Here is a 143,293-nt window from a genome sequence, read left to right on the forward strand (position 1 = left end):
CAGTTGATAACCTTGAGCAACACTGGGCAACTGTTGAAAGAAACAGAAATGTCCCCACCAATGGGAGAAAACTGCTAGTAACATAGGCCATTTGCTTTTTCCAGTGAGGGGAAGCTGAAAAGCGAAACTGGAGAATAGAGAAACGACAAATATTAAAGCTAACAATATAACCAAGTAATGGTTCAGGGTCACCTACATCATCACTAATTACCTGCTACATATTTTAGTTTTCTTGGGGAAATAATAATCAGAATGAATACTTTTCTCACAAATGGTTGGGGGAGGGGCACTTAAAAAAAGTAACAACACAACACATACTTTCTTTCAGTATCACATACCTGAAATGAGTTGTTGAGATGGTTTATAGAAATAGTTAAATTCCACAATTGTTCGATGAAACACTGCAAAGTCAGTGAAAATCTTGCTCTACCAAATGGTCGAACAGGACATGAAAGGGTTAAGGCTCCCTCATTCTGCTTTTGGAAATATTTGGAACTCTACCCATTGCCACTTTATTTGAACATCCAAATAATGTGAACGCAATTGCTGACAGTTGCTAGCGTCTTTAATTACTAGTTTTCTAATTAGAAATAGCACTCACGCTATCATGCAAGCCATTGTGTCATTGTGACTGTGAGAAGGCAAAGATCCTATTTTTCAAAAAGCAACAATAAATCAAATTATATAGTACTTTATAGTGCCAGTTAGCACTAAAAAGTACTCAGACAGCACTGCATTAAAAATAGGTATGACTCTGTTATGGAAATCACTGTGTGGGCTCAGGAACACGTCCAGAGACGCAGTTTGCAGTGTCTTTGTGGCCTCTTCAACCTGACAACAAATTCATGTGTATGACACAGTTTAAGAGCTGACGCAGATTTCTTTTCAAGACAAATCATGACAAACACTGCCCATTCTCTTCATAACATTGTATTAGAACAATGAAGTGTGAGGTTTGTTCAGCTCCTCTGAAGATTCTTTTGATGACAGTGGTGTTTCTCTAGTGTTACTTTAAAATGGACTGAGGCACAGTGGGAAACTGTTCTGTGGTGAGACTAACACAAATTTGACACCATCAATGCTGAAAGGTGTTTACAGGTTTTAGAAATACATCTACCAGATGATGTCTTTTTCTAAAAGGACCTTCCATATTTCATTAAGACAATGCTAAACCAAATACTGCATCTATTATATCAGCATGGCTTTGTAGTAGAAGAACCCAGACGCAGTCCAAATCTTTCACCAGCTGAAAACATCTGGCTCATTGTGTAACGCAAAATATGACAAAGAAGACCGGGAATTGTTAAGCATCCAGAATAAATCTTTGACCAGAGAGTAAACCTGTGCCTGCAGGTCCATTGATTGCTCTATGAACTCATGCTTATTAGATCATTTCACAGCTGTCACCATCTTCATGTGTTTGCAATTTAGTTAAATTATCCATATCTTTTCTGAATAACTGATCATCAATTTGCACATGGTATAGTAATGGGTCTCATTATGTGACTAATCTAACATTTCTGTGATTCATACGTCTTCATAATTAATGCTGTTGTCATGAGTATAAACCAGGCTGTGAGGGAAAAAGTATAATGGAAAAAGTAAGTTAGTGGTCAGTTAGTTAGTTAGTGGTCAGTGCTATCACTCTAAACTATTGATCACATCACCGATAATGATTGTATGGTATTTTCATTTCTGCCTTATATATTTCATCTACAGAAACGTTGTCAGTTTACATCTAATGTCAAACAGCAATTGGTTGCTTAATTATGCTAATGTAACAGATTTAGCATTAAAAACAAATCTGCCGCTAAAAAGTGTAAATATTATTTGTTCCAATCATAGGCGTAGAAACCCCTCTCATATCTCTCAGTTTTCTGATATGTCCCCCCCCCCCCCAATGTTAAACTCATTCCTACGCCCTTGCTTCAAACTGCTAATCCAACTAAAGGTACTTTACTCATAAAGGGAACAAACCTGCATGTCATTTTTTTCAGTGCTCCGTGCAGTTTCTTTTGAACTTCTCAACTCAGCATCTGCAGCGTGACTGATACATTTTTATAAGTATCAAGATCCTGTTGCCCAGGTGATGATTCACAGCGTCTGATAGATGTCACGACACATGCTGTCAAGCATCTCAAACACTAGCACATCAGCTTCATGCTGAATGACTGAGAAGTTCCCTGAGTTTAAATTTCAATACTGAAGTGCAAACATTCTGTCGGGAAAACCCTCAGAAAAAAGCTGACTGATTAACCTAAAAGGTTTCCTGCAGAGATGAGGAACCATTTGAACAAGTCAGTCCTGCCATCTGTATTACAACAAAGGGGATGGAACTAGGTTCAACTTAAAAAACGTGGACCTGAAAGTTCAATTTTTTATGGGTTGGGTTTTTATTTTTTTATTCATTTAATGTAGTTCTATTTTATTTTTGTTTTATTTTATTTTATAATTTATGTTTATGGTCCAAAGGTTCCCTTTAAGGGTTTTAGAAATGAACAGTTTCGCAATTCTTTTATCTGTGTCGGTCTCATTTCAAATCATCAAGATTTATGAGATATAAATGTATATAAATTCACATTCTATAAAGAAAGTTGCTGTGCTACATTCAGTTAGCTTCAACATAAAAACTTCTATACAAATAAGGTCTGACTGACTGATAAAACAGGAGTTCCTAGATGTTAAACCTGTCAAGGCTTAATGACTTCAAATCATTTGCACTCGTTACATGTCATGAAAGTACTTGAGAGACTAGTTCTGGCCCACATTGGACCGCAGGTGAGATCTGCTCTTGACCCACTTCAGTTTGCTCACCAGCCCTATGTGGGGGTAGATGACACTGTCCCCTATCTACTGCAATGTATTCATACTCACTCGGATGGTGTTGGTGGCATTGTAAGGATCATGTTTTTTATTTCTCCAGTGCCTTCAACACCATCCAACCGCTTGTGTTGTAGGAGAAACTGCTCAGGATGGATGTCAGTGGGTCTACTGTCTCCTGGATCTCTGACTATCTGTCTGACAGACCTCAGTTTGTTCAGGTGGGGAGCTCCCTGTCTGATGTGGTGATCAGTAGTACAGGAGCACTGCAGGGGATTGTGCTGTCTCCAGTGTATTAGAGATGGGCTGGAGTTGGTGATCTTCTACCAGTCTATGGCAGCAAGTCCCATGTACTTTTCTGTGGTCTGCTGGGGGAGCATCACCTGTACCAGAGACCACTTTGCTGGATGTCTGGCCGCCTGTCAGACTGTTTCCGGTTCCGGTTCCCCCGTCCCAATAAAGTCAAAAGGATTAACAAAATCATCTGCAAGGCCAAAATCATCACAGGCCATAACTGACCGCATCTTTTATTTATTGTTTTATCAAAAATATATATTTTTTAATTTTTATTTTCATATTTATATAGATATGTACGGGGCCCCTAAAGGGACATGGGGACAAAATAAAAAATAAATTAGATGTTTCTGGTGAGCACGAGAAAGTATCTCGATTAATAAAGTGGGATTAATAAAGTATCTATCTATCTATGTATCTATACAAGTCCAGTGTTCGTAGTGTTGGGGGTGGCCAGAGGGGTTGGAACCCTTGGTTACGTAGGGCTGAATGGGAGAAAAACTTGGAACTCTGTGTTTTGCCAGTGAGCGTGCCCTATGATTGTCCAAAAACTTTTGGCTGTGTTCTCTTGGAAATGTTTTTTTGATACTGAATCAGCTTGAGGGTGAAAGAGCTCATCATCAAAGGGGTTTTCCACACCCTGGAAGTCAAGGCCGAAAAATGCAAAATGATGAGGTCCAACATCAATGAAACAAGACTTAATTTTAAGACTCCCGAAGCATGTTCGCATGCCATGTTCAGTAAATCAGTGCATAAAGACGCACACACATACTTAATGAAGATTTAGGATTCTGTATCTGTTTTTGGCATCAGTCACTTTTTTGTACAGAATTGTACATAAACTTATTGAAAATGTAAAACAATGTTTCATTTTGCTGGTATGGACCCTTTTATTTTATTTTGTTTTATTTGATCTTTTTATTATTATTATTTTTACCCCCCTGCATCATATTTTACTAACATTTGAAATTGTCTTGTGTGAAACTTCTGTTGATATTTTGTCTTATGATGCCTTCTTAGCCAGGAGTCACTGGAAGAAGAGATCTTCTATCAAACCTTTTTGGCTAAACAAAGGGAGGAAATAATGATTTTATTTCCTGCTATTCTAAAAAAAAAGACACATAACCAACATGCCTCAAATGTGTAACAGCAGTCCTTTATCCTCGTGCACACCTGATAATCCAGGGCATGTGTGATGATATTGTTCATGTGGAAATCTAATTTCCCCAACCTCTGGAGTGAAAACATTGAATACACCTGGGATCTTTGGCGCCCTCTTTAGGGGGATGTGGACTGAAGATTGGAAACCCACGCCCAGATGGTTTTCCAGCCTTTCACAAAAATCAAATGAAAAAAAACCTGCAACTGTGCACAAATTTATCTAATCATACAAAAACAACATAACATGAAAATGTATTAATTTTGTCATTTAGCTGATCTTCAGTGTTGGTTTGAAAAATCAATTTCATAATGAATCCTGTTCACTGAGTCATGACTATATAAAAGCTGTTTATTAGCTGAGTGCACATTGAGCAGTGATTAAACATAGTCTGATATGAGCAAATTTATTTTCATCATGACATATATCTGTGCCATATGCTTGTCATTCAAACACAAACATGTTTGTGTGTATTGTATCAAAACTATCAGTTGTAGATGTAAATTCTTTGTTTGTAGTCACACTGGGATGGTGATTTGTAATCTAATGGGACTGATTAAACCAGTGGTGCTTTGACGTCATTCTGTCATTACAGACTGTGCCTTCAAATAATTATCTGCAAGACGAGAAGGATAACAAAGTCAGGGACAAACAATATCAGCGTCACCTGAGCTCCTATAGGTGGGCTAATTAGTGTTGCAAAGGAGGAATTATGCTAAACGTGGAGAGGAATGATCTAAAGGCGAAACATAAAACCTTGAGAGGAATGTATATCCAATTAAGTGGCTACTGTGAAACTGATGAACAAATAATGTAAAACACTGAATATGCTGAAGACATCTGCTGTATTTTACATAAATATGGAAGCGAATTGCTTTGTTTAGCAGCCGCAGCTCCTCAGAGCCTCCTCTGACATTTATGAAGAAACAAAAAGAAATGTTTCATATGATGAAAATAAAGCGCAATTAAGTTTGATCCTGTTTATGTGTTCAATTAAAATATGGCCATTATTCTCAGGTTATCAGCAGATATTGTTGTACAGCTGATAATTACTTTATGAGATATGGGAATCCACTAAGGGAAGCCTTGAAATACAAAAGCTGCTTAACTATTTTGAGACTGTAATTAACAAATCAGAATTCAGTTCATTATATGTTGTCAGGGTCCCTGCAAGTGAAATTCCTCATGAAATCTAAACATTGGACAAATTAACGGAGATGGATTTTCTTCCTATCTCATTTCCCAAGTTGTCCACAGTCTTTTCCTACACTTGACTTCTCGATTTGTTCGTTAGCCCCGTACCAGTGAGGCGAGCAGAGGACATACAAGAGGAGCGAAGATGTGAGGTGATGTGGATTTGATAAAACAAGACATCCTTGCTCAAGAGTCGTCATTTTAAACCGACGTGTGACACTTAAACTCCATCATTTAACCACTGTTTTGTTGCCGCACAAAGCTGTATTTATTCATTAATGTCAGCTGAGCATTAAATCTGTTTGTTTACAAAGTAGTGTGGCACCAACAAAAAAACCTTCACAAAGGATACCCCGGTGTGTCCTCACCTTTGTGTATCTCAATTAAAGCCTCCTTTCTCTTCTGTGTATTTAAGGTATTGCGACAGCCTTCAAAATATTTGTCCACGTACAATTTCTGGGTCAGGAAGACAGAGGCAAGAGGAAACAACGAGGCTGAAAATAAACAAATGGAATGATTCTTCTGAAACAGGAGACCACTCTTCTGTTTAACTGAACATAATCCAGAAGACTCAAATGTGGATAGCTAAATGTTTGTAAAACTGCAGACTCAGCAGCCCTGCGAAAATCACTTTTGTGCCTTTTCATTTAGTTTTTACAGAGAAGCCTCTGACGACATGCTCAATCTCCTGAAAGTGATGGTTACTTTTCCCATAGTGTCTTAGCTGAAAGTGGAAACACACCTGCAGAACAAAAAACATGTAGGCATAAAGACTTATGAACCTAGTAACTATTCCTCTGGAGTCAACTTTGATAAAGGGAGTTAAAAAGTCTGCCATCTCCAACCACCATCCCCTACTAATGAAGATCAAAGCTTAGAGAAATTAATTATCTTTATTGCAAAGTCTTATTCATAGTTTCACAGCATAAATGAGATTGTATGCTTCAGCTCCAAAGATATAATTTGTTAATGATCTTCTGACATTAATAATGGCCTTAATGCTCCTCCTGATGGAGCAGAAATAATCTTTGACCTGGTTTTAAGGAATTCTGCTCATTACCCGATCAGAGCTGTCCGTAGCAATCATTGTGTGTCCAGAGGACTTGGATGCAGTTGCACACAAATCCCAGAAATGTTCAAAGGGATTTAAGTTTGAGCTTTTGCCAGATATTAGGCCATAACCGACAGTCAGGACTTGTTGTCTTCATACTGGGAAATGCGTGGGTGCTGATAAAACATGACGTATATTCATTGAAGGACTGACATTTATTGGCCTAAACTAGCCTCAAGCAGACCAATAGTTCTGCACTTCCATGGTTTGATCAATGGTGAAACTGTCAAGACATGTTCAAAATTTCGTTGCCCTGGATCATCCAGTTTTTAGGTGTGGTCAAAAAGCTGGACGACTGATTGGAAAAGTGATTGGAAGAACAGTTCAGTGAAGTGGAACAGAGGAAATTACTCTATACATTTGCTGTTAAAAAAAAAACACTATTGCAAACTTATCTGACAGTAAATTTGCATCATTAAAATTGTGAATGAATGATTCACAAGAATAGTGAGTTAAGTAACTCTAGAGAATTTGGCACTTTTTTTGCCCTTTTTCTCCCTCTACAGTTTTGGAATGTAACATCATTGTCATGAAAACAAGCCTCCGTCTGAACCTTGCATATGCACAGCCATACACACAAAAATGTCAAGCAACCGTAAAGCAAAACAGTGCAGTTCAGGGCTCCAAACTAAAGTCGTAAACTGCGGTATCTCAGTCACTAGGTGCTTTAGTGCAGTATCAGATCTGGAAATGTGCATAATAAAATTCATTTCAAAATAAGCCAGAAACACAAACTCTATATTGCCAAAATTATTCACTCACCCATCCAAATTATTAAATTCAGGTTAACAGGTTAAGTTCCAATCACTTCCACGGGTGTATAAAGTCAAGCACCAAGGCATGCAGACTGCTTCTACAAACATTTGTGAAAGAATGGGTCGCTTTCATGTGCTCAGTGAATTCCAGCGTACCGTGACAGAATGCCACCTGTGCAGCAAGTCCAGTCGTGAAATTTCCTCATCCTCACGATTAGATATTCCACAGTCAACTGTCAGTGGTATTATTACAAAGTGCAAGCGATTGGGAAAGACAGAAAGACAGAAACTCAGCCACGAAGTGGTAGGCCACATAAAATGACAGAGCAGGGTCAGCAGATGCTGAGGAGTCAATTGCTACAGACCTACAAACTTCATGTGGCCTTCAGATTAGCTCAATAACAGTGCATAGAGAGATTCATGGAATGGGTTTCCATGGCCGAGCAGCTCCATCCAAGCCACACATCACCGAGTGCAATCCAAAAAATTGGATGCCGTTTTGCAAAGCACGCCATCTCTGGACTCTAGAGAGTCCAGTGGTCAGAGTCCAGTCGCAGTGGAGACGCGTTCTCTGGAGTGACGACTAACGCTTTTCCATCTGGCAACCTGATGGACGAGTCTGGGTTTGGCAGTTGCCAGGACAACAGTACTTGTCTGACTGCATTGTGCCAAGTGTAAAGTTTGGTGGAGGGGGGATTATGGTGTGGGGCTGTTTTTCAGGAGCTGGGCTTGGCCCCTTAGTTCCAGTGAAATGAACTCTGAATGCTTCAGCATACCAAGAGATTTTGGACAATTTCCCAACTTTGTGGAAATAGTTTGGGGATGGCCCCTTTTTGTTCCAACATGACTACGCACCAGTCCACAAAGCAAGGTCCATAAAGACATGGATGAGCGAGTTTGGTGTGGAAGAACTTGACTGGCCTGCACAGAGTCCTGACTTCAACTCGATAGAACACCTTTGGGATGAATTAGAGCAAAAACTGCGAACCAGGCCTTCTGTCCAACATCAGTGTCTGACCTCACAAGTGCTCTTCTGGAAGAATGGTCAAAAATTCCCATAAACACACTCTTAAAGCTTGTGGAAAGCTTGCCCCGAAGAGTTGAAGCTGTTATAGCTGCAAAGGGTGGGCCGATGATATTAAACCCTATGGATTAAGAATGGGATGTCACTAAAGTTCATATGGGTGTAAAGGCAGATGAGCGAGTACTTTTGGCAATATTGTGTACCTTTAAGGTTCACAAACTTCTCCAATGTTGTTTTAAATGCGACTGGTAATAGAAACAGAGTATGAAGTATAAAACTCTGATCATCGGAAACAGGGCATGTTTCTTTAGAGGAGCATTTTAAAAAGTATTTATCAGCTTTTTATACTTTATACTTATATGACATTTCAGAAAGAAAGTGCTTTTTCTCTATCTGACAGAGAAAATTGCAAAACTGTACTCTTAATAATACTGAAAGCCATTGTTCCTATAAGGATTATCAGATTTTTTGGGTTTGTAAAGCAAGTATTGTGATGGGGACTTACAGCTCTGGGGCTGTTTCCTGTTTTTTGATAAACAGCAATAAACCAGGTGATTGAGAAAATAATATTTAGATTGATTAACGCATTTGTGAGCTATAGCCTAATGTGTAACATTGGAGCGCCACCTCCATTAATTAGAACAGTTTTACACTGCTTTAATAAGATGCCCTATATCAAGTTAAGTTTTGTGCAGTGAAGCTTTTTAGTATACATTACAACTTTTTCTACTGCTGTAATTACTAAATTGAGACTTTTAATTAATAAGAAATCTCACTGGCTGCAGATTTTGTGTTCAAATAGCACTTTTTCTTCATAATTTAGAAAAACATGAGGTTTAAAACATTCTGTCAACATTCAGGGTGGTTGAGAGCAAGTACACTGCAGAATTCAGATTTTTTTTTTAGAAGGTGTTTTCAAAAAATCTTGATAATACCCAGAACATTACAAGTTCCACATTGACTGGCATCCCAACAGGACAGATCAGCACATATTCTGACCTCAAACTACAGAGATAGCGGCACACAATCTGATGTCACAAACAAAGACCGCCAGCAGAACGACACCAGTAACACTATTTAAATACCTTCAACCTGAACAAAGTCTTTGAAAATGTGTTTTCAAGGACGACAAATTGAACCTATTGTCCACATAAAAAAGCACACAAACAGATGCAGATTACACCAACTAAAAACTACTAAGCCGTCATGCTCAGCACAGTTTGGCTGATGTAGTTTTTATTATTTTCACATTAATTTTGATATAGCCAAAATACATTCTATCGCAATATCATGTCATGTATTAGGATGTTTTCCTGTAGTGAGCAGAGTGAAATGGAAAGGTAACGAGAAGGAAGGGCAGATAAGGCAGATAAGATAAATAAGAAGAAAATTATGTTACTGTATTAGGGGAAGAAGAATGACAGAAAAAGAAAGCTGAGGATCATACAGAGATGAAACATTGGCTCTTTTCAAGAAGAGTCAGTTCAATTTGAAAGAGAACATGATAAAAAGATTTCCATTGATATGCTGAGGTCAAAAGGGTACAATAGGTGGTTACCTGCTTCAAAGGTTATCAGCTTCAAAGGTAATAACATTCCCCACACTGGCCTGGCTAGATTAGCGCTTGCTGTCATGTGCTCACCTGGAATGCACCAGGCCACATAATGTTCCCCTAACTGAATGATATTCAGACTGCAGCGAGAATTAAGGTCACTGTACCTACTATGAAAAGCCATGCTTACTGTTAAGACAATCTTTAGTCTTCCCTGCAAGCATTTTATGGAGAAACTGGCAAAAGGAAGGGCAGTAAAAAACATTAACTGAGAAATATAAAGATAAGATGGTATATTAGCTTGTTAAAATGTATTAATTCATTCATAACATTGAATCATATTTTATACTATAATATTGTGTACTGGCCTGTCCCAGTCTGAGGGTGGTCCTCTGGATATGTGTTACAGGTGTTGGCTGAGGATTAAGTGGAATACTCATGACACGTGTAATGGAAAATTTTTGCTTAAGATCATGCTTAAATCACTTGTAAGGCTTGATATTCATTCCCAGGCATTTGGTCCACCAGATGTTACAGTACAATATTTCTTTTGTTACTTGTGAAACCTGGTCTCCCTTTCCCAGGCACTTGAGAGATAAGATGTTTCCAGTCAAACAATTCTGTTTTTCACTGTTTATTTTGGTTTGTGCACTCCACAAGGCCGTCCAGCTCATCAGGAGATAAGAAGATGTTTGCTTGCATGGTCTGATGTGTAGAATTTTTTTTCTTCTCCTGTGTTCGGGTCTAATACGACATGCACTGAAACTGTAAGTCAGAGCTACACTCTGACACAAGTGCTCTGTGTTGAAGTCTTGCTCTCTCTTGTACAAGAACTGTTCGATAAACCTGAGTGTTTTTCACCTTAACAGTACTTGGATAATCATATTTTCCACCACACACGTGCTGTAATTTGACTCCTGTCCATGCTGGTTTAGCTCCTTCTTCCTGGCTTGCTACCATTCATTCATATTCCATACCTGCTTTATCTTGTACACAGGGGTTGGAACCTGTCCCAGCTGCCAGAGAGCGAGAGACAAATTAGACAAGACCAATAACCTTGCAAGCTCAGACTCACACCTGATGTTAATTTAGAATCACCAATTAACGTAGCATGCATGTATTGGTCTGTAGAAGGGAAGGGAAGGGAAGGGAAGGGAAGGGAAGGGAAGGGAAGGGAAGGGAAGGGAAGGGAAGGGAAGGGAAGGGAAGGGAAGGGAAGGGAAGGGAAGGGAAGGGAAGGGAAGGGAAGGGAAGGGAAGGGAAGGGAAGGGAAGGGAAGGGAAGGGAAGGGAAGGGAAGGGAAGGGAAGGGAAGGGAAGGGAAGGGAAGGGAAGGGAAGGGAAGGGAAGGGAAGGGAAGGGAAGGGAAGGGAAGGGAAGGGAAGCTGGAAACTAAGTACTGTGGGGAGGTGAAAACTCAAAATGTGACATACATACTTCCTATTTCCTCGTCGATGTTGCCGATACCGCCAAATATACAGTGCAGTGCTAGTCAAATGTTTGAACACCTCTACACAACCAAAATGAAGTTAAACCAGTTTTCTGATCAGATTCCATTATGGGTTTGATGGGGGAAACAAGAACTATATGTTGGTGTTAATATGTTGCTAGCTATCAGAAAAATTAATAACAGACAGCAGGAAAAAGCAGGGGGGGGGGATGGAAAAAATATATATATATGGAAGTTGTACTGCGCAAGATTTAAATCTACAGGTGAAGTTTGCTGAAAAACAGGGTTAGATTCATTTAATTGTGTTGTCATTTAATTTCAAGGCTCTTTGTGGCCAACTCCAAACCCTCCAATTTGTTGTGACTGCAAAAATAAGTCAGCTGACAGCCAAGTTACAAGGGCACCAACTGTGCGCCACCTGGAGAACCGTAATGGTTAATCAAATATGCAATAATTTGTGAAGGTAGCATGATTATAAAATAGGAATCATTGTTGTCATGACCTCAGATGAGCAGTTTCAATCGAAAGGTGCTATGGGAGTCCCTACTTGAAGACTACTTTGAAGGATTGGTGACGTGTATTTCAGCTGAATGCAATTTAACATTTGTGCCACTAGATGTCATTATATCTTATGCACTGGACCCTTAAACACAAAGGACATAGTAGCGATAATTACATTCTCACCCCAAAAGCAGGTGAGCAAGTGCATTACAGGGCCAGTAGCATCTTCATTGCCACTTTTGGGGCTTAAGGGTGGGCTTAATAGGGCTCTGTGACACAGGCAGTGTCACGGTGAAAGGTAGGGTTCTTGTTGCTTTAGAACCGGCTCAGCAGCTGAACTCCTTGCTATTTCTTACGGCTACAATACAGTCTGAAAAACACTGCAGCAAAAGAAATGATGTTCCGGTTGTCGGAAGAAAATTCGGGTTCTGCTCAGCATCTGGGTAGAGGACAATATCAAACCGAAACAGATCAATGGCATCTGCCTAGAAAAAGATAATGTGCATAATAAAAACCAAGGAGCCAGATAGTCCCATATATGACTTGTCACTTAAAATTTTGAAATGCTCATAGAACAAGACAAAAAGTCATTAAAGATGTTTTTCTTCTTTGATAGGTAAACACATCATGATGCATCATTTGTGCATTCTGGAAAAGCAGAACAAGAGACTCATGATTCAACCGGAAAACGCAGACATCACGTCATTCAGAGAAAATGAGAAGCAACACTGTTGAAGCCTGAAATGTGGATGAATGAATCCTTCATCAAAAATCATGTTCTCCTGAACAACCTTTTGAATACCTCATTTCAGTTGTATCCCCTCACTGCCCGTTAGAGTTATTTAAAAAGGAAAATGACAACCTCATGGTGGTGCTCGGGGTAAATATCACAAGATAGCTGTATTTGTTATCCTTCTATCAGGCGTATCTGTAAAATATTTCACTGTTCAAATGTTTTTTTCCCTCCTGGGTCAGGAAACCACAATGCTTTATACAGTTTTGTTTCGGGAACAGCATTGCGTTTCAAGTTCTGTTCAGCTAAGCTCTTGGCTGAGATGGTTTTTCACTAATTCACAGTTATCACAAGTTCAGCCAGAGGACAGTCCCCCTATGAAGTCACTTCAGTCTTTGTTATCACCACAAGACGGAAGCTCTACGTAAGACTATAGCTCCTGCTACTGATTGACCCAGGGGGGTGTCTGCATAATCAGAGCATTATGACAGGTTCACTGACACACTCAATGAAAACAAGCTTGAAGCCACTTTCCAAATTAATCAGCTGTATTCTATAATCCATTTTGTTTCATCCCATATCTGAATCCACTTATTTTCCCCATGTTTCAGATATAAGGCCTGAGGAGAAGTGATAATGCTCTTTGCTCTGAAAAGCTCTCTCCTCAAATATAATTCAGCTTTGCAGCATTTGAGTCACTGTGCTCATAATGTGTCAACTTCAGCTGAAGTTTAGCTAAGTTTGAACAAATTTGAAATAAGCATCCAATTCTTTGACTGTATACCACATGCATATACACACACTGCACATAACTCAGTTTACAGAGACAGCTACAACCATTCCATGGGAGATACCGATGCCTTCTGCAACATGGACCTTTGCTTCTTAATAAATCTTACATTCTTTCTGTGATTGTCAAATTCTTATGCGTCTAAAAAGAACTGAGCTGTAACTATCACAGAAGCATGTGTGGCCAACTGACATCAGAGCAACATTTCGTATCGTCTTAAAAGTTTTCCTGTGTGGTGTCGTAAAGCTATACAATGTGTGATTAGATTGTAGTGTGACTAGGAATTTCATATCGTGGCTCTGGTTCCATCATGAGTTCCTGAGACCCCATCTTGTGAAAAGATTGCAATGGACTCCGTTTCTTTGCATCTGAATCTTGCTACCTTGTCGGTGATGGCATTTTTACGAGCCTCTGAAAAGGGACCTGCTGTTGCTGACTGTAATGAACAGCAGGCAGTCAGACAATGTTGAGCATGTGACATTGATTCACTTTTATGCAGTGCCTCCACTGCCACAATAGCGTTGGAAGCTGACAGGTGAGTCCGCAGATTTGCTGTCAGAGTAAGACAGCAAAGTCAGCAAACAAAATTATCTTTATTCTTCACTGTATCATTTACAGCATATATTCTAATGTACTTCCAAATGCTGCGTTTTAGATTTTATGGTTTTGTGATTGTCCTCTTAGGACATGTTCATGCTAGCAAGATGTTCCTCTGTTTTTGTACCAAGAAAACATTAGCCATCTTACTGAGATGTCCCGAGGGAATGCATCAGACCAAGCCAAAACCAGAGCACCCTCTGCTCAGTCACAAGGCAAACTACACTCTGATGCAACTTACATGAAACCAACCTTAAAGACTTTTCTTTTTCTTTTTCTTCATTTGAATATATAACTGATGTTTCAAATTGTTTCTCATGTTGAAGAAAAAGTGACGGGCCTTGTCTCTATTGCTTTACCAGCATTGATTGATTTTGAGGTGAGGCAGACATTAGTCAGGGCGACTAAGGAAAAATCAAAGCACATCAAGGAATCTGACAAGGTCAAAGGCTATCCACAGCCTTGAAGTGACAAGAAGAGACACACACGTACGATATTTAAGGACACTGACGCAGAAGTTCGGTGACTCAGTTTTAACTCAGTTTCAGAGGGGAGTTCAGAAAGTCTGGCTGTTGTATTCTTTTCTCTCATTGAATCACATATATTTTCTTCGACCTATTGCCACAAGCTGTACCGGGTAATTAACTTGACTGTATATGCTCCATGATTTACAATATGACTTACATAATGAATGGGGAAAAAATCACTATGTAAGTCAAAATGAATGGGAAAATAATAAAAGTTGCTGCATGTCTACATCAGCCAAACTGTGATGAGCATGATGGCTTAGTAGTTTTTAGTTGGTGAAATCTGCATCTGTTTGTGGGCTTTTTTGGGTCTCAAATATTTTAAACAAAGAAATATCTAACTTTTTCATTACAGCCATTCATAACAAGCAATTGCAGTGAATCATTAGTCCTTACAAAAAAAATAAAAAAATTCCTTGAAACATGGTATTTCCTTAAGACATGCCATGCAGCCTATTCCCATTCGCTCTAGAATCAGCAATCACACCTTCCGCTCAAATCATAGTGGCAATTTGATAGAGAAGAATGGCCGCCAACACAAGCCAGTCAAAGAGGAATCTGACAGGATCAATGGCTATCCAACGCCTTGAAGTGACAAGAAGAGAAACGTACTAGATTTAAGGACAAAATGTGTGAGTTCATGAAATCTCCAAGGTTTTCTTTGCTTGTATCATGGAACTCACCACTCTAACCAGCAGGCGCTGTCATCACTCAGCTGATTCTGTGTCGGCGGCTTGTTCGATGTATGCGCTCATAAGATAGTATTGCTTCGTCTCCGAGGAGGAGAAAAGAACAATTCATTAAAATAATTTCTCTACTCTCCAGCCAAATTGGCCCTATTTGACACCAGAGTCCCTTTATGAATATCAGGTCAGACTAGGGGTAATAATTTAAGTCGGTCAGAGAGAATAAGCAATATGCTCCATTTTAACTTTCTTGCTTAACTCATCTAATTCAGTCTAGTAAATACATGTCAACTGTACCCTCCACCACCTCAACTGAAAGGTCAACTAATCTGTCTTATTCAGAACTTTTAACAGCACTGCACAAGTTAGTGTACAGTACAGGAACTTTATCTTTAGTCAAACCCATTCTACCAAAAGCAGATGGTAGATTTCAACTCTGAGGACAGAGTTTGTCTTTATGGGGGAAATATGCTTAAATGACTTCAAAGGGGCTGGTCATCTCCAATGGTTTAGCAGACCAGTAAGTGAGTCATCGCATCTCTGAAAGCACTAAAGACCATTTTCAGGGTAATGAGTCATCCACATATTTACAAAATCTGAATGATGAATTATTTTCCAATAAAAGCTTGACTGATTGTCACCTAATTGCTGGTGATTCAACTCAGTCATTATGTTGTCAAGATGATTGTCATTTTTCCAGTAAGATGCCTGCATTTTGTTTTGGTTTCCTTGTTAAGTCTGACAGATCATATCAGCTTGGTCACATATTGTGACAAATTTATATTTTAATTGTCAGCTTTGGCAAACCAAAGAATAGGTCTAGTTGATTAAGCAGTTATAATGACGTATTTAAGAGGTTAACCATTCGGGTTACAGGGCATCCCATAATGTAAATACGGCAAGTAGGCCTGGCACATTAGACTCTGTTATTACATCAGCATAGCCTGAAAGAAAAGATACATCTGTATCTTGTCATGAACTGACTTATTTGAGGGTGTGACAAACATTATTTATGATTACAATACCCCCAACTGCCTGTGGGGGGTACTTGGATAAGACTATAAAGACTATATAGGTTGTATTTAAAGACATGAAAAAAAACCTATGAAGTCATATGGTTGTGAGAACTTGTTGTACAGGACGTACTCTAGCATTTGGCTCCTTTTCAAGGAGACCCTGTCCATAAAGATCGAGATGAATGTCATCTTTATGACAATTTTAGGTAGGACGTACGAAAGAAAAAAACTGTGTTAATCAAGAATCAAGAGTCTTACTGCAAGTCCCAGTTTGGGGGTGGAAGTGAGTGTGAAATTGTCAGCAGGGGGGTGTGAGTCTGGGAGGGTGTGTGTGGGGAGGGGGCTTGAGTGAGTACTCTGCAGGGGGGTGTTGTTTCAGTCTTAATACATAGATTTTGGAAATCTGGACCTTGGCAAAAATTGGAAAAGGGTTAAATATTCGGAAGTTATTTTTCAACTCTCAGTACAGTTTGTGTTTAGGAATAGTTCCCAACTGAATGATATTCTGGAGTTCGAGTGGTTGTTTGTGAGAATGTGCAGGACCCTGACAGATTTTTGCTTTTGCAACAGTGGCATTACTTCCCGTCACTATAAGGGAAGCCAAAGAGCAAAACACTGCTAAATTGTCTGGCGATGCTTTAAGTGTGATATGACTAAAGTGTGGATGATAGGTTAGATTGCAGGCTTGCCAATCTCAATAAAGAACATGTCATCACCACAAGAGCTGTGTAAGTACAGAGGTCTAACAGAGGGGTATAACTGATGGTTATGCATGCATGGATAGACTGAGTGGCTTTAAGGCAGATTTGACTGTTTTTTTTTTAAAACTACTGATAAAAGAAAAGGGAAACTTATATCACATGAATATAAATGAATATTAGGGCACAACGTTTTCTTCGAAAAAGTTATAAAATAAGAGTCTGACAGTCCTGAAACAGTCAGCTCCAATGCAAACACATCCAGACTGACCCCTTGTTAGTCTTTACTTCAGTTCACCTTCATGAAACCATAAATCCAGTGCTGCCTTTTACCCTCGGGACCAATTAACTTTGCAAATACAGTAAATACAGTTCATGCGTTCGAGACACTGAAAAGTAGCTTTATAACATTTCAAGGGTTTAATGACACCAATTCAGCTCAGCCAGGGGTAAATCACTTTTTCCCACAACTCTGCTAAAACATGGGGGATGTGTCTTTTGCTGACAGCATGTGGCTCCGATCTCTGATGGGTGGCACTGTGAGTTTGTCACCTCTGTGACCTGTCCTCCAAATCAAAAAATTTGAAAAAAACAACAAACAATCAACAGAAAAGCAAACAACTAAATGGTTTTTTATGGCCGCAGATGATTTTAACTAAACGAACAGAACTATTTCACCTGATTTCTAGCAGAATGTGTCTTACAGCATAAAAAAGGAAAGTTTTTAGTTGTTCTTTTTAAAATCTGATTTAAATGTTGACATAATCAGTGGTCTTTAGAATCTAAACAGTTTGGTTTAGACATTGTGGGAACCCACTACATGATGTGCTATTCTAAATCAGGCTTTAAATCAAGTTTATTGGAGGGTGATAAATACAAACTATTCAAGTAATTTGAATCTCACTTAAAAAAGTTAGCTTGCAAGTGAACTGTACAATAAGTTGAATATTAGAAAAACTATGTTTGATATATTGATGAACATGTATTTTCACATGTATTGTGTCTAACTAAACTAAAGTTGAATTATCTTCGGCAGGTTCATCGCCTAAACAGGGATCAAAGCCAGGTAATCAGTCAGTGAGGCACACTTCACAAGTAGGGACTGAACAAAGCAAAGATTATCTAATGAAAGTATTTCACTCACACCCCTTTGCATGGTCACAGTGAAACGTCTCCCAAACATCAGGTCACAGTAAGTCCATCGTGCTGCGCCCACCATCTACAAGAACCATCAGTCTCATACTGATGACTGCTTTCACCAAAACTAAGTATATGCAACCTTTCAGCAAAGCCAGAAGCTTTCCATCTCCGCCCTGAAGCAGGTGCCCCTTATCACCAATTATTGTCCACCCAGCTCCATCAGTGCTCCAGCCGGTCAACTGTTCCTCTCTGCCACAATAGCAAATCTAACAATCTAACAGTGATCTTTACAACAGAAGCTGTGTCTGAAACAGCCTGATGGTCTTTACCTCAGCCATTCCAGCTCATTGCCATTGATTTTTTTTTTTCTTTTTCGAAGCCATCCATGTGCAGCTGTGGCTTTATGGTCAGGGATGTCAACTCTCTCAAAGACTAATCTTGTAAAGGGGCAGTAGCAGGTTACAGCATGGCACATTTATGATCCCCCACCACCTTCACAAGCCTTCTAAATCCTGCTGCAGACAAAAATCCTGCCGCTTGCTGTTGAGGGGGGACAAAGTGTCTAGTGATCATTTTGCTCTCATGATAAAACTTTAAAGTCTCCTACATAAATCCTGAATAACTGTGGTGTTGTTTGTGGAAAGAGATTCTTTATTCAAATGTTCTTTTTTCAATGATTTTAGCAGCATGAATAAAACGACATCCGCTGCGCCTGGGAAAGAACAAAGGTCTGAAACAGCTGTCTCCCAAACACAAAAATCTCTCTGCCCGGCCATTTATCAGCAGAGCTCCAGTAACAGCCAAAAGTTGGGACACATGCAGTCCTTAAAAATGAATTGGTAGATGGGTACAAAGATTTGATAATTAAACAAAATCAAGGATATGAAATATCTTATACAGTATATAATAGGTTTTATTTTTATGTTGTACAGCACAGACTCCATGATGACAAGGCTGCTATTTTTGGCGAGAGGAAACTGGGGCGCCGTGTCTAGTACAGGTCTGGCTGTAACCCGCGTTTGGATCATCCACCTCCACCCACACAGGTTAAAGATGTAGCTTCTGAAGTAACAACAAAGAGGTGGGCTGAGTTGGATGGCAGAGGCCATTCTGAGCTGTTGCCTTCCATCTTTCAAAGAGAGTAGCTTTTGTTTGATTGAAAAAGGGAAGTTTGAATGAATGTGTTTGACATCAGAAGGATCATCACTGTCCTCAAGGACACCGTGCAGGATCCTACAGTCCCAACATGTCAATCACAATTCAGTTCAGTTCAATTTAGTTCTGTTTATTTATCGCCAATTCAAAACAAATATCATCTCAAGGCACTTTAAAGATACAGTCCTAATCAGTCCAATTGATTATAATTCATTCAAATTTCATAAATCAAAATCCTAATTTGTACAATTTATATAATGCTGATTCATAAACTGTTGTCTTGCTAAGGAAAATCACATCAAGTATCTTATTTGGTTCAGTAGCCTGTCCTGAACATGCATGAGGCAACAGTTGAGAGGAACATTCCCTTTTAGCAGGAAGAAACCTTCAGCAGAACCAAACTCAGAGACTGCTGTCGTCTTCCTCAGTCGGTTATGGCGTGGGAAAGAGAGGTCAGCAGAACCATACCATGAGTCAAGGGATACCCGCTGAAAAAGAGAGCAGATTGAGATTGTGCCAGCCTTAACTGTAAGTTTTATCAACAAAATGTCTGCCTCCTGAACCTAAACTGGCAGCTGGTTTCACAGTGAGGGGCCTGATAACTGAAGGCTCTGCCTCGCCTTCTACTTTTAGAGACTCCAGGAACCACAAGTAAGACTGCAGTCTGAGAGCACTTCACTCTCAGACTCCTCCCCTGCGTTATGGAGCCCTGATTCCAGACCTTTCCAGAAAAAAAAATCTTGTGGAAAAATGGTGTCTACTGATACAACTCAGTACAACATAGTTCTCAGACTTTTAACATGTTTTAAGACACTAATGTCGCAATAAAATCTCTGAAATTGCTTTACTTCAGTCACAATAATTCTTTGATCTTCACAAAATGATTAGTACCGTATTTTGCCAATGACGATACGACTCTCTTGACTTCTCACCACATGAAAACCAACAAAGTGATTATTTCACTGAAACACAACCACGGAGTAGATGCATCGTAAAACAGATTTATATTTGAATCACTTCTTAGATGGTGTGCTGTGCACAGTATATATAACATATATGGTGTGTGCACATAATGTGACATAAGAAAAAGCAGTTCATAAACAGCAGAAGAAATCTTTTTTCTTTTAGTTTTCATGAAAATACAGAATTAGGCTTATCGAGCCTCAGGGGAGATGAATAGTGTTGCTACATCTCACAGAAAATGTTGCAGTTTTAATTTGTTTCCTTCTTTCTGAAGTAATTAAGCAGCTGCTGTATTTGTGTGAATCTAGAAATTTGAGCCATTTTAGCTGGAGTCTTTAACTTTGCCTGTATCAATGTGGAGCATGGGAATGGATCAGTAAGCAAAAAGTGCCCGTCCTGAGAAAGCCAAGAGGATACTGCATAGAGGATTAAAGATTAAAGAGGCGCCTGAATCAGCAGTTACAGGAGCCATGTACTGGTCTGCGCCTTTCTTGATTGGATTAAATCCAACAGCGGAAAAATCAAACGAGATGGGTGAACATTGTGTTTCGAGAAGACCGTCAGTCAAGGAGGTGACGTGGATGGAAGCAGACAAAGTGTTAGAGGGAAACTAAAACAATATCTACAGCTGTCACAATAAACAGCAGCAAGTAAAGCGTGTCAGATAACATTCCAGTACATATACGACTATAAGACTGTTACGATAATGTGCAGTGCACAGACTGTATTTTTGTGTGAGGGGACAAAAAAGAATTTAACATGTAAGATGAAAACAAAGGCTGTCAATTTGTGAGGGAACCATCTGCACGCCACTCGGTTACAAATATTTGGGCTGCACGTTGCCAGCCGCAGAGGAACCCCCCGAAGGACCGTCACAGACATGTGAAGATGGTGAAAGTTACATCACACAAGGCTTGTGGTTTAGTGGACATGGAAACTATGAATTCCCTTCAATGAGTGTGTTCAGAAAGTGAAAGACAGCAGGAAATCAGAAAAGAATTACACTACAAAGCACAAATAAACATCCTACACAATCCTGGGGAAAGATGCAAAGATTGACATTTGAATTGATTGCTATTTACCCTCAACCTTAAAGGAGCAGCAGAGAAATGTACAGAACACGGCAAATCAGTGAAAACACTGGAAAGCAAAGCAAAGAAATACACCATCGCACACCTCTACTGACTCAACATTGTTTTATTAGCAATGTTCTTAATTAGCTTCATTTCTTTGCCTTAACTCATCTTTTAAATGTGAATCAGCGCATGTCCGTGTGAGTCATGCTATGCATTGTTTGTACTCGCACTGGATTAAAAATTCATTAAAAAACATTAAATTAATTTGCTACAACACATTTTGTATAAGTTAAATGTTTGAGGCAAATTCTTAGACTTAAATCCAAACATTATGGGTGTTAGATATAAACCTGACTTTCACTACGTGAGCAGAGCACGTCTCCTACTGATATGTTCTTTCAGTGAAGTACAGACTCTTCTAACCTGCACACCCCAAGTGTGAAGCTAAAGTTAATATTACTTCTGTTGTATTGGTTTCTGTGTGTGGCCCAGACAAACCAACTGTATCAGCTGTTGGTCGGACAAATTTACAGTCTTTGATTGCTCATAGAATATATTCCGGGTCTCTGTTTTCATTTCATCTAAGTTTTTACCTGCTTTCAAGATGAAAAAATTAGCTTTCAATGAAAATGGACGTGGTTCACCGGATCCTTGAATCCTCGAAAATTTCTGGGTTGTGAAGAAATTTGAAAAATTTGATTTTTAGTGTGAAGGTAAAATCATTTTTGCATAGCAGGTCCCATTTCACAGTTTTGCCCACAAAGAGAAAATATTCGGTGGCTATACTAAATAAGAATTATCAAAACACAAATACCTTTAATTTATCCATTCATTTATCCATTCATTTGAACATTTATAAATGATTTTCAGTGTTTTCACTGACCAATTTATTTGTATTTTGAGAGAATAAATAGAGCTAGAATTTGATACCAGCAACACACTCAAAAAACTGTTTGGAGAGAAGAAAATACGTTTGCAGAAGTACAAACATCCTGGAGACAATCTACAATCAGTAGATTAACTGGTGACACGTAAGGGTGTCAGGATTGGGTATAAAAGGGGAATTGACCAAAGCTTTAGTATTTCCAAGCAAGGATGAGTTGTGGCTCACCACTTGTGTCAAATTCTGTCAGAGAATAATCAATAGGTTCCAAAAAATATTTTTCAGTGTTTTTCAACTTTCTTTTTCTTTAAATCGACAGTTCATAATATTGTGGAAAAAGATTCAGTGAGTCTGGGGAAATCTCAGTGAGGTGAGGCCCAAAGCTAGAAACCACTGTTGGATGACCTTCGCTGCATGAAAACCCGTCGTGTCACCATGATCAGTAAAGCCACGTGGACAAGAACAACCAACTCTGTGCAAGACACATGTTCTTAGGTCAGTTCAGATGTAACGTTTTCCACTGTTTTTAAGCATGTTGCTTGAAAATTTTTTTGTTCATATCTTCTAAATACAATGAAGATTTTCCCAAAGACTAAGACCTGGAAGTAATTTCCTTTGTACTTTGTACTTTTTTTTTCTAAACAAATTGACAAATTGCAGGTGAAAGTTTTGATTGCATTTTAGAAAACTTCCCTGGAAATCGGGTTTGTACATTTAGGCTGCAACTTTCTGATGTGAGATCACAGAGTTACAAACTGTCTTGCAAAACTGCAAGATGACTTCAAATTGAGGTCAAGAAGCAAAATGATTGTGTTTCTTTGTGCTTGCAGGAGACGGGGAGTGATTTGTGTCTAACTGCAATCAGCAACACAAAAGAGTTCTGAGCTCCCTGATGTAAACCTGCTCTCCACCCAAAAACCTATCACCTCCTCCAAGCAACATGTCCCTTCCTACTCCCACCACTCTCCCTACGTCTGTCATTATAAAGAAGTCTTTATTATAACACATCCCTGATGATCACTATGGAAACTGGATGGAAAGCATGCACAGTCAACATGAACCAAGAAGAAATAAGACAAGATAAGACAAGTTGAAATGCTTAGGTTATGTAACATAATAATCTAAGCACCCAAACTCTGAGTTTGCATGATGCACAAATGTAGAGTAAATCCTCTTTTAGGGCAAGGAAAACGCAAAGAGCAGACAATTCAGGATAAAATTGAGTCCTGCAGGGATGGGAAAAACACATAGTTCAGCTCATGACTCTTTGCCGCCCACATCTACAATAAATATTTGTTTTATATCCCACAAATGGAATTTAAAGCACCTTACATATAATGTATCAAACATTTCACTTCCATCTGTGGCAGGCGCTGCCAAAAATGTGTTTTGCATTATCAAACACCTGATGTTGTTTCGCTTTCTGGCCAGTCTAGAAGTAAAAAACAGACGTGATATCATTAACTTTTTATCCAAGAAAACAACACCGTCACATGCTGTCAGTGAGCATTTGATGCTGTTGTTTTCCTGTTGTCCAGTCAAACAGACTTTTTCTGACTCTGAAGCAGGACTTACTCCCTCTGCATGTATAAACTGCAGAATATTTTGCCTTATTTTGCATAATACTTCTCAAGCTTATAGGGCCTAAAAATAGTCTGTCCTCAGCTGCGTAAAGCCTTCCCTGAACAATCTGCACACAACTTATTTTTTTTCTTCACCTTTACCAGAACCAAACCATCTGCTTCTCCCCCTTTTTACTGAACCTAAACTCAGTTCAAATATAGAAGCAGTGTGTGGAAAAACTATGCCCACCTTTGCTGCTTTCACAGGAATTAAAAGGATAAGTAGCAGCCAGGATTATGAAACTTTCCGCATTCACAAAAACAGCTACTGTCATCAATAACTAAATATTTTATCAACAAGGAGAGAGAAACAGGCACATTTCATCCCTCAGGGCTGATTAAAGTTCTGTGAGTGCTGGTGTTTTCACTCGTTATATTTGGAGTTTTAGGTTGGCACTTACCAAAATTCTAAGAAATATTGAATTGAGCACATTTTCTTATTTTTTTATTGTTGTTTAATAAGTCTCTCAGCCGGATGCTGCTGTAATTGAAAATTTTGTTTAGCCTTATGCTTGTGTGTCATGATGTTTAAATCACTTGTGAGACTTGATCTTCTTTACCAGGCACTAGATGCACAAGATGTTTTCAGTCAAACTTTTCTGTGTTTTATTGTTCATTCTTGTTCCTCCACAAGGCCGCCCGGTTCATTAAAAGATAAGACAAAGTTAGCTTGCATAGTCTGATACGTCAACATTTTTTCCTTCTCCTTTGTTCGGGTATAATATGTAATGCGCTAAAACTGTAAGACAGAGCTACAGACTGACACAGGTGCTCTGTGTTGAATTCTCTCTCTTGTACAAGAACTGTTCAATAAACCTGCCTGAGTGCTTTTCACCTTAACAGTGCTTGGATAATCATTTTAATTTTTTCCACCACATTGCCAATCAAATCCACTTGATTAACTGGCTGGCTGTGCATCGGTGCACAGTGGTCTCGTCATGTATCCTGCTGCTGACCAGCTGAATCTGTGAAGAGTTGTGTGTGAATTTCTGTACAGCTAACTGCTTTGCACCACTTTTCTGAAGATTGAAAAGATGGTCGCCAACGTTTTTGGGCTCTTTCCTTTCATGTTGTATAACAGCAGAAAAGAAAAGATCATTCTCAGCTCTGGACTTTCCAGTAACTGGTCCATTTGTAGATGTAACCCTCATCAAACAGCAATCAGGATCCTGGTGATGATTAACTGCCAGCATCATACAATCACAGACCAAATACTGAGAAACAATCATGGGTGTTCTCTGATTGCTCAGTAGTTTCCAGTGAAGTGGACTGCACGTGTTATTAAGCCGTATTAAGTAAGATTCCAGAAGGGAGCAGAAACACAATGATTGAAGAAAACTGTAAACTGTGTAGGAGAGAACTGAACAATAGACCATCATTTCACATTAAGCTGAATAGGAAGATGACCCATCATCAAAACCTAAGCTGCAAAAAAGGAGCTCAGTTGCTTACACATCTAGTCACTGCAGGCTGATTGACATTATCATTGTTGATGGGATTTAAGAGGTTAAGATAATAAAAAAATCATCTAATATTTTAAAGAAGACCTACCATTTCCTACCATTAAAACTGCACTATTAGCAAGCTAAGCTAACTTGGCTAGCTTGGTTTTCGAACTGTTGACTTTGAGAGAGTGATTTCTGCAACTGTGATGTTGCAGAGTGTAGCCGAGTAGACGAAATTTGTGTTGGGAAGTACCCTAAGTTGGCATTCCCTGAGGGTTGTACTGTTTATGAACATAACAAATAAAGCATACAGATATAACCATCAGAACACTTGAACCAACAGAAATAATTGACAGACAGTGTAAAGAAAACTAGAAATATGAAATCTAATTAACTATTGCATCCCTCATTCTATCACTGCAACTAACACATTCATGTTCATCTTTCTATAGAAAAAAGCATGCACATCCTCTAAATTCTAATCTCCAGACCATCGAAAGGCCATCAACACATTACTGGACCTCAAGGATACATGCAGCCCATTTTTGTCAGTTAAAGTGAATGTAAACGCCTATAGAAGTTTTAAGAAAACTTAACCGTGCAACTTTTCAAATCAAACTCCTCTCTAACCTCAGCTGTTTCCCAGCACTTGAACGTTGTGCAACCTCTGCAATGCTTCAAAGCACTACACTTTCAATCGTAGTCTTTTATGACTACCACTCCACAGTCAGTCTCTCACTGCACTGCCAACTTCACAATACCTCTGCTCACCTGTCATCAGCAGGGTTTGAAGGATGGCTCACACAGCTGCATGCGGCAGATACAGATACGAATACAGTCTTTATGTAGTTGTACATTCTATGATGCCCGATGTAATTACTTGGAATGAAGGGTTTGTGTTTGTCTGTGCTCGATATCACAGAAACTGCCTTAGATATTGTAGTACTTCCTCTCAGCTCTTTGGTTTCTGTAGAGCTCCTTGAGAAAAATATAATTGCTGTCGGTGTTAAGGTAAAATTGAGTTGAACTGTGTGTTAAATGATTTGTTATTTGTTTTGAAAAGCAAAAGTAAAATTTAATTGTTTTACACCTTTCTCACTGCACCTGCAGTCCAGCATAACGCAGCTGTTATGTTTCTGGCTCCCACGCATCTCTGAGAGTCTTTTTTTAGTCTTTTTTTTTTGCTGGCTGCCTCACAGCTCAGTCACCACAAGATGAATGAGTCTGAGGACACCTGCTCCATCTGTGCTAACAATATCTGCTCAAGCTTGTCAGCTCAGAAAGTATTCATCAATCTGGGAAGACAGGAGGGGCAGAAAGAGCAAGTCCAACAGTGGTGGTGGGGGGTGTTTCTGAAATGCATTTCAATGTCAAATCTGTGATTGGCTAGTTGGTTTGAACCTTTGTTGAATAGATGTGCTTTCTAAAATAAATGTCTTTACTAACGTCAGGATAAGGATTTTTTTTTTTTGCCTGTATACAACTTATTTGTCCCACCATTTCAATCATTTCTTCTTAGATGTGAATCTAAAACACGAAGAATGTGAAGTCTGAAACTATATTTGGTAAATTTTGAATAATTTAAGGAATTTTTATGGGGGGGGTAATTCATCTTTATCAGAAAGATGACACCCCCCTACCCCAATTGACTTCCTCAATCTCTTCACAATAATATGCTCTGTAGATGTTGAAGGAGCAAAGAAATATTTTGTTGAGACATATTTTTCTTTTTAACTTGTTGATAGAGTTTGGTACAAAGCTAAACCTGTGACAACTCATTTTATACCCAATCCTGACACCCTTACCTGTCACCAATTAATCTGTTGCTTGTAGAATTTCTCCAGAATGATGTTACATCTGCATCCTATTAACTATTCTGTTTCTTTGCCTCTTTCCAGTCTTTTTGCAAGTGTGTTGCAGCCATCAAATTGTTATATATTTTGTAAATACAATGAAGCTGATAAGTGAAAACACTGAAAATCCTACTTTTGAAATGGTTAAATATCTTTTAAATAAAGGTCCAAGTGAAATTCTGTACTTTAGACAACACTGAGTATAACAGAACGTGAATCTGCTTGCAATGATATTGTAGTATAACGACACAGGGTTGAGTGTTTTTTTTATTCGAGTCTGCTGTCCTAAATATATATATATGACTATATATACATATACCTGACTTTTCTGCCTTTAATGAGCCCTCTCGGTGAAGCTGCAGCGATAATGACACAGACTGACCAACACGTTTTTATTTATTTTCCCTCACATGTAAGATGGCTCCTTGACATTTCAGCTTCTATTATGTTCTAGGTGGACTTCCTGCGTTGCTCCATGACAATCACAGAAGAGTTCACTCGTGTCACAGTAACCTTGAGGAGCAGAAAAGGGGAGAGGAGATTGAATCTCTGAAGCGGAGTCAGTGTGTGAGTGCACACGTTTAATGGCATACGTGGTCAGACTAGGAGGTTAATTATCTGTGCCACTCCGACTCTTTCCTGTCAGTCTCACGTTCTGCAAGAAAATGACACATGCAAATTGACAGGGAGGGAATTAACAGGCGGTTTGTGTGATAATTGATGCAGCCGGTTTGTGCGTAAAATCGACCCTTTCTGGTTCCAACTGGCTTTTCCAGGGGGTTAGGTTTGATCTTGCTGTTGGAATCTGGTGCGCTCTCACTGCTGGTTCAAGTTTCGATGTTAAAAATATTTGCGTAAAGGCAGTAATAATATTAATGATAATATTAATAACAATAACAATAGGACCTGGGGGAAATTTTCCTCACAGTGTTATTAGTCGTTTGTTTTCCATAAAAACAACATTTAAAGCACCAGACAAGACACGGCTGACTGTCTGTCTATATGTTATCAATATACGGTCATCACTGTAAGTGTTACGGCGGTGACGTCAGGACAAAGAGCAGCAGGCTGTGAGCTCAGAGGCTGACAGGCGAGACACAACCTGTGCCAGTGCGCCTTCTTCCGAACTTATCTCCAGCGCGCTGCAGGTAAACGGAGCAGAGCTGCGGCACCGGGACGGAGAGCAGCGGCGCGCGCCATGGACAACAAGTCTGTAACTCAGAACGCGCCGCGGGTCGGTGGCGGCTCCGGGGCTGTGGATCATGAACTCGTCATCACGTCTACTTTCGGGACTCTTCTGTCCGTCGTCTATATAATCGGAGTGTCGGGAAACGTGTACACGCTGGTGGTGATGTGCCACTCGATCCGCTTCGCCACCTCCATGTACATCTCCATCATTAACTTGGCCCTGGCGGACCTCCTCTACCTCTCCACCATCCCATTCGTGGTGTCCACCTACTTCCTAAAGGACTGGTACTTTGGGGATGTGGGCTGCCGCATCTTACTCAGTTTGGACCTCCTCACCATGCACGCCAGCATCTTCACTCTCACAGTAATGTGCACGGAGCGCTACCTGGCCGTCACCCAGCCGCTGGACACTGTGAGGCGCTCCAAGAGTTACCGCAAAGCCCTGGCGTGGGGTGTGTGGCTGCTGTCTCTGGTTCTCACCGTGCCCATGATGATAATGGTCGCTCAGACCACTAAGAGCACCCCAGATGGGGGTGTTAAGAGGATGTGCGCACCCACATGGGCGCCTCTGGCTTATAAAGTGTATGTGACTGTCCTGTTTGGCACTAGCATCATGGCCCCGGGGCTTGTCATCGGCTACCTGTATGTCAGGTTAGCGCGCACTTATTTAGAGTCTCAGCGCAACTCTGTGATCAACAAAGGCGGCAAGCGGTCACCAAAACAGAAGGTGCTTATCATGATCTTCACCATCGTGCTGGTGTTCTGGGCGTGTTTCCTGCCCTTCTGGATCTGGCAGCTGCTGCCTCTGTACCACACCAAGCCGCTGAGGTTGGCCTCGCAGACTCACACCTGCATCAACTACCTGGTGGCGAGCCTCACGTACAGCAACAGCTGCATTAACCCCTTCCTCTACACGCTGCTCACCAAGAACTACAGGGAGTACCTGAAGAACAGGCACAAGAGCTTCTACAGGTACATGTCGTCGTTTAAGCAGCGGCCGCCCAGCCTCCACTCCTGGGGGAAGTCCGCGTCCTCCAGCAACCAGTTCGAGTTCAACTCCGAGACGCTGGTCATGGGGACGCTGAAGTGACTTGGGAGGAGAAGGCTCTTGAAGCAAGAAGCGCAGTAGGTAGGTCTAATCGTCCCCTCAAGCACAAGCCGATGCGTAAAACATGCGCCACCGTGAGCAAAGTGTAATTTCTAAGTTACTGGTCCTCATGTTTTAAGCAGGTGTTAAAGTGTTGCTATCCATCAACAGGCAGTGTTCTATTATAAACTACAGTTGTTATGGAAATTGAACACGTCCACATTAAACCGCCAACACCTCAGGTGTACTGCAATCAGATGATTTACACCTCCGCCAAATAGTGTTCCTTGACCTGGGATGTGAAAATCAAAGTTTGAAAGGTGAACATTATTGATTTATTGAAGTTATGCTGACTTGGCCTATATTGTGATTAGGACTTATAATGAGAACATGGAGTGGAATGAGTGTAAGGGAGGCGTGATGTGTTGCATTCCCATGAGTATCATCTCCATGTCTGACGTCTCAGTTGAGAAATGTCATGTTGAGACAATACTAACAAAATGAAGTAGCTGTGGCTCACGAGCATAAGGACAAATGACACAGCTGGCTTTGATGTTTATGATAAAGTAGATGCTGGATATATCAGTAAAATGCTATTCGAAGACTGCCTCATCATTTGTGTCACCATTTTCCTGTCTCCAAAAAGTTCAGAAACACGAGTCAAAAAAAAATCAGGGTGCCCATATTCCTCTGTCAAGTTTGTTTTCAAAGACATTTTCACCTGCAGAAACAGGCCTTAGGGAGGTGTACGCTTTCCAGGCAGGTGTTGGGATCTGACGAAACAAACAAACTCGACAGGAAAATACAATACAACCTCGATACAACCTTTCTTGAGACAGGAATTGACAACACAGATGGTTAGGTGAAATTAAATGACATCTTTATGCATATTACACGTTAGAGTTACTTGATCATAAACATTCAAAGCAACTTTGTTAGTTGGGCTTGTGCAGGTGCCGCATAATTGTTCCATAAGCACCTTTAAGCTGTAAAAGATAGCAGGCAGCTCAAATCACAAATCATATCATGCTCAGTTTTTCTCACCATCACACTCCCAGCTGTTGCAGCGCAGGATGATGACAGAATTTAGGAGAGACTCGCTTCCTTTTTGACATTGATTACAACCCCGATTTTCATGAGGATTTTCAAACCTCAACAAAAGACTGGAACTGTACGTGGTCATGAAAAGAGAGCTGCAGGAACATGTAGAAACTAATTAGCTATTAACCGACAACAGGTTTGCAACATGACTGGCTTTTAAAAAGGGGCACCTTAGAGAGGCAGAGTCTCTTAGAAGTAAAGACTGACAGAGGTACAGCATTCTGCAAAAAACTCCATTTAAAAATTGTTGAGCAAGTTTCGGACAACATTCCTCAGTGTAAAACTGCAAGACATCGCCAACAGTTCATCACATCATCAAAAGATTTAGAGAATCTGGAGACATCTTTCTTAGTCTTCCTCTCAGCTGTTGCCATCTTTCCCTGTGAAACACCACAGACCCAGAAGCTCATTTCTATGCATAAGCATTCATAAGGTGAGACAGCTGGGACATTTTGTGTGGAGTTTGCATGTTGTTTGTTTTTTTATCCCCAAGGTGCTCTGGTTTTCTCCCTGTCCAAAGACATGGATTATTTATGAACCCAAATTGTCCGTCTCTTTGTTAACCATGTAATAGACTGGGAAGCTAACCAAGGCTTGAATCTAAATAACTATATTTGAACAGAGGTGAATGATTCTTCAAAAATCCTATTTTCAGATTTTATTTTCACACACACACATTCTCTAAGATTTAGGAATTAAAACTGGAAGCTTAGTTTTGGAAAAGATCATGATTTGGGCAAAGATGCATCCTTTCATTACAACTATTTCACCTAAAAAAAAAAAAAAACATAATGCTCTTTTTAAGGGTTAACTGGATTACATCCCCAAAGGAGATTTCACTTTCACTTGTTGGCACAATTGCATATTTATGAAATGATAATAGACTATAATGGGAAAGAGAAAGTTCATCCATTCACAGTCATTCATTTTCCATACGCACTTCATCTTATTTAGGGTTGCTGGGAGACCAGAGCCTGTCCCATCTGCCACTGGGTGAGAGACAAAGGTACACCCTGAAAGCAAAAGTTTTGCTTCAAAAGTTTTACACATCAGAATATCATTTTTAAATCATCTGGTGCTTAGCAGGTCTTAGGTCCGAAATGAGACAAACTCAATCTGAGATGAACAACAAAACAGGACATACAGCATGGTGTCATTCTTTAAAACAAATACTGAGCCAAAATGCAGAAGTCGTGAGTGGAAAAACTAAGTACATCCTTATTGCTGTGGCCAGGAGAAAAAACATTTATCTTGCTGCCTTCGAGTTCCCAGGGTAATTGACATTCCCAAAATGGAATGATACAGTACTTCCATGGGTATAATGTTCTCTTGAAGTAGAGTTGTGTGAAGTATATATGGGTAGTAAGTACCATACCTGTTGTAGACAACAATCAGAGTGCTCTCAGTTTGGAGAATCAGAGAGAATTTCTGATGGGAAGCTAAGCTAAGAGGTCCTTAGAGGGCAGGCAACGAAAACACAGATGGCCACTCTCCCTGAGTCTGGTTCTGCCGGAGGTTGATTCCTGTTGAAAGGGAGTTTTTTTCTTTCCACAGTCGCCTTGTGCATGCTTAGGATGGAAGATTGGATCGAAGAGAAGTTTCGGTGCAATCTGTTGGTTTCCTTAACTAGACAATTTGGAATTTAATTAATTTGATTGGATTGGATTATGGCTGTATTAGAATTAATTGGATTCTAATTTAATTCAGTTAGATTGTATCTTTGAAGTGCCTTGAGATGACATAGTTGTGATTTCACGCTATAGAGATAAAATTTAATTGAACTGGTAAATTCCTACATGTATAAGGTCAAGTAGACTCAAATAGGCGTTGGCGCTCCCTCCATGCTTCAAGGTTCCATCATTTTATATTTTTTTAAGATATGTTGGGCAACCATGGTGCAGGCAATACAATGCAACAGGGAAGTTCTTCGGTTGGCAAAAGAGTGGCAAAGTAAACAATGCAAAAGTCATGCAACATAAAATTCACCATAAATAGCATCAGCTTTAAGCGGTATGAACATTTCTATGGTCTGACATCCATAAGAGAGAAAAGAAAACAGAATCCTCAGTTGCCCTGTTCTGAGTAGCTCTTTGCTTGGTTTGCCCATTAAAAATCTTGTAATTCTCCAAACTGAGAGCACTTTATTGCTGTCTACTGCAGGTAAGACGCTGACTACTCATAAGTACTACACACAAATTTATTATGAAAACTTATCACAGGGCATGCGGTTAAGGCGCTGACCATGAACTGCAGAGTCCTTGACTTGGAAGTCAGTCATAATATTTCAGCAGGAAGGCCTCTAATGAAGCGGAAAGAATCTTGCTTTGAAATTAATTATGAGACAGATAATGTTGATAATGAGAATGACAGTGAACCTAAGGCACTTGGAGCTCTGTGCAATACTAACTGTTGATAATTCAACCTTAGGCTACCAACTCCGACTGCTCAGATGATAACTGATATTTAATCATACCATTTTGTTTATGTTGTCTTGATGGAATTCCATATGTGATCACCTCAGCCCCAGTAGGAATAAACTGTGAAAGGGGAAAGTGACAGATATTTAAATGTGTGATGCATAGATAAGCCTCATACATTCTGAGAGTTCACGAGTAACAAACTGTGTAGATAGATGCAAAATGAAGGAAGTGGCGATGCATCTCTGGACACGTGAGATGTTCTTCAAATACAGACTGTGACCGAAAAACGTCACATTTCCTGTCATAATGAAAATTATCTGAACATTATCTTGAGCTGTGACATTTCCGAACAAATGTCCCGAGGGAGAGTGATTATTTCTGTACACTTTTTTTGTGTTTGCATTGTATGTCAGATGTCCCAAACTCATGCATAAATTCATTGCAGTCAATTTCTTGATGCAAGAATCTGTCAGAGCTTAGGTGGAAAAAATGGCCTCAATTCCTTTTCTTTGCTTCAACTGCAGCACCTGCATTCAGGACTGATAAGAAATTTAGTAAAGAATTGGTCATTCCTTTCCCGAGCCTCAAAAATCTTCTTTTTGATTTTCTATTTTCTGTACTTTAATCCCGAAAGAGAAAGTAGACTGATGAATACTAACAAGGGTTTTACACTGATCTTGTCCTGTAAGCTGCAAATTCCAGAGTAAACCTTTCTTTTGAAATAACTGGTACCCCTTATATACTCAGAAATCACATGCATCATCTAATAAAAGCTGCATTAAGAAGACTTCTTTTCCTAACTGGAGCTGGACAACAATCCAAAGATGGGACGCTAACATCATGTTTTTGATACATCAACATGATATACCTTCCAGACACAGAGCAAACTCAGCAATCATTTAGCTAATCACCTGAGCTTGATCTTAAGTTCACACCACCTTCTGAGGAAAATATCTGGCTCTTTAACTGCTAAATGCTTCTCTTCCTCCACCTGCAGGATGCTAATTTTGTCTGACATATTATCTGACATACTGTCTGACATACTGTGTGTAGTAAACAGTTCGATTTTTAATAGTATACAGACCCCACATCCAGAAATGGATCCTTTATCAATCAGAACTTCAATCTGTAATTTCTTCATTTGTTTGAACTGGTATTTAAAACACAAGTATTTCAGTATATCAGTGTGCTCAGTGACCAACTTGATTAAAACTTAGACAATGTAAACATATTTAGGGTCTAACGGAAGCAACATATCCTGACATTTCCGTCAAGTTCTAACAATCAAAAGACTCAGAAAAGTTGGTAGAATACACAAGTAACAGCATTCTGGAAGATTGGTGAAGGTGAGGGTGTCAGGATTGAGTATAAAAGGATAAAAGGTTTAGTCTTTCCGAGTATGGATGGGTTGTTGCTCACCACTTTGTACAAAAATACATTTGCTGTACCACTTGCTCCTAAGTCTTTCATAATCTACAGAGTACAATGTAAAGGACCATATATACATTTTGTAGTGCTATAGTGGTGTTTTGATTTTTCTAAAAATGATGATAATAATTTAAGTTGGGTTATGGGCAAAATATGTCTAATTTATTTTGTTTCTGAATTTTGAGTTTTTAAATAAGACCTGTATATGTGAAATGACCCGGAAATCCTATGTGCCTATACTATTTAAGTTTGTCCTACTTTAAGTTTGCTCCGTGGTTTGCACGGTCGTCAAGGCAGCCAACGTGTGAATGCTACTTCGTTCGTACGTGTTAAACTGTTTGTGGCACTTTGCAATTGATACGCACAATCTCAAGCTCCGTTTTGTACCTGTGTAACATTTTGTTGACTTACTGATTTTGGTGCCTTATGTTTGCATTCCTTGGAGAGCGCAGCGAGGTATGATATTTGTTTGTTTGTAACTTGCAGAATCATGTTTCTAATTTTAGCATTATGTGACTTGATGACTTTTTACTAATTCGTGTTATAATAATGTGTGCCATAGAAACAAGTTGGTTAAATGATTGTTGTGCTATATGTTTTGACACAGTTTTCAGTGTCATGAGGACTCAAAGACTTCAAGTTAAATAAAGAGACCATCGGTTGAGACTCTCAGTGGTTTTCATTCCAAGGGATCGCATCTCAGAATATTGTGAAACGATTCAGGGAGTGTGGGGGTAAACCACTGCTGGATGCCCGTGAACCTTCAAGCTTTCAGGCATCACTGCATGACAATTCATCTTAGCACAATTATCAGTATAAACACATGGACTCAGGAATACCATCAGAAAAATATTTCAACTCAACACGGTCTGCCGCTGCATCCTGAAATATAACCTGAAACTGTTTTACACAAGGAGAAAATCATATATCAACTCTGCACAGAAACGTTACCAAGTTTGAATTTTTAAGATATTTTCTGGCGAAGTCTTGTGTCTTCTTGACACTAATGAAAGAGTTCATGAGCTTCGGAATCTGCCTATCTTTATTACAGACTTTGATAATGACATGCTTATCTCCTGGAGTGTTCTTCACTGTGCTAAATGATGGGATATGGTTTTTCTTGATCATCGAAAGGCTCCTGCAATCATCTACCACTCTGGTTTTCTATAGAAGTACATGCCTAATGTTCCCGCTATATCCCTGATGGAGTCGCTTTGTTTTTGCCATTTAAAGATGGCCTGTTTCACTGCCACTGAGAGGTTCTTAGCTCAAGAGCGTCCAAATGCAAATTACACACTTGGGATATTTACAGACCTTTTAACCACACACTGTAACATGTCTGAACAAAAAGAGCAGTTGAATCAACCGTCCAATTGTTTTGAACCCCATCTTTCTACAGTCTTCCTCAAATTGGAACAGAAAAGTCTTCACTTTCCCCTTTTTCACCCATTTTCATTGTATGCATGCACATTACATACTTTTAAGTAAAGACCTGGAATATCATAACTCGTATCAGTGTCCAGATAGTCTTCATAACTTTATAAATCGAGGTTTAAGGAAATTTTTCAGGATATTTAACGACGATTCAAAGGCTCAAGTCATCACAATGACTGTGTCTCACTGACTTTGATGTGCAAAAATTGTGTCACTCTAATGGTGAGATGTGTAACACCAGATAGAAAAACACTTTTTAATTAAACCAGTTGACGTTTGGCCACATCTCACGAGCAAAGAAATTTCCATTCATGAAGTGACCTTTAAAAGACAGACCATGCTGACAAAGTGTCATCTGTTGTGAAAGGTCTTTGGTCTGAGTTTGATAGTCTGTCAAATCAAGATTTTTCGTCTTTACGGTTAATACCTGTAATAAATCCATATATTTTTTTCCTCTATCTAAATATGAGCACGTGCCTGGATTTATGAATGGAGTTTTTTAAAAAAAAAAGAAAAAGACAGCCAGAAAAAAAAGTTAATGGGTTTACGGCAGTGTTTTAACTGTTTATACTGACAGATGACCCCAAGAGTTTCAGCTAGTTTCAGCTTCCATTAGCCATTGTGGATGCTGATAAGCATTATAATGTCCACATTCATGAGGACTTCAAAGATCCAAGCGGCAGCGAAAGAGTTTGGAAGCAATAATAATTCTGGCTTAATGAGAGCCATGAGAATTGTGTTAGCTGAAGGCCATAATGCATTTAACACACACAGAGCTCTGCTCCGACAGGGCCAGATGTTAACAGTAATGCGTGGCTCTTCACCCTGCTTCTCCTCAGCCACACTAGCAGTACCTGGCCCATCCGTGTATAATGAATGCCTGGATTGTGAAGTGCTTTGTTCCTCCTTCTTCCGCTTCACTAATGCTGGCGCAATCTGCACGCGATGGTGAAGAAGAGTGCGCTCCAAGTGCCTTTACACCAGTCTTAAGTGGGTCCTCTTAAGCTTTCTTTACCATCTTTATCTGAACAAAATGCAACTATTAGGGTTAATAAAGCAGAAGAAGCACAATTGGCAAGTTGCTGGTGGAACAGTGGAACTTGCTGGATGGAATGGTCGAATTCCTGCAATAACAAAGTTGTGTGCATTTAGATCCATTCTTCAAGTTGGCTGATTGAAAGAGGAAAATGAGCAGCATATACACTGTAGTTTATAAGGAGCAACTGAGCAGGGTTTTTAAACTATGCAGCTCTCAATGTGATAAGATGTTCGTAAATAATTCCCTTTTGAGAGCAAAGCATGTATGACATGGAACTGACATTACTGGTAATGAGCACGTTTTTTTATGGCATGGTTTCCTCAATTCCACAACATTTCAGCAGAAGTGTTAACAAACATGTCAAATGAAGACAATTTCTTGACAGGAGCTAAATTAACTGAGAAATTAGCAATGGACAGTTGCTTGTTGCTCTTGGAATAAATCTTAGCCTGCCTGAGCTTGGTTTTAAACTATAAGGTCTTTGCTTGAGGTACATTCAATTTTTGTGGATTGTACCTTCACAGAACCTAGTGAATCCATATATCTCATGATATGGTGGTGTGCTTCTTTTGAGCGGCGGAGCTTTTTCTATCAGGGCTCAAGGAGATGAAATGCTTCTCTGAAAACTACACATAAACATCACCTAAACCCTTCTGACACACTGACATTGAGGCCTGTACATTGTGTGTGCCGCATTTTTCCACAATGACTTATCCAGCACAGCCCTTGAGCACAGAAACTGGCAGTGTTCCCACACAACTCCCCTGCAGATGTAGGCCTACCGCTACAATTCTCACATAACTGATGAAAGCAGTACGTCCCCGAGGAGCTGAGAGCAGCAATATTTTGCTGTAGGTGCAGCAGTTGTGCATGTGTGTGAAGTAGATGTGAAGACAACACCTTATGTAGTCTTCACATCTATCTCATATAGACTTCAAGTGAGGTGAGCAATTATGTTGCACGCAGCAGGATGTTTTAATACCGACTGTTAAGTGGCAGCATGTGTTGTACATGTACAATTACATTTTTGGAAACTCTTTAAGTAGGCGAAGTCGAACAGCTTGCTCAAGTTTTACAGTTTCCCTCAGGTTTCCATGGAGATAGCGTCTTTCGGCTCGTTTTGGTGTTGCAGTTTGCATTCATTTGCACATGCAAAACCTGGCTGTATTTTTATATTAAATAGCTAAGATGAATCCAATTGAGATAAAAAGCCATTAGCTTTTGAACATTTACAGTTGGCGAGTCTTTCGGGAGTTGGTGGAGAGTGAAAAAGAGTGAATACTGGGCTTGAATTCAAAAGGTGAACAGAAATGTGTAAATGACTCCTTTTACTATGACGAAAAGAATACTTAACCAAGTTTTCATTGCTGTTTTTTTATTTGTATTCAAAAGATATGAGAACAGGCGAATGGAAAAAGCAAAGAATAAAATGGTGCGACTGACCAGCTGTTTCCAGCCTGAGCTGATAAACAATAAACATGTGCATGACCAGCACATCTCCAGATACGATTATCAATCCTGCAAATGACTAAAGATTAAATCATTCCTGAGACGTAGCTTTTTCCATTTTCCTTTTGTGGACGTCCACTTCAGGTTTAGTTTTTTTTTTCCCTGCTCAACATTCGTCACCACCTGATGTGAGTTGCTGCCTGGTGTAAAATGTGCTAAACCACTGGGAGAACAGATTTGTGAAACCGAGCTACTGGTAACTAATAGTGTTAACCAATAAAAATCAGTTGAGAAAATTAACTATAACCTCATTTTTGTGATGAAGTGGGCTTATTATACGTGTCAAGTTGTTCAGATTATTACTAGTGCCTTTCTCTTGGAGCAAAATTGATTTAGTCCATTAACAACTTTTCAGACCAGCCAAATTTATTTTCCTCAAACCAGTTAATGGAAAATGTCTGAATCACAATCACTTAAGATTTGTTTTGCTAGTGAATGGAAACCTTTGGAATGGAAATGGACTTGATTACTGGAGGCCCAAGCTGATAAAGGTATTCAAATCATTATTTCACTTATAAATCCCACTTACTGTAATAAACCGCTATCAATGTATGCCACAAAAAAAAATTTTAATGTAAAGAAATACAAAAAAATTATTAATAACATCAAACAGAAGGAAAACGGCTCTAAAGAACAAATAAGAATGAGGTGGTGGATGCCTCTGAAAAGCTGTGGGAAATAAAATAAAAAGATAACAGATATGGTTCACTTGAGCTTTGTGGTTTCTTCAAAATTGAATAAAAGATATCAGAAGAGCAATACATTTGTTAAAATGAAGCAAAAGAACACAGCCTTCTGCAGTCAGTACGTCAAACCGTTTTCACCAACTGCACAAAAGCAAGAGGCGAGTATCAAAAAAATAACCTTAACGGGAAACTAGAGTCCTCTTAGGAAAAAAAAAAAACAAAAAAAACTCCTTGGTAACGGGTAGAAGCCCTGAGTGGGGGATTTAGTCAGGATAACTTATTTCAGTATGCAATTCACCAAATTTATATGCCCTCTTCGAGGAATTGACAGTTCTACTTCAAATGGAAAAACCCACAGAACCTCAGAAAATAGACAATCCCAGTTTAGCTTCTTCAAATCCATTTCATCGGAGAAGCAGAATCTTCACAAAGAGTCCCCTCGATGACCCGCAGGGAACCGGAACACTTTTGATAGGGTGGCGAGTTAAGGACTATGTGGTGGCTTTTCCACTGGGCTCCATTTTCCCTTTTATATAGATAGAATTTATTGAAATGCATTTTAAAAAAAAAATTTTTTTTAAAAAGAAGAAGAAAGCTTTGCATTCAGACCCATAACGAGTGACAATGCAGCCCCAGAACAGTTTTCTGCATATTCAAATAAACAGGGATCACTTGACTGTGTTTCACTGCCACAGGCATAAGTTGCTCAATTTGAGTCCAACTGTAAAGATTCATGCACTCATTTTAAATTCAAATACCAGGGAACATGGAGCACACGTTGAAAACTCCAACCAAAAACAACAACTGTAGAAAACTGGATAAAAACAAGGGTCTACAACCAGAAGAATCTTCTACTAAACATGTGGCTTTTTCCTGTTACGAGAAGAAAAGTTACAAATACTGACTTAGCAGCTACAGTATACAAATGTTCGAAGTAAAAACTCCATATAAAAACTCATTTTTTTTCCCCTTGTCGCTCATCCCTGTTCCCTCTTTGTTGCAGGGCTTGTCCGAGCAGATGGGCAGCACCGTCATCCATCATCCTTGGATGCCTCAGGGCAGGGTGGGGTCAGAGATGGCGTGAGCAGGGTCACAAGTGAAGGACACGGTGATGGCGTAGCGTGTCCCCCATGTTACCTTCTCCACACGGTGGAGGTTCTCTGAGCCAGAAGAGAAAAATGAGACTCGTCCTGGGAATGAGGGAAAAGAAAAGAAAAGAAAAAATAGGAACAAGAGCAGACTCATTAGTAAAGAGGGAATATGAGAATGATTTTAAGATGTTTAACAGTTTAAAAAAAAAAAAGAAATACATGATTTGCCTTATCTGTAACACTAAGATGGTTGGAATAAAATTTAGAGCAGTATTTGTGTTACTCAGCTAAAGTTGAGACATGTTGACCATTGCTTTGAAACGGAGAAGAAACTAATGTTAACTAGAGGTCTGTGTCATAGAGAGTTGAGTCGGGTGTAGTCCGTCCGTGTAGATTAGCATACGAACAGAGAGAACTTGTTAAATGAACTCTGAAAAAAACTGCTGTTAGCCATTTTACGGGAAGATGCCAGACTTCTCAACAAGGTTTAGGTCTATTTTTCTTTCAAATTTGTGTTGTGTGGCTCAGGCCACAGCAAACTTTACAGTACGCTCCAAGTCTTTACGCTAGGATTCACATTAATGTGGCCTATGAGGTAACTCAACATGTAAGCTTCTCCAAAATCATAAATTATATTTCTGTTTGAGCAAAAGTACACAAAGAAAAACAACGTGACACTTACTGAGCTTTAGTATGGTTGACAGTAACATTTCTAAATTTTAAAAACCCAAGTTAGCATCTAAGCACGTACAGAAAGCTCAGTTCCAGCTTTAAGCTTAGCTAGCTTTAAAACCTGGATTTAAATAAATACTTGTTTCGTTTAAAAAAGCTCCAACATATAACTCTCTAAAATCACACATTTTACATTTATATTATTTTCTACATGACCTTTGAACAGTCAAAACTTGCCATTTTAGTTTTTGTAGCCAACAGGTTAAGCTAGGCAAATCATGTCTTTAGCTATATGCTAATCCGTTACATTAAGGTTTTTTAATTCCTATTAATTTTAAATAAAGATTAGGATGGTAATAATAAGCACCACACATTTGTGAAAAGAAAGTACATATAGAGAAATTGCTCATTTGAAGAAAAATTATTCACATTGCTGGTCGAAGAGAGGGAATTTTGAAGAGGGGAGTGCCAACATAAACTGACAGAAATTAAACCAGGGACACATTTGATTCATTCAAGCAAATGTTGTGATGTATTCTTTTCACAGTCTCGAATGTTTTCAATAAATTGTCTTGGACTAACACAAAGTGCAAGCCTGGTCGAGTTTTCTTAGCATAAACCTTTCATTTATCAGGGGGTTTGCCAGTTAATGAGCCATTGCCTCTTATGGACCAGTCTGGTTCATTCTGAACACAACCTACTCTTTCCTAAAAATTATTTTTGCATTAATGTTTTTAAAACAAGTCTTTGGTTGTGGCTCACAATTAAGAGCCTTACATTTAAAAAGTTTCCAAAATAGTTTTGTGATATAAACAGGGTTTTTTTTCTTTACCTTTTGAGCAAGTTATCTCATTATGTGAATAAAAATAAATGCTGGACTCATTGTGCCTCAATTTGTGTGCTCTATATTCCCTTGAGAAAATACAAAGAACTCAAGCTTGTGTGTTCTTCTGTGTATTTGTGTGTGAGTGTGTGCGTGGGTGTGTATAAATGTGGGGGAATTGAAATCTGCCTGGCATGGCATTAAGATTAGAAAATGTCATGGAAAATTACAGCTCATTGTTCAACAATGGAATAAACCAATCAATTCACAAACAAAAGAGTATTCGGAGCAAGACGGTAAAAAGTGTTATGTTTGTTTTATCTTGCTCAGAAATAAGGGCATTTTCAAGTGCTCAAATTAGTTATACAGCTTTGGATAATTTCACAATAAAAAAAATCTGAAAAAAACCCTTGCATTCGTCAGTATAAATCTTTGTGCCATGTACCACCCGGACTTCTGAAGATTCAGTACAATAAGTGGACAAAGGAGAGATTTCACAGATGAATTCCAAAGGCTTTGTGTAGTGAAACAAATTACTGAGGTCATTTACAGAACCCAGTTGTTAAACCTGTCAGTGAAATACAGAAAGTCGCTCTCGGTGAGTAGATGAACGTTTTTCATGCCAAAAATAAGGTCTAGGTTTAAAAATCCCGGAGTTCCCCTTTAACTAACATACAATTGCAAAGATCAAAGAAGATCATCATCGGAACATTTAAGCCAATATGTCTGACCCATTACCTACACACCAAAACTATGGTGAAGGATGTAATGTTGCTGATATGATTTTCAATAGAACGACCAACAAATATCAGCTGTGTATTTTTTGCTGAAAACCACTTCTTTTCAGCATGCAGGAAAAAATAGGCAACATGCCAAACCTCTAAAAGGCCTGCGGCTGAGACATAATGGTTACACAGCCGGTGTCGGTACTCGGATCTGTCAGCGCTGGAGCCAAAATGATAAATGATGTTTCACACACTTGCCTGGTGAATGAATGCATTAACATACACAACCTCGTGCACACCCTTCGGTGATGGCATTTATGTCAGGTGCCTTCCACCGGAGCTTCACACTCTTGGATGTGCAACATATAGGAGTGTTGTGTCAGGTCCTCCGAAAAGACACAAGGTTTTGGATATCAGAGTTTAACTTTTTAAAAAAGAAATCTCCCAAACACTTAAAATGTATCATTCGAGCGCATTAAACCTTCAAACCCAACAACAGGCTGACAACAGAACACTTCGGGTAGGCAACTATCTGAAAATACATGCTGTAGGGTGCGGTGGGTCATGGTCGTTGAATGGCTGAGTAGGACTTTGCTTATGAGGCTTTAAAGAGAGAGTAAATATATTACAATCATTCTGATAGGCTCATAGGCTGCTACAGGCTTCTGGCAGCTGTTTAAGGGTTAGGGCCTGCATCATGTGATCCATCTGTAAGATTATCTTCATGCAGGCTGCATACTGTGGAGGCTGCGTGTTTATTCTCATGTTTGCAACTCATGCTTTTCTTCCGCTGCGGGGGTCATATCCTGTTCCTATACGTTTTAACTTTGCTGTCGAATGTTGTGTAATGATTCCAGGTCGTGTCAGTGCCTCAGGAACTGAGCTGCTGGCAGTCATCAACTCACCTGTGAATGATGCATTCCATCAGAGGGAGCCTTCGGTATAAAATAAAAGGCATTTGTCTCAGAGTTGATGTTGAACTGTGACTGGATGACTCAAAATGTTCTGCCTCTAAATTCAGACTATACTGAAGTGGTTGTTTTTGGACACTTTCTAGCCGTGTATTTACTTGAGATTGCATTCCTTTGGCTTGTAGTATGAGTGAGGAACCTTGGGAGTTATTTTTGAGTTATGTTTGACTAACATATAAAACAGGTGTCAAGGACTGCCTTCTTTCCCCGTTGTAACAGAACCAAAATCAGAAACATTCTGTCTCAGAGAGATGCAGAAAAAGTAGATCATTTGTTAGTTCAAGATTGAAATACTGGAACTCTTTATTCTCTGAAAAGCCTCCAGCTGATCCAAAATGCTGCAGCCAGAGTTCTGATGAGAACTAACAGAATCATATTTCTCCAGTTTTAGCTTCTCTTCATTGGCTCCCTGTTAAATTCAGAATAAAATTTAAGATTCTTCTCCTCACATATAAAGCTCTTAATGAATCTCAAAGACCTCAAAGTTCCTCATTGTCCCAACAGAGCTCTTTGCTCTCAGACTGCAGACTTACTTTTAATTCCTAGACTTTCTAAAAGTTGACTAAGAGGCAGAGACTTCAGTTTTTTTTTATGTCGTGGAACCAGATTCCTGTTTGAGTTTTCGAAGCAGACACCCTCTCTATCTTTAAGATTAGGCTTAAAACTTTCCCTTTTGATATAGCTCATAGAGTTAGGAATGACTCAGGTGACCCTGAAACATCCTTTTAATGATGCTGCACTGAGCACCTCTCCTCACTCTGCTCACTTGTCCTCTCCATGCACATACGACATTATTGTTGTCATTAACTTGTGTCTCTCTTTGTCAGCATCCATGGCCTGGTGTTATGGTGCTTGTTATCCCCTCTTTCCTGTCCTCTCAACACCCAACCGGTCCAAGCAGATGGTCGTCTTTCCTGAGTGGCTTTGCTTTCCTCTCCACTGTGAATTGCCACCATATAAATAAACTGAAGTGAATTCAGCAGGATAATAATCATCACACAACAGGAAACCCCAATGAAATGCACACTGGATTTGCTGGTGGGGCATTTGAAACGGACATTACATGCAATAAAAGAGGTAAAGAGCTCAGCAATCAGCAAGCGGATGTCAAAGACTGATGGATGGTTACGCAAAACACCCACAAGAAGCCTCTGAGAACAAGGTTCTACTTAACTTTTCCACCAATTTTACATCTATTGTTTCAAATGAATAGCTAAAAAAGCAGACTTCCCATGCAGCTCACTCAAATGTACAAAATACAATAGAACTGAATCAGACGTACTTTTTCTTTCTACAACAATTTAATTTGTCCTTCTGTGTCACGCTTTACTGGATAAACTAACCGGCAAGAGGTGAGCTATTCGCTGTTCTTCTCATAGTCTCCCAGCAACAACAAAAAATACTTTTTTCCTTTTCCTTTCTTTCGTTTGTGTCATTTATGTGACGTCTTGTGCGTCAGGCTCGCTGGGAGTGAGAAAATTATGCTCGGAGAAGCCATCAACACTGCAGACAGGTGGAGAGAAACGCGATAATCTGTCCGTGCATTCAAAAGACAAACTGAATAATTCCATCTTTAAGAATGCACTGACGAAACGATACATCAGATGATCTTTTATACAGTATCAGTTAACTCCGTTCAAATAATGTTCAGCAAACACGAACACAGAGTGCTGTTCCTTACTCTGACTGCAACAGCAGTCCATCACTAATTTGTACTTAATGAGCTCTTTAACTATATATGAGATATGTGCTAATCAGTGTGTGACCCATCTGATGTGAGTGCCAAAGTTTGCTGATGGGGTGAAAAGCACATAAACAGCAGCCACACAATCACAGGACACACAGCACGGAGGCACGATGTGCCATCAGTCTATTGATCACTCACATAGGCCTTACAATTAATTCTCTGATGATTCACAAGGTTGGATTCACAATCAAGCACACAGCAGCACAGACCATCGCTGCCAACTCGGTGACTTTGACACTAACTTTAGCTATTTTTCAGACCACCACAGGAGCCTTTTTCCAGAGGAAGTGAGAGACGATTCTAGTGACTCTATGAAGAAACTTAGGTTTCTCTCCTGGCTCAGAAACACCCACCTCTGCCATGTCTTTGCAGAGAAAAGAGCACAGCCGAGTTATCCTGGTGGTTTGCTCGGGGGACATCACATCTGTTGCTTTCACTGTGCTTTCACGGAAAACAACTTAGATCCCGCCGCAGCTGTGGTCTTTAAGTCATGTGAGAGGTGATTGGGAACGAACGGCACTCCAGTTAAGAAATAAAAACATATTTGGTTTCATCCTAAAACACACAGCTGACATTTCAATTCAATGTGGCACGTCTCCAGTGGCTTTGTAGTCAAAATGGAACTAACTGGTGACGTCCCCACAGCTGGGATGTCACCAGTTGCTTTGTGAAGTTCCATTTTGCATTTTGCTCATTTGTGAGAAAACGTCTGACAAACCTGTGGAAACAACATTCCCCAACAGAGGAAACCGGACCCTGCAGTTAGGGCTGGGTGATAAAACGATAGCTATCAAGGAATAACCTTTCCTCAATAGAGATATTAAACATGGCCGATATACTTTTCAATAGATTATATTCGCCCATCTTTTGAAAGACGATACGAATAGCCAACGAGAGTTGCCCCACGCTGAACCAATCACGTGGCTGGAATAGAGCCGTGCCAGCAGCTAGTCGTGGCTTGTTTGTTTGTTAGTGCTGTGGCATCAAGTTTAAAAGAAGAAAAAGAGCGCTCCCTCGGGAGAAACGACGGAAGGCACAGCCCGAAACAAGTGCTAATCTTCCCCCAACAACAAGGCCTGTGCAGCAGCAACAGAAGACCACAGAGTCTGCTTTATGCAAAATTACTGCACATAAGTGTAAAAACACTGTCATGACTAACCCTGACGTTAACAGCACATTCACACACAGCGTCTTCAAATCAGGCCTCGGCCTCATTAAATGAGGAATTAATCCTGACGTTGTTGCTGTATTCAGTGTTTGCAGAAGCACAAACATCCATGTTTTCAGGAGACGGCCCTGCTGAGGATGGCCAGTCCACCAGTGGTTGTATAACCCGGCAGGTTAAACCTCTATTGGCTCCTCTGCCTCGCACACAATTTTTTCCATTTTTCTAAATTGCTCTAATAGTGTAAACCATTTCCAGGTAGCCACCATTTTTCTCCATTATACATCTTTTCTTTGTCCATTTTCCACACCATTTCTCTCCCTCTACACGGTCTATAAAAGATGTTTTTCCATTTCAGTAAATCCATCCTTCACCTCTTCTTGCTCTACAACAGGAACACTCCTACCTACAGGGTTGTGCATCATATTCTTGACTTTTGCCGTCTTCCTGATGTTATAATTACACCTTATACTTTGGGTGCTACAAATATCTCAGCAAACTAATCAGCCATCTAGATCTGATTGATCAGACCGTCACCAACTAACAACATGTCAGCCTGCTGCCAAGCATGCCGTCGGAAAAGATTCTCAGTCAAGCGAGTGTGTGGTTTGGTGGAGAAGATAAAATCATGCATGACGTATTGTTTTGTGCTGGCTGGAAAAAGCGTTTTCCAGAGGCCGATCCCACTTTTCTGATACAAAATGGCTGACAACAAGTGAGGTGCAGACACTCTTCCTTTTCATATGTCCTTCAGACAACTTCCCACCCACTCCATCTTAGCATGGTTTCGGGGGTCCAGGAGGTTTTACTGTTGCTAACTGATGCGGGAAAAGGCTTGTGCCTGAATGAGTTTGAAGGGACAGAATTTAAATGACAGTAGTGGGGAAGGAAGTGGGACAAATGTGACAAACTGCAGGTGAATAAACACTCTTTGAATTGATCAAAAGTGGCAAAGGAGCAGAACATAGCAGGCATTCTGGAGAGATCAAGGATAGGACCAATGAGCTACAAAGGAAAAAGAAAACTGCTGTCAGACACAATAAAGTGAAAAGTAACGCTGTGAGGAAGTGGGAGCAGCCCCAGGAGATGTTTTCCATACCGAGCGGATTCACGAGGCTTTCAAACATTCAGGATCGACTCTGTTTACAGCAGGTGTGCATCCAACACAGCTGAGGAGTGTTTTCAACAAGGGTGCTGCTGTGAGTGCATTGCACACCTTTTCCTGAATCTCTCTGAAAGTAGGTCGCACCAGCACTCACAACTGTTTGGGACACACAAAAAAAAAAACGTCACCGTGTTATTTAAGAGGTTACAGTCCATTCAAATCTGTCCAGTTAAGAAAAAACAGGAAGTCTCCACAGTTTAGATTTCCTGCTTTCAATCAGCTGAATAGTCAAATGCTGTCTTCTTGTAACAATAACACGAGGGGGTGTTGTTGCGGCTTCTTTAGGCCTTTAAACACCACAGGGGTGTGCTCATGACACACAAGCAAGCAAACCCAAACCCAAAAGGCTCACCTCGTATGTGTTGAATCCCTAAATGTACCTGGAGAACAGTATAAGGGAAACAATAAATGACAGAAGTTTGCATTTGCAGATTTATAGATTATCTTCCTGCTTTCAATCAAGAAGACAGAACAGCTCTGTTAGTTTTTCCACCAACGCTATAACACGGAGCCAATCGCATACTTACACCAACAGCCTGAAAGACGAGGTTTTCGGATTTTACACGGTAGCCGTTTTAAATAATTGTCCTATGAGCACATTTTACTGTCATTTGAGACAAAGAGGAAGGCACAAATATCTCTCTGTAGCTGCCTTCTTTGTAACCTAGGCTGCCAAGCTGCTTCAGAGGGAGCAAAAGTTGATGAGTTCCTGTAATTTTCTGGTTCCTGGCATGTTAGCAGATAACTCAACAGCTTATGAAGTCTGCCAACAATCAGGCTGCTCACACCAAACCTTCACATGGGAGTGAGTGTGTGTGTGTGTGTGTGTGTGTGTGTGTGGGGGGGGGGGGGGGGGGGGGGGGGGGGGCTAATTGAATCTCCTCCGCATGAAATTTTCTGAAACTGTGTAGATGTTACACCAGTGTTTAGAGTAGAATTGCTGCCGTCCGTACGTCTGTCTCCTGTGTTACTAACCGCTGGGTTTGGCTTTAACAGTAAATGCAGCCCACATGCAGGATTATTGAAAAATCAGAGGAAACCAAATTCTAAATCTGTGGAAAGCCAGACAAAAAAACCCCAAAAAACTGCTGCAGCAGAAACAACAATTAACCCGTTTCTAACCTCCTTCGCTGCACGAAATCAATCATTAGCAGCATCAAAGCTCGCTGGACTTACAGCCAGTCATCCTACACAGTATGTTCCTCACAGATTCCTCAGTTTTTCTTTGGCTGTTCAAAAAACAAACATTTTAGTGTTACTTTTGAGCTAGAAAACAGATGAAATAAGTAAAATAATAAAGTGTGTGTGCGTTTCCCTTCTCAACTGGCAGTGAGACAGCTTTACAGTTAGAAAACTGAGGCGTTGGATGCCATGTTTCCTCAAACAAAAACAGACAGAAAGTGCCTCCTTTTGTCTTTTCCAAACCTTTCAGCTTCTCATGGCTGCTACTCCAACAGATAAAGGGCATATAGCCTCTCACTTAGGACAGAAGACTTTTCTAAACGACTATTCGATCGAACCCATAGATTCCATTAAAAGCTGGGCTTCTCCCAACTTTCCTCATCAACCACCTGATTCCTTCACTCATGCAGTCCTTTCCTCGTCTGTTGCTTGTAGGTTCATTTCAGCTGTAGTGAAGTTAATCACTTCATCCCTCTCATCCCCTTTAGCCTCTAGGAATACTTAGGAAAGTGAAATTGGTACTACACTCTCAACAGAGTGGTGGCAGAGAGCCATGAGCAGCATCAGTTCTACTGCATCCTGCTCTAGTCCGACACCGATTCCGTTTAAGGTCACACATAGGACTGGTGTAGGTGTACACCACACATAGGACTGGTGTAGGTGTACACCACACATAGGACTGGTGTAGGTGTACACCACACATAGGACTGGTGTAGGTGTACACCCCACATAGGACTGGTGTAGGTGTACACCACACATAGGACTGGTGTAGGTGTACACCCCACATAGGACTGGTGTAGGTGTACACCCCACATAGGACTGGTGTAGGTGTACACCCCACATAGGACTGGTGTAGGTGTACACCACACATAGGACTGGTGTAGGTGTACACCACACATAGGACTGGTGTAGGTGTACACCCCACATAGGACTGGTGTAGGTGTACACCCCACATAGGACTGGTGTAGGTGTACACCACACATAGGACTGGTGTAGGTGTACATCCCACATAGGACTGGTGTAGGTGTACACCACACATAGGACTGGTGTAGGTGTACACCCCACATAGGACTGGTGTAGGTGTACACCACACATAGGACTGGTGTAGGTGTACACCACACATAGGACTGGTGTAGGTGTACACCCCACATAGGACTGGTGTAGGTGTACACCACACATAGGACTGGTGTAGGTGTACACCACACATAGGACTGGTGTAGGTGTACACCACACATAGGACTGGTGTAGGTGTACACCACACATAGGACTGGTGTAGGTGTACACCACACATAGGACTGGTGTAGGTGTACATCCCACATAGGACTGGTGTAGGTGTACACCACACATAGGACTGGTGTAGGTGTACACCACACATAGGACTGGTGTAGGTGTACACCCCACATAGGACTGGTGTAGGTGTACACCACACATAGGACTGGTGTAGGTGTACACCACACATAGGACTGGTGTAGGTGTACACCCCACATAGGACTGGTGTAGGTGTACATCCCACATAGGACTGGTGTAGGTGTACACCACACATAGGACTGGTGTAGGTGTACACCACACATAGGACTGGTGTAGGTGTACACCACACATAGGACTGGTGTAGGTGTACACCACACATAGGACTGGTGTAGGTGTACACCACACATAGGACTGGTGTAGGTGTACACCACACATAGGACTGGTGTAGGTGTACACCACACATAGGACTGGTGTAGGTGTACACCACACATAGGACTGGTGTAGGTGTACACCCCACATAGGACTGGTGTAGGTGTACATCCCACATAGGACTGGTGTAGGTGTACACCACACATAGGACTGGTGTAGGTGTACACCACACATAGGACTGGTGTAGGTGTACACCCCACATAGGACTGGTGTAGGTGTACACCACACATAGGCTGGAGGTAGAGTCTGGGTGAGGCTGGGCTGCATCAAGTATTCCAAAAAAAAAGTACAACTGATCCAATCTTCTTAATCTTTATTCAGAACATTCAGAACCCAGAACATGAACGGTTCTTCAGAACATAGGCTTCTCATACCGACTCCTTGCTGCCAGACACCTGGAGATTGATGTCTGTGCTCTCATCAAGAGCGACTGAGTATGCATGAAGATGTTTGGCTTCCTGGCACAGTTGATCGTATGGGTTACCTGCCAGGAGCTCTGCCACGGTGTGTTGGCTGAAAGGCTGATGTTGCTAAACTGACCCTTCTTTTCTGGACCGACTATACTAGCAGCCTGTAATATGCACTTTTTAATGAACTCACTGTCTTTGAATGGCTTTCCCGCCTTAGCAATCATCTCACTCACCACGTAGCGAGCTTCGACATCCGCATCACTCTCTTTGCTTGCTTTCTTGAAAGAATCTTGTTGGGTCAGTAGACATGTTTTAAGATTGGCGACCCTGTCCTCTCTCTCATCTCGCTGGTATTTTGGATACTCTGCACGTCTAGTTGAGCAATGACATCGGATGTTGTATTCCTTGTGCACCGTAACTTTCTCTGTGCATATAAGACACATTGGGGTGCACCTGTGCTCAACAAAAAAATATTCCATCTCCCACCTTTCCTGAAACTGTCTGAGCTCGTTGCCATTTTAGTACGACCTTCCTATAAATTCTGAGAGGGATTTTAAAACTTTAGCGTGGTTCATAGCTTTTTTGAGCACTTTGTTTTTTTCTTGTCATTATTAAATTTATCAGATATCATTTATCAAATACATGTATTTGCTATCCATGTAATTATTTTCCCTAACCTATTGCAACATTCTGCTGTCTTTATTAGGTTACCAATTCCTCTTGTTGAGTCCAGCCCCTTCTTAAGTCCTCTTTACCTTGCACTGGGTGACAGGATGTATTTTCCCTCCACTTGGTGTCACTCCGGAATCGCGTTTCAACCGTTGCTAACGTTTCTAATTCGCGTTGGCCAACTCGTCGATAAACACACCGGAAGCTACGGTAGCTCATAAGTGATAAAAAATAAATAAATTAAACGCCCAGGGCGACGACTCGCGCAACAACTCGGCAAACAGGTGCATGTGAGAAAAATGTACTTGCTGCGCTAACACTAACCTGCGATGTCAAGTAGGGGGCCACAAAATGTCGTCCGCGAGTTTGAGACTCATGACTTAGAGAAAATAAAGTACAATATTAGGGGTTGCTCTGAAAAGTTTAGTAGAGTTTTGCATCCCATTCTCTTATGTTAATCCATTGCCCTCTTTGGATGATTAACATAACCCAACATTCTGAGCAATTAGAATTATTACCATGACACAGTGTATGCAATTGTTTGTGCGGGTTTAGATGCAACATACCCAGATTTTCAGTGTATTCTCTAATATGTATACTATTTGGTTTTGTTCTCTTGTTATATGCACAGCCCTCATGTTGGGGGGCTGAGAAAGTTAGCGTACATACCATTTCTTAATGTGTTATCATAATGCAATTTGGGCAACGATGACTGTACTATATCGACTGCTTAATAAAGATACACGAGGTAGAAAAAAAGGAGGGAAAAGGAGGGAACCTATCATTACAATGTAAACACCAAAGACAAACAGTTCAGTTTATACCATCTTTAACTAATCAGTTCAGTTACATATCTGTGCTCTTTTAGACAATTTGTTGTTCGTGATTACGTGTTTGTTCATTCTGAACCACTTCAGATCAGCCCAGTAAGCTGTTCCCTACAGTAAACATCTTTCACAATAACTGCTGTGCATAAAACGGGAGGCTTTTCATTCTATTCACAAAGGATTTTAATTTGATATCCTGTGTGGTAACAGATTGTCGCGCTAATAGGTCGTTACTTTATTTATCCAACCTTCTGACACACAAAGTCCCTACACAGAAGTTACACTTCTTAACGCACCCGAGAGAAATTCTGGCAGGGATAAAATGTTTTAAAAAAGATGACAGAATTTTGCACACATATTAAAAATTGAAAGAATGGACACAATGTCTCCAGAGAACCAATATAATGCCCCTCTCAAAACTTACATCAGCAGCCAGTCTAAAGGTATTTGATTGAAAATATCAATTTATATCAACTCCTCTGTTACATGTATGTTCTGTCTGTATGTATGCATGCATGCATTAACACATCAAAAACCTAAAAAAAAATCAGGACATGATGTCCAACCTTCAGGGAAAACTTATCCCTCTCATCTTGCCTGTGCAGCAACCTGTGCTGCTGATTACCCATCTATGGAGGATTACGCCCACTTGGCTACACATTTCAATGCACTAAAACCTCCTGCAGACCTCCCAACACAGCTGAGGAACAGCAATTACAATTTCAAATACAGCTGCAGCAACAAAAGCTCATGTCTTTCTTTCCAAGTTCTGGTAAACAGGCTTTTATAGACAAAGCCTGTAGTTACAGGGTTATTACAACTAATGGAAAATTCACTAAAAAACTAAATTCAGAACATCCATCAATTAGTACAGGTCAAATACGACTGTGTCTGAGTCTGGAGTCGGAGAAAGCCTTTCTGTCAATCTAAAATTAAAATTGAGCTGATTTGTACCTGCGCGTGGTTCCACAGTTCGGTTGCCATTTTGGTCCATGAAGACAAATCTTCCTCCAGTGAAGTCTGAGCCGTAGTCAGATAGGTACAGGAGAGAGGTGTAGTCAAAGGAGCCATAAGTCACCTGGCAGATGGTGAGAGAAAAACAATATGAGGAATGAACTGAAATCAAACAGCAAACCCTGAATGGCTGTGTAATACAACTCTTGGTATAATGTACGGGTGGAAGGTGCTGACTGTGTGCTACAGACGGACCTAGCTGTAACCACCCTGATGTAGCGAAAGATATGTGGACAACCATTTTGGAACTGTGGCAGACTCCATCGTTTTCTTGAACCCTGATGAACAAGGGTAGATGTGGCAGAGAGAATGTAGACACGATGCACACATGTAGTAGCAACTTGTCAGTCACAAGGGGGCGCCAGTTCATATCTATCCTGATGCATTGTCTATTTTAGTCTGAATGGGGCCAGAATTGATTAAATGTTCCCCTTTTATTGAGAATGACATGAAGTTAGTAATTACAGCCATACACCTATTAGTAAAGTGCTTAATGGGTTAATTATTTGAGTCTAACTTTTTTTGTAACCATAAAAGTCGCCTCCTGCTGGCCATTATGGTGTTTTCAGAACAAACGTGAAGTGAACTACATTGATGGCATGAAAAAAGAGACGGACTCGGTTTTTGTGTCGAGCAACGCGAGCGGACACAAATATCTCTCCTTTGCCCAAGTTAGAAATATTCCAACTCGAGCTAACAATTCTGACAAGTCTAAGGTATGAAGAATATGAAGGCTACCCCTCATAACGATATCATGGAAAGTAACACCTCAACAGATGGCAAAAGGCAAATATAACTCGTATGAACTCAAGTCTTTCATTTAAGATGCCCCTATAGGTCCTCATAAGGAGGAAGTGAGGGGGGGGTGGATGGCACAATTAAGCATGGCGCTTTCAAAGATGGGCCTTTGTGTGATATGAGATCAACACCAACGTATGTCCATAACACCGCATCATATCAAAATACTTTTGTAACTTCCTGAGTAGGTTTTGACAATAGTGTTACTTTGGTTGGGTTAGAAAATGATCACAGTAAGCACCAAAAGACATTCTTTTGCAACATGACCATCACCCTAATGGACGCCCCTTTATCGGTTGTCTTGGTTACATTTAAACCCAACACGCTGACTTTTGTCAATAACATCAGTTGGTTAGCGTTAAAACGCAACAAAAATCTTTCCACAATACAATGGCCATCGCCATGGACGCCACTTTTACCCTTCACGTGCAGTTGCTCTCATGACCACCGGAGGATGCATTATTCTCAGAATATTTACTGACTGCGACTGTCCTTCATGAACAAACGGCCCAGGGGTTGGTTAAAGGGACAGTCTCAACTATTCGCGCAGGTCATTATCATTGAGATTCCTCATCATGATATCTAAGGAGCTAACCCACAACCCTCCTCTGAAACCGTAACGTTTGCTTGGTGGTCCAACTCCTGAGAGAAATGCAAAGCGACCAGTTGCTCTGCATTTGGTCTGAACATACCACTAAAAAGAATGCAAGTTTTAGATAGTTCTGAATTAGCCTTATGTTTGATACCTGGAGGCTGTTTTAATCTTTTATATAGACAGAATGAATTAATGAAATATACTAATTTGATCAGCCAAAGAGCCATTACATTGGCTTTGGTTTCTTTTTGATCAGCTGCCCAGCTCGTGTGTTAAGTTTATGTGAAATATTCGCTGATACGACTATTTAACCGTGGCTCCTCCAAACTGTGTTTACACAGTCTGCCATGATTCTGATTCATTTGCAAGCTATTTGTTTAAGTAAATCTTCCCTAACACCAATTTCAAAACCAACACAAATCTCCAGTGAGATTTCACAAGTTAACCACGAGTAACCGAAAAACCTAATTGCCGGTAATCTGGATCACGTTACACAGCATGTCCCCGAACGGCCTTGTTCATGCTGTAAAGCCACTAACATAACAATCGTAATTACAGCGGCAGCTCAGAGCACAGGAGATGTTCTGGTGCAGAACTGAACCGTTTCAAAGCTCTCAGGAGTCTATACACGCTCATCAGAGATGAAAATGTAAGACGACAGACAGGAAGCATAAAATCCACAGCTGGGTTGGCTACATTAGAAAAGTGCTTGTTGTGTAAGATGTGCATGTGACATGTATGAGGAACGACAACTGCTGCCGAAACACTCTCTGTGAGAAGTCCCATGTGCAACTCACCTCCGTATACATACAATGAATCTAACACACTATACGGCTTTATACAGTGAAGTAGTTCAGCTGCATTTCTGTGGCCACTGTTAACCATCTTTGTTAAAAAAAAAAGAGTAATACTTTGTCTGCCTCTCCCTAGAGACTATACAATGCTGCCTGCTGAAATCTTCTCTATCAAACCATTGGGATTAATTAAATATACATGTTTATTTTAAAAAGAAATGGAGCTGCGGCACTAACAAAGCCTCGGGATTAAAGGTGCTATTAAAACGGCTTTGAAGCAGCCCTGCCCCATGATGCAGCAAAATTCAATGACGCACTATGAACTGTGGTCAGATTATGCAGTACAACCTCCAGCAGCTGGAACAGGAAATGCACTTAAAAACAGAACATAGCCTTAATGAAAGATCAAAGACCTTTCAGAGACTCTGTCATTTTAGGGTCTCACTTGAAAAATATTACTTGATTATACCTCAAAGAAACAACAAAGTGGGCTCCAGAGAGTTCGAGGAAACAACTTCAAACGGAAGAATTTCACTGAGCACTACTAAGCTCAAATGTACAAGCCCTAAATAAGGAAATAGTTGGGGAGGTAACAAACCAAATGAGCGACAACTTCACTTTTATTTTGATCTCGAGTTTGTCAACAACTGTGTGAGAAAATGATTGAACTCTTAAAAAACAATATTCCTCAATGAGAGATCGAGAATATTAGAATATTAAAAGATGGGGAGGAATTTCAGTGTATAAAGGCCAAATATGCCAGCCTAGAGTTGACACCGGTAATCTTCAACTCCTCAGATGGAACTGTCCCATCATTCATCAATAGCTCATAGCATTACTCATAATTGGATTACTGTGGGAAGCCTTTCTGAAGCACTACAATACAGTGTTCCAATCAAATAAAGCTGGTCATGCGTCAACTTCTCTGGGCTCGGAGGAACCTGGGATGGACTATCGCACAGAGGAAATGTGTAGCACAGTCAAGAAATGCACTGCAACCAGCAACAAATGCAGTCCAAAAGTCCCAATGCAAGGCTGGGCAATGGAATGGGGTTCCATCAGTGCTCCCAGCATTAGTGCAGCAATTTCAAACAGGTCCAACATTCAGTCGCCTCTGAGTTGATTAGCTTCACATGTATTAGCCAGTCACAGTGCAGCTACAATCTGATGTTGGGCAGGTAGCGTGCTGCCCGTGTTGTAAAAGCTTTCTGGGTGAAAGCAGCAGATTTCTGCAGCTGGTGAAAAGGTGAATGACAAACTGGTCTGAAATACCAAAAACAAAGCTATACCACTAGAGTTTTGTATGAAAATACTGTAAATTAATACTTTGGAGGAACCAACTCTTAAAATTGGTTTCGTGTCAGCAGTAATTTAGTTTACCGCCTCACCTAAACACAAAGACAAGGCAAGGTCAGAGATGTAAACACCACATAATACCACATGTGACCTCAGTGTCTGCAATAGTAATTCAGCTGCATTACATTACAAGGTCTACTCCTGCTGAAAATGAGATGCAACACATTCCAGGCTGTCACACTTCGACTGCTGCCATGACACCATATCAGCCATAAGATCGACCACCAAAGCCGGCAGGAGGTTATTTCCATGTAAATTAGGGCTGTGTTAGGCAATTAGCCCCAAAATGGTGGCCGGGACAGATTGGGAGGCAGAGAGGCTCTTTAATGATTCGATTTTTCCTGCCGTCGAGGGCCACTGGGCTAGGATATTAATGTCTGTCAAACCAGTATGAAATATCAGAAAACACAAGGGAAGAGGAGAAGCCAAAAATATAAAAGGTCCAATAACTTACACACAATATATTTTCTTTTCCACTCGCTCCACTTTCTCATTAAACTCTAGGTGACTAGAGATCAATATTGAGACTGATGCCTCCACAGTTTCATGAGTGATGCAATAAGTCAGACGTTTTTCCTGGTTTAAAAAAACCTCAACCTCTTATCTCAGCCTTAGATCAACAGATGCCTTCTGACTATAGTCACAATATGATCAGGAACCACCATGATTGAAGCACTGAGCTTGAATGCGAGTCCAACAGAAAAAGATGCTGCCTAAAGGGACACACATGTCAGATTACATATAGTTTAATATCTAATACATATTGTAAGTGTCATTTATTTAACCTAAACGATGCTAAACACAGAAGAAGTGAGTTCATCCCAATATTCAGTAGCTTGTAGAACCACCTTCAAATCAATCAACTTAAATAACTGTTTCCAGTATGACGACAAAGGTCTCTCACATAGCTTTGGAGGGATTTGGATCAACTTCTCTTTACAATGCTTCAGTTTCACTTTGTGAACATTTGTTTACACACAGCTCTCTAAAGGTTCCAGGTTTCAGCCAAGCTTCATCTGTCAGGCAGATGGTCTCACGCTTTCCTCGAGAATACAGAGGAGTTGGTGGCTTATGGGTGTCCAGGCCCTGTGGCTGCAGAACAAGCCTGCAGAGCAAACCTAAGCTGTGCTGCCATGTTCTTTTCAGAGAGAAGAGGCTTTCTCCTGCAACCCTTCCACTGTCATCAACTTTAACATTCAACATGCTAACTGAGGCCTGTAGAGTCTGAGATGTAGCTCTTGGGTTTTTGACCTTGGGGTGAACTTTCTGGGACGTCCACTGCTGGGAAGATTTACAGCTGTGATGAGGTTTCCACTTGTGAAGAATCTTTTTCCTCAGACCAATGTTGTCATCTGTCCTCTTTGGAATTGTAACAACACACACACACCTAAATGCTCCAGAACAGCAAACTGACTTCTGCTTTTAAAGGAGGTGCTCACACTTGCCGACGGTCAGCTAATTAAGTGCATTCATTTAGCAGCACTTGGCTGCTACTGACCCTTTTTTTTTCCATTATATCTCCAAATGTAAAACCTTTGAATGACTTTTTCAACTGATCATTTTTAGAGACTATAAAAGAATAATCACAGCAATATATGAAAACCTGGATGGACACCTCTGAAATGACTGTAACAGTGTATGTAAGAGATCTTCAGCTCCCCTGAAAGCCTCTGAGGTGTTGCATGCCTCAGTACAAACACAAAGACGAACAAAGGCTGCAGGCCTCAAAGCTCAATCCCGCTTTACTGCGCGGATCCGATTTTTCTGTTGGCCTGTTCACGTTACTCTTTTTAACGTGGCCAACACCAGATTTCAGTGTGAACGGCTCACCATACTGAACCGAAAGCAAAGCTAAAAAACCATAATGAAGTCACAAATATACAGGCATTATCCCCCCAAATGTTTATTCAGTGAGATTAAATCAGGACGAGACTAACCGATGAGAAAAGCTTCCATCCCACTCCTGCCCTTTAGGATGCTTTAATCATTTCGTTGGCATTTCTCCAAGTTCTGGAGTCATATCTATGAACAATCTGAGGTCATTATCACCCAAAACGCTATTACAAATCTGTGCTTCGTTATCTGAGGCCAAACAAGTCGTGGCTCCGTTTCTGTCCGTTACCTTATCGATGTGCGGGTGCCAGTACTCATCGTGTTGCGTCTTGGCTGCTGTGCTGTTGATCCTGGAGAAGAAGGTGGGCTTGGTGAGGTACATCAGAGTTGGGTCCAAACCAAACGTCTCAGCGATGACTGCCTGGATCCTCTCTCGAACATCTCTGCCAATGAAAAAACAGAAAATAAAATTAACACATGCAGTCGAGCTGAAAGCTGACTTCATTCTTTCCGGCAGCATGATTTATGACTCTTAAGCACCACTGTCAAAGCAACAGTTTCAATATCACAATATCCTTACTGGGTCTTAGCAGCTAAGGATTTAGATGCTTTATGGAGGTGAAACTGCAATTAGAAGACAGTTTGTGACAAGATCCGATATCTTTTCAATAGCTGTCGTCGATGTTTATGCTTTGATTAATTATCTAAGAGGTATAAACAACCAATCTGTGAACATGGATACAGCAAAATACACTGATCCTTCAATACCTTTCGAATTTGAATTGTAAAAATTGCCATTATATTATTACAACTATTATGAACTGGACTAACTGGATCAGAATGATTTTGATAGAATAGGATTAGAAATAACTGGATTAAGATGGACTGTGCTGCACCCAAGATTACAGTATTACCCTATGGAATAAAGTAAATAAGAAAGAAGAGTACTAAATTCATCTTAAAAAGATTCGCCTCATTGTGTTCCTTTATTTGAGTGCATGTCCCTTTAAAACAAACGAACGAACAGGAAAAAACTGATTTTGGAGAAAACTCCTAACAATGTCCAATGAATGCATGGCTGATTAAATTAAATAAAAGCATCTCGGTCACCTGTACAGCTTGAAATCCTCCGCTGTGAACACATCACTGATCTGATCTCCAAAATACCTGCAGACGCATCCTCCCACCACACAATGAGACACACACACACACACACACACACACACACACACAAAGCAAAGAGGGAAAAGGAGAGCAGAGATGGGCTCTGTTAGCATATCTCAGTGTGGCACCGTGCACCACTAGCCAGATGCTTCCCAGGCATTCAAACTCAGCAGATTCTAAACATCTGACTGCTGCACATCTGGAAGTCCCCAGTGTGGCAGGAAGTGAAGGATGGAGAGAGGTGAGGGAACACCATTGTCAGAGTTATCTGATTATAATCAGCCAGATGGTCTCTTAGGACACCCTGTCAACCACCTGCCCAGCGGGAGGACAGAGACAGATAAAGGGAGGAGGTATGAAGGAGTGAGATGGACAGGAAAAAAAGCAGGTAATCCAAATGAAGCCGGCTTCTGCCGGCAGTGATAAATGAGGCTCTTATGGGCCGCTGGACCTGAAGAGGACAGCTCAAAAAGACCAACATCAGTCAGACTGATGACTAACTCCACAATTAGGTGAACAAACTGCTGAAAATGCCATTCCTGCAGGAAAAGACAGCAAACCTGGTGTGAACCCCGAAATTAAACAAATAAAGACCAGCTATGCTTTCCCACCTGTAAATGTTGACAAATTGTTTCCCCATTGACAACGCTCCAGAGTGAAGGTCCAGTATGGAAGCCTGTTGTGGTCATTTAAAAAAAATAAAAAAATGAATTAGTGCAAAAACAACAACAACAGTGAAGTGAGCAAACACCTGGTGGCTGTTAAAGCACACGGGTGCCACACATTAGTGGCCCAGTGACTGTTTCAAGGTTCAGCTCTGATCCCTCTGTAGCGGCTCTCTCCAGCTGCCCTTTACTTGTTATTGCTGGTCAAATCCTTTGAGACGCTGTTCTGAAAATTTGTTAATTTCTCGGAGGGCAGCCTGCTTGCTTCAGCCGGTTCACTTAAATGTTTTAACACTCCGTAAACAGCTCCTTTTACTGGCTGAGGACCAGAGGGCAGAACATTACCAGGGCAGACCGGTGACTTTTAGACTGGAAAAAAAAGATATATACGTACGAGTCCACATTTCACTTTTCAGAGTCTCTTCAAACTGGAGCTCTGGTTATTGTACCAGCCTGCCCTCTACAGCTGAGAACATCCATTACAGCAATGAGTCTGAACAATATGGAACAAACTGCGTGCGTGCGTGTGTGCGTGCGTGTGTGCGTGCGTGTGTGCGTGCGTGCGTGTGCGTGTGTGTGTGTGGTGATAATATTTCATTCTTTAAAAGGTGCTGATTTTCATTTGAGACATAAAACTCTGTTACTGTGAACTGCTGGGGTAAAAGTTCTTTAAAGGAGGCATATTATGCTCTTTTTTTCCCTTTTTTAAGGTTTTAAGAAAATGTCTGTGGCCTGCACAGAGAAAAGCACAGCAGCTCATTTTTCCTCCATTTAGTTACACTGTGCGGAGGTGCAGTGACCCACTTGACTCCACTCCGCTCTTTTTTCTTGATCAGGTTCTGCCACATCTGAGCTCTGTAATACTTAATAACCCTGAGAGCACCTTATCGTTGCATGGAGTCTTCAGTAGTGACTTCAGACACCTAAATATGCTATGAAATAGGAAAAAAAATAAAGTATTTTCCATAAAAGTTGCTCTGTAGACCTCACATGGTCTAAGATCCCCGTTTGTGCATAAAATGTGTATTAATCTGCCTCTTAATGACGTCTAAAGGCTACAGAGCCAAACTGTTTGTGGAAATTAAGCCTTTTTCAAAGGCTAAACTAAACATCCAACACATGACACGCAGGCTGATTTTTAGCAGCCACGACAGCCAGGATAGCGTTGCTGTCTGTGTGCATGTGTGTGTGGTCCTGAAGGAACGAGTCCTTGGGCTTGCATGTCTGTTTGGACGAGTCGGGACAGACTTTATCAACAATAATTTCATAAAAGGGCATCGTACTGTGGCATCGCAGCTGAAACGATGACGAAGGCCAAGTTTGAAGCTGAGTTCAGCAAAGGGTGCCAGGAACCTGCTACCCCCCGTCCAGCGCTTCTTTTTAATGCCTCATAAGAAGAATCTTCATCAGGTGTATAAGCGTGTCTCGGACTGTAATTCTAACGTCTTTCTTTCACGTTTAAATCGTACACACCAAGCTGCCAAACTGAGGGAAAAGGAATGTTTTAAGACTGTTTTACCAGGACACACAGAGTCATTTGTTCTAAGTTCACTCTTGGTTTTAACACTCAGGAGACACGTGGTTCAGGAGCTGAGGGATCGAACAGTGAAATATCCAATTAATAAACAAGCAGGAATGCTCAGAAATCTATACTGCAGTGTACCGGCAGCCAGTGGAGTGTTTCAAAGAGAAAAGATGTTGTATTTTCCTCGTCCCAGTTTGGGAAGATAGAAGAGAAAGTGGTGTTCAACATGGATTTAAACTTTGAATAGGAACAAATTGGCTGTGTACCACAGAGGCTACATCCCAGTGACAGAAACACACGAGCTCATTGGCTTTGGTCCTTCAGCGGTTTTTTCTTTTTCTTTTTATTAGCTACAAGTAAAGCCGAAAGCATTCATATTTACTGCCTTTACAACACGTGTTTATTTGAAGAACAGTGAAGGAGAAGTTTAATATAGCTGTGTAAACCCATATGTTCTCTGGAGTATTACCTGCGTATGACAAAAAAATAACTCTCCAAGTTTATCTACATTAACTGGATATGGATACTGAAGCGGACACTTCATATGTTTGTCTCTGCCTCACGGCTGTATCACTCATGAACAGACATACTCACTCCTCCTTCGGACCCGGCCAGCGCCAGCCCCCTCTCAGCCAGCCTGTGTGCCAGAGACAAAACATCCAAACATGAAGTAGCTGCACGGCACTGACAGAAGAACATAAATGAAGAAACTAAAAAAAAAAAAAAAAACAAGTAGGGAACAGGACATGAGACCATGTGCATATTTACCGCCTGAGGGCGTGAGCTTCTTCCCTCGTTACCATGGCGTCTGTGACGGCACGGCCGCAACTCTGAGGGGTGCAACCTGTGGCACACACGCAGCGGAGCATTTTACTGCAGAAACACAGCATCTTTGCACAATATCCTCCATATATGTCCTCCACCGCACAGACAGAGTGCCGAAAGAGCAAGAGAACGCAAAGTGTTTGTGTATAAATGTCACAAAGTGCAGGGCTTCCCTGCAACTTCCTCCCAATTAGACCTCAGAACTTTTCTTTAGATGCAGAGTTTAATAGAGTCAAGTTTAATAAAGTCACATTTTTAAAGATGGGCTCAAAATTGGTTTCCAAGCATCTCTTGGATCTCCAGTTTGTCAACAAATATGTGATAAAAAATTTATTAAAAAAGGTTAAAAACAATGTTCCTCGATGAAAGACTGAAAAAGATGAATTTATGCCTCTATCGCACAGAATATCATTAAAAGAGGAATTTCAACATGTAAAGGGCAAGAGAGTGAACCTGAACTGGACACCTGTGATCTCCCATCCCTCAGACGGTGCTGCACCACAGCGGATTACGGTGTAAATTTAAAACATTACAAAAGAAAAACAAAACAAAGCCGTATGTTAACCCTGTACTGCGGTCAGAACAATCAGTGCTCTGGATCTTTTCCAGAAGAAATGGACGCTGTGTTCTCCGGATCAAAGACCAAAAGGAGCGTCCAGATTGTAATCAGCAACAAGACAAAAAGCCCGGCTCTGGTACGGGGTTGTATCAGCGCTGCTGGGAAAGCTCATTTACAATTCTGTGATGGCAGCATTAACGCAGGGAAGATCTCTGAGATCTCTCAGCATTATATGCTGCCTTCAAGATGACATATTTTCCAGCAATCTTCATGCATTTTCAAACAAGAAGATGTGAAACCTCATACTGCTGTTATTACAGAAGCCTGGCTGCAAAGGTGGTGATGCAGGCACTGAATGAAATGAAAGATGCACGGGCAACAGAAGTGCTGTTGCACACCTTAAGACGTATTTATGGGAGGAATGGGACAGAGAAAACCCTGGAACTCTTCCCTGCTTAGTATCCTTATTGCCAGAATGACATAAATGTGAGAAAGAACGTGTTTTGGAACGTGCTGCAGGGCTGAAATGCAAAAAATTAAAGTACGTTGAACAAATAGATGCATTTGATGAGAGAAAACATGAAATATCTTCAATCTTCAGCCATATAGCTTAACAGTTGAACACAGTGTTTTGCTCCTCATTCAGAGGAATCGCCTGCTCTTCTTGATCAGGCAGACTTGTGCTGTAGTGACATCTGGTGGATTCAATTTGTGCTTTATCAGTCAAAGCATTTCAGAGATATCAAACTGGTTCTATTTTAGTTTTTTAAGTCATCAATTTAAAAAAAGAATGATCTATTACTTCTCTTTAAGATTCTTTTTTCTCTAACATCTGACAAGCCCAAATCCAACACCAGGAATGTGTCTCTGAATAACCAAGTCCCACTGACACATAAGTGCAGCCTCACCTGGGTACCGTTTGTGGTTCTGGTAGTCCTCGGAGCACTGGACGCTGTAGACTCTGGGCTGAGGAGAGACCAGCTCCCTCCGGCTGGCCAGAGTTTCTGTGATGTCACCGTCCAGAGAGGTGAGGTACAGCCATGTGGCCACCGCGGACGCACACACAGCGACCAGCAGCAAGGCAAAGAGCGCGCGGGAACTCCGCCACGAGGACCCCTGCCTCAGCGCGTTACCTCTGAGCAAGACAGAGAAAAGCTTGAATGAGCAACACAATCTGACCGAGTGTTCAGAGGACTTCCAATCCACACAAAAACGATGCAGAAAGAAAGCCTTCGTTAAACCAGTGACTCCCAACGTGGTTCACTTAGACCCCACAGGACAGATTTCCAATCGCTGAGGGTACGGGACGGGTTGTGGGCTCGAAGAAATGATGCGTCTGAAATAAACTGAACTTTTAAATCAGACAGAGAGTGTGCGTGTGACTCAGCTAGCAGTTTTAAGTCCTGTAACTTCACTGTTGCCATTCAGAAGGTATATAAACCTGTTAACTACAAAACTACTGAACACAGCTAAGTAAATAACTACCCAAGCATAACAAAAACAACAAGGTTGTTACTTAAACTGATGCATGAATTAACTTGAGGTGACAGAAAGATCATAACAGTTTACTGATTCCGTATGGAGCATTTGAATATCTGAGGATATACAGGTGGAGGTACATGAAATATAATAATACTGACTTAGTTTTTTTTTTTTTATGCATTAACACTAGAAATGGTTAAAAGTTAAATAGCTAAAAGTTGTTCAGAAACAGTCAAAATAACATTAATTAGCTAAGAGGTAATGATAACAAACAAAAGACAGTAAGTTAAGTTCAATAAGTGGCACATTTGATAGAATTAACAATTATAGGACTCAACAGTCATTTAAAAGGAGCTAAGTGCTAAACAGTTATAGTAAATATCTAAAGTGAGTTCATAAACAGTATCTAAACATAAAGGACAACAGTGGAAATAATTCATAAAAGAGCTCATTCAGAAAGAGCTTCATCAGCATCAAACAACGAGCTAAATGCATTGATAGATATGTGAAAGGTGGATCAAGAAGGCTTCGCATTTCAAATACAGTTATTCTGATAATATCAGCTTTTATGTGCAATGAATAAAATCATCTTAAACAAATGACCATCGATGGCAAAAAAAAACACCCAAAATAAATTAAGAGTTCTTCTGGAACCTAATTAAGTAAATGATTGACTTTAGTCTTTTGAAACATTGCATCAGTCGTTTTTTTTCACCCCAAACTTGTTCCTGGGACTGAGTTGTAGAGGTTTGAGTTTGCGCTACAGAACTACATCCATTCACATTTTTTGTACACAGATGCTTGTAGATGAGTGTAATTGTGAGTGACCCAGCTGTTAGAAAAGCCCATCAACCCACAGCCTGAACACTTAATCAGACAGAGTCCAAATTTGATAAGAAAAGCATAACAAAATGGATGTTTTTTTTCTAAAAATATGTCAAAGCAAAATATTGTTTTCTATGAAAGCCTGCGGACACAAAATGGACGCTCTATATGATATTCACTGAGAATTACATTGGTGTGCTTCACTCTGCCAAAGCATCACATCACTAAACCAATGTGAAATCAAATTATCACCACAGGAGTGCAACTTACAAACAAATCATGACTAATTCTCTGCATAGAGGCACAGATATGAAGAAAGGTGATAAAGTAGAAAAACACAGAACCATTTAAAAGCTTGGACATACCTAAACATGCACGGCTTTTTCCTCGTTTTTACAATGTTCTATTTAGTAGAAAAATACTTAAGACATAACACCATCGATCATGTGATGAATCTTTTACGGGTCAATAAATTTACCAATCAGAAAGATTCACAAGAATAAACACTTCTAAATAAGGGTTAACTCATTTAAAAAACAAAATAAAATAAAAAAAAACATACAAAAAGTAGTATCAAAAAAGCACCTCACCATTTCAAGGTTCTAATGCAAGTGCTTAGATAAAGTTCAGACAAAAACTGTGTAGTTTGGTTGGTTTCACATTGAAGTTTCTTCAGAGTAGTCTCCTTTTGTGTTGATGACAGCTTTGTGCACACTTAAAGTTCCCTTAGCCATCTGGAATACTTCTCCAAGAGTCCTGAAAGAGTTCCCAGATACGTTGAACACTTGTTGGCTGCTTTGCTTTTACACTGCGGTTCAACTCATGTCCAGCCATCTCCGTGGAGTTTAGTGAAGATGAAGTCACCAGATCCTGCTGTCCGTCACTCCGCTTCTTGGCTAAGGAGGTGGTGCAGGCAAGTGTCTATCTAAAGCGTACAGGAGGCAAAATGTGATGGAAAATTGCTGGTTTTTGTTTTGTTTTTCTTACAACACGCTGAAAAAAGCCGCTGAGGATCCCTGATGACCCAAAGTTTTTGCCTGTACATACAATAGCAAAGAGGGAGTGGAAAACAATGACCGGGTCAGCTGAACGGAGAATTAAAAGAAAGTCACACGACCATTCCAATTCTCTCTGATTTCTCAGTAGCAGGAGATGCTACATCCTTTCACCTGCTGGTGCTCCAGAGATTTAACCAGGGGGGTGGATGGAAAACCTCTGCAAGGAATCCAGAAGGGAAAATTGCCAACATTTGTGTTCTCACATGCCACCGCTCCAGAGCATCTCCAGAACATTTCAGGACTCCTGTGCATGTGTAAAATGGGCCAATGACACAGCAGCTGGACCAAAAATCTCAGACTGAACTCATGAGACCCACGTACAGTTTTCCACTAATCTAATCTCCATCCCTTGTGTTTTGGGGCCCAAGCAATTCTCTTCTTATTAGCCTCCATCACTCCATCAGGTTTCTCTGTAGAAATTCAATCATAAAAAGTCTTCTCAAAAAAACATCTGATGATGCGACCCGGCTTCCACCTGAACCCTGGTGAAGCACTGGTGTACTCTAATCTGAGTCGGGGGTAGTCAAGACTGGTAACTGATGGATTCTTGACCACAGGAGGGAGTAATCAAGGGTTACAGTTGAATCAAAGAAATTCCATCCTATTGTCATTTGCAAAGCAATTTTACTTGACCTCTATGGAAAACCTCACGAGGAGAAGGTAGTAGAAATTTATAAGGACTTAAAAAAAGACAACCTTACTGGAAAGAGAAACTAGCTACATGGACTGAGCTGTGATGGGGGAAGGGGGGCTCTTGGATACTCTTAAAGTAGGAATATTATTACAATTCAATGTATTCACAGAGCACCAGTTCACAACAAGTGATTTCAAAGCACTTTAAAGATAGAGTCCAATTCAATTCAATTATAATCCATTGCAATCCATTCACTGTAATCAATTTTAAAGATAATATTTAGCTAGTTTGGATAACTGCAATAGTGACTGCATTCCAACTCTACATTATCCAACACAACTGATCTCTCAAACACATTGATGAAACAAGAAGTTAAACTGATGAACTTGTGACAAGGCACACCTGTTCACTGAAAATAGGGCTGCACAATATACTTTTAAAAGATCATTACTGCAGGAGCAAAATGCGCAACAGCTATATCACCTTGCCATTTTGACTTTAAACAGGACAAGCCCATGATTGAGGGCTGCATTCCACTTAGAGGAAATCCCACTTGTTTTGCTTGTTTTACAACTAACCAGCTTGTACAGGTGCAGAAGCGGAACGCAGCCCAGTTATCCACACGAGATTAGCACTGTACAGTGAACTGTTTGTTTGCATATAGCAAGTCAAACCGTCATTTCCGTGTGCAACAAAATGTCGCATGATTTTCTAATATCGTGCAGCCATAACTGAAAAGCATTTTATGCGATGACCTCGTGAAGCTGTTCGGGAGAACACCAAGAGAGTGCTCAGCTGTCAACAAAGCACAAGTTTTGACTAGTAATTTAAGAAATTTACCCTATATATTGGTTGTATAAAAAATATTTAAAACATGTATTTATTTGTGTATTTTTCGGTCGTATTTGTGTACGTACTTTGTCTTTTTTCATGACAAAGCATTTTTTATTTTGTCCAAAATAGCAAACAAAATCACAGTTTCGGCAGCAGAATGGTATTCTGCTTAGTTCGCAGACTAAATGCACACCTGCATCTAATGTATTCGTTAAACACTAACGTTATAATGCTGTGGTGGCTTAATTCAGCATGGTGATAGTACCTGACTGGCTTTTGCTCCCCTTTCACCCTGCTCAGCCTCCCCCAGTTGGAACATTAGCTGCCTTTTTACTAGCTTACCTTTTGATTTTCTTCTCTATCTCTGCTGCATTTGAAGCCTTTGGGTTTCTCGCACGCAGGAGCGCCATGTCGCCTCACAACGTCTGCTTCGTAGTATTCACGAACAAACGGTCACACACGTCTGCTCTTTCTTGCCTTTGACCAAACATCCCGCACACCCCGCCAACAGCTTGTACCATCACCTGGAGCACCACACTTCCTGGTGGCCGCGTGTCGTCAGATCCCATTGGCTCCTCGGAAGAGAAAGTGCTGTTTTCATTGGACCATGTCTGGATCCAATTGGGTTGCAGCACAAACGCAAGAAAGCTAGGCTACCGAGTCGGTATTTACGTTATACCAACTGTCTTCAGAATTACACAGCCACAAACTTTAAACTCAAGACATATATGTTTATGTTTTTTGTACTTTACCAGCCAGTACTCTGTTTACTTTGGTGACAAAAAAAAAAAAACGACTGAACAGAAGGCGACAATCTCGTAGGGTACCTTTTCACAAGCTGCGCAGCGTTGGCAGGTGACAAGGTGAGTCAGTTTAATGTTGTATCAGAACAAAAAGCACACCCTCGTGTCCACATTGGCGGAGTTATATTTTCTGTGCAGAAACAGCCAGAATGGCGTCTCCACCTTGGCCTAAAGGGCAGAAACTTGTTCACTTGGATTTGAAAGGTGCCCCACCACGACCTGAATACCTTCACAAAGTGAGCCTCCTCTGAAATCTACTATACATACACCCGTGTGTCTGTGCGTGGTTATAACTGAGAGCTGCCTTTCACCCCTTAGCTGATCGAGCTCTTCTCTCAGCTGGGAGTCGACGGCCTGCTGGTGGAGTATGAGGACATGTTTCCTTATGAGGGGAAGCTTCAGCTGCTGCAGGCCACAGCACAGCCAGCCTACAGGTGCAGTTTGGGACATAAACAGCGGATGTTGCTGAAATCATTGCATGTTCTTTTTTATCTATGTAATCATGTGGTGAGATCCTGTAATCGAATTATAATACATCCTGGGTTACTATAGTCTCTACTGCTATAAAAATGCTTTGGTTCAGTGAGTTTATAAAGTGGTACAATTAGTGTTTTGTGTGTTTTTAGCCGAGATGAAGTGCTGTCCATGCAGGAATTTGCCAGATCAAAGGGCATGGAGGTGATACCACTGGTGCAGACATTTGGTCACATGGAGGTGAGGCACACTCTCTCCTCTGCTGCTGTCATCTGACTAATCCCAAAACTCCAAATCTGAAAAACTTTGGACGGTTTGAAAGATTTCATTTGATCTGATTCCTCCATTTACTTTTGATTTTGTCTCATTGCAAACAGCATGAACACGACTTGACGTCTTGTCTAGCCCGCTTCATCCCATTTTTTTTTTAAATATTTTTTTTAACCTTTCATCCATTTTTGCACTTTCAGCCTGTGAACAGGGACGGGGGCAATTGAGGGCTGGTATTGAGGTTGGAAGCTGTGTCTTTGAACAGCAAAGATGGGCAGAGGATTCCCAACTCATGAACAAATGTGTGATAAAAGCATTTAAATGTCTAAAGCGATGTTCCCCAGAGGAAAATTGGAAGGGATTAACCCCACAATTAGTAATGTCTTGAAACAGGAATATTAAGGATTTTCAATGCGTAAAATGTAATGGCGCAAGTCTAAGTCGGATAATCGTGATCTCCGAGCCTTCAGACGGCACTTCATCAACAACTATAGCTGATAAGACGACTGGCCATGCATTTTTCCACAAGATCAACTTCAGACCACATTCTGCACACATTACAAAGGCATGGCTGAGGAATAAGAGGGTGTCGGGGACTGGATTGGCCTGCCTGTGGAATATGTGGAGAACTTGGATTGACATTTATGTGGAGACAAGATTTTATTCCTCCTCAGTCTGGGACATTTGTAACCCTTCTACAAACAATAGAACATCCTATACTGTTGCACACATTAAGACATACTTACAAAGAATGGAACGAAATAACACCTGAAACATTTCAACACTTGGTATCCTTATTGCCAGAATGGCAACAGTGCAAAGTGGAAAAATTAAATGAAGTTAAGAAGAAAAAAGACGGGATATCTGTTTGTTTGTTCTGTAAAGTAAATAGAAGAATCACTCGGTTCTTATTTGTGTTTTCTATGCAGTCCAACATTTTGGGTTACGTTTTACCGCTCTCATGCTTTCACCCGCTCTCCTCTCGTAGTTTGTCTTGAAGCACCGGCCCATGTGGCACCTTAGGGAGATGTCGCACTGCGTGGGCACCCTGAATCCCCACAAAGAGGAGGGGGTAAAGCTGGTGTTGGAGATGGTGAGGCAGGTGGTGGAGCTGCACCCCGGCCTAAAGACGCTGCACATCGGAGCAGACGAGGTAAGGCTTTGTCTCCGGGTGACTAGTTGTAGCTTTATGACTGTATTTGAAGCACTTGTTTGCTCTGCCTCGAGGTTTACATGCTCGGTGATGGTGAGGACTCCAACCTGTGGCTGGGGTCTCCTGGACGTACTGTGGAGCAACTTTTCCTCAGTCATGTGACCACGGTGGCCAAGGCTATCAAGGAGACGTGGCCTCACATAACCATTATAATGTGGGATGATATGATGAGAGACATGAGCCAGGACACACTGAAAGGTTACCCATAAAACTGGTTATTAGTGACAGTAACGATATAGATGTTTTAATAATGTATCTGACTGTATTCTTTTATTATCTGTGTGGCAGCAAGTGGTCTCGTAGGACTCGTACAGCCCATGTTGTGGGACTACACCCCCAACCTGGATGTGGATAAAACTGGTAGGAGCAATTCAGTGGTTTTAAACAGCTGTGTTCTTACTCTGTACATCATAGATTAGGGCATCTCTAAAATCATGTCAAATCTATTCATATCTTCTAGTTTAGTTGGAGATGTTTTTGATTGTAAATTTACTGAAAATTTCTTAATTTTCATTTGTTCACATTTCCTTACATCACAGTCAAGAAACACAAGTTCTGTTAAGAGTTGAAAGAATGAACAGCTGAGAGTTAATTCAGCTCCAAATGGGCAAGAGATAAAACTGGAAGACTTCCAACACTACATTGTTCAAGGCAATTGGTTTTATCTGCAGGCCTGTGTGACTCTAAATTTGTCCTTATCACCAGTGCACTAGAGTGCAGCAGGTTCCTCTGTGGTCGATGGTGCACAGCCCAAATATTTGTGACTGTGACTCAATATCTCAGAAAAAAAGATAAGTAAACGAGGAACAGAAAAACAACAGAAACTCTTGTTTAGAGGAGAGACTTGGGTTGAGAATCAGTGTTATCCAGACCACTAGAATGCACTGTAGACTGTAGGAAGTTTTGGCACAGCTGAGGCAAACGTTGTCTGTACGGGTTTAAGCCCATGAGTGTATTTGCATAGTCCTGGTTTGTTTGTGGACTGAAAAGTACAAACAGCCTTAAACTTCTGTGTACATTACAGGGGACTGTGGCTTATGCTGTTGCCTGATGTGCATCCCCAGCCAGCAGCTGTCATTGGCTGGCTTTGTACGCAGCGTAAACTGTGTGTAGTTGCATCTTTTTAACAGATAAATGGATTTGTGCAAAGATAATGCTTCTTTAAACAGAAATGTGTTTATTTGGCAATATTTGTATGTAGCTTTCCTATAGTGCAAATGTCACGGGGGGGGGGGGGGTCGTTCCGTCGCCATAATCCACCGACAGCTTGCAAACCACCCCTCTCCACCGATTGCAGCTCCTTCCCTATAACTACGATGGTGAGCGGTACTGATGAGCCACAGCTTAGATGCACAATTTAAAAATTGACATTTAACATTCTGCCAAATCTTCTAACTAAATCTTTCAGAGATCATACATGCAAATATAGCCCAATTCACCACTCTTAAGTTCTAATTAAGTTACTTGAAAAGTGATTTTTGTCAGATGACACTGCAGTCATAAAATCAGGATTTTATTAGAGCAGAGCGACAGTCTCTGTGACCTGTAGTCTTAATGGACTTAAATCGGATGCTGCACAAAAACTAAGCATGCATCAAAGTCCAAATGTTGGTTAATCCTTGGAATATCTAAGATGTTTTTATATATATGTATAATATATATATTTTTTTTAAATAAATAACAGTGACATCAAGTAATCAAACTGGCATTAAAAGCGTTGAAATCTTCAAAATTTTTGAATGTGTGAGAATTTTGAGCAGAGCTAAAATTGTTCAAGAGATTTATGCAGATAAAAAACAGTAATCTGTCAAGTTTTTATAACAGTTTTTTGGAAGTGGACATGTTTGTCCTCAGTGACTTAAGAGAGTAGTACATTTTTTTTAGTCAGTGTTCTATTGAGCTATAACAAAAGTTAAAGGTATAAATCTAAAGTCTGTCATAAGAAAGACTTTCTTACAAAAAAACATGTGCACTAACTGCCAAAATGATGACCGGATCAAGAGGAGAAATTTGCCCAAATGGACTAAAGTGACCATAATGATGCATGAAGGTTAAACTATGTTAGCTTTAGCTGAAATTAACTCATTCTGTTAATGCAGCTACTTAGCTTTTTTTTATATATATATATATATTCAAAGAGCAAAGGAACCAGATTTCCACACTAAATAAATCTAAAAGGAGTTGGGATGAATGCACTGTGATGAATATATGCTTATCTGTGTTTTCAGCGTCTCTGCTGGAGAGGTACTGCAGTGCCGGTATGACAGATCTGTGGGCTGCCAGCTCCTTTAAAGGCTCCACCGCTGTTTACACTTGTGTGACCAGCACACAGAGACATGTTGATAACCATTTGCAGTGGCTGAAGGTGGCGGCCCGTCTGTCTACTGGTGTAAAGCTGAAAGGCATTGCCATCACAGGCTGGCAAAGGTAAGAATCAGAGGAAGTCACCCAGGGTTGCCAGTTGCATCGCTGCCATGTCTTATTGTTCCATTTGAACGCAGAAGTAGGAATTTTTTAGCTTCTATTTAGTAAAATAAACAGAAATGCCCACAAAATGAGATTTCCAACTCAGAAAGTCAGTTGAAGCTCACCAGCTCTGACCTCTGCCACCCAACACCCCAACAGTTAGCATTTTGAATTGCTAATAATAGTTAGCCAAGTCAGTGAGCACTACGAGCAAATCACACTGGTTTTCCTTCTTCTAACTGGAACACGATCAAATCTGGGGTAATGCCAATCCCACTTCTGTGTTCCAGCTTCCAAGACGGATGGAACGTAGCATTGCAGTTTGAGAACATTGTTTAAGAAAGTTAATGAGTGTGTTCATGTTCCATGAATCCAAAGTTGTTTGGTTTTCTATTATATACCCACTGTCAGGTATGACCATCTGTCAGTGCTGTGTGAGCTGATGCCTGTGGCTCTTCCATCACTAGCAGCCTGTCTCCAGACTCTTATCCACGGTCAGTTCAGCGCCGAGGCTCGCAGCAAAGTCACTGAGATGCTTGGAGTATCCTCAGTGGAAGTGGAGGCCGCAGAGAGGTGAGATTCAGCACTGTTTTGATGAACAACACAGGCGGTTTTCACAAGAGACTTCTCAGATTAACAGGACTTCACTGTGCGTGGCTTTCAGGACATCTGCTGTCGACACGCTGTTCCCAGGAAGGAGACTGGCTGAGTTAATCGTGGAGCTCAATTCACTGCTTGCCTCAGAGGACTTGAGATTTTTTGAAAACGGCATGTGAGTTCTGGGCTGTGGAAAAGTACGCCATCTGGGGAAATATGACTTTTTGTTGAGTCATGAGTACTAAATTTGGAACTACAGTGATTAGTCTGCTAGCTTAGCTTAGCTCATAGTCAGGCATCTTAAGGAGACAACTACAATAGGGTCGTTCTCTTTTATGCCCAGCAAGCATAAAACTGAAATGAGAGAAGTGAGGGGTTTATTTCTCAACAATAAAGTCTGCTCTCTTTGTTTTTCTTTTCTTTTTACTTTTGACAGGAACTGTCTTTATGCAGTGCTAAGCTGAAAAGTGGCTAGCTGTAGCTTCATTAGAGTGCAGCTATAAAGACAGAAAATAAATCATTAACATTTGTAGTGCTAGATAATATTTCTCCTCCTGTTCAGCGGAATAACCTAATGCTTATGTTACTGTAGGTTTGTAAGAGGATGGTTCAGCCCCTACCACCGACAGAGAAAGATGGTAACACCGCTAATCTCCATGCAGATCCACAACCAAGCATCAGCGTAAGCACTAGTTTCTCACATTTCAACAGAAACCATTTACAGTTATTTACATAGTATCTTCCATTGGTTTCTAGGCTTTTGAAGCCTTGAGTTTGATATTTCTACCAACACCACTTACCGGTAGTTTTCATTTAAAGCGGACATGATAAGGGGGATTGGTCCAACTGAGAACCCACGGCAACTGTTTATGCCTATATGGCATCAGACTCAGGGGAGTCGCAGTTTCATTTCTGGAGGTTGCCAGATGATTGTGGATGAAAAAGAAAAGTATCAAACATACAATTAGTACTTTTAGTACTCGGCTAAAAGTAGTAATACTTAACTGTACATTACTTCATTTGTAGCATTGATATAGCTTGTCTTAGAATAGATTTTGTGAGTCAAAGGGTGCATACATAAGTTTCTAACTGGACTCAATAAACTTTAATTTTGTTGCTTTGTGCCACAGTATCAAACCTACTGTAGCCAGTCTTGTGAGCTATCACAAGGATTAGCCTTAGACAGCCTTAACAGAAGGAATCTTAAGGTGGATAGCCAGCAGCAACAGAAAAACACAATGCACTGAACCTTAGAAACCTTAGGGTGAGAACCAGTAGTCTATTTCAAATTTGTTTATTGGTGCATGTCACATTAAATAATACAAATCTTGTACGTTTGCATATGTGACCATCCTTGCTTTTTGTTTTTCCCTAAATAAACATTACAAAAACAAACGCATACATCACTTAAGCCCCACCCACTCTCTCACCCCAGGTTGGTCCACCTTTCTCCATCAATATATTACATGAATATCTTGTATCTGAACATTGATATTGTCGCAACAGTCTGACTGGTTAAAAACATTTTTTTAAGTTTTGTTTATCTCTAAGTGGCGGGGGTCGTAGCTACCTTATCAAAATATGAGGAGAGGCTGCCGTGAAGTGTAGAATTTCCCAGTCGACCCTTTCCTTGTTTAAGGAATGACATTAAATCAGAGTCCCAAGACTTATCTGCTGGGGGTTTAGGTGACCTCCAGCGTAGAAGGATACATCTGCGGGCAATCGGAGAAGCAAATGCTAAAACATTTAGCTTTTATTTCAGGGGAAAAGTAGATGCAGGAAGAGCTGAGACTCCCAGCCTTGCCAGTCTTTGGTGACTTGGTCTCACTGCTTCTGAGAGATCCTCCAAGAGATTTCCTAATTAACTGGGAGAAGCCCCCAGGAGGCATCCTCATCAGACCCCTCAGTCAACTGATGCCAGTGTCCAATGCTGAGCTGGACCATCCAACTCTGCCTCCATCCACATTGTTTATCATGTTCCTCCAACTGGTTGAACTGGATGCATACAGAGTTGGATGATCCAACCACAGGCTTCAATTTTCAGATCTAAATGCTTCGTCTACAGTCTTTGCTAAACGTACAGTCTTACAGCGCTGCTAGCATGGCCGCAGACTCATAACTGTGGCCCTGGTCTGTTTTGCATCTGAACAAAACCTCTTTTGTCCACGTCTCAGGTATTTGGCAATGTTACAACAGAAGGCGGAGGCAGTGAGAGAGGAGATGGTGCATCTTTACCCAGATTCAACCGCTCAGGAGTGGATAGAGGAACATGTCAGCCCTGTAATGGCTCCTCTGCAGCAGATAACAGAAGATATCCAAGCCTGTCTGAAGGAGATCGTGCCCTAGAAGAGGATACCTCTTCTAGGGCACGATCTAGGGGCTAAATTTAAACAGCATTTACCTGAGATTCAAACTTTGGTACCCAAAAAAATCACATAAATGTCAAAAGACAGAACAGCAACAGGACTAATCATTTCACACAGAATTGACTCTTGATTGAGCTTAGAGAGTCCTTCATGCTCAGTTACAGTTTGCACGTGCATTCATCCGGGCTGCAGAATGGGTACGAACAAACATGCAAGTCGGTGGTCCAAAAGACTGTGGGAAAAGCAATTTCCGTTGTCTCACATGCATAAACACTCATTAGGAGTTCAGCAGGAAGGCACAGTAAATCCATAATCTGGAGTGTACTCACAAACAGTAATTATTTCAGGAGACATCACATTCATTAAAAGAAGGCGACAGTATGCCATAAAAGGAAAAAGAAATAGATAAAAATGCAAGGAAAGACATCTGTGAGGAAGCCTGGAGTGTATATATATATGTTCATGCTCATGCTCACAGTTAAGGACGTATTAAGAGCATCTCTAAAACCTCACCCTGCATACTTTTGTTTCATTTAATGCCCCCGACTCAATCCACCCAAAGTTGCACCAAGACTGAACGTCAAACAGATCAGAGTTGGTCTGCTTCATCATCCGAGTCAGCGCCATCGTCCGGTGAGTCTTCCTCATCCTCTCCGAACTCGGCCTCGTACTCCTGCTGCCTGCGTTTCTGCAGCTCCTCCAGCCCCAGGAAGCGCTTCAGCAGGGCGCCCACCGCCTCCACATCGCTGAGGGGGCGACAAGCGGGAAGGCAACAGGGACACACGTTACCGCCTGCAAGTTGTGGTATCTGGACGATTGTTTTGAAAATTACAAATGATCGAGGATTAAAGGTGAACCGAAACGTGGACCCAGTGCAACATGGCTGATAACATGTTGGTACTGATGCTTTTATCACAATGAGTGCATTTGGTCAGATATGTGCAGGTGTATGAAGAGGGTGCTGTATTTCTGAAGATGAATTTCCGGGTTTAAGAAAACAACCAAGGCTCATAATAACATCTGTTCAATAAATATCTAAATATATATATAAATGAATTTTCATCACAAAATAAACTGTTGTAATTAGGACGTTTAAGTACAAAAAAAATCCCCATAAGTAACCACTGAGTATATTCGTCAGCTTCATCATTACAGCGGACGAGTTACAGCTGGAAATGAACCAAACCCAAACGAAACAAACAAAACTGTCTAAAGGCCTCCTGAAGCCACATCAGCTGCAGTTGGACAGTAATTGTTTGAGGATTTGCCACCGCAAGAGACACCTTCCACATAACAGATTATAGCTTTTTGTTTTACCCATTATTAAAAGTAATAATGATTATCATTGCAATTCTAAAGCCCCTCTCCAACCAGAGCTAAGTTTCTAACTGCACATACATGCTGATGCGGGGACTTTCTTATTGGCGAGAGGGGGTCATCTTTGGAAGTGTTACGGTTTCAATCCTGTTAAAACTACAGGTTAAGTTTAAGGTTTATCTTTCTTTTGCAACATGCTATTAGCTGTTCCAAGAGTTAGAGACACTTACAGAAAGCATAAAGACCACAAGCAACCATAAAAACACTATATCTAGTGCACATGCATGTGGTTTCAAAGGGCAGTCGCGTTCACATGAAATCCAGATCCAAGTCACCTGTAATTGTGATTCTGAACCGTCAAATCTGAGGCTGTGAAAGGGAATGCACATGAGTGCTGGAGATAACCAACCTGCGACCACCCAGGGTGGCACTCTGAGTGAGGGGGCAGGAGAAGCCCGCAGCCAACCGCAACATCAGCAGATAACCCCTCCCTAAGTAACGCACCCTCTCCTCTTGGACACAGATGTCACACAGCTGTGCCAAATCCAACACAACTGAGAGAGACAGAAAGAAAAAGCCTTTAGAGCTACTATTCAGCGCTAATGGAGACCGCAAATCCACTTAGTGGTTTTACTGACCTCTCTCTTGCCCCTTCCTCCATAATGTCAGGACATAAGCGTACAAGTTGAAGGTCTTGAGCTCTATCTGGTTGTTGGCTTTGTCAAACACAGCCTCCTCCCACTCCTCCATGTTCTGCATGGCCACAAACAGGCAGCCCGTCACGTAGAAGAGCTTCCACAGGATGCTGTCTGCGGCGTCCACACAATACCAAGAAAAAGAGCAGAAAGAGGTTGCTGCAGGGAAAGCAAATGCAAAACATTGTACTGAGGGACTGCGTAATATCAGTTTGTTTACCTGAGCTGTAGTATGCAGCTGCCAACCCAACAGATGCTATACCTGCAATTAAAACCAGGCTTTTTAGTTTGGAGGCAGTTGCAGCAAATAGATGTTGGCTGTTAATAATTTCATTAAAGTGTGAAAACATCTGCTGAAAAACACAAACTTACCAACAAGAAGAGACCAAGAGCGGATACCCGGAGATCTCTTGAGGTGGAGTAGGGTGGAGCTGTGCTCCTCTACTGTCATGTATCCCATCTGAACAAAGGCAGAAATGTGAATCCACTTCTTTATATATACCTAAATGTAATGACCACACATTAAAGTTATATTTCACCTGAATTTTAAACATATCAGCTTTATTACGGATAGTATCAAGTCATGTTGTCGCGATATGATAATACTATCATGATATCCTTTGTTGTTCTTTTTTTTATAGATATTTTGTCTCCTTTTTTACGAAACACAAGGTAAGGAACTATAGAAATTGTATAAAAAAAACAATCTATATTCAATAATGTTTTGATTTTATCAGCTGAGATCAAATCACAACATCAACTAAAATCCACTTCCGAGATCGCAAATGGCACCTTGATAAAAATATGAAGGTAAATAAAAACAGACAACTGTGACGTGTCTTTACCTTGGCTGAACGTTTCAGCCCAACAAGGCGCCTCAACATAAATTTCCACAACATCTTTCCAAAGAAGAGTTTAGAGTTTGGGGTTGTTTTTTCCTCCCATTTTTTCTGATTCCAGTATGAAAATAACACGTTTAGCCATAAATAATTTCATTACAATAGTTTTCACTGCTTAGTTTGAGCTCAGATTCTGTCAGTTTGTGAATGGCAGAGTTGAACTGCGCTGCAACACCATCAACCTGGGTCAAGGTGAATAAGTAAGGGGCCAATAGGGGACCAGTTCCTGGTTTTTACTCTTCTCTGATCTTCTCTGACAGGTTAGTCCAGCCAAAGCTGTCTTTATAAAACATCCCTTGTTGACGAGGACAACCCCATTATGTTGTTGGTAAGAACTCAATCAAAAACAAAACAGTCCTTAAAATGAAGTCCTTTGAGCAGCACAGAAGCACTCACTGGCAGTCGTTAGAAGTTAAAGAAAGGAAACATAAACATTTCTGTCTTTATAGTTATTTCCCCACATCTGGTCGATCCTTTAATTGGAACTTAAATCCATTCATGACGAGAAATATGTTCGTGTTTATAAAGATGAAGATGGCTGGTGTGATGTGCAGATCTGTCCACACACACTGTCTCAGCAGGACCCTAGGTGTAAGTGATTGTAGATTTTGTTTTGCTTACCTTAAATTCTCTTTTCTTTCTGTGAATTTGAGTCTCGTAGATTTAAGAAAAGAGGGTGTATACGAGGAAACACATGCAGGGAATTATAAGGAAGTCCTATTCATGTTATTGCAACAACTGAAGCAACTGTCCTGAATGGGGACACTTCCTTCCTGGATCCGTCAGCTCTGATTGGACGGGCTCTTTTTCAAGCTGCCTTCAAAATAAAAGCTTTAAATTTAAAGTTGCTGAAAGCCCCATTTGAGTGTTGAAGCTGTTTACTTTGTGGGCTGTTTTGGGGATCGTATTTTATTCAAATTGGGGCTTTTCATAAAATACCCAAATATATATATATTATTCTGTCAGACGGATAAATCCAACTCGACATAATCTGTAACCCCATACATCCTCAAAAAAGAAAGATGAAACTTCCCCATATTTACTGGAGCTACCACTGAGCACTATATAAAGAATTTCGAAAATAAAACTCCTGGTGGTAGGATAAGATTATCTGAATTATGAGCAAAAAATACACACAAAACGAAAATGTTGAAACGAATACATCTCGACACCACTTAAAGAGGAATCAAAGGACGACAGAACATCAACACTCAAACAATTATTTAAACGATTTACATCAGCTTTTTTTTCTGTTTATGTGGGTAAAATCGAAGAGTAGTGATGTTGATCTGACTCTACTTAGTGCGCGCTCCCGCGTAAAGGGGATACCTTCATATCAGGGAAAATTACTTTGGTAGAACACCGGAAACAGACCATTACTTTATTTGCGCATGCGTCGAGGATGCGCCGGGGTATACAATGGTGCTAGGTATATATGGCGTGGATACAAGAAGTCCTGTCGGGTTCGAAAGCAGCCTATAGAATTTTATGAAATAACCGCAGGTGTACAAGCCAGCAGTGGCGGTAACGCCGTCCACAGAGTCGACTTGAAAGTGAAAGAGTGCAGAGTTCACCTGCTGGGCTGACTCAGTGCCGCAGTCTGCTTTAAGAAGTGGCGGCGGCTCTTCTGGGTGTCCTCTGCAGTTTTTCATGCTTTTGTCTGAGTGAGCAGAGAATAGAAACCGTCCGGTGAGTTCCTCGAAGATTGAACCCTGAACCGGTAACACCGTGCCGCGTTGTTTAAAACTAAAGAACTATATCGTTTATCAAATGTATGCCTTAAGAGAAAGGCCCTTGATGCATTAGCTTTTCATTTTTAAGTACACAGTTGGTACTAGCTAGAATAAAGTCACAGGTAGCCAATTCACGTTACACTATGTATGTTTACAGTGTCCATGCTACACTAGAGTGTTGATACTTGAGTTATAGTAAATATAAGGGGGCAGTAACGCATAGTAGCCATATTGCCGGCCTAACTGGTTGGGTTTCTGCCCATTCTTGTCTTTTTTCCCTATGTAATTTCTGTTTTTGCTGCTGTGTATATAATTAACGCGAGCTATTAAACGTAATAACAGGATACTAGTAAACGTTCATTGCCAGTTTCCCACCATTAGCAGGCTGTTGTGTTTACGATAAGCCGGCTGATGTGATAGGACGGTGGGGACACTCAGGGGAGGGTGGAGCTGACGAAACGGCACGCAGCAGCGGGCTGCACGCGCAGATGTCGTGGCATGGCTTCACGCACACATCCGCAGGTAGCAGCTGAGAGGAAATGATTTTTTTTTGTTGTTACCTTTTTCTCTCTCCTGTGTCACTTTCAGTTTAAAGGTAGCTGCCAAGGAAAATGTCAGAGGTCAACATAGCCAAGCGCAAGGAGAAGTGTGAGAACTGCACCAAGCAGGTACAATTCTGGATTGAATGGCTCTAACCGGTTCTAAGTATGAAGGTCCTTTTTTTTTGTCAGTACTGAATGGGATTTGTGATCTCCACATGCAGTGTAACAAGAGACAGGGGGATGATGGCGACATGTCCAACCCAGAGAAGGAGGAAGTCAATGGGCAGGTAGTGTATGCTTATTGAGCAATGCTGTTATTGAGTGGTTTGGCCAAGTTACACATCAGTGTGAGTTGACTGGTTCAGAGGAGCACTGACGCAGGATACAGTGAGAAAGTTGGTCATGTATTTGGCTAATTCTTTTTCTCTCAATCAAGGTAAATGAAGGATCTCAGTTGTTGCTGAGTGCGTGTCTCTCCTGCGACGGCTGCCTGTCAGAGGAGGACAGTCTGAGGATCTCTCAGCAGAGCGTGGAGGAAGTGGAGCGGGTTCTGGCTCTCAATAAGGTATGCTGCACCCAAATGTTGGCACCAAAAAACCTGAAAAAGAACGGAGAGCGGTCTTGTTGCACTGTAAACAACAGCTGACGGGCTCTCGCTCTCCCTGTCAGAGGTGCGACGCTTCGAAGCACAAGGTGCTGGTGGCGTCGGTGTGTCCGCAGTCTCTGCCTTTCTTTGCCGTCAAGTTTGGTCTGGATATCACCGAAGCCACCCAGAAACTCTGCAGCTTCCTCAAAGGCCTGGGTGAGCGGAATGGCAGTGCCTTCTTCTTTCCCACAGCATTATTTTTTCTCGATTTTATTCAGAACCTGTGTTTTCCCTGTTTTGCTACTTTCCAGCTCAGGATCTCCCCTGCCACTGTCTCATCATGCCTCTCCTCTTTTTGGTTTTCCCTTCAGGAGTTCACTATGTGTTCGACACCACAGTCGCCGCAGGCTTCAGCATCTTAGAGACTCAAAAGGAGTTTATTCAGCGGTATCGCAGGAAGCACCATGACTCCCACGCCTTGCCCATGTTCACCTCCTCCTGCCCAGGTAAACCGTCTCAGTCCTCACCCCCTCTCTTCTCTCACATCTTCCTCTCCTACTTTGTTTTTCCTTTGATTCTCCCCCTGTCATGCTGAATTCTTGCTTCAACTTTGATCTATTTTTGCCTCCCTCCTGCTGCTCCTCAGGTTCTTTATTGCGGGCTCAGTTACTTTTCATCTCATGTGCAGAAAGGGGAGCAGACAGGGCTTGTTTGAGAGATACAGATAGCAGCAGTGAGCTGGCGGGGGGGAGATAGACGGCTCTCCCTGCACCACTCCCTTCATTAGAGATAGGACCGAGAAGACTTTGACTTATATTTAGTTTGAACAAGTCATTTATGTAAATGTTAGCAAAGTTTGTCTTTACCTTGAAATGATGTGAATTTTACACTCAAAAGCTCATAATGCTACCCATTTTAAGAAATGGATTGTACACTGTGAATGATTGATTGTGTGTGTGTGTGTGTGTGTGTGTGTGTGTGTAGGTTGGATCCGCTACTCAGAACATGTTCTGGGCAGTCTGGTGACTCCTCATATCTGCACAGCCAGGTCTCCCCAGCAGATTATGGGCTGTCTGGTTAAGGACTACTTCTCTAAACAGCAGGTGAGCAGAGATGTCTTCATCAATCTGTCAAGGCGATGGCATTCAGCTGTTCCTCCTCTTTAACCTTCATGTAGACACACCTGTGAAAGTGAACCAGGCGAGGGCGCGAGATTAGACGGTGTGCATAATGCGGTATGCAGCGGTCTTTATAGAGTCGGTTCTGAGCTGAAAATCGGGGTCAAATGTATCCACAAAGTGTCCGATCTGAATTCATGATAGCAAAATTGTTGCGATAGTAATCTGTGCAGAACTGTGAAATACTCTCTAATCTAGCCAGAAAAAAACGTCACGCAAAATAATACAGCGATTGCCCAGAGTTGATTATAGATAAAGGCTAAGTACACCCAAACATGGGGGGCTTTGATGGTGTTTTTCCCTCCTTTTGTTTCCTGAAGACCCCACGTTCACACAGTAGCGTGTACATAAAATGCTCCATCCACTGGAGAACGCATGTCTAAAATCACAGCATGTGCTTTTATCATTTCCACAGTGACCTTTAACAAAGTAGCTGTGAGCTCCAGATCTGCTCCGCTGGTCCCGGTCGCCCTTTTTCCTGAACGGTTCAGGAGCTGCATGTGTTTGTTTATGTGTTTTTATGTAAATTCAGAGCTAAACCTGGAGTGTGGGAACATGTTTCGGATTATAAAATGCACACAACCCACGGATGTATTTTAAGCGGTAAAGTTGCCTTTTTATTGTGAACAGATGAAGTTTTTCAGCCATTTCTTCAGTGATGATGAAGATAAGTTTTGAATATCAAGGTGGGGCCTTGCAGTAAAAAAAATAAAAACTGTCAAATGTAGTCAGAAGTGAACAGTGAAGCAGGAACTTGGGCTGGGGTTTTACAGAGCTGCCCTCTGTGTGGCGCTTCTTCTACTGCAGAAACACAAGCGAACGCAGAGGCTGCAGCCTTTGTCAGAAGGTGATGGATTTTTGTGGAAACGTCTTTTCTTGCCTGAATCAATGCGTCTAAAAGGCTCCCGTTGGCTCTGCATGATAGTTTCACTTATCTCTGTACTGTGAAATCGGCCACACGCGAAAAGCAAACACGTCTTACTTGCTGAAGGAACGGACATTAGACCGACCTTAACTTAGCCAGATGCTAAGTGAAGCAACAGCTCCACTGTCATCATTACAGATGAGTAACGTTTCAGGTCATGACTGAGACGGCTCGGCAACAGAAATCTGAGGGAGGTGCTGAATAATGATGTCAAAATCAAGGAAACGGCTTTACTTTATCGTCAGTTGTCCAATAGAGTAACTTTGTGTCCTGTCCAGAAGTGAAGAGGAGGACAATGTCAGACTGTTCTGTTCCTCTTGTTCTGCTCAGGAACTGCAGTGTGTTACTGTGCGTTTTTTCTTTCTGTTCCAACAGAAGCTGAGTCCAGAGAAAGTCTACCACCTGGTGGTGGCTCCCTGCTTTGATAAGAAACTGGAGGCAGTCAGAGAGGAGTTTTACAGCAGTCTGATGGAAACCAAGGACGTTGACTGTGTCCTCACTTCAAGTAAAATAAAGAGTGTTATTTTCCCCTCTTCTGCCCTGGATAAGATGCCAGCGAGGTCATTCGTGTTTGTTTGAAGCATTGCAAAGGTTGATCAGAGGAGCTGATGTGTTTTTCTGGTTTTTGTGAACTGGAGTTAAGGCAAGGAGCTATTGTTTATTTTGACTTACGTGGCTTCAGATCCAGGTCAGATCAGATAAGTAAATCAGATGAACAAGAAACAGCTGTGCTGATAATATCAGCACAACAGCGAGCAGCAGGCGGGTGTCGACAGTAAAGCTGCTCACATCTGGGATCAGCTGGTCCGCGTCGCGTGTGCTGAGCAGCAGGGATGACGACAATACCTCGTATCAGTAACCGATTCCAAACCGGTGTTAACCCGTCTCAAACGAGCGATGAGCAGACGTGAGGCCTACGTCATTTTTATTTGTTTTTTCTTAGCACACCAAACCTGATGTATAAGATAAGATAGGATTCAATGTAAAGTAATGGCTACTTAGAATATGAGTACAGCTAACATTACCAAAGCTGTTACAGGAGACATGTAGCTATATCTGCATCCCAGTGATAATAAACACACGGCTCCTCTGTTTCTCACATAAATAAAACAACTGAAACTCACCAAAATCCCTTAATCAGTGGAACACGGTCCGGTCAAAGATAACTGAAACCGCTGATGCTTGTTCTGCCATTACAGAACAGTTACTGACGCTTGTTGTCAAGGTTTTATTTGTTTTTCAGTTCAAAGCTGTAATCGAGAACAGGCTGCTGTGGTTTATCAGAAAAAACCTCCACCCCCCTGAATTCAAAGCTCATCTTAGAATGTTGTTTAAAAGGTTGTCAATTAGTTAAGGTTACATTCTTAAATCAATTGTTTCCCGTCCATCTCTGACACATCCTGCTTCCAGTAGTAGTTGATCGGCTCTAACAGTCCTCATAAGTCCCTTAAAGATGAGTCTGGTTGGACTCCATTTTAACTAAAGAGTCCCTGTCAGCTGATTCAAAGTCACATTGGAAACCCAAACTGGTGACCTAAGTGCAGATGTCCACATACAGATAATTGCAACAGAATGCACTAACCACTTTTTTCCTTATTCTTGGAAAAGTGCTACAAAAAGGGAAGTGTTCCCACTGTCAGCTGTGCATAGAGAGAGAAATTCCTGCTCTTGCAGCATGGAAACAAACATTTGACAAAGCTGCTAAAGACCCAAACCTCTTCTGTTTCTGTGTTTTGTGAAACTTAATCATTGATAATGACGTGCAGTAACAAAGTGTGATTGTGGTTTCAGAGGAGATCTATCATCTGATGGAGCGGAGGAAGGTGTCGGTGGAGGAGCTGGACTCTGTTCCACTGGACCAAGTGTGAGTTTAAAAAGTGACCCGAGATCACAGACACTCAGACCTGTGATTTCCATCAATGGAAATAAAAGCTGTTTGACTCATATGTGACAAGTTCTGAGTAGTTTATTTGAAAAAAGAAAGAAAACTTAGTTCAGGCATTGAAGCATCGTGTGAACAGTGATGTATGAATTTATTGAGTTGGTGTTTCACTGGTTTTTATCGTGTCTGTAGGTTGGGAGAAGGTGGAGATGTGGTGCTGGTGAGGCACGATGGCAGGGGCTCCGAAGGCTTCCTGGAACATGTGTTCAAACATGCTGCTAAAGAGCTCTTTGGTCTGGATGTGCAGGAGATCACATACAAGACCCTCAGGTTAGAGACGCATCAGGATCTGCTGCTCTTCAGCCTTCTCAGCTGGTTTTATGGTTGCCACGTTGCTCACGACGCGTGACATCAAAATGACGTATTTGGTCGAAACAGTTGAAATTTGTAACGTGGCGCGCACAGAGAACGACAAACCGGATGGTTTGATGCAGCATCAGCAAGTAAAACAGCAAACCGATCTGTTATTATTATTATTATTATTATTATTATTACTGCATCCTGAAAGGCAACGATAATTCTCAAGAGTGTCCATTGAAGCAATCTATTTCATAACAAAGAAAAGGTAACACAACACACTTAAACGTTCTATAACAACATCCTAAGTACTGAGAGAATGCTGAGCATTGATGACGGTGCTACTCCTCCTTCTGGGAGGACGGGGGCATTGTTTTTTTTCTCCACTTTCGCTGTTGTACAGTAGTTAGCGGTAACCTTCATGTACCAGCGAAGTACCATACTGGGGCCTTTATACCTTCTTGTAAATGATTTGCAGTTAACTAATTAACATCATGCTCTTATATTTGAACTTGGAACGCCAAAATGTGACCCTCTGTGTGATGTCGTTTGTTTTCCAGGAATCGGGACTTCCAGGAAGTGACGCTGGAACGGGACGGGGAAATGCTGCTGCAGTTTGCTGCCATCTATGGCTTCAGGAACATCCAGACCCTGGTGCATCGTATGAGAAAGGGACGAGTGCCTTATCAGCTGGTGGAGGTGCTGTCCTGCCCAGGAGGTAACCCCCACTACCATCTCATCACACCTGCTAGTGTTCACTCTTTTAATTCAGTCAATAACTTTTTTTTTTTCCTGTCGTGCAAACGTACTGTGTAAGTAAGATCAGAACTGGGCTTTGAAAATGCATGAAAATGTATTTGAGCTTGTCTGAAGCAGGTGCATGTAAACGCACTGAGTGATGAGTAGGGATGGGAATCAAGAATGAGAACCGGCTCCCAGTAGTTCAATTCCGTGGAGTCGTTAATCCGCCTGCTTAATGATCTCGTTTATAGGTTCCGGTAACGTCTGACGCATTTGCGCAATGACGTCAGGTGCACGCTTCTATTTTGGCTCAGAATGTTTCCAACAAGGCGTTGAGGCAGAAGCGCTCCAAAGTTTTCATCAAGTTTCACCAAAAAGGACAATAGGAGGGCCAGTTGCAACACATGCAGAGTTTTTGATCACATCAAAGGGGGAAATATCTCCAACATACTGAAACTTACTTTGCACTCCCGCCACACATTGTATTAAATAAAATAAAAATTATAATGTAGATTTTTTTCTGGCGCGGTGTTATCGCTATGGAAACGGCAGGAAACAATAGGAGCTCTCTAATAGGAAGCTGTGCTCTCTAATCACATGAGAAAGCACAGCCTGTGTTGAGCTATCGATCTCATCGAGCGGTGAACAAAATGGATAAACACGGTGAAAGTTCTCAAACAGAAGTTTCAGAGCAAGTAAACAATGAAACGGGAGAAGTTGTACCGAAAAGAAGAGCCGTGTCTGTTGTTTGGAAGTTCTTCGGCTTTAAAAAATCCGACGTTGATCCAACAATATTATGCAAATGTTGTTGGGCTGAATTTGTAGCCGCAGGAGGCAACACAAGCAATTTGCTTCAACACCTCAGCCACAAACATGTCCTGGAATATAAAGAATGCATGAAACTACGATCTGCGTCCCCCACGTCTGCAGGTAAAGTTGGCACTGGGGTAGAAAAGACGAGTCAGATGTCACTCAAAGACTCGTTTGCGAGGGGGACAAAAAAATAAAAACGGTGGAGCGACATTACAAACGCCATCACCATTCACATAGCCAAAGACATGGTACCGCTTACTGGGGTTTTCCACCGGGGACTTAACGGTTGCACCACAGTTTTGTTCCGGCGTCAATCCCCACCGGGAACGTACAGCAGCGGAGCGCTGGCTTGTGAGCCAGCCGTATAGAGCTAGCCGATAGCTCCCGCGATAATCCGGAACGTACCGAGACCGCGAGAACAACAACAAACAGCTTAATTTGCTTCTCCGACGTGGAAAAATTTGGAAAGGGGGGTCGGAAATTTATTTTATTGATTCTGTGTCTGATTTCCTGTGCTGGTGCAGTCTGCTCTGTTGGGTTTGATGTGATTCAGCAATGGCTCTCAAAAATAGAAGTGTAACATAAAGATAGCGAGCTATCTTTACAGACGCGGCGCCCGGTGGGTGCACTCTCATTGACTAGAGTGGCAGCGATCAGCAGCGGTGACTGGTGGAAATCCTGGGTTAGTACTGTTGAGAAAGACGGCTTCAGGGAGATTATTCAAATACTGGATCCCATTAGATTAGAAAATGAGATTAATTGTGCTTGGGAAAAAAAAACTGTCTAATACCATGAAACCGATATAATTCTGAAAAATACCGTGATATAAATTTTTGGTCATACCGCCCAGCACTAACTATGAATAATTTCCATCTGATATTAACATGTAGTTGAAGTCCTGCAAGAGTGAGGCAGAGTTGGATATGTAGACTTATACATTTTATTATATTTGTACTATATAACTGGATGAGAATCTATAAGAGAACTGATAAGGAACCGAATCAATGAGCGATTTTGATAATGGAACCAGAATGGCTAAATTCTTAACAATTCCCATCCCCAGTGTTGAGCCTGTGCGTTTTTTCCATGTTTCCCCTCAGGGTGCCTGAGTGGCCGAGGTCAAGCAGAGAGCGAGGCGGGTGGTCGGATAGATAAAGCCCTGGTCCAGCAGATGGAGGAGGTCTACAGCAGCCTGCCGGTCCGACTTCCCAAGCTCAGCCCCATCCTTAAAACCCTCTATCAAGACTGGCTGCAGGGCCAGGACTCTCTGCAGGCCAATAAGATGCTGCACACGGAGTACAGAAACCAGAACCAGACTCCCACACCGCCTCCACACATGCAGTGGTGAGAGGAAAGGGTTGTTTTCCTTTTAAAACACGAATGAACTGCTGGTTGGTGTTTAGTCTGCTTGGACCACCTCATATGTAATTCTGTCCCAGTGAAGATTAAACTGGACCACACAGCACCAGAGAGCTCGCCAGTGAGTGAAGCCACAGGGGGGCGCTGTTTGTCTTTAAAGAAATGGTGAATCCTCGAAAGGGTCCAAAGTCCATGAATACACACGCACTTCATACTTACCGACTGAAGCTGTTAGGTTAATCAGCTGTGATAATGAATTATGAATAACTGTGGCAAGAAGTCACATGACCCCCGCTGTTCTGGGAAATTACCCCAATTATCGTAAACTATTATCACATTGGGAGTTCACGTGCTTGTAGGTCCAGAGGGTAAATGTGAGGAGTTCAGTGTATTCCAGAGCTATCTGTCCAAAACATCTGTCCAAAACATCAGTTTCGCTGTGTGTAAAAGCTATGTCCATTGTTCCTTTCTGTAAGACAATGTGCTGTCAGACACAATGATAACTATGCAACAGCCGCAGTGAACAGTGTGTTTGGGTTATTTTCAGGGGCACATGTGGATTTTTCTTTGTATAATCTTTATCTTCCAGTTCCACAAGCTAATATATAAATATTTGTTTTGTTATTTTTTTCGTTGATTTTTACAAGATCAAGCATCATGTTACATATGTACAGCACTAAAGTATTCTGACAAACAAATGTGGGGTCACATTTCAGCGTGGGTCTCTGGTGGTTGACTCATAAACATAGAACATAGAGAATACATAAAATTTTGAAAGTGAGGCTTTTTTGTTTTTTTATTTCATGGCAGCAACAATTCCAAAGTAGTTGGGCCTCTATGCAGCATCCTCTTTTCTTTCAACAGCAGTCTGTAAGCACCTGGAAACTGAAGAGACCAGTTTCTGCATCTTTGACCTTTTCCCATGACTGCAAGTAGGGAACAACAAGTTATCGATGTGCAGCCAAAGAACCTCCGAGGGGTTTGCTAGCAGCTGCTAGCTGTTGAGCATTCGATGAGATTCTTGTGGCCGCCTTGAAGCTATGGACAGTGACATTCACTGAATGAGGGTAAAAGGTGTATTTTTCTTCTCAGGCTAAAAACGTAACTGAACTGAGTCTTTGACAAGGCTGTAAGTTTCACTTTTTTTTCCCAGATTACTGAGAGTAAATGTTACACTCGCAGTCACTTGTTTCAGCCCTTTGTAGTGTCATTAAAAATGTCGTCAAACATCTTTTGCACTTCAGCTGCCTGCATAAAGTAGCACTCACATCTCTGCACTTCGGAGTCAAAATTAAATTAATTCACTGCGGTTCCACACACACATGCTGGAATGCAGAACAGCAGATTGCAGTGTGTGAATTTTACTTTTCCTGGAAGCTGTCCAAAGATGAATGAAGTAAGAATTCTCACGATTTCGATGGAGGGGAGGGAGCAGGACCCAGATAGGAGCCAGGAGTAACTTAAAGGGTTTATTGCAAGAAATAAAATAAAAAAAATCACAGCTAAGCTGGGAAAAAAAAATTAAAACTAGAAAATGCACTAGGCAATAACAAAAACTCAGGAGGGAACCTGGAACATGGAAAAACAGGAGACACAAGAAACAGACAAAGTGTAGACTACAGGGATGATGGCGAGGATCTGACCAAGACGACAGGAGATTATACCGAGGCGAGGATGATTACTGACATGAAACACCTGAGGAGAATTAACATGGGAGATGAGGGTGGAACCGGAGACTGAGGGAAACAGGAAATGATAATGAAAACTCATAGGAAACAGACCCCCCCCCCTTAAGGGATGGATCCCAGACATCCCAAACCTTGGGTGGGATGGCGGGAGGGGCTCCTTTAGGTCATAACGAAACAGACAGTAGCAGAAATGATAAAATCCATCCTGCTGTCGACAGATTCCGGTGGAAAACTTCTCCGTCTCCGTGTTATTACGGAATGAAGCTGCAGTTTCCTTCAGTCTATTTCCCGCTTTTTAAATCCAACTTCAGCTGCAGAGGTTGGATTAGTCGTTCTGTAAATTAGAAAAACACTGCAAGCCTCACACTGTTTGTGCCATCATTTTAGTCAAATATTACTTATCTAATACCTCCTGACTACTCCTACTACTGTTTCAGTCACTGAAGACTTATCTTCCCATATCCCTATATTGGAATCCTTATGCTTCACAGGCTCAGTCGAATTTTCCGAGTTCTTAGTAATGATTTTTACATTGAGCCAAAGTGGAGACATGCAGATACACACGACTTATACGATGAGAAATGACACTTCTGGCATCACAAGTCTTTTTACATGAATGCTCCTGCAGTTGCTCTCACTGGAAATCACAGATGTGCCGGGAATTTGCCAGTAAACCAAGATGTTTTCACTTTTGTTGCTACTTTGAGCCTGTTTTCTAGTGTAGGCTTTTTAAAAAGACTTCCCTTTGAGAAGAGAAAGTGGCAAGTCTGTCCGCGGCTCACCAGCAACATCTGGAAATCTCATCAACGATCAACCACTTTTGGTCTAGATGTAAATAGAAAAGGAATGTGTAAACTTCTGCAGGGAGCTCAGGATGTTTGGACTCAGCTTCTGTCATAAACCTTTTGTTTGCACTTTATATGCTGGAGCTTGTTTGTTACTACACAAAGTTAAAGGCAATACATTAATTCAGGCAAAAAAAATTCCAGCCTTCCCTATTAAAAAAATACTGTGACACTATTTTGAATATAGAAACAGAATGCAATGATTTTCAAATGTCTCAAACCATCGTTTTATTCACAATCTTTTTTCAGCTGATACTTGTGACATTTTTTCAGCCATTTCATTAGTTCTGCAGTTTTTTTTCCAGCAGCTTTAAGTCATTCCACTATTGTCTTTTCACCTTCAAATTCCTTCAACCAAGACTTCAGCGGCTGAAGGTAGCTGATTTGTCATTATCATTAAATAGTAATGAAACTTGAGCATGTTTAGATTGATAAAGGATAAAACTTGTTGGAAAACGTTGTCCTTGGTTCTTTCTTGTTTCATTCACTCTCACTTTAAATGTCCTTCTCACCAGTTTGTTAAGCTGCCCCCTTCCACAGCTCCCCAAACGCTCAATTAGAGTTTAAAAAGGTCACATTCAATAGTACCAGCATTCAAACAAATGTCACTCTCTCTTCCAAAGTATATATACACACACACACACACACACACCATCATTATCTTTTTTTTTCCAATGTAGTCCAACAGTGTTGCACTCTTGACGGTTCCAGAAGGTAGCGCTCATCTGCAGGAACTGCTTTCACTTGTTGACACGCGACTGAGCAACACGTGTCTGTCTGTCCCACCTTATCCTTTCGATTTCAAAAGATTTTTATCCATGTGAACAGTTTCAGTTTGTCCACAGAAAATTCCCCTACACTGTGTGGGAGGACAGGTTGATAAGGAAACCTGCCCTGTTCTGTCCAGAGTCAGTCAATAATTCCTTACTGATGAAGAACATCTCATTCAAGTAAGCAACCTTCACTTTCTGTGCAGATATTTATACAAAATCTGTGCTTTTCTTCTCTTCTTCTTCAACACCTCATGTATCTTTACAGTTAATCTATGGTTTTATGAGGATATTGAAGGTTTCATTGATCCACTCAGTCGTTGTTAAATGTAATGTTTCTTTCCAGTTATTTTGTGTGAATACAAAGAAGGAAACTGTCAAATATTTGCAGGAAAGTGACTCATTATGTGCAGCGTGCAATTTATCCACAGGACATATATTTAGTAAGAGAATCGTGTATTTATTTATTCATTAATGGATACGATAAGCAGCATTCTAACGTTGAGCTGGATTCTGAGTTCACAGACTATCTCTTAACAACACATTAAGATGATTGAGAGAAAACAACTTTTTAAAAGTAGAAAAATTAGATTTGATTTTCTGCAACTGCTTTAACAGTAAAGTATTTCATTCATTTATCTATTACTTTCTACAACTTTGTAAATGGGACATTCCGCTATTGAAACTTCTCTGTTTAAATTGTGTTGGTTGCGGCTGCTCTTTGCCTCTTTTTTTCAACCTTCTTTTCTTGTATAAAAAAATCATGGGACAGTCAGCCATGACTGCATTTTGACAAGTAAATGATAAAGCCTGAAAGTGTTGTGAGGCAGGATTATGTTCATGGTAGCGCTGGTTTTGAATAACCTGAGGAGTTGAGATTGCAAATATGTCCACATTAAAGCTCTTAAATAGGTCACATTGTCTGTTAATAGTCTGTTGCAGCTTTCTATAGCTGCAGCCTTTCTCTCTTTCTCTCACTCTTACTTTTGGTTTCATGTTATCCCCTCTGTTTGCACCACACAGGCACCATTCCAGTAAAAAAGCAAAGCTTCAGGATGTCCTGCTTTTGGATGGGTCTGAGTCTGCTCATTGTCCTACAACACAGCGTTTCATCAGATGAATGTATGTTAAAATTAGTTGTTTGATAAATAATGAGTCTGAGAATACATCCAGAGCAACTGCTGTAAAAAGGAACATTAAAAAAGAAATGACCTTATCTTTTGATATTTTTTTCTCTCAGATGTTAAACTGAATTGCAGCGAAACAGCAGAGTTCAGTGCTGGACGCTCAGGGATACTGAACTGCACCATACGATGCATCATGGATAAATGTAACGCTATACGATTTAACTGGAGTGACGCAGATGGCACAAACATATGTAACCTGCCAAATTACAGCTGTGATTGGGATGAAAAGACTTATGTGTCCCTAAAAATCTTAAACGTCAGCAGAAACCAAACTGTCACGGTTTATGTTGAGTTTAGACAAGGTATGGATCATTCTGAAATCCAAGTAAAGGTATGCGCCGGTGAGTGTCTTTCAAAATTCTGTTAATGTTTCTTTTTCAGACATACAGAGCAAGTTTATTAAACATACGTGTATGTCATTTTTCAGATGAAACTACATCAGGAGCGATTATGAAGAGCAAAAGCCCAGACGAACAGAAAAGGACAACTATAGTACCTGTTTTTGTTGCTGCCATAGCTGTAGCCATTGTAGCCATTCTGTGTTTCATGTTAAAAACTTACAGTAAACAACATATTGGGCCCACTAACGTAACCGATACCCAGCCCTTCATACACGCACCATAATCCAATTTAATAGGTGTCATTGGCATTGTTGGCCTGTCTTCGGGCAGGTTCCCAGTCCATCACATGGCCACACGAGAATAACCACTCTTAGGGATGATTTAGAGTGGTTTGATTTTGTTTTTGGACAGTGAGAAGCGGGAGGAAACTCAGCACCCAGTAAGAACCCACATGGGAATTGAACCTGGAACCCTCTTGCTGTGAGGCAATGGTGCTAACCACCATGCAGCCCACCTTGTACATATGGGCCATTTATTGGATAAACCTTTATTAGTCCCACAATGGGTAAATTCACAATTATCCACAGAGTGGGCTAGGAGGTTTGACCACTTTAATTTCTGTACAAAATGGGTGGGAATAAGGTAAAGAAAATGTATTCATACAAATTTTTGTTGTTCTTCAAACTCATTTCTAAGTTACGTCTTTAAAGTTGTTACATGTTCATGTGTAAATCATGATTTAATAAAGCAGGAACCCATAAATGTAATTCATGGTATTCTTGGTCTTCATTACAGTTGTGTGATGTTTTTTTGAGCATCTAAAGAGAAATTCCTTTCTGAAGGAAAAACCTGATGCAACACAATGAGCACTCTATACATCAATGTCAGAGCAGCAATTCAAGCTTTGTTTGATTTTCAGAACTTTCCTTAACTCCACAATTCATGTTTAGGAGTCCATAAGAATGAAACTCACCACGCTCCCCTGCTGAGTTGTTTTTCCACCTTTCAAACCGTAATCTCTGAATCATAACAACTTCAACAATCCGATGGTTCAGAGATGGACGGACCTTGATGTAAAACAGAGGAGATGGGTAGAAGTCTATACAGGAGGTTCAAAAACAGTCGAGAAATCGAAAAAACAGACAACAAGAGGGAAAAAAAACATGGGAATATCAGGTGTGCCAGAAAGCTGTTTGGAAAATCATGAACTGTATTAAAAAGACCAACATGGTCACCCTAGTGTCACTCATTGGTCTGTGGACTGTCGTTTTAAAACCTCACGCATTAAGTGAAAATCACAGTCTGCCTTCTTGGCAGGTGCACAAATAGTTATTCTTGAGTTTCAACTTTAAGAGGTTTCACTCTCTGCAGTTGTCGGTATAATCAACGGCAGATTTCGGATGTTCTCGTGTCAGTAAAGAAGTACTGTAGCTATTCCCCATAGTTGTTCTAACTGTAGTTATAACACTCATATTATGTAACTTGAAAACGAAAAGAAAAATCAGGAAGTATAAATAAATTAATGTGTATGAACCTTGTCACGTGAAAGCAGCGACGTACGTGCTGAATATGCTGAGTGTGTACATTACCATGATGTGAAAAAGGAAGTGTGCCTTTCAATTCATGGTTTTATTGTTCAGGTCATCAAAAATGATCTGTTCCTCACCAGGTTTTCAAATGAGGTAAACTCAACCTCAGATGCACAACAACACTTTACACCAGGTCAAACTTATTAAGCAAAGCTAAGCCAATATTATGTACAGCTCAATTTGGAATATTTACAGACAAAAATTTTACAGTGAGGCACATCATTCAAAAATTGCTCTACAATCTATAGATGGACTTTGGTGCAGATTGCTAAACCTCTGCCCATCTTTACTTTTTAGACTCTGCCTCTAAAGGAGCTCTTTTTATACCCAGTGTAGTTACCAATATGCTGCCAATTAACCTAATTAGTTGCAGCATGTTTATCGCCCACCTGACTCTTCCAGCCTTTTGTTGTCCCTGTCTCAACTTCTTCAGATGTGATGCAGTCATCTAATTCATCCATCATCCACAAAGTAATTCATCCAACAGCTGTTAGGGGGCTGGAGCCTATCCCAGCTGTGATTGGGCCAGAATTGGAAGCCAGAGCACCCAGAGAGAACCCACACATACACAGGGGGAAAACATGTAAACGCCACACAAAAAAGCCCCAGCCAGGAATCGAACCAGGAACCCTCTTTCTGCAAGGCGACAGTGCAAACCGTGCAGCCCCAATCTAATTCAAACTTTGCTAAGTATTTGAACGATTTCTAACTAATTTCTCACACAATTCTTTTGTCTCCAAATGTAATCTAATATTGTTGCACTATTGACAATCTCAAAAGGTAATGTTCATCTGTTTAAACAATGTTGACTTTTGACCCATATTGTGAAACAAGTCTCTTTCAATTACACTTCTCCTGTTTCCACTCCTCTTGTCAGTCTTTTTATCTTTTTATCTTTTGAACAGTTCAAACCTTGGAGACAGGAAATTCCCCATATGCCGTGTAGGAGGACGGACTTCTTTAAGTAACCTGTCCTGTTCTCTACAAAGTCATTCAATAATTCCTTCTGGAAAAAGAACATCTCATTCAAGTAAGTAACCTTCACTTTCTGTGCAGCTATTTATACAAAATCTGTTCTTTTCTTCTCTTCTTCTTCAACAGGTCATGTATCTTCACAGTTAATCTATTGGTTTTATCAGGATATTGAAGGTTTCATTGATCGACTTCATTTTTGTTAAATTTAGAGTTTGTTTTCAGTTATTTTCAACCACACGTTTTTTGTTTAAATAGAAAGAAGGAAACTGTCAAATATTCAGCAGGAAAGTGACTCATTGTGTGCAGTGTGCAATTTATCCACAGGACACAGATTTAATAGGTGAATCATTTGTATTAATTTATTAATGGTTACGATAAGCAGCATTTTAATGTTGAGCTGGATTCTGATTTATACCTCACAGACTTGTTTTTACAACAACGTTAAGATGATTTAGAGAAAACATAACCTTTGCCATTATATTTGTAACAAAGTAGATCTGTACCAAAGTGCCAGAAGCTGGACTATAAAACTAGATGTGTAATTATGAATCCCAAGTCAATGGAGAAGCACACGCAACATAAAGCTGTCATTTGGATACTTTTTCATGCAGATCTGACATGAGACAGTGACCATATTTTAATAAGGAAATGAAAAAAACTCAGGTTAAAATTGTACGCATTTTATTTAAATACTTGCATGCATATTAACCATTTCACTGCTTTTAAACTCTGAGTAATTTGAACACGGCTGTGTTACGATGAATATGTTTCCACATTTTCTGTCCTGATTTTTCTGATATGATTCCACTCATTCTGAGCAAACTGATACAGTATTATTTGAAAAGTGAGATTAATAGCTGTATATGAGAAGTTTTTGTTTTTATTGAGCAAATGTATAAATCTAGTGTCAGGATCAACATGCAGCTTGATGGTGGCAGCTGTCTGTGACTGATATTATCTGATAGAATGTTTAAAGCAGCCGTCGCTCTTACAAAGGTTTGACTTGTTCAGTCAGACGTTTCTTTTCAAGCTTCTCTACAATCACTGGGTGGCAGAGATAAGTTGTTGGTTTTGTCTGCCACCCTTGATGTGTTGCAAACAAAAAAGCAATCTCTACATCTTACTTTTGGTTTCATGTTATCCCCTCTGTTTGCACCACAGAGGCACCATTCCAGTAAAAAAGCGAAGCTTCAGGATGTCCTGCTTTTGGATGGGTCTGAGTCTGCTCATTGTCCTACAACACAGTGTTTCATCAGATGAATGTATGTTAAAATTAGTTGTTTGATAAATAATGAATGTTGTGGTTGTAAGGCAAATACAAATTCTGTGAAACATCTACAGTAACTGCTGTAAATAGGAACATTGAAAAATAAATGTCCCAGTCATTTGATGTTAATTTTTTTTTCACTCAGATGTTAAACTGAATTGCACAGCGGAGTCTGGACACTCAGTGATAATAAACTGTACCATACAACGCACCATGGATACCACTAAAGGTGCAGGATTTACCTGGAGTGATGCAAATGGCACAAACCTATGTAACCTGACGGATTACAGCTGTGATTGGGATGCAAAGACTTATGTGTCCATGGAAATGTCAAAGGTCGAGAGAGACGAAAATATCACAGTTGAAGTGTGGTTTAGTGAAGGTATGGCTAAATCTACCATCAATGTCCATGGTGAGTATTTTTCAAAAGTCTGTTAATGCTTCTTCTTCAGACATACAGAGCAAACTATATTAAACATGTGTGCCAGAAAGCTGGTTGGAAAACCACGAGCTGTATTAAAAGGATCAACATGGTCATCCTAAAGTGTCACTGTATCTAAAATAATTACATTTAATTTATCATTTTTCCTGTGATAGGCGAAGAGCCCCAGCCACCAAGACCAGAACCTCTTCACACATCCCCGGGAGGAACTCTTGTGTCACTCATCATAGTTATTGGTGTTGTTGCTCCTGCCATTATTCTAGCCATTTTGTATTACCTGGTTAAGACTAAACAAACTCAGAAAAGCTTGCTCCAGGGAAGCCAGAGCTTAAACGAACAGGAAGCCCAACAATCCATTCTAGAAGGTTGAAAAGAAAGCATCTGAACTTTTTGTCTTTGTTTTAGTTGACATTTTACCTCTCATCCAAAAGGCTTCTTCCATTCATTAAACCAGTGTGGACTTTCAGTTTTATAAGCTGTTGAAAAGACATCCACACCTCAGGAGTCATTGAAGTAGCATGTGAGTCACTGACACACCTGACATAATGCGGGGTCGTTTGGGTCACTGTGGAACACCTCTGACTTGATTACCAACATGTTGGTCGCATGATCCAATGTGTGAATAGTTGCCTGCTGGTACAGATGGCTAACACAGGTTCACTACCACAGTTTTTTAATAAGATTGATTATTATGTGTGACAAATGTGCTCTATTAGATGGTAAAGCAGGCTATTAAAGGGTTAAATCACACTATTAAACGTATTTGAAATCTCTGTATAGATTCTGATATATTTAAGCACTTGAGGTTTAGTGTAGTCATTATTCAAGTTTTCTGAGTGCCAGAAGATGGTATTTTAAGTGTTTCTTGCTTTCTCTTTTAAAATGTATTTATAAAATACTTTTTATACTCTAGCTTTTTATAGTCTCTGACATAGAGAGTGCATGAGTGATTTGAACATAATTATGTTATAATGAAGTTGTACAACATTTTTAGTGCTTAACGAATTAATGTGTTAGACCAACCCAAACCAGACTTTATATTATATCTAAATATAGTTGCCCAACAAAAATTGTACAAAAGATCATGTAGTTGGTGATCAAATCACTGTAACATGTATATCTTCAACTAGATTAAAATGGGCCTAGCTGTTCTGCATATCCTCCAAACTTCCATCTTTTTGCATCTTTTTGTAAAAACAGAAACTCATAACTGTATGTTAACCCAGCCTGATTCCCAATAAAGCTGCTCTCAATCACATATTCGTCTGTTTCTTTAATCAGGCAACTAACTGCGTCAGAAACTGAGATTGAAAATCAGCCCATTTAGACTACATGTCAACTCACAATCACTTAAAGCATTTCATGACTCTTTCATCATTCTCTAATAAAATCATGATATTAACATCTGACCTAAACACCATTCAAGTATCTTAAGACATGCTTGTAGTCTGAGCAACCTATTGCTTTCTTCTGGTTTCATAGATAAGTGCAGCTGAGTATTATCAGTACAGAAATAAAAAAAAATGTGCCATGTTGTCTAATAAGATTACCTAATGGTAATATAAGATATAATATAAGATAAAAAGAATAGGATCAAGCACAGAACCCTGTGGAACTCAATAACTTACTTTGTTGTGCGAGGAAGAACAAACTGTAATCTATCAGATAAATATGACTTATACCAGCCTAATGCAGCTCCTTTAATCCCAAAAACATGTTGTAGCCTTTTTAATAGAATCATAATAATAGTAATGATAATAATTGTCTTGATACATTGAAGTTGTATCAAATTTAACAGGTGAAGAAGTCATTACTTGAGGTCAGGGGGATAGAGGATGACACTGCACCAGCGACTGCCACGCTAGAGAAAACAAAACAATACAATCAGGCCTTTACTGGAATGATGGAAGGACCAGAACAAGGAAATGAAACAAGAATACAGGACATGAAAAAATTGAAAAACCAACATGACCTCAAAAAGCCTAACACTGGAACATGAAATTCAGACCATGACAGACATTGTGTAATATGTCACTTACTGTCTTTCATCCGAGGCTGTAGTTACCTAATTTTCAATAGGATTAGAGCATTAATTTTATACATTAAACCTTAGCACTAAAATATGGTGTTCTTTATTTTCCTAATGGATGCATGGTGTTGGTAAACTCTTTTAGTATGACCGCGAGAGATGCAACATCTCTTCAAATAAAGCTGCCAATCTAAGGGCATACATGTGTGATGTAAAGCAGCACAGCACAAAAACCCACCCACACACAGCTAATCAAGTCACAAGTGTCAGTACATTCGCACTTCCTTTTTACACAACACTTCAAGCATTCATGTGAGAGTCCGCCTTTCAGGCTGACAGACTGACAGTTAGATCTGAGGTGTGTGTGTACTGTATGTGGCAGCCCAGGTTTGCGGGATGAAAGGCCACTGGTGGAGCAGTGTGTTGGGGTTGCTCTGCATGCCTGCAGAGGTACTGCTCAGCAACTTAGCAGGTGAGTGTCTTTTTGTATAGGAGAAAAGAGTTGGTAGGTTTCTATCTTAAGAGCTGAAAAAATAGACTGTAGATGTCTTAAAAAGTAAGTCTGAGTCATCTTTTCCTGTTTATTTGCAGCTTCATCCTGTTTCAAGCCTCTGAGCAGCGTTTCAAAAGACACCAGTTGAAAATGAGTCTTTACTTATACAAATGCACTGATCCAATGCATGCAAAAGTATTTTATTTAAAACCCTACTTTTAAGTATTTTTATCAGAAAATGTATACTCATCAACAGTAACAGTAAAAAAAGCAAAAGTTAATGATATTTTGAGATTTTTCTGTTGCATGTAAAGCTGACATCAGATATTTTGAAAGTTATTATCGTGGTTCTAGCCCCCCAACTTGTACCCTATCCAAGATGATGTGACTCTAACTGGACGAAGCTGTGACTCTTTTCATCTTTAAGTCTTTTATGTGTTAAATCTTGACCTACAAAATTTGTCATGACTAGATATGAAGCATAAAATGTAACAAGTACAAACTAGAGAAATGTAGTTACGTCGAAGTGGTGTCAGCTGGAAATTCTCATCAGCTTTTTCACAAATTCACAAAAGTCAGTGTTTGAAATGATCATTTACAACACTTCTGCCTCTTCTTCTTCTTCTCTCCCTGACAGTGTCTCAAAACCCCTCAACCATCTCCCTTCTGAGGGTCAACTCATCTCTTGAGACTACATGCTTCACATCTTTGTCAAATCCCTTGTCATTCACTCTGCGCAGGAAGTTCCAGAATGAGGAGGTTGTGCACCTGCATTTTGGAAATGAACAGATAAAAAAAACAACAATAGCTCCAAAATTTGCGGGCAGAGTTCTTATACCTAAAGACTTGCAGGTAAAGTCCGCAATCTCACTGCAGCTGTCTCAGCTGGGGTTGGAAGACACAGATTTGTATTACTGCCGCTGGACTCTCCTCGAGTCAGAGAACCTGGTCACCGTGACCAGCAATGGGACCATCATCATTGTCAGAGGTGAAAAGAATTCCACAGTACGCGCTCATCAAAAGAGCTGTAGCTTTATTTGTTATCCATTCAACCTTCTCTGATTATTTCCTTTCACAGAGAGTGTCCCCCAAGACCAATGCGAGAACACCATTTTGGATCTCACCTTGATTTCCCTGAGTGTTACAGCACTGAGTGTCATATTGTCCCTCTTCATCGGCGCGCTGATTTTCAAGTGCAAGGCAGTAAGTACGAAGCTGGATTTGCCTTACCCTCTATTGTAATAATGCATGAGCAGAGTGGTTGAGTGTGTTCAAATGAAGGTATCTTTGTGTTCTTACAGTTTAAAAAGCACTTCAAACCTGCCAGAGTTGTAAGACCTCCCAGACCTGAAAGGGATCAGCACATCTGTCTTCGGCAGTCGCCCCAGTACTGTCCTTACTTAGTCACATCTTTAAACAATCCTAACAGCAGGGGCATTCAGTGATGCTCAGGGCAGGTGCAAGGTTGATGATAAGATTTGGACTTCCATGCAAAAATATATATGTCACATGGTAAATTTACCTGAAAAACATATGACCGACACAAGGCTCTTTTATTGTAAGCCACTTGTCTTTTTCTATACTGCCCGTCATTTCCTTGTAGGTACAAATTTGTCTTTTTGTCTGCAGAAAAAAGAGTGATAGGGACCACATCCTGGTTGATGTGGTGTTGTACAGACATGATTCGTGTGACTGCTATCAGTGAAGAAAAGCAGCAGTACAACCATTATTACTATTTGCATTACTTTGCATGCAGCATGTGTAGATGAGGTTTCCAAAGTACTGAATAGTTTTTGTTTGTCATGATTTCGACAAAAAAATTAATAGAAAAATGAATAAACACTGACCACATTTTTCTGCTTGTTTTGATATGTACATTAAATCTTCTTGATCACAATGTTGCTGTTCTCTTGAAAGTTCTTAAATGCTCATATATATATAAATATATATATTAATATATTAAATATATATTATTTTTTAATAAAAAGGGAGAAAGTTTGACAAATGATTGATTGGACATTTAGAAGTTGGCATCAGTGTTTTGTAATGGAAGCATGCTACTCAACGAAGAACGCAAGGTGAGCTGTGTCTGTGGAACCTCGGTGCTGACGTGTGCCGTTTTACACGGGCTGTAGTTGCTGTAACGCAAGGTGTTACCTTGAAAACGGCTTGTTTTCATAACTTAAATCGAGTTTAAATGTCCAAATTAAATACATTTACATTGACATTCGAAGTCAGAGTTCACTGATAGCCTTATCTAGCAAGCTAGCTAAATGTCCGTGACAACTAGCCAGTTCAGATAACCGTTCGTCTACCTTGGCTTTTGATCTCATTCCTACTAAGTCACTGTCCAAAGCTCAAAGCAGGGGCAGACATGTGGAGCTGCTTGACAAATTACAGCAAAACAGCACGGCGGGTTTAGTTGGTTTTTCGTTTTATGTCAGGCAGCTCGTTTTTAGCCAGGAGTTAAAACATGGGCGGCTATAAACTGCTGTTTTCTCAGCTGAAGCAGTCGACTTTTCGAGGAGCGAGATGGAAAAGCCGACTTCATGAAGGTGAGCTACCCGGAAACAAAATTATCGTTATTTCTGCTGTTACATAACGCTAATAGTCTGAACACCCTCTGATCCTGAAAAAGATGATTACTTTGCATCAAAGGTGACTTCACTCAGCAGTTTGGCATTTGACTTGCGTAAACAGCACTAAAAGGAGAATGTACAACTGCATTCCAAACTATGATAGTATTTCTTTGACACTTGGTGAGATTGGACTATAACGTTATACATTGCATGTAAAACTGTATTACAGAATGAGCTTTCAGCTAATTAAACTCAGCTCAGTTCATGTTTGGTTGAGGCGTACACCCCTGCTTACTCCACACTCTTGACTTTACAGGTTTTGGTGGGTGTGGAAAGGCTTCTTTGTCCTCTAGTTGTCCAAAGGTGTGTATTGTTGGAAGCGGCCCGGCAGGTTTCTACACGGCGCAGCATCTCATCAAGGTGAGGATGTGTTTGGGATCATTGTCCTGTTGATGAGCCAGTTTCAGCCAAGCTTCATCTGTCAGACAGATGGCCTCACATCTGACTCTAGAATATTTTGATATACAAAGGAGTTCATGATGTGGCTGCAGAACAAGCCCAAATCATCATCCCTCCACCACCGTACTTGACAGCTGGTATGAGGTGTTTGTGCTGATATGCTGTGTTTGGTTTCCTCCAAACGTGCTGCTGTGCATTATGACCAAACATCTCCACTTTGGTCTGGTCTGTCCAAAGGACATTGTTCTAGAAGTCTTGTGGTTTGTTCAGATGTAACTTCACAAACCTAAGCTGTGCTGCCATGTTCTTTTTAGAGAGAAGAGGCTTTCTCCTGCAACCCTTCCGAACAAGCCATACTTGTTCAGTCTTTTTCTAATTGTGCTGTCATGAACTCTAACATTTAACATGCTGACTGAGGCCTGTACAGTCTGAGATGTAGCTCTTTGGGTTTTTGACCTTGGGGTGAACTTGCTGGGACGTCCACTCCTGGGAAGATTGACAGCTGTCTTGAATGTTTTCCACGTGTAAATAATCTTTCTCTCTGTAGAATGGTGGACTCCAAATAGTTTGGAAATGGCCTTATAACCCTTCCCAGATTGATGGGCAGCAACAATTGCTTCTCTAAGATCATTGCTGGTGTCTTTCCTCCATGGCATTGTGTTAAAACACACCTGAAAGCTCCAGACCAGCAAACTGACAAAACTTCTGCCTTTATGGAGGTGCATTCACTTGTTGTTGATCAGTAAATCAAGTAGATTTGATTAGCAGCACCTGGCTGCGTCTTACCCCCTTAATTAACTATGGAAGCACATATAATTTGTTGTTGTTCATCTGAGGTTGTACCTGATTTTAAGAACAGGTAATTTACTTGATTATGTTCTATTATTATGTCTTGATACTTAAAACGTTACAACTGGAAGGAAGGTATTATTTTTTTTTCATATGACTGCAAACTGTTATCATCGGCTTTAAAAGCAGCATTAAGCATCGGTATGTCCACATTCAAAAAGGAGTCAGTTGTTTGAAAATGAAATGTAGTTCTTTCCTTTTAAAAGGACCACAGTAGCTGGACAGTTTATTCTAAAACTGTTTCCCAGACAAGCTTTTTCTTCAAAATCTCCATCAGTTTAGCAGGCAAAATCACTTCAAGTGTGTATTTTTGCTGTGAATTCCCAACATTCCCTCTTGCAAGTGGAACAGACAGTCTTTTGGCTGCAAAAACAAAACAAATTCATGTGGGACACATAAGGAGTTCTGAAAGTTTGAGTTCGTTTCTCTGCACAGTCGCCTCATGCACGCTCAGGACGGGAGATTGGACCAAAGGGAGGTTTCGGTGCAATCTGTTGGTTTGGAAATAGTTTTTTAATTGGCTCTGTATTTATGAATTAGACTAATTTTGAATTGAATTAAATGGATTTGATTGGTTTATGATTACAATGAATTAAACTCCAATTGGCTCGAATTGGACTGTATTATTGAAGTGCCTTGAGAGGACATTTGTTGTAATTTGGTGCTATATATATATATAAAACTGAATTGAAAAAATTCCGAACTCATCTGTGAATTTAGGACCAAAAAAAGGCCTTAATCTCCCCAGAATACATATATCATTGTTCAATGCTTTTTTTTTCTTCCAAAAAATCTTTCTCGATAATTTGCAGACAACTCTGTCTGGCCCTTTGACACGGTTGCTGTTCTCACATGTACTTGACAGTGGAAGATTCCTTCCTGGAGATACAGTACTCTGCAAAAGTCCTTAGCAATCCTTCATTTTTTCAAACATTTTTCTTCCAAACAGTTGGACATCTTTTAAAGTGGTCTTAAGCTATAGTTCTCCAGGCTTTCTGAAACGTTTTTCTTTGGACATTGGCTGCTTTCTCACTCATTTTCAGTCCAGTCCTTGTACCTCGTTCTTGTTTTTGTTCATCAAGCCACTTAACTCTGACCTGTGAACCATTCAAGTATAAAAAAGGCACCTACCTCAAGTGATGAACCAGTGTTGCATCTACACATAACAGGCAAACCGAGAGCTATTAGCTGGGAACTTGGCTTATCTCATTATGGTGTGCAGTGTGTCCTTACAAACAACTGAGGAAACTGGACAAATGGAGGACAAGTGTCAGACCTAAAAAAACTATCTACAGCAGATGAACAGTATCTGAAAGGGATGTCCTTAAGAAAGAGGAAAAAATCCAGCACAGACCTGAGAGATGCATCTGGACCTTCAGTTGACCCGTGTCCATGGAAGGGTGGCTGTCAAGAAGCCATTCTTAAGGAAGGGAAACAAATGACAAATGACACAAGAAGTGGACTGAAAATCAGTGGCAACAGGTCTTATGGAGGGATGAATCCTCCCCAGACCTCAACATTATTGAAGCAGTGTGGGATCATCTGACAGAGAACGGAACAAAAGGCAGCCCACATCCAAAGAAGAGCTTTGGGATGTCCTTCAAGAAGCCTGGAGAACTATTCCTGAAGACTCCTTAAAGAAATGACAGAAAGCCTGTCTAAGAGCTCTGATAAAGAATAAAGATGCTCATGCTAAATGTTGAATTTCAAGCTTGTTCGAACTGTATAAACTCTGTTTTTGCCTTCTATACTGTGCATAATTTTTTGTGTGCACGTCTCAGTAAATTGCTGGACCTATTTCCAGTTTTCCTGGCAATATAGAAATCAGGTCATCAGCAGCTGGAGTATATTTCAGAGTGGCATCTGTCAGAGTGCTGGGAATGTAGGACATTTACTCAGTTACTCACCTTTAATACTTTCTACAGGGTAGCTGCCTTGTGGCACAAAGTTAAGAATGAATGATGTTATCATGCAGGTGCTCCAGAACCACAAAAACACCCAACACCCATTTTGTCTGTTGTCTAGCTTAAAAGAAGACTAAAGAGGTTTTTATCACAAAGTGCAACCCATTCATAATCTTCAGTAAAAGAAAGGCCAGATCAGAGTTTAAAAACAAACAGCAAAACAAGTTTACTTAGTCACTTATTCTTTCCATAGCCTTCTGAATAGATGTCCCAGTTTGATACAGCGGCTCCACATCAAGTAGAACAGGAAATAGCTGACAGACAGTGCTGGTATTTGTCTTCATAAACGGGTATGTTCATACCATGATGTGGATCAGTGAAGACACAGAAACATAATCATTTGGACTTCTGTCTGATAAAGAAAGGGTCCCATGAAGAAGAAAAAAAGACGTAGAAAACTTTTTTGGAAATGGGGTTTGTGTACTGTAAAAAATCAAATGAATTCTTCATTGAATATTTTCAACAGTCTAACTTTGTGTCTTGTCGCCCCCCCCAACAGGCTCGCCAAGATGTTGAGGTTGACATTTATGAGCGGCTGCCGGTCCCCTTTGGCCTGGTCAGGTTCGGAGTGGCCCCCGATCATCCTGAAGTCAAGGTGTCTGCCCCAACAACTAATTTCCTTTAACTTTCAACCATACAGCAAGCTTTTGATTCCCGTCTTTCGTTCAGACAGCTGCTGCAGTGTCTAAACTGCTGGTTTATATAAGAAGCACTAGCCTGCTGCTATTGTTATTACAGCAGTTGGTATAGTTGGGGAAAGCAGACAAACGTGTTTGCTTGTGTTTTGTTCAGTTCACACACAGATTGCATCCCAACTGTTTGGCATCAATGATGGGGGGGGTGCGAATAGAAAGTGAACCTCCCAGACAGGGAGGTGGAGTCAAGAGATCAGATGAGGTTAGGTATGTCAACAGAGAAATTTTCCACTGTAGGAAAAAGTACCTGAACAATGTCAACGGTTTATTGTTGTCAACGGGTGAAAGTAATTGGTTTCATAATGTGTCATTTTCAAAAAAAAAACAAAAAACCTTCCCCTGGTTTTCTCTCAGCTTTAGGCTAGTTTCCTTTTGCTTGAAAGGAAAATAAGCGTGTCACCTCAGTGACAGTTGTTCATGGGCGCATTCCAAACAGCTAATAACAGCTTCAGCTGAGTTTGTCTGCTGCTTCACCTTCATTTAATGCAACATGCGTTTTTCATTAAACAGAGAGCGACACACTTCCAGATCACTCTGACAAACTGGGGTTTGGGACGTTTCGTATTTACATCTTTTCTTTTTGGTTCACTATTGCACAAACTACTGTTTTGGTTCTTAAGTTTTTGCCAAAGGAGAATCAGCTCGCTGGACGCGCTCAGAATGTTCTCTTTTATTTTTGTCTGGTGTCACTTAGAACGTTACGGCCACCTAACAGCCAGACAGTTTTTTCCCAGCTGTTGTGGGAATGTCTGCATTCTTGTCTAGATGAAGATTTTATTTGTTTGTTTTTTTGTTTTTTTGAGATGAATGGAAAAATTTCAGCTGAGAAAAAATGTCAGAGGGACTCCAGGAAATGTTAAAACACTAGCATGCTTTTAACTGTTCCTGCACAGTTCACATTACCTGCCACATTGGTGAATTCTGAACGGCTCACCGAATGACACATTTTCAACACCAAGGTTGGATTACTTCTTAGTTTTTGATTTGGTAGTGACTTCAGACACCCAAATAAATGCTCTGCGGTACAGAAAAAGGTTTTCTTCCCCATGATATGCCCTCATTTTACCAAGAAGATACGGTAGGAGCGCAAAATGTGACGTCACGAGCCAAAAATCACGGCTTTCCAAGAGAAAATCTTTGGTGTTTTCCAGAAAGTTCGGCTTCAGTGCCCAAAACTGCGATTGCCTGTGGACGATAAGCACAAACACATAGAAACATGGTTGTTGTGTTTGGGGCCCTACACTGTGGAAAACAAATGAACTTGGGCTCCTGCTATCAAATGTGAAACTGATGCAGAAATGCCTTAAAGGGCAATACCAATGACAGCCAGCAGCTCTGAAAACCTCCCCGGCTTCAACAGACTCTCATTCAAAAAACATCAGCCTCTCTCAAGAAAGTTAAAGTCGATACATTTTCCAAGTGGTTATGATATCTCTAATTACTGCGTGTGAGGTAAATGGAGCTAAATCACCACTTTAGGAACCGTGAAAGTCGGATTTTACTTCAGTTGATTTGACCTTTTTTTTTTTTTTTCTTCTTCTTCTCAGAATGTCATAAATACGTTCACGCAGACAGCCAAGCATTCGCGCTGTGGTTTTTACGGCAACGTGAACGTAGGCTCGGATGTAAGTGTCAGCGAGCTGCAGCAAGCCTACCACGCTGTCGTCCTGGTAAGAACACAACTGTAAAATCACCTTAAAACCAATGGGCATTATCGCATTCCTACTGTTTTCTCTGGTCTTGTGCCTGTTTTTTTTTCTGACAGAGTTACGGGGCAGAGGGAAACAGGAGCATGGGGGTTCCAGGTGAAGACTTGGCCGGCGTGCACTCTGCTAAAGACTTGGTCGGCTGGTACAACGGGTTGCCCAACTGTCGAGAGGTTTGTGTAATAAGTGAAAATTCTCGTAAATGATGCAATGTTTGACAATGGAAAAAGCACCCACAGCGTTTGTGCTCAACATTTTTCTTTTTTTAGTTACTTCATTGTAACAAATCCTTGCTTCTTTCTCACGCTTGTCATTCAGATGAGTCCAGACCTGAATTGTGAGACAGCTGTCATCCTCGGACAAGGAAACGTGGCCTTGGATGTTGCAAGAATCCTGCTGTCTCCCATTGATATTTTAAAGGTGAGAGAGAAATAAAAAAAAAATAGAAAATGGAGCAATAAATTGATCACAAACAAAAGGCTACGAGTGAGATAGTAGGACAGCTGATAAGATAAGGAAAATCAAGTATTCATACAAGGAACTCTCTGCTCTGGGTACTGTAAAGCATGGTGGAATGTTTACTACTCAGTGTTATCTCACATCAGCATGGAGTGCGTGATCATATGTTTAGTCTTTTACTTTAAAACTACCAAAAACACAGTCTAGCAACAACAACCAAGACCACCTCTGCAGGTTGATTTGGCTCAGGAAGTCTGGGAAGAGCGACTGAAAGCCTTCAAAAAGTCAGTCAACAGATTTCTTTGATAGTACTTTAACAGCACACAGACACAAAGTGAAACTTCCTCGAGCTGTTGGAAATATTCAGTGGATGCTTCATTTATTCGTTTATAGTGTACAGACCCCAATTCCAGAAGATCAAAGTGCAGTGGAAATTTTAAGGAACCAGAAAAGTCTCAGTGACTTGTTTTTATGAACAGATGCCAAAGCTTCCTGCACCAGAATCAAGGCCAAACATCTACGACCACTGAGAAATCAACATTTTGTTTATTGTCTCTCTGCAGAAAACGGACATCACCTGGCCGGCTCTGGAAGCTCTGGCAGAGAGTCGGGTCCGCAGGGTGTTGATCGTTGGCCGGAGGGGACCCATGCAGGTCGCATGCACCATCAAGGTGTGAGCCAGGGGACAGATAGGCTTTTATAGAAAAAAGCTTTCAGCCATAATCGGATGAATAACTTTATGGACTCCACAGTAATTCTACTAACCGCTGATATTTCCTCATTGAACTGAAGCCACATCAGGCACATGAATCGCATGTAAAACCATGTTTAATTTCTTATTTGTTATGTACACTTTCTTCAGCCACCACTCCAAGTGTGCTCCATGCAGTTAGTTTTAAAGTGGATGTAAATGGTAGCACAGCAGGGTTACTGCAGATATTGTTGCAGTTTTTGCAGAAAGGAGTGAATGGTCAGTGTTTAGGAATGTGTTTATTCTAAGCTGTTTAATGGATGATCTGATAACAGCAAACTGTTTTACCGTTTGTTTTGCTGTCATATTCTAATGAGAACGGTTGATATTTTTACCAGTTTAGCCGTCAGTTTTTACCAGCTTTTTCATACACATTACAAGTCATTTTCAGTTTGGTTGAACTAAAATCTTCTAGTTTTGATGAATGTGGTGCTTTTCATTTTTTATTTATTTTTTTTATTCCTTTTACTTCCTTTTACTAGAAGATTAGTTTACCGTACCGCCACTTTTAAGGTGTGAACTTAGCTTATGACTGCTGCAGTGTTTGATGAAGTAGTCGGAACTTGTGAGGGTGCTGAGGTCAGAAATGTTCGCAGATGGGGCCCAGCGACAATCAGCGGTTTTGTATTTTAAGGCTCTTCTGCATCCGTCTGACATCTGACACAGAATGACTGTTAAGTCTGCTTAATGTTTTTAAGCAATCTTTATATTCTGACCATTTACAAAACAATCCATATGACATGAGCTAAACTGCACAGGAGTTATAGTAAATGAAAGACATACAGATTAAGAATAGAAACCTACACTTCCTGGTATTAAAGACTTGCTTGTTAGTTGCAACATGTACATGTCTTATAGTTATGGAAGGAAGCCAAGTAGTATAAAGAAAACCTCCACAGAAACCCAGGTATTACTGACATTACCAAAGTTCAAATAAGTGATAAGCTTATCAAACTTCCTGACTTCATCTGCAGGAGCTCAGAGAAATGGTGAACCTGCCAGGAAGCAGGCCTGAGATGGTGGCAGCTGATTTTGAAGGCGTCATAGAGGCTCTTAAAGGTAAAAGAAAAGTGAAAGTTTGTCCTGATGTCTTTGCTGTGACTGACATTTGTGCTGCTTTTTGCAGCTTCACCAGTCTGCCCTGTTGGGTAACATTTGAAGTTAGGAATCTACGTTCATCTTACAGTCATCTTCAAATTTCATGAATGGAAATATCCCGCATGCCGTGCAGGTGTCACACAGCTGAAAAGATGCGAGTAGAAGAAGGCAACTTCTCATGTTGAAACTCTGAGTTCATAAGAAACAAGTATCTGACACATGCAGAGACTTATTACACGCACACATGGAAGGAGGAAACATGTTGTGGTTAACAGCTTAGGCATTCTGTTTAGAGACCTATAGCGCTTATACACTGAGGCCATATGCGGTGAGGTGAATGGAAACTTCCAGCCAGTCAAAATAGCTGCAGTCATATACAAACTGAGCTTAAAATGAAGAGAATCGTGTGAGTGTTATTCACCACACATCATCCTGTTGACCTTCCGCCCAGTCCTCATCCTTGCTAGACAAGTGGCATTGGGATGATTAATACCTCTAATCATTTCAAGGTGCAAGCAGTGGAAACAGTCTGTTCGCCTCCAAATGCCAGACTTAAGTTGTTCGTGTTGTTGACAGCTTAAATCTTGTGGTTTTTATCTGCCATCTGTGCACACAAAAAATACACAGTTACAGGAAATGTCTAGATGCGTATCTCTACTGTGTCAGATTTGCCGAGGCCCAGGAAGCGTCTCACCGAGCTGATGCTGAAGACTGCCCTGGAGATACCCAGCGAGAAGGAGCAGCAGAGAAGGGAAAATGCCTCTCGCATCTGGGGTTTCAGATTCTTCCGGAGCCCCGTTGAAGTCTTGGGCAACCCAAACAACAACAGAGTAGCTGGCATCCGACTGGCTGTTAACAGGCTGGAGGTAAAAATGGTTTGGAATTTAAGACTCAGGAAGGGCCCATGTGGGTGCAGGTGTGTGTGTGTGTGTGTGTGTGTGTGTGTGTGTCACCGTGCACAGCTGCTGATTTGATCAAATGTGGCTGCGTCTCTACATCAAGGGTTCAGGAGAGGGATCCCAGGCCGTGCTTACTGGAGAAGTAGAGGATGTTAACTGTGGCCTGGTCATCAGCAGTATTGGCTACAAGAGCCTCCCCATCGACCCATCAGTGCCGTTCGACTCAAGTAAAGCAGTTGTACCGAACTCCATGGGCCGCATTCAACAAGCTGCAGGTAGTCGGGGAAAAGAATTAAGGACAAGAACGCTTGTACATTAACTAAAAACACACAATGGTGTGGATGATTAATCCATCTTTCTCTTTAGGTTTGTATTGTAGTGGCTGGCTGAAAACAGGCCCCACAGGCGTGATAGCCACCACTATGAACAATAGCTTTGACACTGCAAAATCACTGTTGGAGGACATGGACTCGGGAACACTGGATGTGTCTGCTCCCAAGACCGGTTCACAAAGCATCAGAACTCTGCTGGACAAAAGAGGTATTGTACTGTCTCATAGACTATTTTACCCATTCACGACAACCCTTGTTGTCTCACTATGAATGAGAGGTGATGGAGACAATTTTGAATTTGACTTGATCTTTCAACACTTCCACCTTAGTTTGTCTTCTGCCCTGCTGTCTTATACAAAACTCTGCATGCTCTAATGCTGTGGGATTCTGTGGGTCAGCGGCACATCATATAAGCTGTCAAACTCCACCAAAAAAAAAAAAAAAAAGTGTCTTACATAATACTGGGATGCAATAAACAAAGCAAACAAACGAAAGAATTCTTATTGAAATCTATATGAAGATTTGCAGACTTAAGCGCCCAATTGGTCTGTCTGGCCCTGGGCCACGGTGACAGCGAACATTTTACTTTAGGACTCAATAAAATATCTTTTTAAGAGAAAAAAAGATGGAAAATACAATAATGAGATCAAACACAACTACAAAGAGATGCAAAAGAAAAGAAAAACAAAGAGATGCAAACAACTACAGAGTGATACAAATTAACAAAAAGATTAAACAAAAGCGTTGTTGTTTCAATGGCTAATTTATCATCTGGCTGGGGTACAACAGTTCAAAATGAACCTGCTGGCTAACAACAGCTAATTTAAATAGATAGCAGTTGTTTACTGTCATAGAGATAAACAGGCTAAGACAAAATAACTAAGAGATACTAAATATTAAAGACTAAACGGCGTTAAATAGGCTGTGTAGAAAATGTAGTCACTCTGTCTCAAAAATTGTTGCAAATCAACTTAATAGCCACAGTCTGGAGCCTTGCTTTTGATTTCACTTTAATCACGCTGTTGTTATCTTTTATTTCATGCGCAGGAGTGAAACTGGTGACTTTTTCTGACTGGGAGAAGATCGACAGACTTGAGACGAAGAGGGGGGAAGCTTGTGGGAAACCCAGAGAGAAACTACTGACTGTGGAGGAAATGCTGAACGTGGCTCGAACATGACTGACAGTTTCCTTGTGCACACAGGACATCGTGGAACTGCTGCAGTGTAAAATGACAGCACATATCAGTGGGGACCATGTTGACAAGGGACACACAATAGAAATGATTTTATGAAGCGTCTACATGCACTTAATTCATTCTGTGCACATTGTGCATGTTAAGAAATTGTAGATGCTGTAGTTTCCCTAATATCCAGTTTTAATGTTGTTCAGCAGTATAAAAGGGGCTATAACGGTACGTAAATTTGTCTTGAACGTCAGATTTCGATACACTCAGTCATGCTGCTGCTCCCAAGACTGAAACGGCATGCTTTATCTGCATTCCAAGTGACCAGGAAAGCAAGTCATTTTTCCTGCAGCATCTAAGTCACTTCTCACTGCACATTCAGACTGTTCCCAAGAAAACAAATAAATGTTTTAAGGATGTTTATCCCTGCAGCAACACTCTTTCAGAGGAGGTAACAATTTTAAGCATACTTTTAAAGAGCAGGCCCTCACTTTTAGGTCAGTCTCTTGTGCCTCTCCTGCATAAACCAGCCAGCAGTTATTTCCGAATTATCAACAGACACTGATCCAATGGCGAGCTACTTGGAAAAGTATAGTGGTCCCAACTTTATGCTGATGCTGTTCTGACATACTGAGAAAGTTATCAGATCAGGAACTGTTGCATCTCTGATGTGTGTGAAAGAACTATAAGACTGAGAGGATGTTTCCTGTTGTGCTCTGAACTGAACTTTGATAGACGCTATTGATAAAGAATTTGTGTACTGCATTTGTACAAAAATACAATAAATTATGTGGAAATGTATTTACATTTATAATCCAGATATTTGCATTTACATTTCAATGTAGAAAACAAGTTGTAATATAAACTCGGATTTCAGTTAAGTCTAGATTTTTATTGAGAGGGGCAGCTGTTTGATCCTCTGCCTCCAATATACGTCGCTGGTGTTATTTGTGAAACTCAGTACTTACACAAACTCACACCTCAGAGTGTGAAATGTGTGAAAGTGAAGTTGCATTAACCCTTGATGCCAGAAGTAGTCCAGGATTTATTTAGCCTGTCATATAGTAAGGTAAAAAGTACAAATTTAGAGTTTTATTCAATACAAAAATAAAACATATAGTCATGTTGAAAAATAAGGTTTTAGTTATCAGAGTATAGGGGAAAAAGTTGTTGAATATAAGTAAATACAACTTTAGATAAACATCAATACATGGTGACATGTCATTGTAAAGGACTGCAACCTATATTTCATACTGAAAACTTGATATATCTACATACATAAAATGGTTTGCACCTCTCCTTAAATCTTAATCTATCTGAAACCGGTTCCTCTAAAAAAAAAAAAAGACTATTCAAAGTACTAAAACACACCACGTCTGACAGCTCGTCTAATAAACAATGGAAAGTCCTGCAGTCAAGGAGAAAAGGAACTTTTTCATAGTGTGAGATCACAGAGGCGGAAGCCATAAAAGCTGTATGATTTGGTTGTTTATCCCTTTGAATCAGAAAGGAGAAGTTGCAGAGTGGCAGCCCAGTTTACATGTACAGGGCTTGGTTTATGACTCATCCTGGCATAGATGATCTACTGCTAGGAATAGTCAAGTGGTTTGCTGAATTGATTTACAGGCTTCAGGTTATGAGTTCAAGGCTAGAACTTGAAAGGACTTCGATTTTTCACATTAACAAAAAAAATGCTCAAGTAGTTACAAAAGTGATTGAGACTTATTTCCTCTTACTTTTGTTAACTCCGCTTTAATGAGGAATTAAAGACATAAAAATCAGAAAATCACAGACTAAGGCTGACGAGCTGAAACTCGACCGATTCCCTCTGATCAACCTATGCATCCCTATTGGCAAAGTGAGTGAATTTCAGTCGTGGGATAGAAATGTCAGCAGGTTTTCAATGCCCTCACTAAGACAAGTTCTGTTTATTTTGAGCGAAATAGCATTTGCCTCTGGTACTAAGACGACTGTACATAGGTAAATATGCCAGTTGGCTTTTGATGTTTAAACAAAAGCCTCATAAAGAAAGTGTTTTTGTGCTGGCATGATCGAAAGATTTCTCTGCCTCAGTTCCTGGATCGCGATAGGCTGTGCAAGATTGGCATGCTGGCATAGCCTCTGTCCAATCAGGAATCGTTGGCACTTCCCTGCAGAGTAGGAGAGATGTTGGTTAGATAGACATGACATTCTTCTTCTGAGAGACTGAGACTGAGAAAGTGGAGTGATGTGTGCCTGATACAGCTTTACAGTCATATTTGGGGCCAATGACCCAAGGGAGGCTTGAGGGAGAACATAACACAGATGTGTCTGCCTGTAAGCAATTTTTTAGGCCTAATTTAACTGTCACATTCCTGTATTTGTGTAAAACACCTCTTTGATCATGGTGATAAAGATGTTCAGGAACTCCTTAAGAGCGAGACATAATCTCCTTTTGTTACAGCATACATTTGGCCTAGCAAGACCATCCGTGTCACCTGCACTGTACTAGAATCTCCCACAGGCAAGGAATTGCTAGCCAATGCAGACATAGAGAAGAATGATGAGAAATTAAATGCCTTCAAGATCCAAGAAGAAGTCCAGTTGTTCGTATTCAAGCTCTTATGATTATCATGACTCGGATCACTGAGAATCTTCATCAACATTTTGAATATTGTCCTGAGGTTGGATGCCATCATCTACTTGCTTCAGCAAGCCCATATACATGTAGACAGAGATAAGCACATAAAAGACTGTTTCGGGTGGTGACTGCTGTTGGGCCACTGGAGCTGATTACTCAAAGAGGAATGTTGCAAACACTGCTCAGTATAATGTACAATGTTGATGAATATCAAAGCATTTGTTTTCTGTCTAATAGATATTAAGATTCTTCAGTGTACACTGCACATCAAAAGAGGAACTCTTGTGACTAAACATATGGAATCAACCCCTAAAATATGGTATACAATCATAGATACTACCACCCTACACACCTCGTCAAACATCAGCTGATTAAACCGGCGCTGGGTGAAGGATGACAAAGTTATATATGGGTTAAAGAAGGTCCCTATATTCTACAGATTTGTCTGTGCTAATGCCTCCACAAAACATGGTAAACCTTATAGAGTCCATTAGCTCCTGGTTCCATCAGAAATTGCAACTCAACAGTGACATCTTATGGTTTTCAAGCTGTGTGGCAGCCTTTCACAACTGAGCCCAAATAAGTGTGATTGACTGAGAGATTTTTTTTTTTTTCAGAAATGCTGCAGTAAAGCTTTTTAAAACTGAACCTGCTTCTTTTATCTTCAAACAAAAGTAAGACCTTTTGTGTCTTTTTCTGCAACTATAATTAGCATATGCCTGAACTTGGTGTGCGGTTTCCCCCCTCAGTCTATAAGATCACTAAATTCATCTCTCATACTTCAAGAACATTTTTACAATTTCCTTCTCCATAATTCATTCATTCATGTGAACTTTTTTAAATACGTGTGGAATTATGTTGACCAGTCTTATCATCATTCAGTTTTAAGTGAACTAGATAGATTCACTGTGATGTGAGTCTAACTCAAGGCGTTGGTCACCAGACCTGCAGGTGTCATGTAGTCCTGGTACCTCTGAAGAAATCCACTGTCTTAAATGTGCTCTCCACCAAAGAATGGCTGAGGAAGGGAAACTTGTGCTCAGGATTTGGAGCTGTATTGAATATAAACTTACATATGAGCCACGTTCTAGGGACCAGAAACTTGTCCATGTTTGAGGGCATCAATTTGAATCAACATATGTTGTCCTTAGATACTGTTTTTGGAGAAGCTCATGCTTTTCAAACAAGACACCACTAAACTACATTCGGCATCAATAATAATAATAATAATGATAACAATACATTTGATTTGAAAGCTTTTCAGAACACACAAGGACAATGTCCAATAAAAACACAAAGCATTATTAAAAACAGACATCAAATCCATGTGCAACAGCACAAAATAAAATAAACTGCAGCAGAGTGAAGGAGATTATGTGGAGTGTGCTATTTTGAACAAGTGAGTTTCGAGTCTGGATTTGAAAAGAGTTGATGGAGTGGTGATCTGGATCAGACAGATATGGAGGGGAGAGGTGGTGAATGGTCTTGAACGTGTACAGAAGGATTTTTAAGTTGATGCTATTTTTAACTGAAAGCCAGTTCCTACTGTTATTGGTGAAATGTGAGTGGATTTATGTTGAAACATTTTTTTCAAGTGTTTTTTAAAGGAAATAGAGGAAACAGAGATTATAAAAGTTGTTAAGATCTAAACCAGGTTTTTTTTTTCAGAATTGGGGCGATAGCAGCTGTTTTGAAGGAGGCGGGATCAATTCCAGGGGTGAGTGAGGAATGTATGATAACAGAGATAAGAGGGAGTAGAAAAGGTTGGCAGGCTTTAATCAAAACTGTGGGGAGGGGGTCTAACTGACAGGTAGAGGGCTTTGACTTACAGATGAGATCTGAAATATCAGAGGCAGCGGGGAGCTGAAAGACAGAAACAATGTGATGGCAGAGAGGTTTCATAGGAGGTACAATAGGGATGTCAGGAGCCAGGTCTTGGTGAATTTTGTTTTTGAGACTGTTATGAGAAATCAGAACAGGATGGATAGAATGTTGAGGTTCAAGAGACTTGGAAAAAGCAGAGGAGATGTCATTGTTAATTTTCTTAATATTTTTGAAAAAAAAATGTTCAAGGGATCTTGATTATGGAGAGGTTGAGTTTGACATTAAAAGAGAGGAGCAGATGATAGGCAGGTTATCAGTTTTTCAGTTGAGGGGGAACAGCAGACTAAATTCAAGATGTTTCTTTTAGCATGAATGGGAAAGTTTATATTCTGCTTAAAACCAAAAATACCAAGGCAGGATGCAAAATCTTTGATGAGGGGTGGTTAGTATTGTCCATATGTCTGTTGAAGTCTCCCTGCAGTATTTTATTTGGTGAAATGATGGAGACCAGAAATGGTCAGGAGACCAGCAAGGTCATTTATAAAGTCAGCATTGAGCTTTGGGGGGTGGTGGACAGATGAAGTTTGGGTTGAAATAGGTCTCGAAAGTTGACAGACCGTGGATTTAAAGGAGCTGAAGACAGTAATAAGAGCTTGAAAAAGGGCAGCTGGACTTCTTCTTGGATCTTGAAGACGTTTCACCTCTAATCCGAAAGGCTTCTTCTGTATCATCTATCATGTAATATAGATATGTTATTCTCAGAAAACTCTGGTTCTATGAGGACTTTTATACTATGCTATCTTATTTCAAATACTACTCAGTCTTGCACAAATAACAACTATTGTGTGTGCAACATGGTCCTTTCTGTCATGTACACAGGCATGTCTGAATGAAGCATGAGGTACATTACTGGAAAGGTAATCAATGTATCAATGACTGAATGCCACCGCTTAAACGGATGTGTGAATCCATTAATGTTATGCATCTCATGTGTGAGAAGTTCTTTAGGCCTCCTCCTTGTCCTTTCCCACTCCTCCCTGCTAGCCTTGCTGGCAGGCGCAGCTGGGTTCCCGGGGCAACTTTGCCTTGGACGCCGGGATGGGTGCTGTCCGCTGGGCTGGAATGTTGCTTTCCTGTGATGGGCTGGCTGGTTTCTCTCTTCCTTGCTTCATGGGGGTTACTGGTTGCCCAGGTCAGGGGGCCTTTCCTGAATGCTCTCAACCTCTTGGCGGGGTATGGTTGTGGTCCCCTTCCCCCACACACAATTCATGTAAAACCTCTGGCATATAACTGACACACACAGACATTCATTCACTCACATGCTCACTCCACTGTTACAGTGTGACTTTGGGGCCTTTTATAATACTTAGTAACTTCAGTGACTGCAGCCACAGTTACTTCCGTCAGCTTCAAGATGGCGGACAAATCACTCCTTTTACCACAGTAAATCATACCCTCTGGCTGCTGCAAGCTCAAGCCCTGAAAATCGGTTTTTGAGCATTCAGAACTTTTCAAATTTCAGTGTTTTACAGTGAATGCACAGGAGAACACTGCTATTTAAAAAGTAATGACTGCCATCTCGCCAGGTCCTTTACCTGACATCAACCCTGTATTATAGGACTGGAGGACTGTAATACTATATAGCAGGACTTGATAGTGTAAGACTGGCACCTTTCATGTGGGTAACCTGGGTTCAAATCCTGACACCAATGCATGAAAGGTACTACCTCCAGAAGGGGTTCTCAGGCAAGACTCCCTAACCCCACCAGTGTAGCTCTGCAAAATGCATAAACAGAAACATCAGTGATTGTGTAAATGTGCTTATCTTCTGCAGGTAGTTATCTTTATAGGTTTCAAACCTACAGCAAACAAAACTTCCAGCATCACCTTGTCCAATGCAGATTTAAGAATGTTGATTTCATCCAGTCATCTACAGGCTCTTACTTACAGTAGAGTTACAAGGTTACAGTGAAGGCTGTTACAGATTTTAGTGTAACCTTTTTTTCTTCTATTTAGGTGTTAGTGATGGTTTACATTGGGCTTTTCTGGATCTAAACCCCATTTTCCTTACAGTTTGTCACAAACACTGACTCTTATTTCAAACATTTTTTGAAAATTTTAGTTGTGCCTTTGACATATTGCTTTTTCTGTTGTGAAGCTTCCATCTGTTCCTTGGTTGATTTGCTTGTATGCAAGTAAGTTAGAACAAGGCCAGTCTTCATGGAGCTCAGGAGTAGTCAGACTCATTGCCTTAACCTTAGCTATGAATGATTGACTAAAGGTTTGTATTGTACTTAAACGAAAGTCTAGAGATGCATTTTCTTCCAGTTCCATTGCAGATGTCTTTATCAGTTTGAAAATGAGTTCTGGCTTAAAACCGACTGCCTTTAAGAAAACTCCATGCAAAAATCATGACAGAGCTGCAGTTGTACACAGTTTAAGCTTCAATCACTGCTCCACCCCATGTGGAGAAAAGGCAGTGCAGCTCATTTCCACACACTGGTAGTAGTGTGGGTACTAAGGGTAGTACTAGTTTAAAGTTGTTCTGGCTGGGGATGGTGTTACTTGGCTGAAAACTGGATAAGTGCCTGCTGTCAACTGGGTGAACAGAGCCATTTTTTGAATAGCTGCATCTATAGGAACATGCCGCTCTAGTCAATTACCACAATGACTGGATCCATTTCCAAACCACAGGAAGGTTCTCTCCCGGTTCCCCTCCTTAGAACACCTTTGACAGACACCCTTCCGTAGAGACCATTTCTGATGACGAGCCTCTGACAAATGGCTAGAATCATACGCTGTCCCGTTTCAGGCTTGTGCAAGATTTAACCCCCTCCCCAATCCATTTGATGGAGATGAATTTTTGTTGAAGAAAAAAAAGTTGAGCTGGAGCCAAGGAATTGGTTAGAGAAAGCACACATTGTACAATACCACTGCTTTATTCAAAAGGTTAGTGTCTCTGCCTCGTCCGTCGGCTTGGCCGCCACCACAGCAGCAACCGCCGCCTCGTCCGTCGGCTTGGCCGCCACCACCACAGCAGCAACCGCCGCCTCGTCCGTCGGCTTGGCCGCCACCACCACAGCAGCAACCGCCGCCTCGTCCGTCGGCTTGGCCGCCACCACCACAGCAGCAACCGGCGCCTCGTCCGTCGGCTTGGCCGCCACCACCACAGCAGCAACCGCCGCCTCGTCCGTCGGCTTGGCCGCCACCACCACAGCAGCAACCGCCGCCTCGTCCGTCGGCTTGGCCGCCACCACCACAGCAGCAACCGCCGCCTCGTCCGTCGGCTTGGCCGCCACCACCACAGCAGCAACCGCCGCCTCGTCCGTCGGCTTGGCCGCCACCACCACAGCAGCAACCGCCGCCTCGTCCGTCGGCTTGGCCGCCACCACCACAGCAGCAACCGCCGCCTCGTCCGTCGACTTGGCCGCCACCACCACCACCACCACAGCAACCGCCGCCTCGTCCGTCGGCTTGGCAGCTACTTCGGTTGGCTTCAAGACGGCTGCTGTGGTTGGCTCCGCATCATTAGAGACATTTACGCTTCTTTTAGCTTTCAGATTCACTTGTGAAATTTCAGCTTGCTTGTATGTCATGTTGCCAAGGAATTCAGCCACAGCTTTTGCTTCATTGCTTTCCATTAAGACTGCAAAGAAGTTCAAAAGTGGATTAAGAAATAAAGACCAGTTAAAGTCAAACAGCAAATGCAAATACTTCAGACCTGTCCCAATAGACGACCATTAAACTCAGTTTAGGTACTTTTCTTGCAGTGTGACAAAGCTTTGAAGGGATTTACCATATCCTGACATCTACTGTACAACTCTATGCATAAGCCAAGTCAATCGCAGCAGATTGAAGAGGGTCACTGCTTAGACTGAAGTCTAGTGAAACAAAGTTTACAGTCTGATAACTAAACGCTGTATATAAAGTTTCACCATCCAAGGAAGACTCAAACCCAATATGCATACCTTCTTTTGAATTCTTCCCCAACATGGAATCCATTGACTGGACATGTTCAAGGGGTCTCCTTGAAGACAAGTCTATGACACAGAATGCATAGAGTTATGAAGAAAACCTACAGCATTAAAACATTTCTTACAGCTGTCCTTACCCTTTTGCTTTTTATGCACCTCATTGCCAGCTCCATGATTCGTCCCAACTATTGGCAAACACGAGCCTATGGCGAGAGCATATTTTACACAAACACTAATTGTGAGACAAAACAACAGAGACCCAATCCAGTTTTAGGACTTAACACCAAAAATAGCAGACAAAATGCGAAACCTTTGGCCAGCCACACCATCAGCACAGAACGAAGCAGGACTCCAACAGCTCCCATTGTTCCAGTCAGCAAACAAAGACACAACCCACCTGTGAGGTTTAAATCAGCTCCTCGTGAAGGTGACAGAGCTGTTGCTCATCAGGTATAATTAGATTTAGAAGATTCAGCGCTCATTTAGAGTCAGACCTGCATGATGAGGGATGACAAGCAATGATGACTTATTAGTATTAAATAGCTTGCATTAAACAGCTGTTGATAATTCTCAAAAAGCTGAATTTCTGCCACAAATATTTAGGGAGGTACACGGTTCATATAGCATCTCTGACGAGGCCAAGCAGCACTGTAACAAAATATTTATGGATAACCCTGTTATTTGAGGAAAAAAAGAGTTGGCTGAAGACTCTCTGGATTTTCCTTTTAATACCTTTGAACTAAGAAGACCTGAGAAAGACCAAGTATGCTATAGAATGTTGAAACGAGACTGTAACAGAGTTTGGGATCTTTTATTGCCTTCCTCAAGTGTAACAGCAAACAATAGTTTGACCCATTCTGAGGCCTCGGAGAGTTCTTTCTGATCCCTTCGTAGACACATTTCCTAAATCTTGAATGTATCAGATAGTGGAGAGAACAGTCACAGGAAGACTAACATACCTTTTAGAGGGCACAGATCTTTCGTTTTCCACCCAGAGTGGTTTCAGAAGGGGTTGGAATACAATGGATTCAGTACCAAGATTCTGAAATGAAGAAATCACAATGTAGCCTGCAAGAGATGATGGCTGTCTTCTTTGATGTAAAGAAAAAAAAGGCACGCGACGTGCTTTGGAAAGGAGAGTTTCTTATCAAGTTGGAGTCATTAGAAAGTGGTGGCAGAGTATACAACAGGGTTTGGATTTTCTTATTTCACCAAAGAATAATAGTAGGAGCAGGACCTTTTTTAGTGTATATACATTGGAGAAGACAGTGTTTTTAGTCCATAATTATTCGTTGACTGTTGACATTTTTATTGTATTGAACAGAAATTACACACATTTCATTAAAATTGTTTGACCTTTTTGAGTCGTCAAAAGCAGTCAATGGTTTCGTTGGAAAGCACACAAGGAACACAAAAAAGCCATCGATACACTTTGTTGCATGTCAGGACATGAAGGGGGAGAAGGAAGAACATCTCTCTGAAACATACAGTATACTGAGCACTCATTAGATCCCTCCTTGATAATGGATGTATTGCCAGCTCAAGCTCTGAAAATCTGTTTTGGAGCATTCAAAACTTTTCATATTGCAGTGTCGTCCTGTGCATTCACTGTAAAGGTACCGACTGCCATCTACTTCTGTTTAAGTGTTAGTGATGGTTTACATTGGGCTTTTCTGGATCTAAACCCCATTTTCTTCAGCCAGTTCCTTAGTTTGTTCACAAACACTGACACTTGTTTCAAACATTTTAGTTGTGCCTTTTCTTTTGTCATTACATTTCCTTTTCTGTTGTGAAGCTTCCATCTGTTCCTTGGTTGATTTGCTTGTATGCAAGTAAGTTAGAACAAGGCCAGTCTTCATGGAGCTCAGGAGTAGTCAGACTCATTGCCTTAACCTTAGCTATGAATGATTGACTAAAGGTTTGTATTGTACTTAAACGAAAGTCTAGAGATGCATTTTCTTCCAGTTCCATTGCAGATGTCTTTATCAGTTTGAAAATGAGTTCTGGCTTAAAACCGACTGCCTTTAAGAAAACTCCATGCAAAAATCATGACAGAGCTGCAGTTGTACACAGTTTAAGCTTCAATCACTGCTCCACCCCATGTGGAGAAAAGGCAGTGCAGCTCATTTCCACACACTGGTAGTAGTGTGGGTACTAAGGGTAGTACTAGTTTAAAGTTGTTCTGGCTGGGGATGGTGTTACTTGGCTGAAAACTGGATAAGTGCCTGCTGTCAACTGGGTGAACAGAGCCATTTTTTGAATAGCTGCATCTATAGGAACATGCCGCTCTAGTCAATTACCACAATGACTGGATCCATTTCCAAACCACAGGAAGGTTCTCTCCCGGTTCCCCTCCTTAGAACACCTTTGACAGACACCCTTCCGTAGAGACCATTTCTGATGACGAGCCTCTGACAAATGGCTAGAATCATACGCTGTCCCGTTTCAGGCTTGTGCAAGATTTAACCCCCTCCCCAATCCATTTGATGGAGATGAATTTTTGTTGAAGAAAAAAAAGTTGAGCTGGAGCCAAGGAATTGGTTAGAGAAAGCACACATTGTACAATACCACTGCTTTATTCAAAAGGTTAGTGTCTCTGCCTCGTCCGTCGGCTTGGCCGCCACCACCACAGCGACTGGCGCCTCGTCCGTCGGCTTGGCCGCCACCACCACAGCAGCAACCGCCGCCGCGTCTGTCGGCTTGGCCGCCACCACCACAGCAGCAACCGCCGCCTCGTCCGTCGGCTTGGCCGCCACCACCACAGCAGCAACCGCCGCCTCGTCCGTCGGCTTGGCCGCCACCACCACAGCAGCAACCGCCGCCTCGTCCGTCGGCTTGGCCGCCACCACCACAGCAGCAACCGCCGCCTCGTCCGTCGGCTTGGCCGCCACCACCACAGCAGCAACCGCCGCCTCGTCCGTCGGCTTGGCCGCCACCACCACAGCAGCAACCGCCGCCTCGTCCGTCGGCTTGGCCGCCACCACCACAGCAGCAACCGCCGCCTCGTCCGTCGGCTTGGCCGCCACCACCACAGCAGCAACCGCCGCCTCGTCCGTCGGCTTGGCCGCCACCACCACAGCAGCAACCGCCGCCTCGTCCGTCGGCTTGGCCGCCACCACCACAGCAGCAACCGCCGCCTCGTCCGTCGGCTTGGCCGCCACCACCACAGCAGCAACCGCCGCCTCGTCCGTCGGCTTGGCCGCCACCACCACAGCAGCAACCGCCGCCTCGTCCGTCGGCTTGGCCGCCACCACCACAGCAGCAACCGCCGCCTCGTCCGTCGGCTTGGCCGCCACCACCACAGCAGCAACCGCCGCCTCGTCCGTCGGCTTGGCCGCCACCACCACAGCAGCAACCGGCGCCTCGTCCGTCGGCTTGGCCGCCACCACCACAGCAGCAACCGGCGCCTCGTCCGTCGGCTTGGCCGCCACCACCACAGCAGCAACCGCCGCCTCGTCCGTCGGCTTGGCCGCCACCACCACAGCAGCAACCGCCGCCTCGTCCGTCGGCTTGGCCGCCACCACCACAGCAGCAACCGCCGCCTCGTCCGTCGGCTTGGCCGCCACCACCACAGCAGCAACCGCCGCCTCGTCCGTCGACTTGGCCGCCACCACCACAGCAGCAACCGCCGCCTCGTCCGTCGACTTGGCCGCCACCACCACCACAGCAACCGCCGCCTCGTCCGTCGGCTTGGCAGCTACTTCGGTTGGCTTCAAGACGGCTGCTGTGGTTGGCTCCGCATCATTAGAGACATTTACGCTTCTTTTAGCTTTCAGATTCACTTGTGAAATTTCAGCTTGCTTGTATGTCATGTTGCCAAGGAATTCAGCCACAGCTTTTGCTTCATTGCTTTCCATTAAGACTGCAAAGAAGTTCAAAAGTGGATTAAGAAATAAAGACCAGTTAAAGTCAAACAGCAAATGCAAATACTTCAGACCTGTCCCAATAGACGACCATTAAACTCAGTTTAGGTACTTTTCTTGCAGTGTGACAAAGCTTTGAAGGGATTTACCATATCCTGACATCTACTGTACAACTCTATGCATAAGCCAAGTCAATCGCAGCAGATTGAAGAGGGTCACTGCTTAGACTGAAGTCTAGTGAAAACCAGTTTACAGTCTGATAACTAAACGCTGTATATAAAGTTTCACCATCCAAGGAAGACTCAAACCCAATATGCATACCTTCTTTTGAATTCTTCCCCAACATGGAATCCATTGACTGGACATGTTCAAGGGGTCTCCTTGAAGACAAGTCTATGACACAAAATGCATAGCGTTATGAAGAAAACCTACAGCATTAAAACATTTCTTACAGCTGTCCTTACCCTTTTGCTTTTTATGCACCTCATTGCCAGCTCCATGATTCGTCCCAACTATTGGCAAACACGAGCCTATGGCGAGAGCATATTTTACACAAACACTAATTGTGAGACAAAACAACAGAGACCCAATCCAGTTTTAGGACTTAACACCAAAAATAGCAGACAAAATGCGAAACCTTTGGCCAGCCACACCATCAGCACAGAACGAAGCAGGACTCCAACAGCTCCCATTGTTCCAGTCAGCAAACAAAGACACAACCCACCTGTGAGGTTTAAATCAGCTCCTCGTGAAGGTGACAGAGCTGTTGCTCATCAAGTATAATTAGATTTAGAAGATTCAGCGCTCATTAAGAGTCAGACCTGCATGATGAGGGATGACAAGCAATGATGACTTATTAGCATTAAATAGCTTGCATTAAACAGCTGTTGATAATTCTCAAAAAGCTGAATTTCTGCCACAAATATTTAGGGAGGTACACGGTTCATATAGCATCTCTGACGAGGCCAAGCAGCACTGTAACAAAATATTTATGGATAACCCTGTTATTTGAGGAAAAAAAGAGTTGGCTGAAGACTCTCTGGATTTTCCTTTTAATACCTTTGAACTAAGAAGACCTGAGAAAGACCAAGTATGCTATAGAATGTTGAAACGAGACTGTAACAGAGTTTGGGATCTTTTATTGCCTTCCTCAAGTGTAACAGCAAACAATAGTTTGACCCATTCTGAGGCCTCGGAGAGTTCTTTCTGATCCCTTCGTAGACACATTTCCTAAATCTTGAATGTATCAGATAGTGGAGAGAACAGTCACAGGAAGACTAACATACCTTTTAGAGGGCACAGATCTTTCGTTTTCCACCCAGAGTGGTTTCAGAAGGGGTTGGAATACAATGGATTCAGTACCAAGATTCTGAAATGAAGAAATCACAATGTAGCCTGCAAGAGATGATGGCTGTCTTCTTTGATGTAAAGAAAAAAAAGGCACGCGACGTGCTTTGGAAAGGAGAGTTTCTTATCAAGTTGGAGTCATTAGAAAGTGGTGGCAGAGTATACAACAGGGTTTGGATTTTCTTATTTCACCAAAGAATAATAGTAGGAGCAGGACCTTTTTTAGTGTATATACATTGGAGAAGACAGTGTTTTTAGTCCATAATTATTCATTGTTGACTGTTGACATTTTTATTGTATTGAACAGAAATTACACACATTTCATTAAAATTGTTTGACCTTTTTGAGTCGTCAAAAGCAGTCAATGGTTTCGTTGGAAAGCACACAAGGAACACAAAAAAGCCATCGATACACTTTGTTGCATGTCAGGACATGAAGGGGGAGAAGGAAGAACATCTCTCTGAAACATACAGTATACTGAGCACTCATTAGATCCCTCCTTGATAATGGATGTATTGCCAGCTCAAGCTCTGAAAATCTGTTTTGGAGCATTCAAAACTTTTCATATTGCAGTGTCGTCCTGTGCATTCACTGTAAAGGTACCGACTGCCATCTACTTCTGTTTAAGTGTTAGTGATGGTTTACATTGGGCTTTTCTGGATCTAAACCCCATTTTCTTCAGCCAGTTCCTTAGTTTGTTCACAAACACTGACACTTGTTTCAAACATTTTAGTTGTGCCTTTTCTTTTGTCATTACATTTCTTTTTCTGTTGTGAAGCTTCCATCTGTTCCTTGGTTGATTTGCTTGTATGCAAGTAAGTTAGAACAAGGCCAGTCTTCATGGAGCTCAGGAGTAGTCAGACTCATTGCCTTAACCTTGCTATGAATGATTGACTAAAGGTTTGTATTGTACTTAAACGAAAGTCTAGAGATGCATTTTCTTCCAGTTCCATTGCAGATGTCTTTATCAGTTTGAAAATGAGTTCTGGCTTAAAACCGACTGCCTTTAAGAAAACTCCATGCAAAAATCATGACAGAGCTGCAGTTGTACACAGTTTAAGCTTCAATCACTGCTCCACCCCATGTGGAGAAAAGGCAGTGCAGCTCATTTCCACACACTGGTAGTAGTGTGGGTACTAAGGGTAGTACTAGTTTAAAGTTGTTCTGGCTGGGGATGGTGTTACTTGGCTGAAAACTGGATAAGTGCCTGCTGTCAACTGGGTGAACAGAGCCATTTTTTGAATAGCTGCATCTATAGGAACATGCCGCTCTAGTCAATTACCACAATGACTGGATCCATTTCCAAACCACAGGAAGGTTCTCTCCCGGTTCCCCTCCTTAGAACACCTTTGACAGACACCCTTCCGTAGAGACCATTTCTGATGACGAGCCTCTGACAAATGGCTAGAATCATACGCTGTCCCGTTTCAGGCTTGTGCAAGATTTAACCCCCTCCCCAATCCATTTGATGGAGATGAATTTTTGTTGAAGAAAAAAAAAGTTGAGCTGGAGCCAAGGAATTGGTTAGAGAAAGCACACATTGTACAATACCACTGCTTTATTCAAAAGGTTAGTGTCTCTGCCTCGTCCGTCGGCTTGGCCGCCACCACCACAGCAGCAACCGGCGCCTCGTCCGTCGGCTTGGCCGCCACCACCACAGCAGCAACCGGCGCCTCGTCCGTCGGCTTGGCCGCCACCACCACAGCAGCAACCGGCGCCTCGTCCGTCGGCTTGGCCGCCACCACCACAGCAGCAACCGGCGCCTCGTCCGTCGGCTTGGCCGCCACCACCACAGCAGCAACCGGCGCCTCGTCCGTCGGCTTGGCCGCCACCACCACAGCAGCAACCGGCGCCTCGTCCGTCGGCTTGGCCGCCACCACCACAGCAGCAACCGCCGCCTCGTCCGTCGGCTTGGCCGCCACCACCACAGCAGCAACCGCCGCCTCGTCCGTCGGCTTGGCCGCCACCACCACAGCAGCAACCGCCGCCTCGTCCGTCGGCTTGGCCGCCACCACAGCAGCAACCGCCGCCTCGTCCGTCGGCTTGGCCGCCACCACAGCAGCAACCGCCGCCTCGTCCGTCGACTTGGCCGCCACCACCACAGCAGCAACCGCCGCCTCGTCCGTCGACTTGGCCGCCACCACCACCGCAGCAACCGCCGCCTCGTCCGTCGGCTTGGCAGCTACTTCGGTTGGCTTCAAGACGGCTGCTGTGGTTGGCTCCGCATCATTAGAGACATTTACGCTTCTTTTAGCTTTCAGATTCACTTGTGAAATTTCAGCTTGCTTGTATGTCATGTTGCCAAGGAATTCAGCCACAGCTTTTGCTTCATTGCTTTCCATTAAGACTGCAAAGAAGTTCAAAAGTAGATTAAGAAATAAAGACCAGTTAAAGTCAAACAGCAAATGCAAATACTTCAGACCTGTCCCAATAGACGACCATTAAACTCAGTTTAGGTACTTTTCTTGCAGTGTGACAAAGCTTTGAAGGGATTTACCATATCCTGACATCTACTGTACAACTCTATGCATAAGCCAAGTCAATCGCAGCAGATTGAAGAGGGTCACTGCTTAGACTGAAGTCTAGTGAAAACCAGTTTACAGTCTGATAACTAAACGCTGTATATAAAGTTTCACCATCCAAGGAAGACTCAAACCCAATATGCATACCTTCTTTTGAATTCTTCCCCAACATGGAATCCATTGACTGGACATGTTCAAGGGGTCTCCTTGAAGACAAGTCTATGACACAAAATGCATAGCGTTATGAAGAAAACCTACAGCATTAAAACATTTCTTACAGCTGTCCTTACCCTTTTGCTTTTTATGCACCTCATTGCCAGCTCCATGATTCGTCCCAACTATTGGCAAACACGAGCCTATGGCGAGAGCATATTTTACACAAACACTAATTGTGAGACAAAACAACAGAGACCCAATCCAGTTTTAGGACTTAACACCAAAAATAGCAGACAAAATGCGAAACCTTTGGCCAGCCACACCATCAGCACAGAACGAAGCAGGACTCCAACAGCTCCCATTGTTCCAGTCAGCAAACAAAGACACAACCCACCTGTGAGGTTTAAATCAGCTCCTCGTGAAGGTGACAGAGCTGTTGCTCATCAAGTATAATTAGATTTAGAAGATTCAGCGCTCATTAAGAGTCAGACCTGCATGATGAGGGATGACAAGCAATGATGACTTATTAGCATTAAATAGCTTGCATTAAACAGCTGTTGATAATTCTCAAAAAGCTGAATTTCTGCCACAAATATTTAGGGAGGTACACGGTTCATATAGCATCTCTGACGAGGCCAAGCAGCACTGTAACAAAATATTTATGGATAACCCTGTTATTTGAGGAAAAAAAGAGTTGGCTGAAGACTCTCTGGATTTTCCTTTTAATACCTTTGAACTAAGAAGACCTGAGAAAGACCAAGTATGCTATAGAATGTTGAAACGAGACTGTAACAGAGTTTGGGATCTTTTATTGCCTTCCTCAAGTGTAACAGCAAACAATAGTTTGACCCATTCTGAGGCCTCGGAGAGTTCTTTCTGATCCCTTCGTAGACACATTTCCTAAATCTTGAATGTATCAGATAGTGGAGAGAACAGTCACAGGAAGACTAACATACCTTTTAGAGGGCACAGATCTTTCGTTTTCCACCCAGAGTGGTTTCAGAAGGGGTTGGAATACAATGGATTCAGTACCAAGATTCTGAAATGAAGAAATCACAATGTAGCCTGCAAGAGATGATGGCTGTCTTCTTTGATGTAAAGAAAAAAAAGGCACGCGACGTGCTTTGGAAAGGAGAGTTTCTTATCAAGTTGGAGTCATTAGAAAGTGGTGGCAGAGTATACAACAGGGTTTGGATTTTCTTATTTCACCAAAGAATAATAGTAGGAGCAGGACCTTTTTTAGTGTATATACATTGGAGAAGACAGTGTTTTTAGTCCATAATTATTCATTGTTGACTGTTGACATTTTTATTGTATTGAACAGAAATTACACACATTTCATTAAAATTGTTTGACCTTTTTGAGTCGTCAAAAGCAGTCAATGGTTTCGTTGGAAAGCACACAAGGAACACAAAAAAGCCATCGATACACTTTGTTGCATGTCAGGACATGAAGGGGGAGAAGGTAGAACATCTCTCTGAAACATACAGTATACTGAGCACTCATTAGATCCCTCCTTGATAATGGATGTATTGCCAGCTCAAGCTCTGAAAATCTGTTTTGGAGCATTCAAAACTTTTCATATTGCAGTGTCGTCCTGTGCATTCACTGTAAAGGTACCGACTGCCATCTACTTCTGTTTAAGTGTTAGTGATGGTTTACATTGGGCTTTTCTGGATCTAAACCCCATTTTCTTCAGCCAGTTCCTTAGTTTGTTCACAAACACTGACACTTGTTTCAAACATTTTAGTTGTGCCTTTTCTTTTGTCATTACATTTCTTTTTCTGTTGTGAAGCTTCCATCTGTTCCTTGGTTGATTTGCTTGTATGCAAGTAAGTTAGAACAAGGCCAGTCTTCATGGAGCTCAGGAGTAGTCAGACTCATTGCCTTAACCTTGCTATGAATGATTGACTAAAGGTTTGTATTGTACTTAAACGAAAGTCTAGAGATGCATTTTCTTCCAGTTCCATTGCAGATGTCTTTATCAGTTTGAAAATGAGTTCTGGCTTAAAACCGACTGCCTTTAAGAAAACTCCATGCAAAAATCATGACAGAGCTGCAGTTGTACACAGTTTAAGCTTCAATCACTGCTCCACCCCATGTGGAGAAAAGGCAGTGCAGCTCATTTCCACACACTGGTAGTAGTGTGGGTACTAAGGGTAGTACTAGTTTAAAGTTGTTCTGGCTGGGGATGGTGTTACTTGGCTGAAAACTGGATAAGTGCCTGCTGTCAACTGGGTGAACAGAGCCATTTTTTGAATAGCTGCATCTATAGGAACATGCCGCTCTAGTCAATTACCACAATGACTGGATCCATTTCCAAACCACAGGAAGGTTCTCTCCCGGTTCCCCTCCTTAGAACACCTTTGACAGACACCCTTCCGTAGAGACCATTTCTGATGACGAGCCTCTGACAAATGGCTAGAATCATACGCTGTCCCGTTTCAGGCTTGTGCAAGATTTAACCCCCTCCCCAATCCATTTGATGGAGATGAATTTTTGTTGAAGAAAAAAAAAGTTGAGCTGGAGCCAAGGAATTGGTTAGAGAAAGCACACATTGTACAATACCACTGCTTTATTCAAAAGGTTAGTGTCTCTGCCTCGTCCGTCGGCTTGGCCGCCACCACCACAGCAGCAACCGGCGCCTCGTCCGTCGGCTTGGCCGCCACCACCACAGCAGCAACCGGCGCCTCGTCCGTCGGCTTGGCCGCCACCACCACAGCAGCAACCGGCGCCTCGTCCGTCGGCTTGGCCGCCACCACCACAGCAGCAACCGGCGCCTCGTCCGTCGGCTTGGCCGCCACCACCACAGCAGCAACCGGCGCCTCGTCCGTCGGCTTGGCCGCCACCACCACAGCAGCAACCGGCGCCTCGTCCGTCGGCTTGGCCGCCACCACCACAGCAGCAACCGCCGCCTCGTCCGTCGGCTTGGCCGCCACCACCACAGCAGCAACCGCCGCCTCGTCCGTCGGCTTGGCCGCCACCACCACAGCAGCAACCGCCGCCTCGTCCGTCGGCTTGGCCGCCACCACAGCAGCAACCGCCGCCTCGTCCGTCGGCTTGGCCGCCACCACAGCAGCAACCGCCGCCTCGTCCGTCGACTTGGCCGCCACCACCACAGCAGCAACCGCCGCCTCGTCCGTCGACTTGGCCGCCACCACCACCGCAGCAACCGCCGCCTCGTCCGTCGGCTTGGCAGCTACTTCGGTTGGCTTCAAGACGGCTGCTGTGGTTGGCTCCGCATCATTAGAGACATTTACGCTTCTTTTAGCTTTCAGATTCACTTGTGAAATTTCAGCTTGCTTGTATGTCATGTTGCCAAGGAATTCAGCCACAGCTTTTGCTTCATTGCTTTCCATTAAGACTGCAAAGAAGTTCAAAAGTAGATTAAGAAATAAAGACCAGTTAAAGTCAAACAGCAAATGCAAATACTTCAGACCTGTCCCAATAGACGACCATTAAACTCAGTTTAGGTACTTTTCTTGCAGTGTGACAAAGCTTTGAAGGGATTTACCATATCCTGACATCTACTGTACAACTCTATGCATAAGCCAAGTCAATCGCAGCAGATTGAAGAGGGTCACTGCTTAGACTGAAGTCTAGTGAAAACCAGTTTACAGTCTGATAACTAAACGCTGTATATAAAGTTTCACCATCCAAGGAAGACTCAAACCCAATATGCATACCTTCTTTTGAATTCTTCCCCAACATGGAATCCATTGACTGGACATGTTCAAGGGGTCTCCTTGAAGACAAGTCTATGACACAAAATGCATAGCGTTATGAAGAAAACCTACAGCATTAAAACATTTCTTACAGCTGTCCTTACCCTTTTGCTTTTTATGCACCTCATTGCCAGCTCCATGATTCGTCCCAACTATTGGCAAACACGAGCCTATGGCGAGAGCATATTTTACACAAACACTAATTGTGAGACAAAACAACAGAGACCCAATCCAGTTTTAGGACTTAACACCAAAAATAGCAGACAAAATGCGAAACCTTTGGCCAGCCACACCATCAGCACAGAACGAAGCAGGACTCCAACAGCTCCCATTGTTCCAGTCAGCAAACAAAGACACAACCCACCTGTGAGGTTTAAATCAGCTCCTCGTGAAGGTGACAGAGCTGTTGCTCATCAAGTATAATTAGATTTAGAAGATTCAGCGCTCATTAAGAGTCAGACCTGCATGATGAGGGATGACAAGCAATGATGACTTATTAGCATTAAATAGCTTGCATTAAACAGCTGTTGATAATTCTCAAAAAGCTGAATTTCTGCCACAAATATTTAGGGAGGTACACGGTTCATATAGCATCTCTGACGAGGCCAAGCAGCACTGTAACAAAATATTTATGGATAACCCTGTTATTTGAGGAAAAAAAGAGTTGGCTGAAGACTCTCTGGATTTTCCTTTTAATACCTTTGAACTAAGAAGACCTGAGAAAGACCAAGTATGCTATAGAATGTTGAAACGAGACTGTAACAGAGTTTGGGATCTTTTATTGCCTTCCTCAAGTGTAACAGCAAACAATAGTTTGACCCATTCTGAGGCCTCGGAGAGTTCTTTCTGATCCCTTCGTAGACACATTTCCTAAATCTTGAATGTATCAGATAGTGGAGAGAACAGTCACAGGAAGACTAACATACCTTTTAGAGGGCACAGATCTTTCGTTTTCCACCCAGAGTGGTTTCAGAAGGGGTTGGAATACAATGGATTCAGTACCAAGATTCTGAAATGAAGAAATCACAATGTAGCCTGCAAGAGATGATGGCTGTCTTCTTTGATGTAAAGAAAAAAAAGGCACGCGACGTGCTTTGGAAAGGAGAGTTTCTTATCAAGTTGGAGTCATTAGAAAGTGGTGGCAGAGTATACAACAGGGTTTGGATTTTCTTATTTCACCAAAGAATAATAGTAGGAGCAGGACCTTTTTTAGTGTATATACATTGGAGAAGACAGTGTTTTTAGTCCATAATTATTCATTGTTGACTGTTGACATTTTTATTGTATTGAACAGAAATTACACACATTTCATTAAAATTGTTTGACCTTTTTGAGTCGTCAAAAGCAGTCAATGGTTTCGTTGGAAAGCACACAAGGAACACAAAAAAGCCATCGATACACTTTGTTGCATGTCAGGACATGAAGGGGGAGAAGGAAGAACATCTCTCTGAAACATACAGTATACTGAGCACTCATTAGATCCCTCCTTGATAATGGATGTATTGCCAGCTCAAGCTCTGAAAATCTGTTTTGGAGCATTCAAAACTTTTCATATTGCAGTGTCGTCCTGTGCATTCACTGTAAAGGTACCGACTGCCATCTACTTCTGTTTAAGTGTTAGTGATGGTTTACATTGGGCTTTTCTGGATCTAAACCCCATTTTCTTCAGCCAGTTCCTTAGTTTGTTCACAAACACTGACACTTGTTTCAAACATTTTAGTTGTGCCTTTTCTTTTGTCATTACATTTCCTTTTCTGTTGTGAAGCTTCCATCTGTTCCTTGGTTGATTTGCTTGTATGCAAGTAAGTTAGAACAAGGCCAGTCTTCATGGAGCTCAGGAGTAGTCAGACTCATTGCCTTAACCTTGCTATGAATGATTGACTAAAGGTTTGTATTGTACTTAAACGAAAGTCTAGAGATGCATTTTCTTCCAGTTCCATTGCAGATGTCTTTATCAGTTTGAAAATGAGTTCTGGCTTAAAACTGACTGCCTTTAAGAAAACTCCATGCAAAAATCATGACAGAGCTGCAGTTGTACACAGTTTAAGCTTCAATCACTGCTCCACCCCATGTGGAGAAAAGGCAGTGCAGCTCATTTCCACACACTGGTAGTAGTGTGGGTACTAAGGGTAGTACTAGTTTAAAGTTGTTCTGGCTGGGGATGGTGTTACTTGGCTGAAAACTGGATAAGTGCCTGCTGTCAACTGGGTGAACAGAGCCATTTTTTGAATAGCTGCATCTATAGGAACATGCCGCTCTAGTCAATTACCACAATGACTGGATCCATTTCCAAACCACAGGAAGGTTCTCTCCCGGTTCCCCTCCTTAGAACACCTTTGACAGACACCCTTCCGTAGAGACCATTTCTGATGACGAGCCTCTGACAAATGGCTAGAATCATACGCTGTCCCGTTTCAGGCTTGTGCAAGATTTAACCCCCTCCCCAATCCATTTGATGGAGATGAATTTTTGTTGAAGAAAAAAAAGTTGAGCTGGAGCCAAGGAATTGGTTAGAGAAAGCACACATTGTACAATACCACTGCTTTATTCAAAAGGTTAATGTCTCTGCCTCGTCCGTCGGCTTGGCCGCCACCACCACAGCAGCAACCGGCGCCTCGTCCGTCGGCTTGGCCGCCACCACCACAGCAGCAACCGGCGCCTCGTCCGTCGGCTTGGCCGCCACCACCACAGCAGCAACCGGCGCCTCGTCCGTCGGCTTGGCCGCCACCACCACAGCAGCAACCGCCGCCTCGTCCGTCGGCTTGGCCGCCACCACCACAGCAGCAACCGCCGCCTCGTCCGTCGGCTTGGCCGCCACCACCACAGCAGCAACCGGCGCCTCGTCCGTCGGCTTGGCCGCCACCACCACAGCAGCAACCGCCGCCTCGTCCGTCGGCTTGGCCGCCACCACCACAGCAGCAACCGCCGCCTCGTCCGTCGGCTTGGCCGCCACCACCACAGCAGCAACCGCCGCCTCGTCCGTCGGCTTGGCCGCCACCACCACAGCAGCAACCGCCGCCTCGTCCGTCGGCTTGGCCGCCACCACAGCAGCAACCGCCGCCTCGTCCGTCGGCTTGGCCGCCACCACAGCAGCAACCGCCGCCTCGTCCGTCGGCTTGGCCGCCACCACAGCAGCAACCGCCGCCTCGTCCGTCGGCTTGGCCGCCACCACCACAGCAGCAACCGCCGCCTCGTCCGTCGGCTTGGCCGCCACCACCACAGCAGCAACCGCCGCCTCGTCCGTCGGCTTGGCCGCCACCACAGCAGCAACCGCCGCCTCGTCCGTCGGCTTGGCCGCCACCACAGCAGCAACCGCCGCCTCGTCCGTCGGCTTGGCCGCCACCACAGCAGCAACCGCCGCCTCGTCCGTCGGCTTGGCCGCCACCACCACAGCAGCAACCGCCGCCTCGTCCGTCGACTTGGCCGCCACCACCACCACAGCAACCGCCGCCTCGTCCGTCGGCTTGGCAGCTACTTCGGTTGGCTTCAAGACGGCTGCTGTGGTTGGCTCCGCATCATTAGAGACATTTACGCTTCTTTTAGCTTTCAGATTCACTTGTGAAATTTCAGCTTGCTTGTATGTCATGTTGCCAAGGAATTCAGCCACAGCTTTTGCTTCATTGCTTTCCATTAAGACTGCAAAGAAGTTCAAAAGTGGATTAAGAAATAAAGACCAGTTAAAGTCAAACAGCAAATGCAAATACTTCAGACCTGTCCCAATAGACGACCATTAAACTCAGTTTAGGTACTTTTCTTGCAGTGTGACAAAGCTTTGAAGGGATTTACCATATCCTGACATCTACTGTACAACTCTATGCATAAGCCAAGTCAATCGCAGCAGATTGAAGAGGGTCACTGCTTAGACTGAAGTCTAGTGAAAACCAGTTTACAGTCTGATAACTAAACGCTGTATATAAAGTTTCACCATCCAAGGAAGACTCAAACCCAATATGCATACCTTCTTTTGAATTCTTCCCCAACATGGAATCCATTGACTGGACATGTTCAAGGGGTCTCCTTGAAGACAAGTCTATGACACAGAATGCATAGAGTTATGAAGAAAACCTACAGCATTAAAACATTTCTTACAGCTGTCCTTACCCTTTTGCTTTTTATGCACCTCATTGCCAGCTCCATGATTCGTCCCAACTATTGGCAAACACGAGCCTATGGCGAGAGCATATTTTACACAAACACTAATTGTGAGACAAAACAACAGAGACCCAATCCAGTTTTAGGACTTAACACCAAAAATAGCAGACAAAATGCGAAACCTTTGGCCAGCCACACCATCAGCACAGAACGAAGCAGGACTCCAACAGCTCCCATTGTTCCAGTCAGCAAACAAAGACACAACCCACCTGTGAGGTTTAAATCAGCTCCTCGTGAAGGTGACAGAGCTGTTGCTCATCAGGTATAATTAGATTTAGAAGATTCAGCGCTCATTTAGAGTCAGACCTGCATGATGAGGGATGACAAGCAATGATGACTTATTAGCATTAAATAGCTTGCATTAAACAGCTGTTGATAATTCTCAAAAAGCTGAATTTCTGCCACAAATATTTAGGGAGGTACACGGTTCATATAGCATCTCTGACGAGGCCAAGCAGCACTGTAACAAAATATTTATGGATAACCCTGTTATTTGAGGAAAAAAAGAGTTGGCTGAAGACTCTCTGGATTTTCCTTTTAATACCTTTGAACTAAGAAGACCTGAGAAAGACCAAGTATGCTATAGAATGTTGAAACGAGACTGTAACAGAGTTTGGGATCTTTTATTGCCTTCCTCAAGTGTAACAGCAAACAATAGTTTGACCCATTCTGAGGCCTCGGAGAGTTCTTTCTGATCCCTTCGTAGACACATTTCCTAAATCTTGAATGTATCAGATAGTGGAGAGAACAGTCACAGGAAGACTAACATACCTTTTAGAGGGCACAGATCTTTCGTTTTCCACCCAGAGTGGTTTCAGAAGGGGTTGGAATACAATGGATTCAGTACCAAGATTCTGAAATGAAGAAATCACAATGTAGCCTGCAAGAGATGATGGCTGTCTTCTTTGATGTAAAGAAAAAAAAGGCACGCGACGTGCTTTGGAAAGGAGAGTTTCTTATCAAGTTGGAGTCATTAGAAAGTGGTGGCAGAGTATACAACAGGGTTTGGATTTTCTTATTTCACCAAAGAATAATAGTAGGAGCAGGACCTTTTTTAGTGTATATACATTGGAGAAGACAGTGTTTTTAGTCCATAATTATTCATTGTTGACTGTTGACATTTTTATTGTATTGAACAGAAATGACACATTTCATTAAAATTGTTTGAACTTTTCGAGTCGTCAAAAGCAGTCAATGGTTTCGTTGAAAAGCTCACGAGGAACACAAAAAAGCCATCGATACACTTTGTTGCATGTCAGGACATGAAGGGGGAGAAGGTAGAACATCTCTCTGAAACATACAGTATACTGAGCACTCATTAGATCCCTCCTTGATAATGGATGTATTGCCAGCTCAAGCTCTGAAAATCTGTTTTGGAGCATTCAGAACTTTTCATATTGCAGTGTCGTCCTGTGCATTCACTGTAAAGGTACTGACTGCCATCTACTACTGTTTAAGTGTTAGTGATGGTTTACATTGGGCTTTTCTGGATCTAAACCCCATTTTCTTCAGCCAGTTCCTTAGTTTGTTCACAAACACTGACACTTGTTTCAAACATTTTAGTTGTGCCTTTTCTTTTGTCATTACATTTCTTTTTCTGTTGTGAAGCTTCCATCTGTTCCTTGGTTGATTTGCTTGTATGCAAGTAAGTTAGAACAAGGCCAGTCTTCATGGAGCTCAGGAGTAGTCAGACTCATTGCCTTAACCTTAGCTATGAATGATTGACTAAAGGTTTGCATTGTACTTAAACGAAAGTCTAGAGATGCATTTTCTTCCAGTTCCATTGCAGATGTCTTTATCAGTTTGAAAATGAGTTCTGGCTTAAAACTGACTGCCTTTAAGAAAACTCCATGCAAAAATCATGACAGAGCGGCAGTTGTACACAGTTTAAGCTTCAATCACTGCTCCACCCCATGTGGAGAAAAGGCAGTGCAGCTCATTTCCACACACTGGTAGTAGTGTGGGTACTAAGGGTAGTACTAGTTTAAAGTTGTTCTGGCTGGGGATGGTGTTACTTGGCTGAAAACTGGATAAGTGCCTGCTGTCAACTGGGTGAACAGAGCCATTTTTTGAATAGCTGCATCTATAGGAACATGCCGCTCTAGTCAATTACCACAATGACTGGATCCATTTCCAAACCACAGGAAGGTTCTCTCCCGGTTCCCCTCCTTAGAACACCTTTGACAGACACCCTTCCGTAGAGACCATTTCTGATGACGAGCCTCTGACAAATGGCTAGAATCATACGCTGTCCCGTTTCAGGCTTGTGCAAGATTTAACCCCCTCCCCAATCCATTTGATGGAGATGAATTTTTGTTGAAGAAAAAAAAGTTGAGCTGGAGCCAAGGAATTGGTTAGAGAAAGCACACATTGTACAATACCACTGCTTTATTCAAAAGGTTAATGTCTCTGCCTCGTCCGTCGGCTTGGCCGCCACCACCACAGCAGCAACCGCCGCCTCGTCCGTCGGCTTGGCCGCCACCACCACAGCAGCAACCGCCGCCTCGTCCGTCGGCTTGGCCGCCACCACCACAGCAGCAACCGCCGCCTCGTCCGTCGGCTTGGCCGCCACCACCACAGCAGCAACCGCCGCCTCGTCCGTCGGCTTGGCCGCCACCACCACAGCAGCAACCGCCGCCTCGTCCGTCGGCTTGGCCGCCACCACCACAGCAGCAACCGCCGCCTCGTCCGTCGGCTTGGCCGCCACCACCACAGCAGCAACCGCCGCCTCGTCCGTCGGCTTGGCCGCCACCACCACAGCAGCAACCGCCGCCTCGTCCGTCGGCTTGGCCGCCACCACCACAGCAGCAACCGCCGCCTCGTCCGTCGGCTTGGCCGCCACCACAGCAGCAACCGCCGCCTCGTCCGTCGGCTTGGCCGCCACCACAGCAGCAACCGCCGCCTCGTCCGTCGGCTTGGCCGCCACAGCAGCAACCGCCGCCTCGTCCGTCGACTTGGCCGCCACCACCACCACAGCAACTGCCGCCTCGTCCGTCGGCTTGGCAGCTACTTCGGTTGGCTTCAAGACGGCTGCTGTGGTTGGCTCCGCATCATTAGAGACATTTACGCTTCTTTTAGCTTTCAGATTCACTTGTGAAATTTCAGCTTGCTTGTATGTCATGTTGCCAAGGAATTCAGCCACAGCTTTTGCTTCATTGCTTTCCATTAAGACTGCAAAGAAGTTCAAAAGTGGATTAAGAAATAAAGACCAGTTAAAGTCAAACAGCAAATGCAAATACTTCAGACCTGTCCCAATAGACGACCATTAAACTCAGTTTAGGTACTTTTCTTGCAGTGTGACAAAGCTTTGAAGGGATTTACCATATCCTGACATCTACTGTACAACTCTATGCATAAGCCAAGTCAATCGCAGCAGATTGAAGAGGGTCACTGCTTAGACTGAAGTCTAGTGAAAACCAGTTTACAGTCTGATAACTAAACGCTGTATATAAAGTTTCACCATCCAAGGAAGACTCAAACCCAATATGCATACCTTCTTTTGAATTCTTCCCCAACATGGAATCCATTGACTGGACATGTTCAAGGGGTCTCCTTGAAGACAAGTCTATGACACAGAATGCATAGAGTTATGAAGAAAACCTACAGCATTAAAACATTTCTTACAGCTGTCCTTACCCTTTTGCTTTTTATGCACCTCATTGCCAGCTCCATGATTCGTCCCAACTATTGGCAAACACGAGCCTATGGCGAGAGCATATTTTACACAAACACTAATTGTGAGACAAAACAACAGAGACCCAATCCAGTTTTAGGACTTAACACCAAAAATAGCAGACAAAATGCGAAACCTTTGGCCAGCCACACCATCAGCACAGAACGAAGCAGGACTCCAACAGCTCCCATTGTTCCAGTCAGCAAACAAAGACACAACCCACCTGTGAGGTTTAAATCAGCTCCTCGTGAAGGTGACAGAGCTGTTGCTCATCAGGTATAATTAGATTTAGAAGATTCAGCGCTCATTTAGAGTCAGACCTGCATGATGAGGGATGACAAGCAATGATGACTTATTAGTATTAAATAGCTTGCATTAAACAGCTGTTGATAATTCTCAAAAAGCTGAATTTCTGCCACAAATATTTAGGGAGGTACACGGTTCATATAGCATCTCTGACGAGGCCAAGCAGCACTGTAACAAAATATTTATGGATAACCCTGTTATTTGAGGAAAAAAAGAGTTGGCTGAAGACTCTCTGGATTTTCCTTTTAATACCTTTGAACTAAGAAGACCTGAGAAAGACCAAGTATGCTATAGAATGTTGAAACGAGACTGTAACAGAGTTTGGGATCTTTTATTGCCTTCCTCAAGTGTAACAGCAAACAATAGTTTGACCCATTCTGAGGCCTCGGAGAGTTCTTTCTGATCCCTTCGTAGACACATTTCCTAAATCTTGAATGTATCAGATAGTGGAGAGAACAGTCACAGGAAGACTAACATACCTTTTAGAGGGCACAGATCTTTCGTTTTCCACCCAGAGTGGTTTCAGAAGGGGTTGGAATACAATGGATTCAGTACCAAGATTCTGAAATGAAGAAATCACAATGTAGCCTGCAAGAGATGATGGCTGTCTTCTTTGATGTAAAGAAAAAAAAGGCACGCGACGTGCTTTGGAAAGGAGAGTTTCTTATCAAGTTGGAGTCATTAGAAAGTGGTGGCAGAGTATACAACAGGGTTTGGATTTTCTTATTTCACCAAAGAATAATAGTAGGAGCAGGACCTTTTTTAGTGTATATACATTGGAGAAGACAGTGTTTTTAGTCCATAATTATTCATTGTTGACTGTTGACATTTTTATTGTATTGAACAGAAATTACACACATTTCATTAAAATTGTTTGAACTTTTCGAGTCGTCAAAAGCAGTCAATGGTTTCGTTGAAAAGCTCACGAGGAACACAAAAAAGCCATCGATACACTTTGTTGCATGTCAGGACATGAAGGGGGAGAAGGTAGAACATCTCTCTGAAACATACAGTATACTGAGCACTCATTAGATCCCTCCTTGATAATGGATGTATTGCCAGCTCAAGCTCTGAAAATCTGTTTTGGAGCATTCAGAACTTTTCATATTGCAGTGTCGTCCTGTGCATTCACTGTAAAGGTACTGACTGCCATCTACTACTGTTTAAGTGTTAGTGATGGTTTACATTGGGCTTTTCTGGATCTAAACCCCATTTTCTTCAGCCAGTTCCTTAGTTTGTTCACAAACACTGACACTTGTTTCAAACATTTTAGTTGTGCCTTTTCTTTTGTCAT

The 143,293-nt window shown here is 41.6% G+C and overlaps 7 protein-coding genes and 2 long non-coding RNA genes across 11 annotated transcripts; 7 read left to right on the plus strand and 2 right to left on the minus strand.

Annotated features, from left to right (window-relative positions):
- Positions 1-28,241: 28,241 nt before the first annotated feature.
- LOC140278436 (urotensin-2 receptor) lies at positions 28,242-29,349 on the plus strand. Its single transcript, XM_072373440.1, has one exon. The coding sequence runs from the start codon at positions 28,242-28,244 to the stop codon at positions 29,319-29,321; it is 1,080 nt and encodes a 359-aa protein (XP_072229541.1). The 3' UTR covers positions 29,322-29,349.
- A 9,450-nt stretch (positions 29,350-38,799) lies between these two features.
- ogfod3 (2-oxoglutarate and iron dependent oxygenase domain containing 3) lies at positions 38,800-68,549 on the minus strand. The gene is made up of 9 exons (XM_072373914.1): positions 68,363-68,549; positions 64,096-64,322; positions 62,572-62,647; positions 62,398-62,440; positions 60,225-60,289; positions 59,560-59,616; positions 58,739-58,892; positions 53,014-53,137; positions 38,800-40,125 (listed from the first exon to the last, which is right to left on the minus strand). Exons 1-9 carry the CDS (start codon positions 68,428-68,430, stop codon positions 39,989-39,991), a joined length of 951 nt encoding a protein of 316 aa, XP_072230015.1. The 5' UTR covers positions 68,431-68,549; the 3' UTR covers positions 38,800-39,988.
- Positions 68,550-68,577: 28 nt separating this feature from the next.
- On the plus strand, positions 68,578-76,226 carry hexd (hexosaminidase d). Its single transcript, XM_072373912.1, has 12 exons — positions 68,578-68,883; positions 68,962-69,059; positions 69,142-69,257; positions 69,450-69,537; positions 70,556-70,720; positions 70,795-70,978; positions 71,069-71,140; positions 73,009-73,207; positions 73,658-73,819; positions 73,911-74,018; positions 74,436-74,525; positions 76,018-76,226. The coding sequence occupies exons 2-12, from the start codon at positions 68,973-68,975 to the stop codon at positions 76,187-76,189; spliced, it is 1,443 nt and encodes a 480-aa protein (XP_072230013.1). The 5' UTR covers positions 68,578-68,883; positions 68,962-68,972; the 3' UTR covers positions 76,190-76,226.
- A 199-nt stretch (positions 76,227-76,425) lies between these two features.
- On the minus strand, positions 76,426-80,775 carry cybc1 (cytochrome b-245 chaperone 1). Of its 2 annotated transcripts, none has more exons than XM_072373915.1 (6): positions 80,695-80,775; positions 78,594-78,681; positions 78,442-78,483; positions 78,165-78,335; positions 77,936-78,080; positions 76,426-76,955 (listed from the first exon to the last, which is right to left on the minus strand). In XM_072373915.1, the coding sequence occupies exons 1-6, from the start codon at positions 80,770-80,772 to the stop codon at positions 76,799-76,801; spliced, it is 681 nt and encodes a 226-aa protein (XP_072230016.1). In that variant the 5' UTR covers positions 80,773-80,775; the 3' UTR covers positions 76,426-76,798. The 2 variants fall into 2 exon arrangements, with proteins under 2 accessions (XP_072230016.1, XP_072230017.1); XM_072373916.1 differs by lacking the exon at positions 80,695-80,775 and adding an exon at positions 79,742-79,894.
- Positions 80,719-92,220, plus strand: narf (nuclear prelamin A recognition factor). The gene is made up of 12 exons (XM_072373913.1): positions 80,719-80,809; positions 81,442-81,521; positions 81,617-81,682; positions 81,832-81,960; positions 82,065-82,197; positions 82,353-82,487; positions 82,966-83,084; positions 84,460-84,589; positions 85,876-85,948; positions 86,159-86,296; positions 86,884-87,041; positions 88,978-92,220. Exons 2-12 carry the CDS (start codon positions 81,465-81,467, stop codon positions 89,223-89,225), a joined length of 1,386 nt encoding a protein of 461 aa, XP_072230014.1. The 5' UTR covers positions 80,719-80,809; positions 81,442-81,464; the 3' UTR covers positions 89,226-92,220.
- Positions 92,221-92,440: 220 nt separating this feature from the next.
- Positions 92,441-94,054, plus strand: LOC140278649 (uncharacterized). Its single transcript, XR_011909211.1, has 3 exons — positions 92,441-92,719; positions 93,563-93,661; positions 93,780-94,054. It is a non-coding gene; the product is annotated as an uncharacterized lncRNA (long non-coding RNA).
- A 2,579-nt stretch (positions 94,055-96,633) lies between these two features.
- Positions 96,634-98,499, plus strand: LOC140278384 (uncharacterized). Its single transcript, XR_011909190.1, has 3 exons — positions 96,634-96,686; positions 97,795-97,893; positions 98,044-98,499. It is a non-coding gene; the product is annotated as an uncharacterized lncRNA (long non-coding RNA).
- Positions 98,500-100,666: 2,167 nt separating this feature from the next.
- On the plus strand, positions 100,667-102,652 carry LOC140278134 (uncharacterized). 2 transcript variants are annotated; one of them, XM_072373072.1, is made up of 4 exons: positions 100,667-100,841; positions 101,500-101,850; positions 101,941-102,065; positions 102,144-102,652. In XM_072373072.1, the coding sequence occupies exons 1-4, from the start codon at positions 100,766-100,768 to the stop codon at positions 102,195-102,197; spliced, it is 606 nt and encodes a 201-aa protein (XP_072229173.1). In that variant the 5' UTR covers positions 100,667-100,765; the 3' UTR covers positions 102,198-102,652. The 2 variants fall into 2 exon arrangements, with proteins under 2 accessions (XP_072229173.1, XP_072229172.1); XM_072373071.1 differs by having other exon boundaries at positions 100,673-100,841; positions 102,164-102,651.
- A 347-nt stretch (positions 102,653-102,999) lies between these two features.
- Positions 103,000-114,638, plus strand: fdxr (ferredoxin reductase). The gene is made up of 12 exons (XM_072373469.1): positions 103,000-103,417; positions 103,758-103,861; positions 107,213-107,308; positions 108,956-109,078; positions 109,174-109,287; positions 109,433-109,534; positions 110,137-110,244; positions 111,299-111,383; positions 112,089-112,288; positions 112,425-112,596; positions 112,688-112,861; positions 113,701-114,638. The coding sequence occupies exons 1-12, from the start codon at positions 103,336-103,338 to the stop codon at positions 113,829-113,831; spliced, it is 1,491 nt and encodes a 496-aa protein (XP_072229570.1). The 5' UTR covers positions 103,000-103,335; the 3' UTR covers positions 113,832-114,638.
- The last annotated feature ends 28,655 nt before the right edge of the window (positions 114,639-143,293 follow it).

The sequence above is a fragment of the Leuresthes tenuis genome, unplaced genomic scaffold (genome assembly GCF_036924035.1).
Source record: "Leuresthes tenuis unplaced genomic scaffold, fLeuTen1.0.hap1 SCAF_20, whole genome shotgun sequence".
Lineage (NCBI taxonomy): Eukaryota > Metazoa > Chordata > Actinopteri > Atheriniformes > Atherinopsidae > Leuresthes > Leuresthes tenuis.

Coding starts and splice junctions, on each gene's coding strand:
- LOC140278436 (XM_072373440.1), top strand. CDS start 28,242: ATGGACAACAAGTCTGTAACTCAGAACGCGCCGCGGGTCGGTGGCGGC.
- ogfod3 (XM_072373914.1), bottom strand. CDS start 68,430: ATGGCGCTCCTGCGTGCGAGAAACCCAAAGGCTTCAAATGCAGCAGAG. Junction 62,441..62,571: donor GAAGCTCACGCCCTCAGGCG/GTAAATATGCAC, acceptor TCTGGCACACAG/GCTGGCTGAGAGGGGGCTGG. Junction 53,138..58,738: donor GGCACCCGCACATCGATAAG/GTAACGGACAGA, acceptor ACCATCTGCCAG/GTGACTTATGGCTCCTTTGA.
- hexd (XM_072373912.1), top strand. CDS start 68,973: ATGGCGTCTCCACCTTGGCCTAAAGGGCAGAAACTTGTTCACTTGGAT. Junction 70,979..71,068: donor GAGCCAGGACACACTGAAAG/GTTACCCATAAA, acceptor TCTGTGTGGCAG/CAAGTGGTCTCGTAGGACTC. Junction 71,141..73,008: donor CCTGGATGTGGATAAAACTG/GTAGGAGCAATT, acceptor CTGTGTTTTCAG/CGTCTCTGCTGGAGAGGTAC.
- cybc1 (XM_072373915.1), bottom strand. CDS start 80,772: ATGAAAAACTGCAGAGGACACCCAGAAGAGCCGCCGCCACTTCTTAAA. Junction 78,682..80,694: donor GCACTGAGTCAGCCCAGCAG/GTGAACTCTGCA, acceptor GCCTTTGTTCAG/ATGGGATACATGACAGTAGA. Junction 78,336..78,441: donor AGCTGCATACTACAGCTCAG/GTAAACAAACTG, acceptor TGGACGCCGCAG/ACAGCATCCTGTGGAAGCTC.
- narf (XM_072373913.1), top strand. CDS start 81,465: ATGTCAGAGGTCAACATAGCCAAGCGCAAGGAGAAGTGTGAGAACTGC. Junction 81,522..81,616: donor GTGAGAACTGCACCAAGCAG/GTACAATTCTGG, acceptor CTCCACATGCAG/TGTAACAAGAGACAGGGGGA. Junction 84,590..85,875: donor TGACTGTGTCCTCACTTCAA/GTAAAATAAAGA, acceptor TTGTGGTTTCAG/AGGAGATCTATCATCTGATG.
- LOC140278134 (XM_072373071.1), top strand. CDS start 100,766: ATGAAAGGCCACTGGTGGAGCAGTGTGTTGGGGTTGCTCTGCATGCCT. Junction 100,842..101,499: donor ACTGCTCAGCAACTTAGCAG/GTGAGTGTCTTT, acceptor TCTCCCTGACAG/TGTCTCAAAACCCCTCAACC. Junction 101,851..101,940: donor GACCATCATCATTGTCAGAG/GTGAAAAGAATT, acceptor TTCCTTTCACAG/AGAGTGTCCCCCAAGACCAA.
- fdxr (XM_072373469.1), top strand. CDS start 103,336: ATGGGCGGCTATAAACTGCTGTTTTCTCAGCTGAAGCAGTCGACTTTT. Junction 111,384..112,088: donor CGTCATAGAGGCTCTTAAAG/GTAAAAGAAAAG, acceptor CTACTGTGTCAG/ATTTGCCGAGGCCCAGGAAG. Junction 112,289..112,424: donor TGGCTGTTAACAGGCTGGAG/GTAAAAATGGTT, acceptor CTCTACATCAAG/GGTTCAGGAGAGGGATCCCA.